Here is a 144,179-nt window from a genome sequence, read left to right as displayed (position 1 = left end):
TATGTTAGACCTAATTTAAAGTAGTGCATAATGTCAAACGGAAAAAAATCAGTTTCCATTCTATAGGAAAGACTCAAAGAAGATAAGGACATTATTAAATTCTCTGTGCTCAACACAGACTTGATTTCCTCCCAATATTTGTTGTCATCATGAAATCTAAGAATGAAGGCAAAGCTTGAAAAGGTTTGATAACATGGAATTCTCAAGAACATTTCAGCCTAACACAGACAAGGTCAGAATAAGTCAAGCCAAACTCCTGTTGTCAAAGCTTGAGTTCAGAGCATATTGATCCTAAAAATATAAGACGTATACAAGCTGTTCATGTGAATTCAGGCAGTAATGGCTGTACACCTTATCAGAAGCCTTCTTTTGAAGATTCCAGTTGGTGCTCTGCTTCTGCTTATTAGCTAGGGGCAGGGGGAAACATGTTCTGAATGTCAAGTATGTTACACAAAAGATCAGGCTAGGAGAATGGAGAAAGACTAATGCTGCTACGTCCACCAAAGAAAAACAAAATGTGCTAATTGGTTTTGTCAGAAGACAGAAGCAGGTGCTCTCTTCAGGGCTTTAACAAAGACCTGAAGGCTCTTTGGCTGATTTGTGGTATGATCTCCACTGGCAACAAATTATCAGGCTACATGAAGGGCTCCAAAAGGACAGTCTTCATTGTTCTAATATGTGCAAAGTATAGATGAAGCTTCTCTAAATAGAAAATTATTAGCTTCATTATTAATTTTTTTAAGGTGTTGTTCATTACAATATCTGAATGTTTGAGAAAAATAGAATTTATCTCCACATTTCTACTGGCAGGAAAAGGGAGGAGGGCTGAAGTTTGAAAGGTAGCAAGGCTTAACCCAATTTAGAGATTGGCAAGCAAAACATTTACAGGAGTGCTACCCAGAGATGAGTAGTATCTGTTTTTTCAGGGTACTTATCATTCTTACAGCTATTTCTGTGCCCGAGTCTCAGTTTCTGATGGATTCAGTAGCAGCTGTGTATGTTTAGCACTTTGTTTGAAACTCTGGCTTATAGCTAACAGGAGTAAGTTGAACTTGTCACGACAGAAAGAATTCTCCTACGCAGGAGCCAACTGCTTTAATCTAGCAATGCCCTTTTTATTCCTGTGAGGCTTTCACTCATTCTCTGGATGTCCTCTATGTTCGATGTAAGCAACACTGAATTTCTGCAGCAATAAATGAAGCCTAGTCCATATACAAAGATGATAAATTATAAATTATAATTATAAATACCAAATAAAATCTTCTTCTTTTATGTGTTCCATAAATGGTGTACAAAAATGAAAGGATAAAGCATCCTTACTATGCTGCAACTATCCTTCCGTAGAATCATCCATACAGCATACTGAATGAGGTAGACTCTAACAGAAAAAACTGTGTCATCACATGATTAAATGTGACATGATATGACCAAATTAAAGTTAAACTGGTGATGTTTCATGGAATTTAAAAGCACAAACTGTATCTAATTATGTGGCAACGCAGTAACATTGAATCATCACTGGGGCTTTTATCTTTAACAGCATAAATCTCTGTCTTTGAGCAAACAAGCAGCCAGAGCTGGCAAATACATCTGAACAGAGACAGAATTTATAGTTCTGATTGTAAGGGGAAAACGGGAGAATGTGTTTTAGCCATGACCTACTCATAGAACTGCTGACAACATGTCAGGGCCATGAGTGCACTCTCCCGCTTCTAGGAGTGTAGCTGGCTACGCAAGGCCAGCTTGCTGATAAGATTGTGAAGAAAAAGCTTTGTGGGGAGGCCTCAGCAAGGACTCCCCACTTCCTCTGGGAGCTGCTTTTAGCCATGACTCTCATCAATGGACTCTGCCTGGGCTACAGTGTAGCTGTGTGGTAGTCATGCCTGTGCCTGGCCATGTAGCCCATTGACCGGGACCCCTGATCCTCACCTACGGTCTGACTGCTCTGGGACCTCATCACTTTGGAACCGCCCATCAAGCTAGACAATTTCTGACTATTTTCACCAGGCCTGCTTTGGCCTTTGAGAATTGCGGGACTGCACCCTGTTGGGGAGCGCATGGTCCCTCCAGCCAGGCAGGCACCTGCCGTCACAGTCCCTGCCTTTGTGGAGCAGCCCACATTGCCCCTGACAGAAAGTGTCTCAGACACTTTGTGCTTTGTTGCAGACACAGGAAAGGAACAGAATTCTCTTCCCAGTCCAACCAGTCTTCTTACCAAACTTCTCTTCCAAAGTGTTTACACCTTCTGGCTTTTGTTTCCTGTTTCAGGATCAAACATTGTCTAGATAGGAGGAAAGCAGGAAGGTGAGAGGGGCTCACTAGCAGCACAGGAGGGACAATCTCTCAGTTTGGTACCATCACACCCTCCAGCTCAAACTCTTGCCAAGACTCATAACCTTCCTGGTGCACTCCTGTTTTTAAGTTGTATTTATGCAGTCCATGCTGTGTTGGGAGCTATTAGAGATTTCAACATTGCAGAAAACTTCTGAGCATGTGAAGACACAGCTTAGCCAAATTTGGGAAATACAGGAAAAATACAAAAATCATCCAATAAATCCATCAACATTTTGCAACAAAAACTGTTAGAAGATAAAGGGGTATGAAGCCAAATAACTGCCATCCTCAATTGTGCTGCCATCTCTGTTCTGGAGTTAGGGAAAGCCCAGATTTTATGACTAACAAGGACTCATCCAAATTCCTACAAATACGAAACATCATGACAATAAATCAGCCTCCTTTCTTTATGAATATATTTTAATATATTCTGTGATTATTGGACTAGAACTATTTCTAATATAAGGTGATTTCTCACAGGTTCCTTTCACTGTCAACTGATATACCACTTCATTCTTACCTTTTCATGCATTTAAAGTAGGCTATCTGCATAAGTCACGTGTTAGAGACATGTATGTGTTAGGAAACATATTAAAGACACCATCATTCTTTGCCCAGCAGTCAACTGTTTGAGGCATTACATTTTGGACCCATTCTGAGTGTAGAACGGTATCATAGGACAGAAAATACTTTCACTGTGCTTCTCGGGATCAGTAATTTTTGCAAATGTTTTGTGTTAACAAATAAAATTGGATGCTTTCCTTATTTAGTTACATTATATTTTTCATTCAGACCCCCAAAGAAACCTTGCTTTTCAATGATTTTGATGGCAGCCACAAAAAATGAAGACAAGATATTTCAATGTATATTTTCTCACAATTCAGAAACTAGAGAGCATCCAATGAAATTTGCAGGTACCAAATTTAAAACCACATTACATAATAAACTGACCAACTTATTGACATAATAAGTTTTTGAGGACAAAAGTTTGAACAAGTTCAAGAAAGAACTAGACAAAAATCACAGAAGACAGGTCCACTAAAGGCTTTTAAACACAATGGATAAATAACAGTCTTTGTCTCAGAAAGTCTGCCCTGTTAAATGCCTTAAGCTGGGATGTTTCAAAGGAGTATTGTTCTGCACCTACCCTGATTCTTGTTATCTCTCTAAGCACTGTCCATGAGCTACAATCAAAGCAGGAGACAGCAAGCCAAACAGAACTTTGGTCTCAGACTATACAACATGCTCCTTTGGAAGAAAAAATCTTTGAAAATGAGTGCATTTTTTCCCATTTAGTGGCATATTTTAGTTACTTTAAAGTCTTTAGCGTCATGATTGAGCATAATAACTAGAGAAGGAAAACATGAAAAGAAACTAAGTTTAATCAGTAGATATGTATTATTTCAATCAAATTTAATATATTGCTACTGCTTGAAGAAAATCGCAAAGTTAAATGGAAGACACAGGACTGAAGAGACATCATGTCAATGTTAGATATTCATAAAACTTTCGATTATCATTACACCTGTAACAGATGGTGAGATTGTTAATCATTTGGTAACAGTAGTGAATTTACTGCCCACAGCAAAATGTAATGTTCCTATTAGCTTTGTGCTCTTGCAATAATAATAATAATAATAATAATCTCATTGGACTTTTTTTTTGCGGATCTCAAAGCTCTTTGAAGATGTTTTCTTCTCAAGTACTCCCTCACAGATATTTGAATGGCTTTTTATTAGTTTTACAACAAGAGACAGAAATGCTAAGGGATGTGATCACATCTACAGAAGTTTATTCTTCATGAAATGAAGACCACATTCACATTCACTTTCATGCGTCAAACCTTCATTTCCAGGCCTTGTTCCACTGAAAACACTGGAACTGTTTATGCAAGATTACCTGATCATACATCACAGCCTGGCTAAACAGGGACCTTGGGCTGGATCTCAAGAACAAAAGGAGACTCTATTGCCTTTAGAAGAGGGGGCAGGTCTCTCATGAAGACTATAAAGATGTAGTGGAGTTATGCAGGGAGAACATTAGGAGAGCCAAAGGGCAGCTAGAGCTCAGCTTGGCTGCAGGTGTTAACGATAACAAAAAATGTTTCTATAAATTCATTAACAGAAAAAGGAGGATTAGGGAAAATCTCCCTCCTTTACTGGATGCAGAAGGAAACATGGTAACTAAGGATGAGGAAAAGGCTGAGGTGCTCAATGCCTACTTTGCCTCAGTCTTTAGCAGTGGAACTGGCTGTTCCCTGGACACCCAGCCTCATGAGCTGGGAGATGGGGAGGGGAAGCAGACTGAGGTCAGCACAGCTGAAGAGGAGGGTCACAGACCTGCTGCACCACTCGGATGCACACAAGTCTGTGGGACCGGATGGGTTACACCCAAGGGTGCTGAAAGAGTTGGCAGATGTGCTCGCCAAGCCACTGTCCGTGATTTACCTGAAGTCATGGCTAACTGGGGAGGTCTCATTGCCTGGTGGGTAGCAAACGTGACACCCATCTACAAGAGAGGCAGAAAGGAGGATCCAGGAAACTATAGACCTGTCAGTCTGACCTCGGTGCCAGGGAAGGTCACGGAGCAGGTCATCTCGAGTGCCATTAAAAGTCATATAATGGACAACCAGGGGATCAGGCCTAGTCAGCATGGGTTTAAGAAAAGCAGGTCCTGCCTGACAACCTGATCAACTTCTATGACAAGATGACCCGACTATTGGATGAGGGAAAAGCTATGGAAATTATCGACCTGGATTTTCAAACAGCATTCTACACAGTTCCCCATAGAATTCTCACCAAAATAATGGCTTCTCATGGCCTGGATGAGCAAACGGTCTGCTGGATCAAGCACTGGCTGGCTGGACGGTCCCAGAGAGTGGTGGTCAATGGAGATAAATCCAGCTGGAGGCCGGTCACAAGTGGTGTTCCTCAGGGCTCAGTGTTGGGACCATTTCTGTTCAACATCTTTACTGATGATCTTGATAAGGACATAGAGTGTATCATCAGTAAGTTTGCAGATGACACCAAGTTAAGCAGCAGTGTCGATCTGCATGAGGACAGGGAGGCTCTACAGAGAGACTTGGATAGATTGTATCAGTGGGCCAACGTTAACGGGATGAGCTTCAACAAGGCCAAGTGACAGGTCCTGCACTTGGGCCACAGCAACCCCCTGCATGGCTACACGCTTGGGGAGGTGTGGCTGGAGAGCTGTCTGGAAGAGAAGGATCTGGGGGTTCTAATTGACAAGCAGCTGAACATGAGCTGTCAGTGTGCCCAGGTGGCCAAGAAAGCCAACGGCATCCTGGCTTGTATTAGAAACAGTGTGACCAGCAGAAGTAGGGAGGTGATAGTCCCCCTGTGCTCTGCACTGGTGAGGCCACACCTGGAGTATTGTGTCCAGTTTTGGGCACCTCAATACCAGAGAGATCTCAAGGTGCAGGAGCAAGTTCAGAGGAGGGCAACGAAGCTGATGAAGGGCCTGGAGAACAGATCCTATGAGGAACAATTGAAGGAGCTGGGACTGTTCAGTTTGAGGAGGAGAAGGCTGAGGGGAGACCTCATCACTCTCTACAACTACCTGGAAGGACATTGTAGGGAGGTTGGTGCTAGTCTCACAGGTAATTAGTGACAGAACAAGAAGGAATGGCTTTAAACTGCAACAGGGGAGGTTCAGAATGGACATTAGGAAAAAGTTTTCCACAGAAGGAGTGGTCAGACAGTGGAATAGGCTGCCCAGTGAGGCGGTGGAGTCACCATCCCTGGGTGTGTTTAGGGGTCGTTTGGATGAGATGTTGGGGGATATGGTGTAGGGGAGAACTTTGTAGAGTAGGGCTGATGGTTGGACTCGATGACCCCAAGGGTCTTTTCTAACCTGAATGATTCTGTGATTCTGTGATTCTATACATGTCAAAAATTCAGTCTCACACCTTCTGAAAACATTGTAACTCATAAACCCAGATCATCAGATGGCACAGATTTACATTAATCCACTGAAATTCGTTGGATCTGTGACAAATACATATGTAGAGAATATCCAAATTTGCATATGATGAAGTTATAGAAAATGTTCACATTACATCACCATTTTCTATTTGTGTGTCTCATCAATATTTAAACTGTCATGGGCATTTTAGGGTCTAAAGTTGTGGCAGTTTTCCTTTAATTACATATTAAAATATTACATGAATGATGAGGTTTCTATGTACTTCTGGCACACTTCTGCCTGGATAAATTAATAAGCCAAATAAAAGTAAAGCTAATACTAACAATAAATTAAATGTCCATATGTGCTTTTAAAACCATCAAGGGTCCTGAACCCCTGACTTTTTGACTCTGTTAAGCAAAGGTCACAGTTTCAAAAACAGCTCTTGAACTTCTTGATCTGTAACACCCCAAAGCTCTACCTGCAGGAGCAAGTGCATGGTCATACTCACTGGAAAGCAGCAAAGGCACCAGGACCATGGTGGGCTCCCTGCGGGGACGGAGCCTGGCAGGGCCTGGCAGCCAGATCCTGTCCCACCCCCAGTCAGGAGCAGGACAGAGGGGGGCACTGGGGCAGCCTCAGACCTGGGCATTGGCTACCCCACTGGGGATGGGGATGGAGTGAGGCTGGGCTGAGATGTGAGCCCACAGGTAGGCTTTGCTCAGCAGGGCCCATGGCCAGGCAGGGCAGGGCTGTGTGGAGCTGGAGACCAGCCCAGCTGCAACATCGGTGGGGCAGGGGCTGACAGTCCTGGGGGGTTCACATGGGGCCCTGGGCCATGGGCTGTGTGGAGGGGAAGAGCCCCAGTGGGGCCAGGAAATGACGGTGCCCTGGGGCCATGACACAAGAGGGAAGAGTCATATACCAAGAGTCATGATATCCCCAGTCAAACTTGAATCCTTGTTTAGAAGTGCTTGGGACAAGCATCCCATCCCCTTTCTAATACAGTACATGTGCTGGCTGCAAACACTACATCTGCAGAGCAGTCTGGCCTTAAAAATTACCATCTTCATAGCAAGAGCACTGACCTCATCAGGGACTGAAGACATTAGTGCTGTAACACTCTTTCACAGTAAACCATTGATCATTCCACTTGATGCATATTCTTGAGAGTAACACTTCATATAATCATGTAACTTCAGTTGCAGGGATTTCTAAAAATAAAGTATTTTTAAAGAAATCATTCTCAGTCCTCCTCTGCAATTTCACTAGTTAAAGTCCCACCAGTCAGGTGCCAGGTTTCATGTCCCAACTGAGCAATAGAGTGTAAATTTCATATAAAATGTTATATATATATATATAATATTAATATATATTATATTATATATATCTTATATATTATATTATATATATTATATATATTTTTTATACAACACACATTTCAGTTCATGATAGGTCCTAGACCATTAAAGTAGCCTTCAAGACTCATTTTCCCACCAGTTGTTCTTGAGATTTTGAGCTCCATGGTCTTGTTCAGGTTGTTTGTTTGGGTTTGGTTTTTTTTTACACTGACTGTGCTCTATGGCCCCCAGTTCTCTTTTCATCCCATTCTGTTGCCTCTAGAAGCCTTCTACTCACCAGGATATTGCCACAAATGCTAGTTTCTGCCTCACTGCAGCTTGAGTGTCTCTGATCCCTGACTCCCTGCGTGTGATTCACATAAAAGACAGATTTTTCCAGCTTGTGCTCATCCTACCTATACAAAACTGCCATCCAGCACGTTGTTTTGCTCCACTTATCCCAAGAGTGGTCAAATGTGGATGCCTGAAAAAGTGAAGAAATAGGGAAGGCATGTAGTAATGCCCTAAATATTTACCAAGTCACTATAAATTTGCAGATTAGAGACTTCCTGAGTCAGAGTAGTTATCTTTGTGTGTAAGAGCCCACAATGGACTTATCTTCCACAGAGTATGGGCTTCCAAATTTTGATTTTATGTGCACATCATCTCACAGCAAGGTTTCCACAACTTTATTGTATGTTTTCTAAGGCATTGTCTCCTTTTTGTTTGATTTGATCTTGACACCTGATGCCTTTATCTAATACCACTTGGTTTGTGTACTGGAAAAGTAAGTGAATAGTTGTTCCATGATCGCCCTCTGCCCTGGGTTATCATGCATAATCAGAAACTGGTCCTTGAGGCATCCAGATTAAAGTTGGCTAGGATATTCTTACACTTCTGCAGTAGCATCCACACTGGTAACATAGTTGTACCAAAGTGGCCTGCAACCTCTAGAGTAGCTGTACTGACTGAAAGCAGAGATCTGAAATGCATTAACATTTTTTGGAAGTTCTCTTGTAGTTTTGATGAGCTGATGCCTGCAATAGAAGGCAGACAGTTTAGTCTGCTTTCTTCTACACAATGTTTAATCTTATCTACCTTTCCTTTTTCTCTTCCTTGGGGAGTAGATGGGAGGAGGTCATCACAAGCCAGTGTCAATAGGATGTTATGGGTTAATGAGACAGATAGGGATCCATAAACCCTAGAATGCAGTGAATAAGATAACTGAGTCAACAGAGTGGCTGCCCTCCCCTTAGTGACAGTATTCAGGAGAGGTCTGGTAAAGGATATCTATCTGAATGACTGTTACACTATACCCCTTGATCACTACTCACTAACCCAGTTAGACATCCTTGCATGGGGTCTATTCTTTTCTTAGTAACCAATGAGCCTAACAATTAGGTAGGGGTACATCCTGCAACAGAAGGGGACAGCATAATGCAGTGAAGACAGAGAGGGGGGAAATGGATGTGTTAAAGAGGTAAGGTTGAAACAATTGCTTCAAGCAGCCCACTTAGGTTGCTTACCTGCAGAGACACAGCAGTAGACAAAATTTCTGGATAGGGATTCTATTTTCTCTTTCCTGCAGAACAGGCTACATCCTCTGTCTTACTCCTCTCTTTAATAACACATGATACAACCCTTGCCAGACTTATCTCTCACTCACAATTTTGCTGACTGATTTTTTTCCTTATTCTTCAGTTTTGTTTTTCTTACAGCACATAACAGAATAGCATCAAAGTATTTTAGGACCATTCATCTGTCAGTCTGTCAACCCCTGTTTAACAGATCTGACTGATTACAAGCAATCATTTCAGAAGCAGTGCAGTGCTGCATTAGACTTTCCGGTAGAAACTGAAGTTCCCAATGAAGCACTACACTTGCATTCTACCCTCAGAAAACCATGGTACATAACTAACATAAGAATGTTAGAGCTGCAAGCTTCTCATAAATAACATCCATCTGCTTTATTTAAAATGGAAATATCTAAATCTAGTGTAAATCTTCTATGGAAACACGCATTTTTACTATTGTATATGAAACTGATCTTGGGTATTTAGACACAACTATCAAGTACTGAACAATTTAAATATCATCAGCAGACATTTGTCTGATGGGAATCTTTCAGAGAGCTTAGCATTTGTACAGCTATTCAACTCACATAAAAAAGATCACAGACTTTCCTTGGATTTCGGGGATGTTAATCTACGACTCAAAATAAAGAACAGATGAGCTTGTTACCAACTATTATGAAACATTTTGGAGATGCCAATTCCCAAACTAGTGGACAGCTGTAAGGTAACCTGAAGTTACAAAACTTGCCCTAAAACTTCAGAAATCATCATCTCTTAGGACAGAAAAGAGATACTTAAGAATTGCTATAGGAATTACTGTTATCAGTGAGAGTGAGCTGGGGTTCCAGATGCTAATGTCACTGTTGCACCTAGGAAGCCACAGAATCTTCTTTTCTTTTGGATGTGTAGGAGACACTGAACAACAATCTTTGAATGCCTTATTCCTCATGTTTACTAAATGGAAGAGTTTTCAGTTCCCTGGATTCTTTCATATGAACCTGTCATGGTTTAACCCTGGCCAGCAATAAAGGCCCACACAACCACTCACTTAGTCCCCCTTGGTGTGATGGGGGAGAGAACTGAAAGAGTAAAAATGAGAAAACTAATGGGTTGTGATAAAGACAGTTTAATAAATAAAGCAAAAGTTGCACACACAAGCCAAGCAAAACAAGGAATTCATTCACCACTTCCCATCAGCAGGGCTGCATCATGCATAATGGTGACTTGGGAAGACAAACGCCATCACTCTAAACATCCTGCCTTTCCTTCGCCTTTCCCCAGCTTTATATACTGCACATGACATCACACTGTATGGGATGTCCCTTTGGTCAGTTGGGGTCAGCTGTCCCAGCTGTGTCCCCTCCCAGCTTCTTGTGCACCCCCAGCCTACTCACTGCTGGGGTGGTGTGAGAAGCAGAAAAGGTGTTGACTCTGTGTAAGCTCTGCTCAGCAGTAACTAAATCATCCCTGAATTATCAACACTTTTCAGCACAAATCCAAAACATAGCCCCATACGAGCCGCTATGAAGAAAATTAACTCTCTCCCAGTCAAAAACAGCAGAGAAGCCATGACATATGAAACACAATTTCTTGCTGCTACTGTTGACTCTACTGTGGCTAGATCTTCCAGCCTTTATGAATCAACATACATAAGACATCTAAATAGATCAAATGACACAAAATCATGTTGCCTGTTGGCAGTGCACCAGTAAGCTCACAGTTTATTTCCAAGCTAACTGAACCTAATTAAAGCATATCTCAAGATATAGCATTAGTAGGGATATGTCAGAAAATAAGCATAAGCAAACAGGTTCATAAGAAAATCTGTGATAATTGGAATTTTAGATGATGATACTGGCTGGCAATGCCAGGGTAGTAACCAGTCCTATGGAGGTTAAGAATTTACTGAAAATTCATGTAGAGCCTTTTATAGGCTAAGTAATGAAAGATTTGAGCAGATGGAGACCTCTGTGTCTTTGAGGCAACCTTAATATTATCTAAATATATGTACTTTCCAGAATATTGCACACCCTAAGAGATTTCCCAGAAAAAAAAATAATGTGTTCTTAATATTTTTAGGTAGCAAAGGAGAGGACAACAGTGAGGTACAAAACTGCATAAAGAGTGACTTCTAGTAATACTCAAAAGTTTCTACTTCCTCTGGAAATTTTACTTTGCTCCAACACCTATCCAAAAGATCTGTGACTTCAGCATGACAAAGCAAGGTGATGTCAGGGAATCCATATTCTCTCCTGCACTGTCATATGACCAGCACTGACAGCGATATAATTCTTTACAATAAAAATAAGAATAATATCACAAGTCCATAATCTCAGCCCCTTAGCACAGAGGTTTTCCAGGATGGCACTTCAAAGCAGCTTAGGATTTTACGAGGGAATTTAATCTCCATGGATGTCTCATTTTTTTTTAATTGAAAAGATAGTTCATAAATATCTAAGGTAAATGAATTAATAAATTAGGTAGTAGGGTTATTATGCCAAAACCACACATATCTATCAGAGGTTAAATAGCCTAGAGATCCACTCCCACTGCAGGAGCCCAGAGTGTTGTTGCATAGTGCTTCCTGACACCCCACCCCCTTGCACAATAGAGAATGGAGCCATAGGATGCTTTGCATTCCACTAACCCAGGAGAAAAAGAAACCCACATCATTTTAACAATTATGGAAAATCCTTTATAAGTAAATATCCAGGTCACTATAGGATACACAGGTAGCATGAGACTGTCACACTGCAGTTGTGTTTCCCTCCAAATCTGTAACTCTCTATGACTTTTTTAAAGTCATGGATTTTCTATATATATATTTTAATTTTTTTTAATCATAGAACAGGTGTCTAAGAATGGAACTAACATCAATTCTTGCCTTGCCATTTATTTAAAAATAACTCTACATATGGAGCATATTACTGCAGGGGAAAAAAAATCACCTGCAATGATTTTCCTGACAAAGTTACATGTTTTTGAATAACAGCAATATTAGGATATCATAAAATAATCCTCTGGTCTTTTAAAATTATTTCACCATGGACATAAACTTCTAAGACCCCTTCATCATATTACATCATCAAAGTACATATTTTATAGCTACATAGCTGAGAGAAACTGCTGAAGTCCTTTGACCTCAACAAAGCAGTACCGCTTCAAATCGGGAAGGAAATGACCCACTTAAAGCTAGCGTTTTTAGGTTCCACCATAATTTTGTTTCTTTTATAAACCAGAGTGACTGAATAGTTTGTAACTATTTTAGACACTGAGTAACAAGTAGTTATTGGGTTACATAAAAACTGCCTGGAAAGGAATTATCTGGCAGATTGGGTTGTTTGAGGGTTTTGATGTATTTCACGCATGAGATAGAGCACAAGTTTACAGGAAACTTGCAAGAGCAAGAAATAGACTTCTTTAGGCATATCTTGTTGAGCAGCCAACATTTAGAAAAGTTTTCCAGCTTTGAAATTAAATAGAAGTACTTGATCTTAGGTAAAATCAAAGGGGTTTGATGATAGTTGATTCAACTCATTTAATGTTTGTATTCCTTAAAATGTCAAGAGTTCTTGTCTAAAAGCTCCATGTGCTGTTTTACTCTTCCAGAGCTCTATAACATGGAAGTTGTAACAGTCAGGAAGACACACAGTTCCACCTTCCAGGACAGAGACTACCTTACTCCACTGGCTGAGACCCTCCAACCAAGACCACACTCAGAAGAAGAAGAAATACAATTTTTACAAAAAAAACCTCTTGTATTTTCTGCAGCTGAGGAGTAAATCTGAAATCCCAGGGTGTGCCACTTTCTACAATGAACAGAAGTAACTGTGTAAAGCTGTAGATAATGGAGAGTACTTTCTCAAGTTATGCCAGATCAATAAAGCATATAGTGTGTGTTAACTCTCATTAAATAAGATGTGCAAAGGGCTTGCTCACTCTGTCTACATTAGTATGTACTGTAGGTTAATAGGATCCTTCCTACCATGTTCAGAGAAGCAGGACTTGCAATACATCTCAGTAGACAAATAATGACACAAGGGAACTACCTGGTCATGTGTAAAATTTTACTTTCAAAAAAAAAAAAAAACAAAACCAACACACAACATTATTTTTTTAATATAGTTTAATATGCAATTCTGATATACAACTCAAAGAACAGATCAAAACACATACTGAAGTTCATTTTTGCTGTGGCAGAAAGCTTTTATCCTGTGCGCCAGATATAAAATATTTCATTCTAACCCTATGAGAGTTGGAGGGAGATCTGTTACCAAAATGGAAGGTCAGAAAGTGAACTATGGGTGTATTTTCCATGAATTATTGACTGAGATTTTTTTTTCCAGTAACAGGATAAATGCTTTCAGAAAAAACAACTAGCATAGCAAGAGGTTTGAAGTGTTATTTTCTTTCTGTGTGCTAGAAGAAGCAGGGGAAGAGGGAGAACATTTCATTGTTTATTTTAAGGAATGATTTTTTTTATACAAAGACTGGAATTATCACTCTAGTCACCGACCATACCAAAGTAACAGTGTATATTTGCCATTTCAGATTACAAGTCAATAATTCCAATGCATTTAATCTGTGTACAATAAGGTACATGCTCAGAGCTCAGCAATGACTGTCTTTTCTTCTGTACCTATTGAGTGCATCTCCCATTCCAGCTTTACTGTATCTTAGCCGTCCCCTTTGCACTAAAGTGTCAGCCAGTGTGCATTACCAAGCGCACCTCAGGAGTCACCATGCTGAGTCAACCCACAGCTTTCACCAAAGACCCAGGGTACTTATTTGTCATGGTCACTTTTACTATCAGACACATACATTGTATTTTTGCTCATCACCTTTCCCACGTTAATGTTTCCTTTATGCACAGCCAGTGCCTGAAAAGAGCTAAATAGGATATAGTTTTTGTTGTTGGGGCTTTGGGAGTGGCGAGGGAGAAGAGGCTGGCTGCTTGGCAACTCAATATACATTCTGCTCTTAATTTAAAACAAAAACATGGGGAAAAAAGTTTAGTGTTCTAATCACTTGATAAATGTAATCACCATGAGGAGACTTCCTTTCATCTGGATTAGAAAGACAAGAGTAGCCAAGGCTTGTCTGTTTACCAGTCTATAACCATAGGGTGCAATAGATTTTACTTGGATAGTATATAAAGCTCATTTACAACCTTACTAATAATTGATAAGTGCCTATGAATTTCTGTGATTTGGATGCTAAAAGCATTTTATTAAAGCAAAAAATTCATGTCCCAAAGTTCTGGTATTTTGATGTTTCTTACATTCTTTGCTCTATTACTAAATAGAGCAAATTGTTTGAATTAATTATTTTTAGGGAAAAAAAAAAATCTGACTTTTGTATTTAAATAGTATGAAGTTGAATGCATTTTAGCCCATAGTAAAGTATTTATACTAGGGTATGAAGTGAGTTAACATTTCAGCATAAAATCAGAACATACGATTTTTTGCCAAAAATTATTGTTCTGCAAGTGAAAGTAATTTAAACAACGGTTTTAAGTAGAAATATTTCTCCATGAAAGAATATATTGACTAGCTCTAAGTATTGACAGATAAATCAAGCTGGATAGATTGTTTGCTAGATTGAATGCGGGATCCATTGACCTTCAAATCTATCATGTTTTGCAACATATATTCAACTGACTTATAGCAACATACTTTTCTTTATTCTTTGTCAGGCAAATACCTGACATATTGTATGCACTATTGTCAAACAAAATAATGGTTCTTTCCCTAGAGTATGGCATGCAGGTGGGAGGGGAGGACAGAAGTAAAGGTTATTTTAATTTAGTTCTCAGTTCTCTCAGCAAGTTGCTTAGCTCACCATAAATTCATCACCCCACAGCTCAGCTATTCCTAGTATGTTGCCTTTAAAAATTTAGTATTTATGGATGCAGTCGTGGAGTAACTCAAATGTCTGGATCAACTTTATGACTGACAGAGATTCAAAAGGAGTATTACACCTTCTCTACATTTTCTAGTAGTCCTTTCTTAAGCTGATGAAGCGATTAAAGTTAAATGCACCATGATCCCTGTTGCTGTGATTCTATGTACAGGAGATATTACTTAAATTAATTGCCCATCTAAATCAGAGAGCTCTGTCACTGCAGCAAGAGCATATAAGGGAACAGGGACGGCTACTGAAGAAGGAAAAGGCAATCAGCATGATGAACAGGAAAAAATTAATAGCTAAAACAGAACTGGTCTGCTACATCCCATTCAGCAACTCCCTAAACAAAGTACTATTGGATTACATTTTCTCAGTCAGGGTATTTGTCTGAAATTCTAGAGCCATCTAGACAGGATTAAATAGGATAAGAGTGTTCCCCATGATAATAAATATTAAATCCAGTGACTGAATGAGAGACAGAGCGTGATCCTGTTTGTGTGTGTGTTTGTGAACACAGGCGTGTGTTCCCCTGCATGGATGGCCTCTGTAGGCTTGAGTGATTTGACTACGTTTCTGGTGCAGCCTTTTATTCTGCATGCACACAGTCAAGTATATTAAATATTTATCATTGTGGAGCAGAGCGATGCTGCAAGTTCTGAGTGCTAGTAATGATTGTGTCCAAGCAACTCCCTAATAAAGTACAGATGTGGTTTCAAAATGGAACAGAAGTACAGGACACGCATGCGCACATCCACACATGCATACACACAAAATAGGCTGTGGGTTATTTATGTTATGCCTGGTATTGATTATTACCAGATGGGAGGAGAAAGCAATAGCTGACAGATTAACCATATGGATCGGCTTTAATTTACCCTGAGTTATAGGTTTGCAATTCTCCCTCCTTCCTTTTTGGCTCAGAAACCTATGATTTGCTAAGGGGAAAAAAATGTAAACTTACTGTAATGAGCACATTTCCATCATAAGCCTCCTAATGCTACACTCAGGGATTGAGCTATCTTTCTTTGCAGGAATTGCAGTTCCGGCACCACTTCCTAAAGCCACAGCTAGTACCATGAGCAGGAGATTTTGTTACAGACCAATGAACAAAAAGTGTTTCAGTACTGATGAGCCTTGCAGACAATAGATCCTAACTGAAGAAGCATTGTTTAAGATTCTGCTTTTCACAAAGCTGTTTCAGGCAGCCTCATATAACATACCAACAGAAAATCCAAAGACGGCAGTTGTCAAGGCATCATTCTATTCTGAAAACTGGGAGCCCTCAGCAGTGCTTTGAGCTTCAAAGCCTTGGCTCTGGAGGCTTTCTAAATAGCTGCTCTTCCTACAAGAGTCAGATATAGCAGGAGCTACAAACTCTCTCAAAGCAACAAAGGAAAACACAGTCTCCCCACCCAGCTGTGACCTTCTGAGACTTGTGCATTATGCATTAGAAGGCTGGAGTGTAAATGGATACTTCAGAAAGGCTTAAAGAAAAAAAAAAAAAAAAAGAAAAAAAAAAAAAAAAAAGGTCTAATTGACCAAAAAAGCCTTTTGGTCTTTCTGCTAAAAGTGGATTTGAAACAATGTGTTTTCTGTACAGTTTAACCTCTAATTTCTATTGTTTTGATTTGCAGGCACCTCCATCCCACATCCAAGGGCAGAGGGCAAACAACCCTCTATTGCTCATAGGTTTTATTTATATATGTGCACCATTATAGTTATCTAACCTTTCTGCTTTTCGGATCCATCACTTATGCCTACTGCCAAACAAGCTGCTGTAGATTTTTCAGTGCTCTCTAAATCCATAAGAGCTCTAAAAGAAGTAGCATGGGCATCAAAGAAACAACACATAGAGCTGAGACAGAACAAAAAGGGATGATGCAAACTAGGAAATCAGCACTAGAAAGAAATGTACACCATGTTTCAATGTGCTATTCATATCTTCTGAGGGTGACAGGCAGATTCCAGTCTCTCTGGCACTAAAAGGCATGAATCCTTCCTTTCAGTTCTTGAGTCAAGAACAACAGTGATAGACAAGAGTTAGTGACTGGTCAGAGTTTCATCCCTTGGTTTTGTGTCTCTTTCTGCGCAGTCCTGGACAATTGGGAGTTTTCATTACATTTTCTTACCCCTAAAATGGAAATAAACACTAATTCATGCACAGTAACTACCAAGGGAATTAGTAAAGCATTTTCAAATTCATAGTTAAGATATAGATGTTCCATCTATCTACTCTGGCTCTGCCTGGACATAATTTTAAAACCTCAAAAAAGATACGAAGGTTGCACTCCATCTGGTAAACTATACTCAGTTGAAAATTTAATAGCCTGCTGGAACAAATGGCAAAAGCCCTGCTGATTTTAACACAGTTAGGATTTCACCCCACTAAATAGAATTCCTAATGGAAGTCATGCACTTCAAACATTTGCACACTACAGCCCTGTATTTTCAGTTTCAGAAAGGTATTTTGTAATTCATGCATGACTGCTGCTCTACAAAATAATATTAAAGAAAATGTCAGTGTTCAGTGAAACCTGTACAAAATACAGTGGTTGGCCTTAAAATCATGCCTGTAAACAAAATCATGTTTTGTAAATAAAACTATATTTAAATTCAATGGCTGCTTGAGCAAGAAATTCGTTTATTATCAATTTTGACAAAAGCTAACAACTTAACACTCTGAAACACATATAATCAATGTCCAAAACGACACTTCAGAAAATGTAAGGCCATTTGTAGTATTTCCCCTTCCTCGGACAAAAAGCACAAGGAGTTCAGTTTATGATTATGCTGTCAGCTCACGTACTAAGTCTGTGACCAAACCAGGATGGGAATATACAGTGCTCCAATCCCAGCCCTATGCATTAGCAGATAAACCATACCATTTCCTTTTGTGCCCATGATGCTCTGGTGGTAGGTAAGACTAGAAGCCAATTTAGGGAAAACTACTATTTTACCTTAAAAGAAGGAAGTTTACAAATCCCTCCTTAAAGATGAATAATGAAGAGTAATATGTGAATAATCTCTCTGTCTGAGATTGCTCGTGTGCCTAGGACTAACTTTTATATCTGTATGGAGAAGCAGGATGACATCCTGGTGATACAACTTTCATCATTTTCACAGAGTGACACTACTGTTCATTACTGGAGGGTGCTGGCCCTTATTTCTAAAGGGTCGCCCTGGAGCAATGCTGACAGAAGCTTGGAAAGAGGCAGAACTGTACTGCAGCCCTTTAGTTTCAGCCTAAGGATAATGCATTCATACATTGCCCCTGGACATCCAGGATGGAAAGAGAGGTTATTTAAATTCAATCAGTGTTGTGAAGCAGAGGAGGAAAAACAGACTTGGGTTGGTATATAAAATACATGCAAAAGGGCACACTGGCAACCATGCTTAAAATCTTTACATTTCAGCCATAAAGTACAGGCACATGTCAAATCACTTTTCCTAAGAGAAGACAGAAAATCTGCTTTCTTTGGAAGGCAACTTGGAGAGCAAACTCAGTACACAGCTTATCAAGGTAGATTTCTTTCGGCTTTATGGATGTGCAGATCCAAACATTCACCCAGAAAAGTCAAATTCAGAAATGCAAGGTTTCACACTACTTTCACCAAACCAGAAAATGCCAGCAACTCTTGATAGACAGCTTTGTTCCTGAGTTTCCCCTTTGCATTTTAACTCAAAGTTTCAGGCATACCTAGCTAATATTAGGTAAACAATCAGAATATCTGAGTGGGATTTAAATAGAAATGTAGACTCAAGTCCTTCCATATACAGTACAGGCAGAGGCCATGCAATTTGCCTACTTGAGAGGCTATATGCAATGTACTACACAAATGTTCAGATTGCAGCTGTGCTGATAGATTCCCCGAGTATAGTTTGAATGTATTCAGTAGTTCTGCTGGGTTTCTTGACTTAGCTCCTTCTTTATCAGAAAAAAAGTAGTATCACTGCTGGCATCAAGCAAACATGCCACTTATATGACCATATGCCAGTATATTATGCAAACTTGTGGATGCCTCCATACATAAAATTATGTAAGAAATTTTAGCTGGGTTAGTTATACTGGTTAAATCCAAAGGTGTGCATCTGATTTGTAAAGATCGTTGTTATACTGCTTAACGTCCTGGCTTGATGTTCTGACACACCTGTACAATAGATTAAAATTAGATGACCCAGGTGTCCCTCTGTACCTTCCTGACAGAAGGTGCTAGGCAGTGAAATAGACCTAAATCAAAGCTGTGGACAATAACCCCTTCAATCGTCTAGTTTTAATCCATTGCCACAAATCTGCTGGATACCATAGAAGCAGTTATATTGTCCAAAAGTGCTTTTGTCAGTATAGCTCATTTCACACATTGAACCACTGTAAACTATGCTAGCCCTAGCACTTTTTTGCTAGTATAACTGTGATTCAATTAGTAGGGTTTTATTGGGAAAGTTATCCAGTAAAGCTATCTCTAAAGCCAGGATTTCATTAGGAATGAAACTGCTAACAAGTCTGACATTTAAATTACCATTACTAGCCATCATGGTTTAACCCCAGCTGGCAACTAAGTGCCACACAGCCGCTTGCTCACTCCCTCTTGGTGGGATGGGAGAGAGAATTGGAAAGTGAGAAAACACATGGGTTGAGATATAGACAGTTTAATAAGTAAAGCAAAAAGCTGCACACACAAGCAAAGCAAAACAAGGAATGCATTCATGACTTCCCCATGGGCAAGCAGGTGTTCAGCCATCCCCAGAAAAACAGGGTTCCAACATTTGTAATGGTAGCTTGGGAAGACAAACGCCATCACTCCGAATGTCCCACCTTTCCTTCTTCTTCCACCAGCTTTATATGCTAATCAGCACATCGTATGTTATGGGATATTGCTCTGGTCAGTTGGGGTCAGCTGTCCTGGCTGTGACCCCTACCAACTTCTTGTGCACCCCCAGCCTACGCACTGGTGGGTGGGGTGAGAAGCAGAAAAGGCTGTGACTCCATGTGGGCACTGCTCAGCAATAGCAAAAAACATCCCTGTATTATCAACATTGATTTCAACCAAAAACATAGCCCCATACGAGCTACTATGAAGAAAATTAACTCTCTCCCAGTCAAAACCAGCACACTTGCCAGAAGATTTCTCTTGCTGAAATGAATGGACCATTCAGACCTCTCAGAACTACTGCTTCAAGCTCTTTGCTCCCTGCCCATGATTCAAGTTTCTGAGGTTTTCTTCACAAGTAGAACCCACAAAAACATCATTATTTTTCAAAATTCAGAAGACCAAGCTATTGCCACAAAAGAGTGCCTGATATGATCTGCTACCATTTTCAGACCTACTTTAGGTGCTTACTGCAATAGCCTGAAAAATTCCCTATGCTACCTGGAAAGTTCCTAAGCTCCTGCTCAGCACAAGAAAATATACTAAGAGAAAGAACAATCTCATAGTTAATGTTCAGGTTCCCCTACATGACTTTGGGCAAATATTTATTTTTTTTTTTTCTGCAGCTTTCCCACTGGTGAAAGGGGATAGTCCTCTTCCTCTTACCAGCATGCTGTGTTGGGCCTTGCAGCTCACTGCATGAGTAGGAAGAGTCAAAAGCAGATCCGGTCTTTCAAGTGCTTTGAGAATAAAATAACAAAATAATGTTGATTAAGAGACTGCTAAGAAAAAGAGTGTGAAATACATCAATAGTGCTCTTTCTGGATGTTGCTGCACTGGTTTCAATCTTTTTTGGTTGAAAGCTGCAGAAGTTCTGCCACGGCACTCGTAGGGACATAGCTGAGTTTATGACTACATGATCAAAGAGGTTATATGCAAGTATACACTTGGACCAGAAAAAAGGTACCATGGCAGCTCCTGGGAAAGCAGCAGACCGTGTATTTGAAAGCCTGTGAAAGAAGCAAGCTGCATGCTGAAAGACAGACATTTGATCATGCAAGAAACATAGCCCTGACTCATCCAAGGGTGCTTTGGTACAGTTCCAAGATGTACTCAAGCCACGTCATGGCTTTGCTGTTTATCAAAAACCAGGACAGCTCTATTTGCCTTGGGTTAACTTGTTCACATATCCCTTGCCTACATGTGATCTCATGTAGCTGTTTATCAGGATGCCCATTCTGTAGGAAAAAAATAAGCAAAAATATTACATAAAGTAAAAAGTCACCAGTTCGGGAATTTGAGGGGGGTTTTTTTAAACCACGAGCTTCCTGCATAATCAAAACCCTGGCTTCTTCAGATTTAACTTAATGTGACAGACTGTGGATTACAGTAGAGAGGTATTTCCAGATTTGAAAGGACCTTTGAAAATCAGAGGTTAGTAAATAAATGTAGGTAGCAGGGGGGGGAGCTCTTGATTTCCCACATGACATGAAAAAAAAAAGACACAGGAAGAGGCCTGACCTTCCTCTTCTGTGGACACTAACCCAGCACAGAATTATCATCCCATCTCACTTGCTTCATGCAAACAAAGAGTAACGCCTGTGAATGGAGGTGCCCTGGCCCAAATTCTTCTCTGTTTGCTTTTATCAGCTGCAGTGTGCTCACCCAGGGTATGAATAATGCTGCGTGATTTCATGACTATTCACACTCCTGGGCATCATGGCCTAGTAAGTTACAGCATTCACAGCAGCTGGGAAGAGATTCTTGTTAAATAAATAGGACCAGAATTAGAAGGCAAGGATTTTCAATAAAGCTAAATATTTCTAATGCATATTTCTGACAGATCATTCACTTGCATTAAGTGCTTTAAGATATACAAAAACTGTACACATATTTAAGATGGATGGATCCCTGTGCCATCAAGTGTTTCTGAGGCTGCACTTTTACAGTTTGAAAGCTACTATGCTAACTTCGTGCCATATATTTGAAAAAATGTTTGCTAAAATAAACAAAACAAAACAAGAAAAACCACTATTTTCATTGCTGCTTTTTGTTTTACAGGACAATGCAAGGATTCTTGAAGGTTACAGAAGAAGGTGGCAGGAGTGTTTTCTAGGGATATTCACATAAACCTAATTTTTGAGAGTTATAACAGCTGGAGACAGTAAAAACATCTACAAAAAATGCCAGGCATAAGTCAGAGCAGAAATGCATAAGGCACGTAGAAATGCAGAAACAGGTCAGGCTTGCTACAAGGTCTCAAGAAAAAATGGACAGTTATGCGTTACCTTTTGGGTTCAGTGTAGCTGCCACAGATTAGCTGTTTGCTGGGTTTCACCCACAGGTGGCCAGACAACATTTGGCAGTTTCACTTGAGATGGTTGTAGTCAAATTTAGAGTCAAACATAGTGACATTCTCAGACCTGTTTCAAGAACTTACTAGTCAGGCCGTGCTCAGATAGTGAAGAATTATGCTAAAACAATGCAAGCTCACAGGTATCAAATCAAAGAAAATAAAAGTGACTGTGCCTTTTTTTTTCCCTCTTTTTTTTTTTTTTTTTTCCTTTCGAACCTACTCTGCTGTTTTTGTACAACACACAGATCAGACTGACCTAAAAAATTTACAGGGATGGCTCTTGACGTAAAACCAAGATATTTGTGCTTATCTCTCTGGGCACAGTTCTGTATTCCTTCCTGTCTCTTGCATTCCAGTGTCTCTCTGCTTTCAGAACTCTCTATACAGCATGTCTGGCTCTTACAGAGTTGGTCAGCAATAGTTATTTTCATCACAGAGGTTTTCAAACACATGGAAGAAAAATATCATTATACATTTGGCTATTTGTATCCCAGGGCTAGCCCAAAAGATACACCCATTTGGGTAACTCTGATTATCAGGCCACCTTTAATCTCTTTCTGTCTTCTTTCTCCATCTATGCTTTCTTCTCACTGAACCGAGACACTAACTATGCCCCTAGGTAAGTGGGTGGGGGGAGGTATGGAAAAAGTGTTAGCTGAGCTTGCTAATGACCTGAGCTACCCAACTTTGTGACAGATTTTGGCAGGTTCTTAATATTACGATAGTAGTAACTGGCCTATGTTACATCAAAATTGTTTCTATCTAAGCATCATAGCATACATTAAACTAGCCTGGTTTCTAGAGTAGCAGTAATTTTTCAAGTAGCACTTGGAACAAAAGAGAAAACAAGCAAAACTGTTCTTTCACTTTCTACCAAGCCAATGATACAGTTTACTAAGCTATGCTGAGGGCATAAATCATATTTCAATTTTGTCTACTTCCTTTTCATAGATTTGTGGAAAGCTGGGGGCTGAATGTTTATAAGGATTTCTTTGCTTATCAGATAACAAAGTCTTCCATAAATAATCTCCAGTGAATTTCTTTGGATGGGAAAAAATTACACTAATAGCAGTGCAAATACAAGAGAAACAGACTGTTTCGATTCTCATTGAAAATAAGAGACAGGATTAATGCAATGCTAACATTGAAAGCAATTGTGAGTGGATTAAAATCTGTTTGCCTACATGGACAGTATTTAAGCCTAGAAGAAATGTATTGTGCAGTATTTTTAAGGTGCATTTTGGTCTTCAAAGTGCTTTATAAATGTTAGAATTCAGATCCCGAAGTGGTCTGAGATCCTTTATTTCCTATTCCAAATGGTTCAAATTAGGAAGCCTCTTTAGAAGCAGACTATACATATTTCTAAGATAACTTGCTCATGGATAAAGAGGAAGTGAACATAAAAGCTAACACTGGATGTCCAGACCTCCAACCTCTCACCTGCTCAGGTTTAGATCAGACTAAACCACCTTCTCCGCTTGTTTGGCTGTGTTTTCAGTGATAATGATTCTTATGATCATAGAATCATAGAACAGTTTGAGTTGGAAGAAACCCCAAAGATCATCTAGTCCAACATGGCAGGGACATATTCCACTAGACCAGATTGCTCAAAGCCCCGTCCAACCTGGCCTTGAACACTTGCAGGGAGAGGGCAGCCACAACTTCTCTGAGCAACTTTTTCCAGGGTCTCACCAGCCTCACAGGAAATAATTTCTTCCTTATATCTAATATAAATCTACCCTCTTTCAGTTCAAAACCATTAAACTTTGTTCTATCACTATACTCCCTGATAAAGAGTCCCTCCCCATCCTTCCCATAGGCCCTCTTTAATTCCTGAAGGCTGCTATAAGGTCTCCCCAGAGCCTTCTCTTCTCCAGGCTGAACAACCCCAACTCTTTCAGCCTGTCCTCATAAGAGAGGTGCTCTAGCACCCGATCATCTTCATGGCCCTTCTCTGAACCTACTCGAGCAGGTCCATGTCTTTCTTATGCTGGGGGCCCCAGAACTGAACACAGTACTCCAAGTGAGGTCTCACGAGAGCAGAGTGGAGGGGAAGAATAAACGTCCTTCAACCTGCTGGCCACAATTTCTTGATGCAGCCCAGAATGCAGTTGGCTTTCTGGGATGTAAGGGTCCATTGCTGGTTCATGTTCAGTATTCCATCCACCAGTACCCTCAAGTACTCCTCAGGGCTGCTCTCAATCCACTCTTCACCCAGCCTTTATTTGTGCTTGGGATTGCTTCGACCCATGCGCAGGACCTTGCACTTGGTCTTGTTGAACTTCATGAGGTTTCACAGGCCCACCTCTCAAGCCTGTCAAGTCCCTCTGGATGGCATCCCTTTACCCAGCATGTTGACCACACCACATGATAGGGCTACTGTTGTGAGTTCCCAACAATCACTCAGTCCAGTTGTTAAGAAACCGTGTCTTCAGCATACAGAAGCAACAGCCTTTACCAGTGCCATTATAATTCATCATGAAGTGTTTTAACAGTACCTAGATACCCACAGAATCACAGAATCATAGAATAGTTTGGGTTGGAAGGATCTTTAAAGGTCATCTAGTCCAACTCCCCCTGCAATGAGCAGGGACACCTTCAACTAGATCATGTTGCTGAGACCCTGTCCAACCTGACCTTGAATGTTTTCAGTGATGAGACCTGTCTGGGCAACATTTTCCAGTATTTTACAACTCTCATTGTAAAAAATGTCTTCCTTATAACTAGTCTATCTTCAGCATGACCCACATTGGTGCTCCATGTACTAAGAATCAGCCAAAGACAACTATATAGTATTGTGATCTGTTCCTAATGAACAGATCTGCAGGGAACAGGCAAATTCACAAAGAATAAGTTACTCCTCTAGATTCAGCCATTTCACTGTAATTTGCCCACATTTTAAAGGAACCCAGGAATAAACCAGCATGGGTGGCTGAACCATCTGCTGTTGAGCCTAGAGGCAGTTTTGAGGAACTGAGACTGTGAGCTCTCATTCAGAAAATGTTTACACCCCAGTCCCTGCTGTCCAGAAAAACATTTCAGAGACAGCTTCAAAGTACTTTGATCAAAGGCTGCAAGCAGGGAAGTAGTCACACCATAAATCTCAAATGGTACTAAGAAGCTCAAATGTTTACTTATATTCTCAGGTGGGATTCATAACCCATGTTGAGCATCATGAACACACTGAGAGCAGTATTTGAGTTATCTAGCATTAAAGTTATCTTGGAAAGGCCTTTGTTAACCACAATAACTACAATATTGGCACATCCTTAGGTTGTAAGATTTTTCAGGAAAGAAAATGCACTTTTGACTGAGTAACTCAGAGTATCTGCGCTGGCAAGGGGCAATGTCACTCCAATTTCCAGCTGGAATTTTACTCACAAATATGAAGTTGGAAGTAGGAATTACTAAAAATTGGATGTTAAATACTGTGTCAAACAGGTGATTTTTTAGTATGACTACTAAAAGACAGAGCTACTTATTTCAACCAAGTTTTACTTTCAGTCATTTCAGCATTAAAGCAAGAAGTTCTCAAGAAATGTAAAAGCATACATTACAAACAAACCCTTCATAAAATAAAACTGTAAGGTCTCACAGAAATCTCTATATCTGCTGTATTTAGTTTGAAATTTTTGTTCCTATTGCTTCTTCCTTTTTTTTTTTTTTTACTTTTGCTCTTGAAGTAACTTTCCATTCCCACACATTCTCTGCCCATCATTCACCACCTACCTTCCTGTAATAATAATAAAGAGGGGATTTATGTCTAATTTGCTGAATTCACTGTATTCATTTATTTCCAGTACAGAGTATAATATATATATATATAAAGAAAGCTAATATTGACTCTCTTTTTTAATTAAAATAATGTATTTTTATTTTCTTTTTTCTTCCACAAATCTCATATAACTTTGTTGCCACAGAATCTGGGTTTGTGACAGCACTTTTAAAAAGCACCATCTAAATAAGTTGAAATCATGCCATAGAGCAAACTGAAATGAGGCAATGAATCACATCTTCCATAGGTATAAATCTGCAAACTTCCTTTCAGGTCAATTGTTTTACACTGATCTGCTGAGAGAGTGGTGGTTGGGGAGGGTTTAATCCCTTTTTGCATCATTCTTCCCCTCTCCTGCTACACTCCTATCCTCTTATCACCTCTTTTGACTGTTAAGACTTAAAGTCAGAAATATTTTCAGGAAGTTTTCATAATGGTGATGACACTTCAAAAGGGTTAGAGGGGGCAGAGAGAGAAAGATTAACTAAGTAACTATATTTGTATGCATTAGCTCAAAAAGCAATTAACTGCTGTAACAGGAGACCTAACAGATTGGTGCCTAGCAAGAGTATATTATGACTAATGCTGTGTGACTGTATCAAGAAGAGCAGTTTGCCCACTAGAGAAACTAACACATTACTGTATAAAAAGTAATTCACTTTGAACTCACATTTTTAAGCTTGCAGTTGCTCTCAATTTTTATTTTCTAGTTTTCTGCTCCCTTTTTTCCATACTTGTTTTTGACAACTCCATCCCTCTTACTCAGCCCAGTGCAAAGCAATGCAGTGGAAAAAGCATTGCTCTTACATCACAAAAATGGGTAGTTGTATATTTTCTTGTCCGTGTGACCTTTCTCCCTTTCATCCTTCCCAGAAAGCCCCAGATCTGAGGCATAAGAGAGGACAAAAGCATAATATCCACTATTCTAGAAAAGAACAACAGAACTCCTATCCAGTCCAGTGACAGCCTTGTCTGGCTTGATAGTAAAGCATTTCTCACCTCCTACCCACCCCCACCCCGTTTCTTCCCAGTGTAAAATGACCATCCCAGATGGATCCATCTGACAGTTCCTCCTTAGCAGTTATTTCAGACTGTAAGATTGGCTAAAAGCAGTATTACTTTGGAAGTGGTTCAACACAGGCCACATCCATGTCTAGTTTACAACAGTACTCATTTTGATGTGATTGCTTCTAGCTGCAGTGGTATCTGATGTTGTGGTAACACTGAGAAATCACTAGAGGCCTTGAGAGTTTGTAGATTTCCTGAAGGCTGGACCTTGGGGAGCAGGGAGATGGATGGTGAGTGAACCCCTGCAGGGCTTCAGGTTACACAGTTCAGAGGCAATCCAAATACAGCAGCTGTAAATTAAACATCTTTCGCCCTCCTTCTCAGAGGACCCCACTACCTGTGTATGAAGACACACATTTTATATCAGCTTTACATTACCTTCTTGGAAGACAGCCTTGGAAGACAGATCCATGGCTTCCTACCTAGCTGACGCCAGAGGACTAAAAAAACCCTCTTCCTCTGCATTCCTTTCAGTAATACTATCAAATATTTTTCAGTCTCCAGTTCCAGCAGATGAAAGACACTTCAGGCAAAGCTGTAGCTACTGATTATTAGGTTTCCCTCTCACACAGTTGATAGGTTTCTCACATTTTAATTGCATTTTTTAAAAAAGTAGTACAGGAAAACTGCTGCAGAAACCTGACACATATAAAGGGAGTGCAGGAATTGGTAAACAGTACAAAGAATAAAGATCAATTGCTTTGAGAACAACTGATGAGATCATTCACTTATGAAATAGCAGTCTTGACAGCAAGGATCAGGTGTCCCTGAACTAGCTCCTGAAGTGTAACTGTACCACGTAATTAATATCAGCCCTTAGAGAGGCTAACATTTCTGTTCAAGTCACATTTCCTTCTACTATCAGTGAGTTTTTCTGCAGGCTCAAGGCACAGCAGAGCAGAACAACAGGGAGTGCAGTGCTGTTACTATACAGGCTGCATTGTCTGCAGGAGCACACTGCTAGCTAGTAGTGGAAAAGGCAACAAAGAAACTGCTGGAGGGTCACTTGGAAATTAAAAAAAAAAAACCACCCTAAATTTAAAAAAAAAAAAAATGCCAGAGCTGTAGCACTGGATATGCTAGCTATTACAACTTGGCTCAGGAATCAGAGAAGTTTCCAGGGCCATTTCCAGCCTTTGCTGGAGACCATGCTCTCTGGAAAACAGAACAGACTGGGCTGAGTGGGCTTGCTGTGCCCTGTCACATTATTCATAGCAATCTCGCCTGTTTTATCCTCCAGTTTTCTGAAGAAGAAGTGTCCCAAATAGCTCTTCCAAAACATAGAAAATGCTAACCAAAACCAGCAAAAGTAATTAAAACCTAAGGCCAGCTTAAAAAACATGTTGGAAGTCATACAGCTGCAGTCTTCAAAGGCTTGCTTTTTTTTTGGAGAGGGGTGGAGAAGAGAGCTTTGATTTAAACACCACCACCACAATGGAACATTTGATCTTTTGGTTCCTCCTGCTTTATTTTAATTAATGTTTCTAAGTACTGATTTAAAGTCAATCCAGTTTTATTAAAGGTTCATTGCAGGATTAAGAGATTTGAAACCAAGCCCAATACAGTCAGCAGAGACAAGTTCAAAATGGCCACTCAGCAAATAAAAAGCATATCATGCTGGTAGTGTTTTGAACGATCAGCCAATAAAATCAGGCAGCATTTCTAAACACTGCTATTTTTTTTTTCCCTGGCAATAAAAATCTTTTAAACTGCTAGTTAATAGGCCTTTGTGCCACTTGTGAAACAATTCATTTTTTAAAAGAGCATTCATTCATTTAAGGTTAGTGTTAAATGGTATCTTACATATGCATACATCAAGTATGCAGTCATTACCCAAGCTAAAGGCAACATATATTATCAACCTCAAACCATTGTTTCCACTCTTTTGCCAGATTCACAGGTTTAGAAACAGCAAGATTTCTAGTTGAAGCGGGTGCCAAGGCTCTAACATAATATAGACTGTACATTCCTCTCTACAAGCAGCGCATACAGGACACAGGAGCAAGGCTTGTGAGGAGAATGAGCTTATTTTAAATATTGCAGAAGCAGTAGCTTTTCTAACTCTTCCAGATAGTTTGCATCCAGATGACAGCCTGCCTTAGTGGTATTAGGACTGTGTCTATGAACTTCTTAGTATTAATATGGATTAGGCACCAACCCATTTGTTTCACACTCCATTAGAACAGCAGAAAAGATGAGATCCTTTATGAAAAAGCCCTGTGTTTCGCTTGCATGATTCCCACCTCAGATGAGAAAGCATGTCACAAGTATCAAAAATGTCCCCTCATCCCTTCAAGTGGGAATATTATCCAAGTCATACATGCTGAAATCCTCAGGCTATATCTACTGTACTGCCTCATGTTCAGTGCTTCCAGCTTCTGCATGTTTTGGAGAAGAAAGAGGCAGAGTAAAACATCACATGAGGTATAACACCTTGGAAAACACCATTCTCTCTTGCAGAAACCTTTTCACAGCTTCTGCTGTGTGTACGTGGGAAAAGAGGAGCCGTCCTGTGAAAGATCTGGATCCAGTCATGAGGAAGCCAGAGTACTAAGAAAGAGTGTGTAGCAGAACAGTGTGAGCATTGGTGCTGCTATACAGCAGGTCCAGGATCAGCCAGTACAGTTCATTGTTCCTCCACTTCATTCGGCAGAGCTAGTTCTCTCTCGCTCAAACTGACAGTTCACAGCTGCAGATATATTACTAATTCTTGCTCTCCCCTGTGAGTGTCTACAGAGGGTATCAGGGGGCCTCTATTGCATTAGTGCTGCTACTAAAGCAAGGCAGTACTTACAGAAATGCATTTTAATTCTGAGTCCTGCAGACATGCTTTGGTTACTTTTGTCCACTTAATGAGAAAATAATCTAAGGCCCAGCTGGTCTAAGTCAGCACAGAAACAAGGAGCCTAAGGAAACGGTGCCAATTTACCTCAGTGAGGATCTGGCCCAAGGGATTCATAATGGATGGAGATGTCTAGTCAAGAAAAGGTTAGAACGGCTCAAAATGTCTGCATTTATCCCCCACTTTCACAGTTCAGACAGCTTCTGCCAAATGGTACGAGCAGCTGGACATCTCTTTCAAATCCATATCTAATTCCCTAAAGCTGCATTGAAATGAAGGATCATGCCCACAAAACAGATCAATATCTTGCACTGCTTTAACTTCAAATTGTAACAAGGAACCAGGAAAATGCTGCTGTAGCTTACGAAGAAATCAAATAATCAAGTTGCAGAATCTCTAGGCTGAGGAAATCAAGAAAATAAGCATTTTTAAACATTTTCTCAGTTTATCGCCTATGATGTAAACAAATTTACCCCTGATTATGACACCTTTTTTTATTCAATATAGGGGTGATTAGTAGAAAAAAAAAAATAGTTTTAGTCCAAAAATTGAAAGAATTGTGCACATTAAATGAGAAAGTTATGAGTTATTGTCATGTATGATACTGCCATCAATAGACAGAGATACTGTGACTAAGTCAAACTATTTGAATCTGGATCAGGTTATTATTAACATTAACCTCTCTACTCGAGTTTTCTCATTCACCACAAAAATACACATATTTCAAGACAGTGAATAACCACAGCTATGGATGGAAGATGGAGGTCATTTAAATTTTGATTGAACTTTGCTTCTTCAATTTTTTAATCTAGGCAGAAAAAAGCTCGTTTCAACATCATTTGGTGCTAAAAATTTAATCAAATATAGCTGAGATACACTTGAGAATATAGGAAGGAATAATAATATCAGGTAGTTTTATTTACTTTGTTGGGAATATTTAAATTGTATGAGAAAACATTACACTATTAAGTGGGATGGAATCCACATAAATGTAGTGTCTTGGATTATACTTATGAATTCCAGTCTTAAGAATCTGATCTGAGGTCTCTCCAGTTGAATTTGCACTCTTCTTAACAAAGGCATTGTAAAGGCGTGTCCCAGTGGATTTTGTCTACAGCCTTGATCAAAAGCAACCTAAACCCCTCAGGTTTCACAAGACTAGATAAAAGAAGCCTGGTTTAGAATATAGATATTTCTAAAATTTTTGCTAGCACTGAATACAACATTCCATGAAATGGGAATCTGATCTTTACTAATGCATCACATTTTGAAATTAACATCTCTACATCTTTTTAATTCCCCTTGATAGTCTAAATCAGAATAAGAAATTTAGCCCCTTAACCACAGAAATGCAAGCTTCCATATGCTCACCTGAGACTGGCTTATTTTATAGATGGACTGAACTCTAAAACCCCAAATAACAGCCCAAAGATAAGAATATAGGAATCTCACTTTCTCCCTTTGACCATTTTAAAGCTTGAAAGTGGTATCTCTCCTCTTAAAACAGAAGTAGTTAATTTCTAGAAATAAACATGGGAAAACACTTTTTCAGAGAAAGAGGCTCAGTTTCTCAACCAGATGCAACCACACTGATATTTTCTGCAATGAAACAACCATCATTTGAAACCCCACCAGCAAATCAACTGAAGGTGCTTCTGCTAAGACATAACTCTTACTAAAACATACGTTATATAGGGTATACGTACCTTATACAGAGTACACATTAGATCAAAACTTGCCTGGCTGTGTCCTTCAGAACTTGTATTTGTCTGCTATACAAGGGATTCCTAGGACTGCTAGAGTTGGTATGGTTTTGAAAGGTTAAACTGCTTAACCATTAGGAAATAAGAAACCAGATTACCTGCTTGACACAGCTTCAAGGACGATGTGCATGTTCTGTTCCAAATTAAACTTCAAAAGTATGCCATAATCAAACAAACTGAACATAAGAGGTATCCAAGGACAGCACAACAAAAGGCTGCTTTGCAGGGACATAGAGAGAGAAAGAAATGGGAAATACTATAGTCAGCCCACACAAGCAAAAGAATGCAAACTGAGAAAGGAAGTGAAAAATAGGGAATTCAATTGTATTAGAACAAGGTAAAGAAGAGAGGGGTGTTTTTTAAATTAATTGAATACTCAAAAATGTTATACAACTTCTGCTCCAGACTGACCAACCAGCTGTCCCCTCTAAATGCTTCCTCCACAATTCAGAAAATTCTTACATGAGAAACTGTGGATCCTACTTACTGATGTCAAAATAGTATATATATATTTATAGTCAGATTTCCATGATTTTGTTGCTAGAAAAGTCTTTTTACTGAGAGTACAACAGTTCTTATTTTATTTATTCAGCCTGGATATGCAATTAATAATCCAGACACTAGTCCTACTATATACAATAGCACTAATTTCACAGGATGTAAAATCCACTGATATATACTGAATCAATGGGTTATGTTCTCTAATCAATAGGGGCTTAATGTGGAAAGTTTGGTCTTTCTAATTTTGAGGGAAGGCATGAAGCTGATAATGTCAGAAGACAGGAACAATGATATATGCTGTAATAGGGAGAACAGGACAAGGAGTTGGCAAATAGTGTGGCACAACAGAAAAGAAAGAACTACTGGACGGGAAGGAGATAATTCTTTGGATTATCTCTGTTTAGTCTTGTTGACTTAATGTAAATGTATGCACTAGGTACTTGGAGCACATCTGCCACTTTAATGTCCTCCAGAAAGAATCTAAACTGTATACTCCAAACATATCTGCAGTGCAAACAATGATAAGTGGAGATTCATGGGAGACTGAGTTGAAAAGTGCTTTCCTGATCCAAACTAAAACATTAGCATGGAGGAACCCCTCATCTTCCTGAACAAAAAAAAGAGACAGAGCAGGGAAAAAGCAAAAGGGGTCAGGCTGGGAGATGAGGAAGCTGGGAGAAATGAGGCAGAGCTGGAGGACACCAGGACAAAGTCTTCTGCTGATCTCTGAGTGACACAGTGATTGCAAATTGTACAGCTCTCCCATCTCTGGTGACTGTTCAAACCAATAAGAAACAGTTTCTGTTATCATGAATGGGAACAGATCTATGTTATCTCTCTAGAGGATCCAACCTTGCCAAGTAAGGATGATTCCCTATGAGTGAATTTGGGGAAAAAAAAAAAAAAAAAAGTCTAGATAGAATCATCAGAGCAACTACATCCAAAAATATTTTGTATGTTATTTGAGGCCATCAAAATCCAATTCGGAGGAGTGCTGAGTATTCCCTGTGTGCATGTGAGGTCAGTGGGAGCATGGCTAAGCATGTTAGTCTGAAACCTAAACATCTCTTTCAAAACAGATAAAACAAAGCCAAAAGTCTAAAAAATACCCCTTCAAAAGGAGGATGCCTGGGTGGGGGTCAGGTGTCTTTGATGCAGGCCAGATAGAGCACAGGAATTTGCAGTATCCTGCTTCTTCAAAATCAGAAAAATCAAAGTGCTAGACATTGTCTTCTTGCTTTCAGCTCCAAACCTTCCAGCCAACGAGCTCATTGCTGATGGGACCTCTCTCAGGGGACCGCTCCAAGTGCCTAGCTGTGCCTGGTCCTCTGTCTCTGCTTTTTTTGTTTGTTTGCTTTTCCTTTTTTTTTTTTTTTCTTGTTCTTTTCTCTCTCTGACTCCATATTCCACCACCCAAATATCCCTGTGCCTCATCCACACTCTGCAAAGTCCTAAAAGGCCTTGGGCATATCTTTGCTTTGGAGACCAGCACCACACCATGAAGCACTTTCTGATTTTGCACTCAGGGTGGTACTTATACTTACCTCTGTGCACCTAGGCCTTGTTACTGATGGGGGTAGGGATGTAGAGGGCATTTAGAAAGCACTTACACAGCCTTTTCCCATGTCATGATCCATAAGACCAGGCTTCATAGTACTAAGGAAGTATTGCAGTTCCCTCAGAACCGCAGTGAGCCAACTCTGCAACCGACACGGAGTTTTCTGAGGTACTCTAAAGGCATTCAAATGAGTCACCCAGATTGCCTGGATCTATGTGCCCATATGCACACAAACATACAATCTTAAGTATTCTGTGGCTTAATATTCTACCTGTAAAATGGCAGTCTTATACCTCAACCTCCCAAGGGTCATGGGACAGTAACTTAAATAATATTTGTGAAGTACACAGAAACATTATTAGCAGCAGAGCCCACAAAGAAATTAGTAATTATTTACTCAGAACAGGCTTGGCTCTGAATGTACAGCAAACAAAAGGTACTGAACACTGAAGGCTAGTGATAAAGGACAAGAAATATAGTCATTTCCTCACCATCTCATGCACTGATGCAGAAGTCAGAGAAGGAAAATATTAACTGATTAATAATTCAAACATGTTACATTGTATATGTGCAGGGATCAAGTCTGGACTGAATAGAGATATTTTTCTTAAATTTTCTTACTTCAAAATTATTCTTATTTTGCAAATATGGCTTTACATGCAATACAAATAGTACAAAATATATTTTGCAAATTCAATGAATTACTAATGGGTTATGATGTATTTCACAATGCAGGCTGTCAACTGGTAGTCCAAAACTTGCAAACATCCTTTTTCAGGAAAGCCCTACAAATGCCAGATAGTCATATTCCATTTTCATGCAATCTTGTATTCACATAATTAAGACTAAATGAAGCCAAACATTTGATGATCTCAGGAATGATACAAGAGCTCAATGAATATTAGAAACAGCAAGAAAATATCAGTGTCTGAGGAAGAAATTAGGGGAGAACACTGCGGGATGGGGAGTGGTACAAAGCAAGCAAGCAAGAAAACCAGAAGGTCAATTACTTTCCATTCCTCTTTGCCAGTTGCATGCTACCTCTAATGAGAACAGCAGCTAAATAGCCCTGCCAGCCCTTCAGGCTGGAGATGGATATGATGACAAGGAATGTGAAGAACCGAGCACTGCTGCTGCTGTTACATCTGTTTGAAAAAGTGACATCAGTCTCCCTTCAGAGCTAACTAACCAAGCAATTTTTGCAACTGTTAATGGGACACACTTGCTATTGATGTGTCAAGGTGTCAGGAAGAATCAGACCGAAATATATTCAGTCTAACAGCCTGATAGTTACTATTTTACCTCTTAAGCTTTTGTTATCTATACCTCTCAACAAAGTTTTCTTTTTTGTAAATTAAGTCCAGGCCATTAAAAAGGGTAGAAAACAACAAATTTTAGCACAGTCTCGTTATATTCCAAAAATATTAAAACATGGAATACCTTTGGCCTTTATAAAAGATATCAAAAATAAAAATAATGAGGACAAAAAGTGGGAAACAAATGCCTGCAATTGGGAGTCTCAGCTCAGTATGCCTGTCACTAGCAGTGTGTTATGCCATTAAAAAGAAATCAGCAAACTGGAAATTCCTCCTGCTGTGCAGAAATGAAGCCAGAAATGACTGTCATTGCTGCTTCTACAGACAACAACAACATCTATGTGATGCTTCACAAGCTGGGTATGTTTGGTAGCCCTGGACTACACAGCCTGAGCAGCGTGTTATGACAATTCAGCAGCACACTTAGGCACAAGGTAGTTGCACTTCCATTCTGATGTGGATCCTGTTAAAAGATTTTTTGCAACCACTGGAGGATATGAGGTAGCCAAGGGGGGAAATAATAATGTCTTTGAAGTTCCAGATAGAAAAAGACTGAATGCCACTCACCGATTTAGTGCAAAATACAGTAAGGAAATGACCATTTTATTACTTTATTATCCTTTTTTCCCCACCAGTTGTTCATGTTTTTTACACAGTGTTTTTTAGAGGCAGAATGCTGCCTTTCTAGACAACAATTCTACAACATCTTAATCTGTACATTTGTGTGAACAATCATTATTGATATAACTACAAAATATCACTCTATTCTTATGGTGTAATTAGGCATCAGGCATGATAAGCTTATTACTAATGAAAATTTATTGCCTTCCAGAATGGCTCCTGCAAGTAAAATCATTCAGCTCTCATTTTATCTGATTGTATAAAGTGCGACAGCAAGCTTTGTGTTTTGTACAGAATGCACAAAAGGCTAAACATAAAATTCAGACTATTGAGAAAAACTTTTATTGCAGTGTTAGCCACTGTGTGATTTAGTGTTAGTCCATAATCTGGATGAGAAATTTCAAAGGCTTTTTCTTTGACCTAATTAGAAAGTAGACAGTTTTCACCAGTTGACAAGATTTCTACGTGAATGAATCTCAAACAGAACCAAAGGAATGGCTGATTGTGGAAACAAATGGAGAGACTACTATTTTTTATAAGCAACTCAGAGGATATGTTTTAAATAAGGGACAGCAAAAGCAGCTACAATGGAAAAAACCCAACAAAACAACCAGTAAGAAATTACCATGATTAAGATGATATTCACTGTAAAATGATCAAGGAACTCAAGCACAGCTGAAAAAAATTATAGTTTGTAATTTCTCTTTTATTAGTCCTTGCATCTGAGGACTGAGATGTGACAAACAGGATGTCAGGTTTTTTAAGAAATTTCACAAGGGAATTACAGGCTTCTAACTCTGGCTGTATCTGTACTGGGAAAATTAATAGAAACTATACTAAAGACCAGAATTGGTGGACATGTGGATAAAGATTATGTATTTGTGAAAAAAATAACAGAAGTTTTAACATGGTTCTGCCTGGTAAATGTGTGGGAGTTCGTCACAGGGTCAACAAGAATATCCAGCTGATATAAACTACCTGGTTTTCCAAAGGTGTTTTTTAAAAAACAGTTCTCCTCCAGTACCTTTTCAGGAAACTGATTAGTCATGGTATTGCATAGCGTTTACCTGGTTAAAAGTCAGGAAACAGAAAGCAAGGTGAAAATAAAACAGAACAAGGTCATCAAGATCAAGAAAAATCTGTGTTGGGACCAAGTTCTGCTTAATACAGTGATGATGAACCTGGAAAGGACACGAGCAGCAAGTGGACAACATCTCCTAATGATATGAACGGAGTAGGAACAGGAGAGAAAAATCGCAGAGGTGCTTCGCACAGTGTATAATGAAAAGGCAGATGGAGTTCAGTATAGATTAATGTAAAGAAATACAGAAAGGGATGAACAATCCTAACTTCATGCACAGAATCATGGGCTCTGAGCTGACCACTAGCACTCAGGAGAAAGACCATGGGACTGAAACAGATGAAGTGTTAATGATTATTAGGAGTGAAATTGAGAAAAGATGAGAGAATATCCTCATGTCACCATAAGGAATGAGGGTTCCCTACATATTAAACTGTGTAATTCCATCTCCCCATTTTAAAAAGGACACAGTGTAACTGGAATAAATGCATGAAAAGTATAACTAGAAGTGTGAAACAGCTTCAATAGAGGTGACGAGTAAGTGGAGGAAGACTCTCATCTGTCTCAGAGGAAATCCTGGGGAATTAAAATAAGGGTCTCTAAGACCATAGGCAGCAGGGAGAAGACACGTAGAGATCAACTACTCATCTTCTTTTTCAATTTAAGAACTAAATGTCATTGAACAGCCTTGAAGGAGCAGTCTTCAAAACAGAGGTAGTGTTTCACTTAGGTGTTGTTAACTAGTGAAATTCCCTAACAGATAAATTTATGGACCCAAAATTTACCTGGTTTGAAGGGAATATTAGTCAAGCTCATGCAAAGGAAATCCCTCAAGAATTACTATCTGTCCAGAAACCACATCTAGCTCATGTCTTTTCCAGGATATTCAAGGAGTAAGAGTCCCTTTCCTCCACCTCTGTCAGCCAACCAGTTGGTAATAGAGTTGTCTGGAAGGTCTCTCCGAAGACTAGCACCAGCCAAAAAAATGTCTTTGGTGAGCAGTAGGAAAGCAGAGAGATTTGGATATATAATGCTCTAGTACTGGGGCAGGTCCATTAAACATCTGGATTTATGATAAAATAAGTTTAAAAAATTAATGAACTCTAGGGATACTAAAATTTTCTATGAGGTTAAGGGGAGATCAGACAAGTCCCTGGAGAAGTACCACCATATGCTTGTCCTGTCCTGTCCTTATATTCTTTGTAGTACACATCTATTACTGGCTATAGAAAACAGCTAGAAGGAACTTAGATCTGACCTGCTAGCAGCATTTTGTTTGATCTGACCTCTGCTTTTACAGCATCACAAAGCCAGGCAGTGTCAGGGCTTAAAGCATATCCCCCTGCTCCTGGGGATTTGGCTTCCTGGGCTCAGGACCAGCTTAGAGAGCACAGCTGCTGACTTTGAAAACTGCTGTGAAGAAAACTAGAAGACACCTCAGCAATGCTGGCCCTCCTTCCCTTGGGAGCTGCTTTTCGTTGTGATTGTTGCCCTTGGCCTCTGCCTGAGCTATGTTGCAGTTGTCTTATAGCCATGTCCACAGCTGTCCACCCCACTGATCTGGACTCCTGACTCTGATCCACAGACTGGCTGCCCGGTGCACCCCAGGACCAATCTTGACACCACAATCTGTCCCTTGTCCTTGACCCAAGACCTGCTCTACTTAGCTTGTTGGGGCGTAGTGAGACTGCACCCAGTCAGGGATGGCACAGCCCTGCCAGCCAGTGGGCACCTACCGTGTCTGGGTGCAGTCATGCACCTACCATGCCCTGCCCACCCATGGCCCATGCTGCACCCCGACACAGAGCAGCAGTGCAGAAGTTTGATAAGTATCTTCTGCTAATATCTACCCTGGATCAGAAGAACACATCTAGGATGCCTGTGACAGCATCTTTTGTCTTTAAAAGAAAAAGTATCTCCTAACACACTGTCATAATTCAGAAGAGCTTCATTTATATAGAGATTTCTTCTGTGAAATTCTATTGATTGCATAATGCAACATTTCCTTTTGTAATTGGCAGCTAAAATACATAAAGCCCTTTATCACAGGAGTCTTCTGTCCAATGTTAGTATACAGGAAAAGTTAAAAAGAAGGTTAAATACAGGCTGTTCTCTTATTCGCTGTGCTTTTAGAACAATGTTCCCCAGTCCTGTCTCTGCAAGAAGCACTGTGAGAAATAATTCAAACTGTCTGCTCTAGTAGGATAAAAAAATTGCAAAGCTCTGGCTCTGAACACAAGTCTAAAAGTACATTGAGAGCCAAGAAAAAAGAGGGAAAGGGGGGGAAAAAAGCTCTCAGTTGACATTTTCTCTGTTTTGTTCACTGCAGTAGATATTCCCCTAAATAATATATTGCATTACATTTTAAAGTACTACAGGTTTCAAAATGTTTGATACTTCATTCTGTTTTGTATACCTGTGGAGTTCATCTATTTGATTCTTTTCATAGTCATGAAGATACAAATTTTCCTTTTTAGCTTTAATGTGGGAATCTTAACTCACTTGGCTGATTCCAGGAACTGAGGTTTTAAAAGTAGAACATTAAACACTGAAAAATTAGCAATAAAGCTCTCAAAGTTGGCAACAGTTACCACTGCAAGGACTTTTCTTTTTAGCTCTTAAAGTTTTACGGTTCTGAATCAATACAGGTCAATGATGGAAAAAGTAGAAGTCTTCTGATACTACCTCCAAAACCTCTATTGTTAGAACTAGAATTCCCATAAAATAAGTAAAAACAGCAAAAAGAGCAACAGCTTTTGTGCAGGAAACCAGTTACATGGACTTTACTCCTGGTGAGACATGTCACCTTTCTTACATTTCCCACCCTTTTTGCTCATTTACTTAATTCTCTGTTACCATGCATAATGAATATTGCTTTGTCCAGAATGTAATGACATTTCTAATGGTCTACATTAACAGGGTCACTGCTGTTCTGCAGAAGTTAATGCAAGTTTTTCTGATGATCTATTGACTTCAGTGTCTGAAAAAATTAGGGTTTTTTCTGCCTCAATAAAATACGTTGTTAGCATTGAGTCAATAAGTCTAGAGCTCAATCAGATTTTTCCTTTACAACCAATTTAAAATATTAATTATGTGAAGTCAAGTCTACATATATAATAAAAATTAAAAGTTAAAATTAAAAATAGAACATGAACAGTTTCCACTTCACTCAAAAATGTCTATTGTATTTAAGAGAAAAAAGAGTGAGCATTAGGAAGACAATCTGAGAAAAAGACAAAGTTCAGGACAGGATTAATTTTAATATCTGGTAGTTGACATTAGAATGAATGTCACATTCTAGCAAAACAAGAATGAGATTTCAAGTAAAACTTTCCGAAATAAATGTATGTATGTAATTATGATAGATTACACAAAAGGAAAAATGAGGGTTTGTATTAGCAGACCTTGTTCTCCTTCAGGCATTATTGCAGACCAGAACTAAGACATGTCTGGGCTCAGGAAAAGGTGCTGCTGATAACCCAGATGACTAACACAGCTTTCTTTCTAGCTACATTTAGATGTGAGTTAACCCGTATTAGCAAATTTTGGGGGAAGGCAAGCCGTCTGTCTTGTGTTACTAGGTGATATTTGGATCTTTCCTCTATCCTGCCTGAGTCTCAACCTCTCATGAGCATACCTGTGAAAAGTTTTTAACAACTAAGCTTATCTTGTGTTTCCCTGCAAGGAGAAATTCAGATAACTGACTTCCCATTTACAATGCCAAAACCTAAACATTATGCCCTCCAATAGTCTCTCTCTCTGCTAAACCACATATTAACAAGACTGAAGGTTTCTTTCCAAAGAAACCCTGAAGCATTTTGGCTGATTTACATAGGGGCTGATTTCTTCACATGTAACAGAAATGCCATAGTAATCAATCCACTAAGGGAGAAAAATTAAATATTCCCTCAACTACTCAACTTCTAAAGGATTCCAGCAGTTTCTGAATTTAATTACTGACAAGTTTAGATATGCTGAGAGATTCCAGGGCTGGTTTTATGCACTTTCCCTTGAACCTCTCTTGTCAGACTTTCTCACAGTTCTTCATAAATGAAGGCCCTGATTGTTTACATTAAATTGGAACATTGTGTTTATGTCCATACAGTGTAGTACTAAACATAAAGAGTCACATGAAAATTCTTGTTATGAGAAAAGAAGACAGATCTCCGATGTATCAGAGACCACATAATTTCTCTTAAAATCCAGAAACAATAATGCTATTTAAATACAAACAAATTACTGCAATGTAAAAGAACATATAGATTTATGTAAAAGAACATATAGATTTATGTAAAAGAACATATAGATTTATTCCCAATAAGGCAAATGAACCCTCATCCTTTCCGCTGAGTATTGAGACAACTTAGTGTGATACAAATAGGTTCAATGCTTCCAGAAAGTAAAGGTCCCTACTCAGGACCTTTGAATTTGGAATCAGAATTCCCAGCTACACTGAGTTGGTGGACAGGCTGTTTTACTTCTAGTTGCAACATTCCTCAGCAGTTCCTGGCTTTTGAGCAGTGTAGCCTGAAGTGAAATAAATTGTTCAAAGACAGTGTAGCTGCACATTCATGTTCAGCTACAAAGGTCACATGCTCAAGATGCAGAGATCCAAGAAAAAGGCTGAACAAGAGGTTGGTGATTGGAAACAAAGTTCTTGAAAATATTTTGCCTCTACATTCATGTCAGAATAGTCTCAGTAAAATCACTTACCTTTTTTCATTATTAAAAACACTTCTTAAAGAAACATCTGAAGTTTCTTAAAATTAAAATGTAAGATTATTTTAAAATTCTTTCACACACAAAACTGAACTTTTCTCTCAACTCTTCCCAATGTCTTTATAGAACAGTCATCTTTTTTCTTTCTTTGTGTTGAAGTAAATATGCTGAGCAGAGGAAGATCACAACTAAACAGTTAGTCTTTCTTGATCCCTTCCCCATCCATCCTTCCATTCTTACTACATCTGTGGTCCGTGACCACCAGTAATGACATTTGTGATCACATTGTGATTTTATAATCTGAAACTCCAGAAGTCTCAGTGACACTCAGGAAAGTCAAGTGCTTATCTTAGATACTTGTTAGCTTGCCCTGACTGGTTAATAAATTGTCAGAAATCACATTATTACCTGGGAGATATTGAAAATACTAGGAATAACTGTAAACATTTATGTAGATTAAATATAGGAGGATTTAAAGGTGTTACCCTCTGCTAATGCCTGTAGCAACTTTCTCATTGTAATGGACAAGAGGTCTAAATGGATGTCTTTCAATGTCACTTAATAGTGAAAGAACCAAGCCTTAATTAAATAGGCACTTTCAACTCTGAAGAACCAATGAAGCATGCAGACACACCCCCCAAAAAAACCCAAAACACATGACAATATTGTGGTCTATTTTTACACGATGCTTGACATACCTACTGTGGGGTTACTACAAGGAAACAAACAACACAAAAGTATTTTTTTTTTCAAGAGTAAAACTTGAATTCTTCACACTATCTACATTCCCATGAAGTCATTGTTGTACTTCCAAAGACCTACATTTTCAGACTATGATACTGTGTTTTAGCCTTGATCCACAAATAAGACCCATGAATCCATCTGAGAGTATTGAAAGCATGCTTATGCATGTGTAAGCATGCTTTGGATTTAATGGGAGATGAAAAATTAAGTTAAAATTATGACACTTCAGCACAGTTTATAAACTGGTATTTGGGAAAGTACATGCACTATAGAGGCAGTTCTATAATATTATTTGAAAAAAAGTAAACAGCTATCATTATGTACTTCCCCATATAAAAATATCTCATTTGACAGCCTTACTTAATGTTCTGTAAAAACACCGTACTTCAAAAATAACATGCAGCAGAGAATTACTCTGCAGAGGCAGCTACTCTCGGGAGCTAAATTTAGATGCAGAAGGCAAATCTTTCAGCTAGAGCTTACCTTGCACCAGAACTCATTCTCTGTTGACTGGAAATTTTGACAAGGTATTTTAAGTTTCTTTTTTTTTCATGAAGTTGAACTTCTTTCAGCATGAAGACCTGAGCAGAAGAGTAGAATCAAATTGCATGTAAAACCCTCATTTTACTAGTCACTGCTAACTAGATGGGTCCTCATATACATCCTAAGATAATATGTTTACTCTTCTAACACCATTAAAATTCAACCAGTATATGGTGCGACCTCTCTTCACTGTGTTGTGCTGATGATGCAAAAAACATAGCAGCTTCTCTCCACAGACCCTTATCATATAGGCTCCTTGGCTAGGTATGAGGCTACCTGGTGCCCTCAAAAGAGGGACAATAAACAGGTGTTATCATCATAAAGATAGAACCAGACAAGAAGATGAAGTATCTTAGCTTGAAATACACTAATTTTGTATAGAGGAGATGTAAAATTAAGAGAAGCAGAGTTGATACAGGTCACTGAGGTGGAAGGGGACAAATACAAATGGAGAAAAAAGCCATCTGTTAAGAAGGGGGGAATGGGAGGGAAAAATACTGTACAGATGGAAAAATTCACAGCCAAATGAAGGAGTTAACAAAAAGATTGGAAATATGGAACTGGGAAAGTATTTCCTACTGGGGATAGCTGGGGAGGATATTATTCCAATTCAGATAAACATGGCTATCTTCATATCTATCTTCAACCCAGCAATAAAGGGAATCACTGGACATTGGCATTGTACTTGTATGTAAATAGAGCAAACTGAAAGGAAAAATAAGGGAACCAACAAGTATTTGCTATAGAGGGTATCCAAATTACCATGGCTAGGTCATTCAGCATACATAGGAAAGAACAAATAAGGTAGAATTGTTTCCTTAAACAAAAGAGTTTGGAACTCAACATGATCCCGGTTTTGAAGATATAACTAGGATGTCTGATCCTAGCATTGTAACTTACATTCAGCAGCAATTTTCTTTAGGTCTTCTCATGGTCTCTATAGAGGGGGGACTAGACAAAAACTGATCAGAATCCAGCCTAAAAGACGGTGCAATGGGATTTTATTCTAAAACTTCTATATCCAAGGGTACAGCAATATAAGAAAATAATAAAGGTGGTGAATGAAAGAGAGGTGGAACTTGTCAGTAGGCACATACTACTGAATATTTCAGCTAAAGAAATGGGAATGGGTATTTGCAAAGACTACAGAAAAAGAGGTGTTTGTACACATATCAACAGAAGGTTTCCTTGTACAAAACAAAAGCAAGAAACAGAGACAGGAAGGAAATCACAGGGAATAGCTTGAGGATTAGCCAAAATGCAGTTCAAGATCTGTATAAATGTCAAGGTAGGGAACAGAAAGAGGGGAGAGCTCACATGTAGTATTAAAAATCAATTCTCCAATCAAATAAAATGATGTGAGAAAGAGGAAAAAAAGAGAGAGGAAGCGGCAAGTATTTCAAACAGGAGTGTTAATCCCAAAAGATATACTTTCCACCTGTAAAAATAAAACCCGCAGTCTAAGCAGTGTCAATAGGTATGAATAACAAACTGCAAACATCAGCTGAAAGAGGAAAAGTGTAATATGATAAACAAAACACAAGGTCCAGGAAGAATATTTAGAGTAAAAAGTGGTCAGGTAGAGAACACACTCCCAGATGAAAATTTAATAATGTCTTCATCTTTCAGTTCCCAGATGAAAATGGATGACCAAAACATTAGAAGAGAGGAGGAGGAAGAGACACTAGCAAATACACTTTCTGTCATTTTCACTTAAGGTAATGGAGACTGAAGGAAATTAAGTGACTGCCAAAAGTAGCAATTAATGCAAGCAGTAGAATTATTTTTAAAGTAACATAAATAATATCACAAGGAAGCAGACTGTGTGAAGCTTCTCAGGTGTCAGAGAGTGCAACAGATTCATGAATTTCCTGGCTTCCTTTATCAATGCTTACACAGCACTATTTTAAAGCTTTGCTGGCTAACTATTCCAGTCTTGCAAGTCTTTTGCATACAGAATTTGACAGATATCATAAAAAAAAAAACCTAGTCTCAAAAATTGTAACACTATCTCATACGAAATTTGTTTTGTTTCCATGATCATAACAATGAAATCTTATTACAAGGTGAGAGGACAAACAAGTACTAGAAAAAAAAACAAAATTTAAAATGGATGCAGAAGACCTCTCTTGTAAATAGTCTGTGGTTTAGACTTTCATTCAGTGTTCATCTTTCAGCCCTGGTCAGAAGGTGAAGCACACTGAAAAATCCTTCTCGGGCTCATTCTTACCATAACCAGCAAATACCTGCATGAAAAATAAGAGGTCAATTTATGTTGGTCATCAGTTAACAATGATTGATATCAGAACCAGACTATGCAACACTTTTTGAAGTCTAACTAATTTGAGGAAAGGACTTTTGACAATGAACTCTTTGAGCTGACAGGGAATGTTAGGCCATCGACTCAGCATGGCTAAGGTTTCATCCTTCTTACATAGGGATATGTATGGAATAGCATTTTTTTCCTAATTCTCATTTCCATAGGTGATCCAAATGGTTTCCTTGTGGTGATCCATGAGACTTCCAAATGGTAGATAAAGGTTAAGAAAAGGAGGGTGACAGTTTTCACACTATCTTCAAAACCGATGAAGGAGGTTGTCAATCTGAGATGCACATCTGGACTATCTACTCATCTGACCCAAATCAGGAGCTCTTTCTGACAACTGAGAGAAAGTCTGTAAAGAAGCTGAAACCTATCCTTTTCAAAACATTTGGGACTTAATTGGAACAAACCCTCTGTTTTCTTGAATAGGAATTTACACATATGCTCTTTTCTTTACAAGTATAAGCATATAAATTGCCCAAGAACTAAGAGCTCAGTTGATAATTAAATCAAGTTTTAAGGTTTACAAGAAAAAAAACAAATGACAAGAATAATCTTAAACGTTTTCTTTTTTTTTCTCCCTGAAATTACTATAGGTAAAGTTTGGGGCTTTTTAACCTAAAAATCCCTTTAGTTTTTGAAAGATGGTCTGCTTGTATGCCCATTTTTGAAACTTAAAAATGAGACCTGTGAAGCAGACTCTTCACTTTTGAAAGAATAAGAGGGAGTTAAAAAGAAATTGCTCAGAAGATCATACTGTGAAGCTCAGATGGCATGTGGGCATATTCACAAGCTTGGTTGCTTACACAGATTTCCTTGGTGAAGAAATCAGATTGAGCATCACCACAGGTTTCCTAGTATGATGCATTTCTATGTTTTGAGAAGGTTGACTCTGGCACCACCGGAATAGATGCATTGCAGACATAAGCCATGCCCCAGTAGAGGTCCAGATCTGATCATTTTTAGAGCAAAAGATAAAAGGATGCAATCCTTTCCTAGAAAAGGGAGTACAAGCTCTATTGTCAATTACTGTGAAGAATAATCAACCTTAAAAGCCTACAAGTGAGTTATAGAACCACTCACTGACAAGTTTAATTACAGGCAGAATGAACTATATGTGATGGAAAAGAGGAGTTTAATTTTCTGCTGCCTTTCCCTGCATACAGACACCAACAGATAATATCAGAATATGATGTGGTGGCTTTCTACATTTGTTTTTTTGCCAGTAAGCGGTAACATAAAAATTATACAACGTGGAGAACATACATGGAGTAGAGGTGGGAGAGAATCAAAATTTTTCACTCTAAGTAAAAAAAGAAGCCCTCTTAAATCCTCTTCAAGCACATAAAAAAGTTAAGATAAAGCCACTCTGGAAGGTCCTTTTCCCAAAAATCAATACAATAGTTGCTGCTACTATCAGCCAGGGAAATGTTGAATTATGTCTCTTCATGCACCTGCTCTTGGCACTACTCGTCCTCAGCAAGAGTAGGAATGTACTAAACTTTCTTTAACATCTTTGATGAAGTATGCTTATTTACTTGCAGGTGTCTCATTCTGAGTTATCTTACCTGACTTTTCTGTCCCAATAAGGTCTTGTCCAATGCTTAATAACTGTAGTACCTGGGAAATTCTGTTGATGGCTGAAGAAGGATAAATGGTCTTTCCTAAACTTTACATAATAACAGAAATATTGTCAATGACTCGTCTCTCTCTGAGCATAATTTGATATTATACAGAACTGAAAATTAACATTTAGGGTACTATTTTGTTTGCAATAGCAATTGAGCATCCCCAGGAAAAGGCTACCTGCTACAGGAAAGTAAGAATCACAGGAATCCAGTCTCTTTTTCATCTCTGGCTGACATGTTCCAAGTCATGTTGCTTTATAAATTCTTATTGATCTCCATCAACATGCCTCTTTGATGTTTAAAGTCTCAGCTGGAGTCACATTTGTAAGCCAACAACGACTTTCAAAATATTTATGTCCTTCAACTCAAAGTTCAAAACAGGGCAAAATGCTTTTTGTATAATTGCTTAGAGCAAGTACAATATTTCTTTTACACTAGTTCGAGGAACAGGCGTGACGTGTATTTTAAGACACTATACCTCATGTAACTTTTGGCACTGGCATCGAAGAACTACAACTTTTCAGTAAAGGAGAACAATGTGCTCAGTGCTTCTCATATTAAGCCAGTTTTCACTGATTAAACTGATTAAAATCAGCTTTGGTTGTCTATAGGATTTCCATGAGGAGAATCAAGTTATAACAGCACTATAAATGGAAATTGTGCACACAGTTTATACATAAGCTACCTATGAAAAAAATGCAATGACAATTAAGTCAATAAGGTTCATTACGCATTTATCTTAAAGAATTTAATAAATAATGGCAATCCTTGTCCAGAATTTTTTAAGCAATATGTACTGTCTCTAGCAGGAGAGAAAATGGTGAATTTCAGTTTATAGAGCTCTGTGTGGAGTATCAATTTTTTGTATATCACCACAGATTTTGTTTTGCAAGACTTTTAGATGTATAGTTCCAGTGCCCTTCTGCTTCCTAGGTATTCTTGGCAAGATGCTGAAGCCCCCCTCAGGATGTCAGTTCTTTGGCTAGCTGATCCAGAGAGAGGGTGTGAGACAGATAGAGAGGAGGAGCAGTTCCTTCACTTCTCACCAATTTGTGCAGCTCGTTCTGTCTGGGCTGGAGGGCTCGAGCCAGCTGCTGCAAAAGACGTATCAGTTGCCACATAGAAAGATACACCCCAAATCATTCCATAACCCATATTCCAGATACCCCTGTTCTCAAAACAAGAGTCAGATAGAGGATTATATTGAACATAGGTGGCAATTTCAACCTCTCTGCAGCTGAGCCTGACTGCTGCTGCAGCCTTCTCTTTCTCATTTGCATCTTCCCATCTGTTCTTCCTTCATTTCCTGCCACCCCACACAAATTATTACACTCATTTCTCAGTCCTCCTCCATCTCTTCCCTTCTCCTGTTACAGCTACCGTCACTGCCTTCTCACTTGCCCCTGCTTTTCCCAGGCTGTCACATTCCTTCCTCCTTACCCAGCTTCAGCCATCACAGGTCCTTCCCCTCCTTGCTCTGTCTTGCCTCTCCCCACCAGCAGCTGTGGCAGTGCTAGAACAGAGAGCACGACCACAAAGTTTCCTGGACCTGCTGGTTTTATTACAAATCTGCCCCCTGCAAAAATATAGAAAAAAAAGTGGCAGTCTATAAGCCTTTCATCTCTTATTAAGCATACATGTAACCTTGGAAATAGTGGTATAGGTAAAAGATGTCTCATTTAAACAAGATTGTTTTTCCCTTTGGTATTTCAGTTAATTATTCTTTCATGCATAGCACAATGAGAGAAATCTCTGTGCAGTCTCTCAGCCCCAGGAATTTTGCAGAAAATTCTGGTGACTTTCTGGCTCTGCTATTTGAGGAACATGGGAAATTATCAAGGGAACTCCCATGGAAATTATCTTCCAATACTTTCAGCTTTGTATATTTGAGAACACTGTGCTACACACAACAAAACTACTGAAATACGGCTGCTTCATAAAATACATGTCTCCACATTCTTGACCCTGTATTAAATCCATTAAATGGCAAGCAGAAAATGCCTATGCAGTTTGTGATGAACCAGCAGAGAACATCATGACCACCAAGGTGCCAGATCAGCTCCAGATATTCTACAAAGACCACTTTACATTGAAACCATCCACTACTTTTACAAGGGGTTGCCTTAGAAGACTGCTCAGGTGATTAAGAGATTCAAAAGAAATGGCATGACACTTTCACAAACCCACTGTGAAGCTGATGGGGAACTTTGTCTGTAAGGTATTTTGGTGGAAGGGAATTTTGTGATGATGTACAATATCTACTTGACTTACATGTCTCTCTGTTCCTCTTTATCAAAGACAAGTCAATTCTGTGAGGAAAATTATCTTTAAGAAAGAATTGCTGTGATGCAAATTGATGCTGCTTTATTTCAGGCAGGCTCATTATTATCTTCCGAGTGATCAGATGAAAATGTCCAGTGGGTTGATGCTCTGTGGAAGTTTTCAAAAATCCAGAGAAGAAATAGCTTTGCTTAAAAAAATTTTCCCCCCTATGATTCACAGCATTACCCCTGGTCTGCAGGAGCCTAAATATTATTAGGGAAAGGTAATCAGCTTGCAATCCAGGGGTCCACTCCATACCAGGATATTTTCCTGCTCACTGAAAAGGTTTTTCTCTCTGTGATTGCATTCTGCCAGAACAGCTACATAACAGGATTTAACTATATTTTCACTAAAGAAAAGAGTAGCAACTTCAAGTGGCAAAGAAAGCTTGCTTCTCTGTACTGTTCTGTATCTTATGTGTCACTATTCTTACCCACCTTTTACTGTTAGCAAACCCTGGCTTTGGATAGGGCCTGATGAGAGTGGGCTGAATCCACCTACACAGATCTCCAATGAGTTTGCTGGGATTTCCCACACTAAATCAGGAACTGAAAATGTATATGATGTGTACCTCTGGTTGTATTTATAGGTTATGACTCCTCTGACTGATCAGCCACACATTTGGGGATTTTGTTGCTATGGAAGTTACTCAACTCTCTTTGCTTTATACTAGGTGTCAAGGAGGAAAGTTTCACTTATAGAACTAAGATAGCATAAGCATTTAGACTGAAAGCATAAAAACAGGTCTATTGTCATAGGATAGCCTTGAATCGGGCCCACAAAAGCTAGTTCTCCTACTTCAGCATCTGGAATTTTTGCTTTGATTTCAAGTGGGGAAGAGGGGACTCACATGCATAAAATAACTTGATTATGTATGCCCAAAGAATTTATTCTGGCTCTTTTCTTTTCATGCACTCTTGCATAAGTTTATTTTTATATCTGTGACATCTTTATTTGCTGTTGGCTCTTTCTAAAAACAATAAGCCCTTCCTGTGCTTTTGCAGACTATTTTAAGTAGTCCTTTTGGTTTTAAAATTACCTTTTGGACAAGGAACATTTGTCCTACATAACAGCCAGTGAATTAAAGCGGACATTGACCAGAAGATACATCTGTGTTTAATATATTACAGCAAGTTTGCTGACTTCCTACATAGTCACTTCTCTACTATTTTACAAGTGTGGGCCATGAGCCATTCTGGGGTGATCAAGAAGTCAGAAACCTCTCAAGTGCCAGATTTTACATGAAAATTACAACAGGCAGCTGAGGTTTTATGTAGATCTAGACTTCCCCCACCTCCTGACTCTTCTTCCACATTGGTTTATGGACAGATTTTCAAAAGAGTTCAACCACAGTAATAGGCTATTTTGAAGATCTGACCCAAAACCTTTAAAAATCTTGGAAGTTTAAAAAAAGCACCTCAGAAACCTGGAAATCTAGCTTGTATTCAGTACCTGACCTATTGTTCCAGGCTATCTCTTTTTTTAAGTTTTCAAAATCTCCTGTAAGATCTTAAGAAACACATTCTAACTGCTTCAGCACGAGTCCTACCCCACTCAAATATATGAGACTCTTAGAACAGTTGGCGCAAATCACAGAGGAATTCTTTTAGCTCAGTAGCTGTTCGTGAAAGATTACTCTTCAGAATACTTCTATTTCCTACCTCAGCCCATTTCCATCCCTCCATTCTTCCACTTGCATCATTCCTCAGCCAAAAGACATGCTTCTCTACTCATTTTCCTGCCCACTTTCCAGTTCCAGTAAGTACAAGTCCTATATTCTCTCAGATTTTGAAAGCTGAGGTTACAGTCTTTAATTTCCACCTATTTGTGGAAGGGGCTGAAAGGGACAATTCTGCTTGGTTGAATATGGTGAGAAAGAACTGTCTGCTCTGCATCTTCCATTCTCCTTCCTGCCCAAGCAGAAGTGGATAGGCATCCCTGATCCACGCATTGTGCTTGTTACAAATGCTGTCCCAGTTTTTTTCATTTTGAAAACCTGAAGGTTTTTTTGAGAAGGAAATGAAGAAAAGACATGAAGACAGAAGAGAGAAAGAGGGTTATGAGGCCTCTGGAGATCAGGCGTTTTGCTGGATGAGAAAAGTCTGAAAGAGAAACTGCATATGAGCCAAGACAAGGCAGGTAGGTAACAAGCTGAGAGAGCAAAGGAGGTTGTTGATCTCCAGAAGCAATTACCAGATTGACTTTGTGGAGCACACAGAGCAAACAGAACACTTAAAACTGGTGTCACAGGTAACAGAGAAATCAGGCAGTGAGCCTGGATGAGAAGACAAGGTGCTCTCTGGCAAATTCCATAGGTTTGTGCTCAGTGGTTGTCAGCAGAAATACAGACCAGAAGTGACAACACAGATACTAGCAACAGAAACCTGGTTGTCTAGGGTTGCTGTCAAAATCACAGTGCTTTTTTGCTGACTAATATAAAGTAGCTTCTGAAAGGTCTGTGCCTTCTTATCCCAGCCAGCCTTCACAGGGGGTGAGCCCTGGTAACGTATCAGGAAATAGAACCTACTGCTTTATACCTCTCTGTGACCTTTCAGCACAAAAACTCAGCTTATAATATCTGACACAGCTTGTCACAATATACTTTATGATACCTTACCAACAGTATAACAAAAGTCAGCCAGCACTGGTATTTTACTAAGAGCCTTTTTTAAACCTAACTAGTTGTAGGGGGAAGGGGAGAGGGGGGCTGCAAGAAAGTAATACACTTTCATTCTTTATTTTATTTTAGCTATCCTTAAATACATTCATCAACTTTTCACTTTTTCAAGTTTTGCCAGTCCTATCCTGAAGTGCACCTTCCCTGGTATACGTTATCAGACCCTGTTCTGTGGAGTCTAAAAGTGTTTGCAGAGATAAGTCACAAATACATGCAAACCCAGAACACTTCAGTAAAAACTGTAGAGTTCTACGGGAAAAACAAATGATACCTGAAGAAATATGTAAGGAGGACATGCACTGTTAAAACACCTCTTGGCCCTTTTCTGTTGATAGCTTCTGAAGATCTATCAGCCTGCATGTGGTCTAATAACAGAAAAGTAGAATGCCCACATCCGTATCACAGCTTAAAGAAAATAATAGTCCAAATTCACTTCTAGTGAAACCAACTTCACTTCTTTTCTCCGCAGAAGCCAACAGAGTGACAAGAGGAACATTCCCCCGCCCAGGGCAGTCAGCTGATCCATTTAGTCTACACCTATATAAGTAACTCAAACAGATCAGAGATTGGCCTCTGGCACTGAGATGGCAAGTGGCACAGTGTGTCTAGCTTCAGATGGCTAAACTTTCCCTTCCCTATGCACAGCTGGACCGTCTCATCCATACTGCTTGCCAGGAAAAGACCTCGGCCTTATGTTTCCCCCTAAACCATGCCTAGAAGCATGTTAGCAACCACAGGTCAAACAGGAACATGGTCATATTTATGCACTATCAAGGGCCAGTGCCTGAGCCTCAGCACTGTTTAGGTGACTAGCATGCATGTAGTCTTGCATTCTTTTTACAGAAGAGCACCAGGAGCCCAGTGAACCTTGATGCAAGGGGGAGGGTGGGGGGGTGGGGGGGGAAGAATCTGTAGAAACTGATTCTGCAACTCATTCTGCTCAATTTAAAAACTGAAGGGACGTGAGATGTGAAACACAGGGATGTTATTTCCATTATTTGCTCTTGTGACAAGCTTGCTGTCATCATATTACCAGACACACCAAGTTCCAAAAATCAAAACAAACGAGGGCCAAATGCACAAATGAGTTTTGGCAATCTGTCACATACCTCACAGTGAGTGTATTTTCCTCATGAAAACATTCTACCTGATGAAACAAACCTCCTACCTCAAAGGGCTTCTGTTGTCTTGCCCCTGTCAAATACTTTCAATGAAAGTAAGATGGAGCCAAAGGGGAGAGAGAAATAAAAGTAATAGTAAAAAAACTATTCAGGTCATTTACCCTTGAGACTTCTATAAAGTCCAAAACAAAGTTCTTACTTGTCATTGAATATCTGCCAGCAGCTTAGGCCACTTGCTTTCAAAAAGTATGGGTTTTTTCAATGTTGAAAGCATCAGTTGCCAAAACAAGGTCCTGCACATCGCTCAGGGCAACCCCAGTATCAATACAGGCTGAGGGATGAAGGGATTGAGAGCAGCTCTGCAGGGAAGGACATGGGGGTGCCGGTGGATGAAAAACTGAACATGAGCTGGCAATGTGTGCTCGCAGCCCATAAAGACAACCACATCCTGGCCAGCAGGTCGAGGGAGGCGATTCTTCCCCTCTACTCCACTCTCATGATACACCTACCTGGAATACTGTGTTCAGCTCTGGGGACCCCAGCGTAAGACCTGGACCTGTTCGAGCAAGTCCAGAGGAGGTCACGAAGATGATGAGGGGACTGAAGCAACTCCCCTGTGAAGACAGGCTGAGAGAGTTGGCGTTATCCAGCCCAAAGAGAAGGGTCCAGGGAGACCTTATAGCAGTGTTCCAGTACTTAAAAGGAAGCTACAGGAAAGGTAATGAATGACTCTTTCTCAGGGAGTGTAGTGATAGGACAAGGGGTAATGGTTTTAAACTGAAAGAGGGTAGTTATAGATTAGATATAAGGTAGAAATTCTTTCCTGTGAGGGTGTTGAGATACTAGAACAGGTTGCCCAGAGAGGTTGTGGCTGCCCCCTCCCTTGAAGTGTTCAAGGTCAGGATAGATGGGATTCTGAGCAACCTAATCCAGTGGAAGGTGTTCCTGCCCATGGCAGGGGGCTTGGAACTAGATGAATGCTGGAGTCCCTTCCAACCCAAACAGTTCTATGATTCCCCATTAATTTTACCTCATGGAAAGGAATTTGATTATGTCAAATGGGCCATACAACAGGGACAGTAAACCATCCTAGAATAAGTCTGGAATGAACTTCTAAAGACTGCACAGAAGTGTAAAACCTGGATACACTATATAATAGTGAATCAATTATCTAGGAGGTAAACTGTTTGCTTTGAATAGCTGAGCATTTCAAGGAGAACAGAACAGAGGGAATAGTGCAGGGGAGAAAGTTTCAAGATTGTATCTGCTTTAGGTAACACCTTTTTATCTGTGACTTCTCGGTCACAGTCAATGCTCAGATAATGTTCTCACTCCATTTCATACGTAGTTAACCTGGTCCAAATTCATAGCCTCTCTTAGGTTTGTGTAGTACTGTTAACAAAAAAATTAGATGTACTAAGACAGAACAGCTTATGACATTTGGGAAACAGCATCAGGACCTGGTCTGCAATTAAAATGAAGGCACACAAATAAACACAGAGGACTCAGGAGTGACAGAAGCAGGCTATGAAACAGAAATAACCTGACAAGGTCAATAGAAATGGTGCTAGGAAGGCACTGAAAGACATCATTACACTGGAAGTCAAATGCTGAGCTGTTCATTTAGTGGTTATCACATTAGTGCATAGATTGGAAATAAAAGTTATTAAAGTGACATTATATTTAGAAGTAAGCTTTGTTTTACACAAAAGTGCACTGTCAGATACAATAAAATTGCCCTTCCTCTTGAGGCTTTTTAGCCTCTGGTAAATCAAATTCAGACTGCTGTAGTATAACTACACCCAAATACATTCTGAGCTCATAAGAAAGATTTGCACCTATGAATTACATTGATCTCATCTGGAACAAATTTATTTATTCTAAGTGAAGAGATACAGAATAAAATGCTCTTGAGACACAGAAAGCTTTTATTCACTCCCTTGATTCATCACCTTAAGGTAAGGCATAGCAAGTGCTATTTCTTTTCTTTCTTCATGTGCACAACCAGCTCACATAGTTTCCTTCATTAATAGGGAAAGATTTTGTCCTTACATAATGACTTCTCTCTTATTGACATTACTTTTTTTTTCTTGCACACTGATTCAGTGGTTTTAAATGAAACTGTTCCCCCACGCAACTCTTTTCCTCATTTCAACCTCAGCTAAAGTAATGGATCCTATACTTACACTTTTTCCTGAACTCAGACTGAAGTTTTCTGATAATAAATTTATTATCATCAACTGTTATTATAATTATTATTATAATGCCTCTGCCAGCTTTTATGATAACATTCTTATTCATTCCTCTGCAAGATTCTGCTCTGTTTTATTTGTGACCTTGTTCCACTAAGTTTTGGAGACAAAATTTTCTCTTTTGCTACTAACTCAGCCTACATTTTTCCTAACAGTTTTACATTTACAATAGATCCATACTTTTTTTACTATAGATCAAAGACTAGGGAAAGAAAAGCATGAGTTTTGTTTGACTGTTACATGATTTTCTTTGAATGTTACATGTTTTGGATCAGAAACTACAAATGGACAAGGTAATGGCCTTTGTATCAGGAAAACAGGCTTTGCAGATGTGCATTCAAAATGGATTGTACTACAAGCCTTCTGGTGCTGGGGAATCATCCAGTTTTGCATATGTACAGTAGAGACTAACTAGGGTTCAACAGTTAAAACTGCTATTCCACTCATGGTTTCCAGGGATAAAGCAAAACCTTCATTGCCACACCACCTTCCCACCACGTGTGCCAGATCCCAACTAAGGAACAACAATCTGTCTGACTCCTACACAAAGGAAGATTAAAAACAAGTAGATGTGGCAAGGTGTCAGGAGGAGTGGCACAAAGGTGGCTAGAAGCAGGGAACCTGCAAACCAGTAAAAAGATGGCCTAAAGGATAGATGAGACAGATTTGATGAAGTGTGTGAGCTTGGATCTGACTAGGCAAAGATACCAGGACACAAAACCATGAGAGATTCAGAACAGAGTTAGGGGTATAAGGAACAAGTGACTAGAGGCCAGGCACAGGAGGAGATGGAGGGGACAGAAAGGTGAGAGTAACATTGTCGGAACAATGTTGTAGAACTCTTCCCAAATAAAAAATGCTCAAGTCTGTGAGAGTGGTGAAGATGTTACATGTGAAAGAAGGAACAAAACATGAATGTGGCCCTGTTTCGGCTGTCTTTGTTTGTGCTTGTGGACAATTGAAGGATCAAAATTCAGTGTGATCTTACAGCCAACAGAAATCATAAACTAAGGGAAATTACAGTCCAGTGCCTGAGCAGATGAGCATTATAGAACTACACACACACAGAATGAAAACAACAGATTGCAACATAGCTCTAGAAAACAGGAAACAAAGTAAGAGGAGCAGACTGTTACAGTTGTTACAAGCTAAGGATGTCATATACTTCAGTGACATCCCACTACATCAGCAGTAGGCAGGGAGAAATCTTAGAGAAATCTCCTGAGCATTTTAATTCATTAAAAATTCCTGTTACATGAAAGACTCCTTTTTCCATCAATCAAGAACCTTCAGAACAATGGGTCAGAGCTTTGGCAAACTACACAAAGATGAATGATATGTGCAATTACCGAATGCTACAGGCTGAACTAATTTGCGATAGAATAATGACAGGACAAAAATCCAGGCAGTCAAATGAGAATGCTTAGAGATCCCATTAACTCTACAGAGAACTAAAGACGTGTGCACAGCTAGAGAACAAGCTCACAGCCAAATAGAGAATATAAGCAAAGCAGTCACAAAGGTATTTCAGACAGCAGAGCTAAGAAGGCATGAAAATTTACTGAAAATTCATTAAAAACACATAAAAAATAGGCAATAAAACACAAAGCAGAAGTGATTAACAAAATCCAAAGGTCTATGGCTACTGTGGAAAAACAAACAAAAAAACATGATAATGAAATGCCCATTACATGGGCTCACATGCAAAAATTCTGACAAGTCATTATCCAAAGGATTACAGACAAGAAAAAAAAGCCTCCATACTGACAAAGTAAGCAGTGACTCAGAGATCTTTGCATGTATGTGACATCAGCGCAGTGCAAACCAGCAAAAAATAAATTGACTGTGAAGTTCAGACTAGCACCAGATGCAAAGACAAGGCAGCAGAACACAATAAGAAATGGAATGCAAATGAACAGTAGACATCAATGCGTGTGAAAAAACAAAAAGACCTCTTCAGAACTGCACATGAACAGAAAGAAAAATAGCAGAACCAAATTTTAAATTCTCTGATAATATAACCAAACCAAATTTTAAATTCTCGGATAATACAATCACAGTACCATGAGGTCAAGTAAATTAAAACTAGAATATCAAGTAAGAAGTAGATAGAGGGGAAGTTCAGGTAATACAAATGTTAGTGAGACATTTAGCAAAAAGAAGAGAGTTATTAACCCCAGAACATTAATCCTAAATTACAGATGAGTCCTACGAGAGACACACAAATATAAACCGTAACTTGTGTGGACAGTGCATTATTGCATTCATGTAGTGGACTTTTAAGGTGAGACATTAACTGAGATGCTCAGAAACAAAAAATTATCAGGTGCCCACTCTTAAGACAATTAAAATAATATTAATATGTTTCCTTAATTGCTTTTAATATCACATGTTATATAGCACAGTTTCAGAAAGCAGCATAGGATACATATCAGGAAGCCAAACACATACATTAAAAATGAAAAGAAAAATAATAAATAAAAAAAATAGTTTACATCTAACTGCTCACAATTAAAGAAACATTACCTGATATACTAAAGCAAAACTCTTCTTAATTAATTCCTTATATATATAAGGATATATATTTATAATTATAAATAAATAAATAAAACTATCTCAGGAATTCTATGCAGTAGAACAGCCTGTTTTGCAGTTACCACCACAGAAAATGATTAGTGCACATTACACAGTGTATAGGTTGTGCTCTTTCACTTGGAAGCTCAGAAAACCTCCAGAAATGAGCAGGAGACCATGAAGTACCATGGGACAAAGCAATCATGTTGCAGCAGAGGAGTTTGTTGCTGAGAGTCCCAGTCTCTGAGAATGAAGGGGCTGAGCCAGCATGAGAAGAGGTTTGGGGACACGTAGGCTCCAAATGTGGGGCAGGGGGATACATGAAGGAAAAAATATAGTGATGGAAATAGGGAGAGGAACAGGTCAAAATCATTCATTTTCACATATAATATTAAAGAGCAAATCATGCCTTTTACCATTTTCTCCTACAGGACAATCAGCTGTGATTACATACCAAGACAACAGTCTTTGGACTTACGTTTTCAGCAGGGGGACATGGAAAAGTTGCTGCACAGGGGACATGAGCAGCCACCTTGACCCCTGTGAGGGGTGCTGTGGTAAACCTATCAAGAGAGGGGCAGTGGGAGCTGAGGGGGAGCATGGCTCTGCTCACCTTTCCTCCAGAAGGAGCCCAGAAAGAAATCTGAAATTAAATGAAATTAACTTGGGACTTCCCCCACCTTGCCCACAGCCCAGGACCCCGTGCCAGACCCCCGGGGCTCTCAGCCCCTGTCCCAGCAGTGCCACAGCAGGGCCGGTCTCCAGCTCCCCACAGCCCTGCCCTGCCCGGCCATGGGCCCTGCTGAGCCAGGCCCACCCTGGGCTCACATCTCAGCCTGGCCTCGGCCCGTCCCCCTCCCCAGGGAGGTGGCCCATGCCCAGGGCTGGTGCTGTCCCAGTGCCCCCGGCTGCCCTGCTTCTGGCTGGGGGTGGGACAGGCCCTGGCTGACAGGCCCCGCCATCATCCAACACAGGGAAGCCCCGTTATTCCTAATGCCCAGCCCCAGGGAGCCACTAGCCCCCTCAGTGCCTTGACAGTGCTAAAGCGCTTGGGCCACCATTTAGGAAAAAGAAAAGAAGTTATAGCTCCGGAATTCAGGTGCCCACTAAACACAGAGGCTTTCCATGCTAGCAAGTTAAACAGTAAGGACACAGGCTTGAGCCCTGGCACACAATAGCCCAACTGTTGAGCTGCCAGTCTGCCTTTGTGGCAATGTGCCATCTCCCTGACACAGCCCAGCTACCCTTTTGGGAACCATGTAACCCTGCGGGTCAGTGTTCCTCACTGACAGCACAGGCAACCACATTTACGAGGAGTGGGAAGGGAGCAGGAGGACAGTTCAGTCGTATGAAGGTGCCATGTAAGGCCTATTTTATTTACCACTACCAGTGAAAACCCAGTGTAAAAGGAATACCCTTCAGTACCACTCAGGTGGGAAAAGTTCAAGGTGTATGTTCAAGGAGAGGGAACTATTCAGACAGAAATTAAATACACATCACTACAGAACATTTTTAAGGGCTGCTGCCTGTTACTCAATCTGCAATGTTATGTATTTGATGCACGGTACACAAGACAGGTGTTTGCTTACTGAGTTATGTAGAGCAGCCTCACACTACAAAATAAATAGCAATTAAGTCAGAGCCAGCTAGAAGGAAGACTACTTTTCTATAAGAAGGTAATATAAAACAGAAGGACAAAAGATAGCTCTGTCCTGGTTTGTCTTTTCACTTACAAACAAGACTTCAGGACAAAGGGGTGCAAAGAGTCCAGTAAAAAATCTTCCAGAGCAAAGATGAATATGTATTCACATGTGTTGGGTTCTCACAGAGCAAGCTCACCTGTCTCTCAAAACAGCAGGAGTTCACATAACAAAATGTCTAGTATTTAGCCTCCTATATTCTATATCATAATATCCATGCTAATGAAAACAGAAAATCTCCTAAAAGATCAAAGCTACGGTGAAAAAAAGGCAACAGAGAAGGACCATACAGAAGCCTACAGATGAATTCTTCTCCCCTAACTGCAAGCAAACGAAAGGTATGCATGTCCTCTAAACTACTTGCTTACTCTGCCCTGAAAGTCAAAAGACAGCTGTTTCTGGATGACCTAACTGTCCTGGAGGCACCTATTTCTTCCTACTGATTTCAGGGGGAACCTTATAGTTAGCTCAGAGTACAGGCCTACCTTTTTGCTAGCTAAAGGCAGGAAGACGAGTCCCAAACAGCACAGTAAATGCCATGTGTAGAACAATGTAGGAAAGGAATTAAGAAAAACATGAAAAAAATGTACAGATGAACTTCAGTCCTTGAAGCTAAAAAGGAAAACTGTCACTGCAAACTACTTTATTAGGGAATTAAATGAACTGACCTAGTAGTCCTCTCAGACAAGACAGTGAGACATTAGCAGCTGTGATACCCCAAAAATATTTCAGCCAATAGGCATCTGCTTATGTAACTCAATAGAGAAACAATAAAAGCCAGTTTTTTCAGTGGCAGTCAAATAAACAAGCCAAATAAATTGTTAAAAATGGTTATATACTACCAAAAGAAAGGTAAAAAAGTAAAAAAAGTCATAGGATCACAGAACAGTTAAGGCTGGAAGGGACCTCTGGAGGCCATTTGGTCCAGCCCTTCTGCTCGAGCAGATTTCCCAGGACCATGTCCAGATGACTTTGGAATATCTCCAAGGATGGAGACTCCACAACTTCTCTGGACAGCTTGTGCCAATGCTGGGTCATCCTCACAGTGAAAAAGATTTCCTGATGTTCAGATGGAGACATCATGTGGCACCACTCTTGAATTCCAAGAGATAGTCATAAAAAGGATGGGCCAACACTTTTGTGACAAAAGCCCTATAATAATGCTGTTGAGGAAAAGGGGTAGTATTTAACCAAGCACCAATTTTTTTCTTCACTGCCTACTGCACCAATGTATCACAGCTGTGATCTGTAAGAAATGCTGGAGGCAAGCTGTAGGGTTCACAGGGAGTTCATGCCATAGTCAGTTTTAAGACTGATTATGAAAGAAATTTTCCACCAATCAAGAAGAGGTTGTGTAAAACAGGATAAATGGCCTGATTAAAGTCAACTAAAACCCAAAGCAAATTCTCAGGGTGAGGAAAGAGACCACATTTACTATCCATGCTCTGTAAGAGAATGAATTTGATGGCAAGTGAAGCTAGACCACTACAACAGGAAAAGTAGTAGATTTATATTCACAAGTTCCCCTGTATGAGGCAACTCAGTATTAAATTTGTGTTTTCACTTACAAACAAGACTGCAACATCACTGAGCTGAGTAGCAGCAAAAGAGGAGTTAAGGTGTTTCTCTGAAATTCACTTAGTCTTTAGCCAATAAGCCAGAACATCTCCAGAAACTCATGATTAAGAAAATGATCCAGATCTGTGAACAAGTTTAAAAAAAAAAAAAAAGCACATCTCTGGAACCGGCCTCTCGGTAGAATTACTGGTAGATAACTTTTCAGAAAATGTATTTCCAAATGTCACAGAGTTCTGAAGGCTACTGTTTGCTAAAATAATGTTGATGGAATTCTTTCATTTAATCTTGTCTAGTAATATTTCTTAAAAGAGGTTCAAAAATGCCAGATATTATTTTTTCCCCTTAGGAAATAACTCTGCTTTGAGTGGTGCATAGATATACTCCTGAAATACTTCCCCATTACAGGTGCATTTGACAGTCTACAAAGTTGGAGCATGTGCTTAACATGTGGTTGCAATGGACAACTTCAGTGATATTCAGATACATATCAGATCAGTAGAGGGAAAGGTCTTTTACTGTTTATCAAGCCCTTTGGCAAAAAGTAGCTGGTAGTTTATAACTCCATTAAAAAAAATAAATAAACACAAAAACTGGATATCAAAGAGCTCTAACAACAGAAAATGGGCCCCACAATTTAAGGAGGATGTCGAGGTCCTTGAATGCATCCAGAGAGGGCAACAAAGCTGATGAAAGGGCTGGAAGGAATGTCCTATGAGGAGTGGCTAAGGAATTTGGGTTTGTCTACTTTGGAGAAAAGGAGGCTGAGGGGTGATCTCACTGCTCTCTACAGCTTCCTGAGGAGGGGAAGTGGAGAGGGGTGTCCTGAGCTCTTATCCCTGGGATCCAGTGACTGGATGCATGGGAATGGTTCAAAGCTGCACCAGGGGAAGTTTTAGACTGGACATTAGGAAGCATTTTTTTACCAAGAGGGTGGTCAAACACTGGAACAGGCTTCCTACAGAGGTGGTCAGTGTCCCAAGCCTGTCAGTGTTGCAGAGGCATTTGGACAATGCCCTTAATAACATGCTTTAACTTTTAGTCAGCCCTGAATTGGTCAGGCAGTTGGACTAGATGATAGTTACATGTCCCTTCCAACTGAAACATTCTAGTCTAGTCTAGTCTCATCTAGTCTAGTCTCGTCTAGTCTAAAATAAGCACCTTTCAGAGAATCCACCAGTCTGATATGAATAGAACATGGGCCAAAAAGCAATAGATGACAGAACAGATTAAACATATGCCAGGGCAAGATGAATCAGGTGCAAAGCAGTAGCCAGTCATCAAAAGAAAAACTTGAAGTTTTTCCACCATCTTGTTAAATAAACAAAAACTTTATACCAGAACACAGAAGACATTATTCCCAAAATAAAATAATAAACTCTCCTTCAGTAGAGTTTAGTGCTAGTTTATCTCAAATGGATTTTCAAGGAATGTACCTGAGAGTTCAGTATGTGCACAAGTTACGTTATTCATGTTTCATTTCATTTTCATGTTTCATTTCATTAACTTCCATGAAAGTGTCACAAGTTAAGTTACAGTATGAACCTCCTAGTACAGGTCTGTTTGACATATGTTTATAAGTTAATGCTCAGGAATTTAAAAGCACTTACAGAAAGTACTTGGTGGTTGTCATAACACAAAGAGCAGAATAAAGCCTGGGTACTGCTTTTTCTTGGCTGCCATTTGACATCAAATGAATGCAAATGGCAAGGAACAGAGACAGGCCTGAGAAAGGAGCTAGGAGAGAAAGTGCCTGTAATAGGGACAGATTAGATGGAAAGGATAAAAAAGAAACAGGCAGGAGAGCCTGTGCCTCTAGAGCACACTCTTCCAGAACCTGATGGAGTCTGAGGGTTGTGAATCTCATCTTGCATCTTCTGTTATGGAGACACTGGGAAACCCGTTGGAAAAGAACCCTTTCCTTTTGCAGCACAGACTGTGACAGAGGATGACACGCCGTTACCGGCACCATTGCAAGCTACAGTAACCCAAATGGTAGAGGTCAGGGTGGCACCTCTAAGGGGTTGCAGTCATGCTTTTGAACAATGACAGGTGAATATTGAAAGACACAATGGAAGCTGGGAGATGCAATTTGATCCACTGCCTTTTAGCACACACCTAATACTGTTCAACTAATAGTGGCTTCTACTGCTGAGCAATCTACTCTTTTGAAGCCTAACTGGCAGCAAAACCCAGAGAACTGAGATGTTTCTGATGACCAAGAGCTAACACCAGGCTAATTGCTCCCAGGGTCAAGAATAATACCATGTATTCTGTGGAGTTGCACAAGGTTGAACTTAAATTTTATTCTAGTTGGAAATGAGATGTTTTTAATAGAATTCTAATTCAGGCAACCCATACCCTTTAGTTCAACAATTCCTGAAATTTTTCCAAATGCAGAAGCAATACAAAAATAAAAGATGTATACAGGAGAACAGAAGATATCTGTGGTAAAATCTAGTTCTCAGTTCAGTGATAAAAGTGTAAGTAACCTGTGGAGATACTGAAGATTTAGACTAGTGTAATGAGAAAACAGTATTTTCTGGAGATAAAAAGTCAGTTAAAATATATACCATCATAGCATTTTTCTTTTCATTGCTGCATGACAGTCCAATATTAGTTCAAATAGCAGGGATAAGACAATTCCACAGCTTTAGAGAAACACAAGTGAGCAAATTCAAAATATAATACTATAGCAACAACCCTATGATCACCTCAGTGAAAGAAAATTGGATCCCTCTGGATCACTATGTGGACACTCAAGATACTGACACGGAAATCCTGAAACCTTGTAGAACTGTTTTTAACTAATTCACTTTTTTTCCTATTGTCATTATCTAATTAGAGACAGGATAAATGACTTTTTTCACCTTTCTAGACTGTGCTTTACCTTCATGGCACAATTCACAGTAATTGATACTAACTTATTTTAACATTGACCTTTTACTAGCTACAGCCTAGTACAATTCTGGTTTAAGTTGCAACAATCTAATTTACTGTTTCAACACCAATCAACATCAATATTAGATGTGAAGGGGAAAATTAAAAAGTCAAGGTTGTTATTTCTGTCAAAAAACAACCTAAATATTTTATCTCAGCATTAGATGAGGTCATATCTGCTGGAGAGGAGATGTACAGCATCAGAAAACCAGTGGTCCAAAACTGGAAGTAATCTGCAGGGATCAGTGAAAAGAACAAATGGCAGATAGTCATGTATAAAGAGGAGGAGAGGACATCCAACTTCTGTGTAATTTACAAAATTTGCCTTTCATTTGCATACCACAAGGATCACAGAACCTTCCCTTTCCACCTGTAGGAACCATGATAAGACGAGGTAGCCCACTCACTTCAGCCTAACTGAAGAGTCTTCCGAAAAAAAAAAAAAGGACCTCACAAGAACAGCTACTTGTAGACAATGTACCATCTCAGAGCAGCTGACCGTTTGGTAACAGATGCTCATGACTGATTCGTTGCATCACATACTGGAGTCAACAAAAAGAAAGATCAATGACAAAATAAAACAAAACAAAACCTAAGATCAACGAAAAGCTGTACTTCATGACAAATTAAAAGTTTTAACTCATTCATCCTGTCTGAAAAGAAAATCATATGCTCATTCTGTATAACCACTTAATTCTGAAATAGATTTATTTTGATTGTATGTATGTGTCCATATCATAGTCCACAAATTTCCTGGCCTGACACTGGTTTCTCTATTCTTTATACGTATCACTATAAAGAGTTTAACTATTGTCTCTGCAGTGCAAATCAAAACCTCATGTTTGCAGTGACACAAAAGTGTTAAAATCTTTGACTTCTGAAACCCATGTCTTTCATCAAAATTAGTGATTCTATCCAATAAGTAAAAAACCCCTCTTGCTCACAAAGAAAATTGAAAGAACTGAAGAGGGAGGCAGGGATTCTCTGAATCAAACAACATTAACTTTACTTCTTGTCATGACTACAGGGGTTTAAATTACTCTTAGAAACAGAGTCTTAAGATTAATGTCTTTTTGCATATTTTTTTCTGCATATACTGCATAGCTGTGGCTGTTACTAAAGAAATCTTTCACCGATAGACAATTTAACTTATAAGTCAAGAAGTAAAAATCTAAGTGTTTTGATAAAAGCCCAAATATTGCACATATTGAAACCATTTTTTTTCTGAGAAATTGAATATAGCCTGATTACAAGTTTTATTTTTCAGTTTTCTTTTCTTTCCTTGACATTACTGAAACCAATTTAGGAACCACAACAAAAACCCTAACAAACTCTATGAAGAAACTAATGCAACTGAAAAAGGGAAAAAGAATAAATGTGCTATTTGGATACTTAGTCACCAGTTATTATACCCACCTCTCTATAAAAAAGGTTTAATATTCTATTGATACTCCAGACATTGCTTTTCACCTTAAAAATGTAAATGATCCTATGGCTGCTACACTATCTTAAACACATACATTGTAGACTCCAGTAAGGGGATAAGATCCAGAAGGATAGGATGATAAAACAAGGGCCCAAGATTTTGTTCATGCAGTTACAAAAAACAATCTTCCATTGCACATTTTCCCCTTTGAGTAAATTATTAAAATACCCAAATCAAAATGACATTTATAAGGAACAATTTATAAATTGTAATCAATGCCTACAAAACAAACAAGCAAAAAGAAAATTACAGCTGTTAAAATTAAAGTGATTTCATATTGTAATTTCACATTTCTAAATGAAATATTAGCCTATGCTATGCATGACTTGTAACTGCCTTGATGCAGCTTTTATAATCATGTGGGCTGGGAACCTAATGATATCCTAATATTTACAGATTTACCATAACGTATGCCCAAATGGAATCCACATCCCCTAACATTTACTGCTTACTAAATTATTTTACTTCACTGCATTGATAGTCAGACGGCCTTTTGAGAGAAGTTCCTCAAAAAAAAAGAAAATATATATAAACAAAATTTTCTAGTAGAAGGAACACTAAGAGTGTCCAAGACATTTCCAAATAGAGGTAGGAAGCACTAGCAAAGAGTCAACATTTAATCTGAGATTTCAGTTGTTTGGAAAACTGTTCATGGATAATGAAAGCTTAAATTCCTGTACAACTGTCTTCTTTTTCTCCCACGCTTTCCATGGTAGGCCCTCAAACTCTTAGACTTTTCCTTTCCTCTTCGAAGCAAAGATATGATGGAAAGCAGAACATGAGTTTTGAAGGATTATTACCTGCCTGACAACAACCAGCTGCCCTTTGTGTTTTGATTGCGCATGTTCATGCCCTTAAAATATGAAATTCAAGCTCTTTTCTTTTTCATTTCTTAACAACAGTAGGTTAAAGAGTCTGTTTTCAACTGCTGTTCTTGTCCTGTAGCAAATGTGTATGACTTAGATCAGTACAGCAAGGATTCTTCTACTTGGAGAAATTACTTCTGTCTTTTCAGGCCACTTGGAAACAAAGACAGTGACTAAATACAGAATATTAGTAACCAAAATTTGTGGGTTTTAAAGGAGGAGGTGGACAAATAAAATTTTGAAATTATGATGTTTGGGAATACAAAAGGATAGAAAATATAAAAAAGTATTTCTTTTCCCAAAAAAAATTCTATTATGTAGCACAAAGTCAAGGCAAAACATTTTGCTTGTATCTATCTAGGATTATTGTCTGAGTGTTACCTCAGAGCATAGAAGGAATTTGCAAGTTTCATTCATTTTCAGTATAGAAATTATGTTCTCTTCCTACCGGCTCAAATGGTATATCCACAAAGATAGTGGGGGAGAGAACAAACAAAGGACAACCCAACTTGTTATTTATTAATTTAAAAATCAAAGAAATACTGACTTACAGAAAGACAAAAAGAATTAATGCTCAACTGAAGGAACACAAGTAGAAAACTTCGGCAGTCTGCTTGCATAACTGAAGACCAATAGAATTATTTTTATTTCTTTTTTAAAAACAGTATTCCACTGGGGAAAAATTAATAACAGTCAGTTACCTCCAAGATCTTTGGAAAATAAAATTTGCATTGCAGTTCTGAATATTAGAACTTAAGATAGGAATAATAATCTAACTGATGTAATTTTACAGTGAGGATGAGTATCTTGGAAAACAAAACGCATTCTCAAATAAATTTTGGAATAAAATCACTATCTTACTTCACCAATTAGTTTCAAGGCATCTGTATTTTGTTCAATCAAGTGGCGGAGAGGTTTTTTAGTCAATAAATTAATTGACACAATTTCATTCAAAATGAAAACTTTGTTCCAAACAACAATATTAACTACATATTGTATCTAGAACCATGGTGTTTATGCTGATAGGTAAATGAAAAACTGTAGATTTCCTCCACATCCTATCCCAGAAAAAACACATTAATTTTGAGAAGCAATTATTTACATTTCATAGTGAGTCAAGAATTGCTTTCCTCCTTTTTTCCAGAACCCCATCCAAATACCTTGAATAACTTCATCGTCTGCTCTGTCATTTCTCACTTTGATGTTCCTTCAAAGGTTGGTTCCCCCCACCCCACCATAAACACAAGCAGCAAAACAAAGAGTTGTGGGTTATCAGAAATCACTTATGCTCAGATCTTCTGCCACCAAGACTTTACTGTTCCTCACTAGCAGCTGATTGACAGTAAGCACTTTCTTTCAGGCCTTATGATGGGAAGGGAGGTGAGTACACTACAGTCCTGTGTGTCTCTGTGGAGGTTTCTGAGGGGTCATGAGAGAAGGGAGAAATACCTGCCAGAAGCTCTGATGGGATTCCTGCTGAACTGGCAGAAGTGAAGAGCTGCTGACCCATACACACACTTGGAACAACTATGTTTTGGTCAGCATTAATATATAAAGGGGGGTTTAATTAATTTAAATCACATCTGGCATAGAAAAATGTGTTTTTCATCCTAGAGCACCGTACATAGCACCAGGTGAAGTCTTCTAGCTCGGGCTGAGTCAAGATAGTCCCAACAGTCCATTGAAAGTTTTGAAAAGCTCAAGCTGACCATAAATACAAAGACAGTTCTTACAAAACACAGATAACCATGAAATTGAGGCCTACTTTGAATTCACCAGCAAATACTTCATCACAGAAAGACTAGAAAATATAATTATGTAGAACAGCATCAAAACTATAAACACAATTAAATATATTGCTCTGTTTGTTAATATCCTGTAAGAAAACAGCATCAAAAACAGAACCATAGGAACTGGTGAAGAAAGCTGGAAAAAGTAACATAATGATGTGGATATTTCAGATATTTCTTTTCTCTTTGTCCCATGCAGGAATGCAAGAATTTTTCAGAATGATAAGGTATTCTAATTTTACCAGCATTATTTTCCTGTCAGAGAGTGAACATACTGATGAGAACATTTAACACCAAAATATTCCTAATGCTCTAATGTCCAATTAGAGCTAAAACATTAGCTAACTTCAAACAAGGAGTCTACTGCATATGCCAGTGTTTTGGAAATTACTTCCCATTGGAATGCTTAACTGTTTGGAGAGAATGAGACTCTCGAGTATCGTACTTGACTTTAATCTGTTGTGAGAGAGACGTTTACTTCATTAAAAGACTGCTGTCTTGTAGACACAGCTAATACAAATTAGTTTCCTTCTGGTAAGGCTATTTAATGCCGAACACTATCTCAGATAATTATACTTTGCTATGGAAATTACTTTGAATATATAGATATGTATACATACGTACATCTGCACAGATCTATTTACTTTTATATTAAATGCATGTGTTCACATGTGTATCTGTGAACTGGGCGGCAGGTAGACCTCACATTCTGTTTTCTTGATGTGTAACAAATACTAAAATAAAAAATAAAAAATAAATAAATAAATAAATAAAAAAAAAAAAACAAAAAAAAAAACAAGACCAGAAGAACCCATGGAAATCTGAAAATATAATAGTCTGGAGATTTTCTTCTCTACAAAGCAAGAACTGAAGAATTTTTTTATCCTTTTTACTAAAAGACTTTCCTACGGTTCTTTACATATCTTCTAAACTTTACCTGTTTAGACTGAAGACTTTCTCATTCTTGTTTTTCAGAAATAAATGAGCAATTTCCTCAGAAATAAAAAAAATATAGAGAAACCACCATGTTAGAGCACTCTAAGGGTAGGGTATTTGCTAGCGGTCGTCTGTGCTTTTGAGCAGGAGCTTCAGATTTGGTAGATGGATCATCCCAGTATTGGTTATTTGACCAGATAAATGTCCACTCAAACTCGTTTTTAGGCCCCTGAATATTTCAGTCTGTATCTGATCAGTGTTTTGATATCAAAAACTTTTAGAAAGCTCTACCTTCTCTGCTCAGATCTCCGGAGCCTGAGGGATGAACAGGACTTTCCCTTGGAACTGCATCTGCCATGATGTAGTACCTGCTGCAGCAACAGAACAACTCAGTGGCTGCTCTAACAAGCCCCAGGTGACAGAGAGATGGAAAAAAAAGACGACTGTTCAGGAGCAAGAAAGAAAAGCAGAAACTGAGATACAAAACCAGTACAGATGCTGGAGGTGTGGGATGCTGTGATAAGAAAGTAAATGAGCAGCAAGGAGTTGTAGAGCTGAGAGATAAAAGCAAGATTCTCCCTTTGCCCTAGATATTTTCTGTGACACTGAATACACGACTGAGCCAAACATTTTTCCACCACAGATGATCAGTGCACAGTCTTTTAAATATCAGTTCCCAAACTGATTTGATTCTCCACTCCTAGGCTCTGATCTGCAGGAGTGCTAAGCACTTTATAGCAACTGAGGGCTGCGAGAGCTATGCTCTGAGCAGAGGAGTTGCTTTCAGGAGAGTACCTAAAAGCCACAGATATCCCAGGTTGCACACTTTAGAAGAACAGCACAGTCCTTCTGACCTACAGTTTTATGGGAATTTAGGTGCCTAACTTCCACAGAATTGTGAACTGAGTACCTAAATATCCTTCTCTGGTGTTTTTTTCTTAAAAAATAAGTTGTCCTCAGTTCCATCCGTCAAATGGCTCAGACTTTACTCAGGACTAGTCTCCAGGTCTGCCATATATTCTTCTCAATCTTTTTTACAGATCTTGTTACCACATAATTTGCTCTTAGAAACTGTTAAACTATAAACAGAAGGGAGAGAAGAAGATTTTGATCACACAGGTTTTTCTGAACCAACAGCAAGATCTTTTGAATAGATTATGTATGCTGCCACCCTGAAAGTCCTTAGTTTTATCTTACTGTTGGAATGTGTTGTTTTGCTGTTTCACAGCATGAAGAGGACTGTGTATGAAATTCACCAGCTGTTTTTCTTTGAGAAATGTATGCTATAATCATGTTATCAGTTTACTCATTTCTATAACAATTTTCTATTTCACATCCTTTACATCTGATGTGACTGGATATGCTGGAAAAAAAATATTCCTCCTTGACTTGTCAGCTTTGTTGTAACACTTTAGGAAAGAAAAAAGAGAGGAACCTTTCTCTGACTTTTCATATCTGAAGACCGACCTCTCTGCTACGTATATTTAAAAAAAAAAAAAAAAAAAAAAAAAGAAAGAAAAGAAAAACACCTAAGGTTTTATTCTGTGTCAACAAATTCAGTAGAAACTTTCCCTTTGGCTTCATCAGATACAGACACAAGCCATGGAAGAAGGGTGAATATAAAGATCTAGTTACGTACATATCTATCACTTCATCAGCTGAGAGTGTAATCCTGGCAGGAGGGAAGAGGAAAAGAATAAATCACGGGATATCCATGTTGCAGTTGGCAGTCTTTGGCTACAGAAATTAACACAGGGAGCTCTAGCTTCCACCATAGGACCTTTTCCCAGAGCCTAAGTCACCCAGGTGAGCCATCTTTGTCCTACACCATCCTCATTCTCTGGACCATCTGCCATGATGTAGTACCTGCTGCAGCGACAGAACAACTCAGTGGCTGCTCTAACAAGACCCAGGTGACAGAGAGATCGAAAAAGAATCAGACTGTCTACTTCTTCTGTCAAGAGTCAGTTGTCTAGTTGCAAACATCCATTTGGAGAAGCAAAAAACTCCAGGCAGGTAGCTAATAAATGGGTGATCTTCCAGGCACTGACTAACAAAAGAACTTATTTGGCTGAATTTGTTTTGCTTGTGTCTCTATATAATAAAAATCTATCTAATTATATCACTACAGTCAGAAGGATACAGTAAATCTAATCTTGGGAAGCGGAATAGCAAAAACCTCTCAAGGCTTTCTCAACCCCTTCCTGAAACACCATTCAATCAACTAAAGCATTATTGTCACTCACCCTCCAAAGTAAAACACTTCCTTTTTTACTCTCAATAAGAAGAAAATATGTGAGGTTTTTTGGAAGAAGACTAACAATTAGCATGTGAATTAAAGACACAAGCTGCTAGCCAGCAATACAATGATTGCAATGGGCTTTACTGAATAAGATACCACCTTTAGAGTGATGGTGGAGATTTTGAGTCTGATATTGCATTTAATGGCTTTACACTTCGCTACAGCTGCTTCTAATTTAAACCTGAGTGGACTTGTATGCTTCCTAACTTTCCCATTAACCTGAGACATCTCCCTCTGGCAAGGCGTTTGCCATCTTAAAATGGCTGTATCCATATTCCTTCTTCTCAGGCAGGCCTACATATTCTTATTCCTATATGTCTTTTCTAAGACATCTAAATATTCCTCTGTTGTATATTAATTATTCAGCAAAAAGGAGTCAAACAGATCTCATTAATCCAGAATCTCAAAACTGTCACATCAGAGAGACACATCATAATGTGGTAGATCTTCTTCACCTGATACTTCCTAGAGAAGAATGTGGTCTTATACAGAGTTTCCTCTCAATTCCCGAAGTAATAATGTACACACACAACAGATGTAGCTTCGGATCCACTCATACTTTTTCATTATTACTGCTATAATGGTGTTGATACATGTTTCCGTGTGCTTGTCAAGCTGAGAGGTTAACTCAGATTACCTGAAGGTTTCACTTATTTGATTTTCTGATAAACAGCTAAATTCTCTGCTGTCTCAAACTAGCACAGCAGCACTGCACTTGATCAGTAAAGATACAGGCATTTAGAGGTTCAGCGGAGTATATTGGCCAAATTCAGCTTTCAGTTGCTACAAATTGAGATAGACTTAATTGATTTCAGCTAATGTACTGTAGAGTTGCACTGGTACATTTGGGAACCAAATTTGGGCCAAGGACAGTAAGGACTGCAGTCACAAAATGATTGTGACAGAGAAAGAGCATTAAAATTCAGCAGTTTAGGGGCAGGTAATAAGCAGACCATGGCAACATTGGGCTGGGTAACTGACCGGCCAAAAAAGCAATTACAGTTAGCCCATAGTTGGGTCACAGATAGATTGATCCCAGCTCTAAATTTCTAGCAGTAGCTACGGTATTTAACTGTTGGATAGCAGTTTGTGTTGTGACTGCAGCACAGGTATACCCCAAGTTATACAACTGCAAAAAAACCTCCATTGATTAACCAGTCACATACTGCTGATAACATTTTTTCAAACTAACTCCAAACAGTTCTTTACCAGAGTTCCATTTCTAGAAGATAGCTTAGCACTTTCCCGTGGTGTCATTTACAAAACAGCATGAAAACAACAGCCTCCAGGTGCTGGGAACTTCAAGCTGTTTCTTGTGAGATAAGTACCATCAAGACATCTTAATTTAGTTTTGGCAACCCCGTATTTAACCATGTTGTTTCTTGTGCTGAAAGTAAAATCTGAAAGGGCTTTTCTCAGTTTTCATGTAAGTGTTGCTATAGAGCTTTCAGGGTGATTGTTTTTCAAATTTCCTTTGAAGTACAATTGTTCTTCGGTCTCTTTTCTTGAACATGGGCTGTCTCTTTGTTTCATTATAACCTCAGCTGAGAGCAGAGAAGTGCCTATCAAAGTTGCACACCAAGTGTGTGCAAAACTCCTAAGAGTGAGACATTTTGAATCTAACTTCAGATTTTGAAAGGGCACTGACATATGACCATAATAGGGAAAGATAATCCTCTGTTTGGAAAACATGCTTAAATGGAATTTTATAGATACAGATTCTGTGTTTAATATGAAATTACATGTTCTAAACTCACATTCAGATTTTGAGATCACACTCAGCACACTTCTTGTGCTAAGAATATAAACATATCAGTGAGCCATGTAGAATTAAAAGAAATCTATGCCTTTCCACTCATAATCATAAAGACACCCTTAAGAAAATCTCAATATGAGGTCCACTCACTTTTCTGGAGACAAATAGAGAACATCAGTGAGCACAGAGAACTCTGTGAAACCATCTGGGTTTGCATCAGTAAAAAGTGAGACCTTCTGGGAGCAGGGAGAGGGGGACAAGCCAGGAGCTGCAGTCGACCCCAACAATGGCCATGCCCTTGTCGAGGAGGAAATAGCCTGTGGCACCTGAGCAAGGCTGGGCTAATGACAGAGACAGGTCCCAGTCTAGTGATCATCTGATGAAGGCAGGGAGATGAGTCAGGCCATAGCCACCTGTGACATAGCTCAGAAAGGAGCTGAAATGGGGTCCTGGGCCATTGGTAGCATGGGGAAAGCCCCAAAGTACACTGGGAGGGGACAGTCAGGGCTGACAGTGCCCTCAGAGTCCATACAGCAACCAAAATAATGGAAGTCTTGGACACTTTAACTATTTGGGACTTGATTTTTGTGACTGGTTTGGTGTTACCTAAGCTAAATCCAGACTTTAGTCCTCCACTCCAGGTCCAAACATTATTTTCACAATAAAAGATACTGCTCACAGATATATGAGTGGTTTTAATCTACAGATGGACCAAAGAAGAACAGACCCAGATTTAGTCCCAAAATTAAAAACACATTTCAGGTGCTCCTTGTAAATACACAACCAGCTGTAACAGTGGCATCTTTTACATCTTAAACTTAGCACATGAAATGAAATTGTCTTGATCACAAGAAGTCTACTTCTAGTAGATGGAAAACTTTCCTGTACCTCATGTCTCGGAGCCAATGAAACTGGTAAAACCCAGTAAAAGCTTTCTTGAGGAGAGTTGTCACTGAGAGCCTGCTCATTCCTTATTTCTATGCTGTGCCCCAGTGAAACATTACTTCCCAAAAGTGCACCAATTAGGAGGTTTGGTAAAGTTTCCAAGTCACATTTCTGTGGGATGAGGGAGACCAGTATAATGACTATCTGAAAGACACAGCACATCTGTTGAGCTATGAATGCTGCTTCCTCCTTTGCTTTTCTTTGACCATTATTCATTTATTCATTAAAGAAAGTACCAGTAACTAGTATAAGCAACTGCTGTGCTTTCAAAATTTGCCATTCCATGGTCCCACAGATGAAAATCCCCTTTCTCCTTTGGCACAGGATAGGAAACTTCCTGGTGTCCCTCTCCTGGTACTTCAGGGTTCTTCTGGAAAGCTAAGCTACACCTGAGAGGTAGTTTAGTGGCCTCAGTCACTGCACCCTGAGATGGTGGCTGCCATGCTCTCTTGTATGTGAAGGACAGAGAAGTGGCTGCCCTCATTATGCCTGAACAACCCTATGGCACCAATGGACATCTGCAAATTCATTTTCAGTACAAAAGTCCACACACCACTCACCCTTGATCTGGTGCAGAACTTCCACTGACTGTGTGTGGATTTATGTGCATGACCTAAGAAGAGGAACAGATATTGGTAATTTATTATAGCTTATAGTTATTTTCCTGGGGAAACTATTGATAACCTTAGTTTTATTCAGTCTCTTTAAGGGCCTTTCAAATGGTTCTGAGCATCAAGCGGTGGTGATTCACCTGCATCAGTGTAAGTCACTGTGGTCCCCCAGAAAAGGAAAGGCAGGGGAACTACACATCTATGCCCAAGTTTTCCCAGCCTCATTCTGTACACAAAACTTAACAATTTAAACACGCAGGACTGCGATCAAGAATGGTAAAGTCACCTTCTAACATACAGCCAGTCATGCTGCCCTTGGTACCACAAGCAGGAGAAGAGGACAAAAGAGAAAGCATGGACAGATGAAGCCAGTCATGTCTTAAATTGCCAGAGGAATAAGTAAGATCCTGTGCTCTTCCTAAAGGAAATTTGATATAATCAACACAATTAAAATTCCTGATTTGGAATTCCTCAGGTAAATATCTCTGCTCATGCTTTAGAGCTAAAACTTTCAACAAGAACATTCAAGTTTAGGAAATGTTTTGAGGTAAAAGAAAACAAGTCAGAAACCCAGCCTGGAAGAATGTCTCAATCCCCACAGCAGTCTGGCAGGTTGTTTCCTGAGGATAAAAGATACATACCAGAATGGCAGTACAGGCTTGTGAAATGGAAAATGAAAGGGAGAATCTAGCGAACTTCATAGAAAGTTTTAATCTTAAAATAGAGTTTTTTAAAGTGAACAGTATCCTCCAGAGAACAGAGTTTGTATACGCTCATTTCTGCTCCTAAGACTTCTCTGCTGTCTGCCACAGGGAGATCTGTATGAACACGATCACTAAGGGCTGTGATTTAAAACTTAGAACAATGCATTAATAAATCTGATGAATAACACAATGAGTACAAGCCAGACTTGGGAGCTGAAGTACATGCTGAAAAGCTGATGTGGCTACAGAAACTCTGTCTCATGACCGCCCTGGATTGCTTTTACATGAGTCACCTGACCTCAGAATGTGGGCTTGCAAGGACTGGGCTTTCTGATTACCCTTATTAGGGGCTTATTGTTTCTCAGGTTTCACACTGCTGGATTGTCATTCCAGAAAATGACAATGCATCTGATAGAAGTATCCCCCAGGGGTAGCCGGTGATTCATTTTGAGTGCTGTGATAAAATTGCACAAATGTTTTGGTTACTAGATAAGCAGGATGCTAACATGGTGACTACACTTAGAGGACTCTCTAATGTGGTATTAAGAGAACCTAGTATATATTTGTGATTATGTTTTTACTGTGTATCAAACATGTCTGCATCAGAACAGTAAATCAGGTCCACATGACTGAATCACTGCAAAATGGTTAAAATAAAAACAGAAGTACAATACACCAACTTAAGGGTCCTGATTTATTGAGAGACATGAAAGGATTACCCTTGTTAAAAGCTAATAAAGAGTATCTTTTAAAAATATCACTTCTACTGTTAAATGCAAATATAAACTTACTCTAATGCTGTGTCTTCAGATGTCAGATTTCAGCCTATAACAATGAGGTTTGAATTCTGAAGTCTGTCTAGATTCAGATTTGGGATTTAGTTTCTAACACATCTTGGCTTATTATGAACTTCATATCTACTCTTCTCCCTTCCACCCCAGTAATACCTGTTCTTTAATGTAAAAAAGGAAAATGCTCTCTTTGAAAATTTCAGTCTTATTTCAATAGCTCCTAGATGCTGAAATCTGTAGGGCTGCATTTCAAGATGAATTTTAATTTCTATAGGTATTTAAGCAGTTGTTCTACTTATGTTATTAAATTTAAAAAAAACAACAACAACAACAACAACAACAACAAAACATAATCTATTTCTCCCTTACAAATAGCTCTAGTGTAGGTGAAGACACTCGCATGGGAGTGACTAGAATGCAGAAACAAAAATTTTTTATTAAACATCGTTCCACATTTTTTTTCCCTTCTGGGGTAGGGACACTATGAACCAAACCTTTAATCTGAGTGACTGATATGCCAATTTATACCACCTTTGGTTTTGATATTTCAGTCCTAATATGGTGTAAATTGGGCCTCATATTTAAAATTTGGAAAATCCCCTGGTTATAACGTCTGCTTTTTCTCACTTCCCATTCTGAAATAGTTGTCTTTTTTGTGGTTCCTTTGAGAAGTGTAGCTGAGCATCTCCTCTTGAACTTTCATTTCTTTGTGTATTTAAACAACTGAAGACCACTGCTTCAGTACTTTTCTTATTAGTACATTGCAACAATTCACACAGTAGAGATCTTAATAAATTCAAAAAATTTGAGTGTGCATTCAAAAAATGCAAGTGTGTATGACTTTTAAGTATCTGCTAAAGTTTCATTAAGTTCATACCTGAAGTAAAATCCATGTAAGCAGTTTGCTGAATAGAGAGCTCTTTTGGGTCTGATCCAATGCACACTGAAGCTAGCCAAAAATTCCCATTGACTTCAGTGGGCTCCCAGCCTATTCCTGGGAGGTATTGAGTGTGTGAAGTTCAGCACCTCTCCTGCCAAACTTCAGTTCTTGCTCTGGCATGTGTTCTTTAGGTTTTTGCACTGTCTTCTCTCAACAGAGAAATATAAAAATTTTAAGGCCTATCTGAAAGGCCAGAAGAGTTTTTCACCACTGCTTTAAATGCACTCTTGTCAAAACTGAAGCATTTCAAAACCATTTGTTTCCTCTTATGAGAAACATAAAAACAGATAGTTTCAGGTCTAATGTATAACTTTAGGACTGATAAATGTCATTGCATAATTTTGAAATTATGTTAGTATTTTTATACAAATATTCAGTATATTCATTACAAATACTATGTACATGTATAAACACAGAATGCAAACACACTATTATACATATTTACAGCCTTCTAGTGGTTTAAATGGTTAATAAAATGTTTTGCTTTTTCAGAATTACAAGTTTCATAAGTTTGGGGTCAGTTGGAAATTTTAAAATAGAAACATTTTTAGTTCAGATTAAAACCAAATTTCTAAATGTTCAATTTTCCATAGGAAAAAAAAAAATTATTTTTCTGTTGACATGTTCTAGAATACTTCAGATGATATAGCTTTTTATACTTACTTCTCCCTCCAACCTTTTACTAGCAAACATGGAAATGCATTTTTCAGCATCCTCCTTTATTAAAAATACTTCTACATTATGTATACAACCAGTACCAGAACACAGTATTTGACTTGTATAAATGAATCTTCCAAGTTACAGTGCATCAGATATTCATCTTAAATGGGAGTTTAGAGCTAATCATAGTTTATGTCAGACTTGGAGATTTATACTGTGACCATTCTGTTAAACAGTAAGTACAAGTACACATGGCATTTTCGCCTTGGCTTGCCTGTTCGAAGCAACTTATAAACACTAATAAATTCCTCCTTAAGTAATCTTGCAGTTAAATAAATTGACTTTGTATACAATGAGACAAGCTTCGCAAAATTCTGCAGATGAGAGCTCTGGTTTCTGGCAATTTTGTGGCAGCTTCATTACATATAAAAACTGAGAGTCAAATCTTGAAAAGTATTAAGACCATCAAATCTCCGAAATCTAATGGTCTATACAGGCTCAATGCAGCTAGAGATGTATTCAGCTGAATATGAAATAGAATAATAGGAATTGAATAAAAAGAAATTTCTGTTTTATTAAGATAATATAGTCAATATATTTTTGTGGTCCCTGAATTCTCAAAAAGCCTGTTTACTTTCTTGCTATCTTCTCATTGAAGCTGTTAGGAGGGTGCTTGACATTTAGATGGTGGAGATGGGGAGCTGGCACCCAAGAAAGTGTAGGAGGAAGTCTGGGCTTCTCAAACAGTTATAAGTCATAGGATATACATGCTACAGGGATCAGGACAAAATTTAACCACAATTTAAATTTATCACTTGGAGATTTCACAGTTGCTAGGCCATCAGAGCATACAAGGCATGTGATGTACTTCAGATCCAGGAACAGACTGACCGTAGAGAAAAGGGGCCTGTTACCCCCATCTCCAGAAGCCATTGAGGGAGAAGCAAATCACCACTGAAGCCACTGCCCATAGTTGCCTTAGCCTTGCTATTCCCAAGGCTACACCAAAATGCTAATTGCCTGGGGACAAGATCATTGCCCTTTCTGGACCCATGCCTATGGCAGCCAGCATTAGCCGCTAGGGCAGTCCTGGTTTGGTATGAAGCTTGGCTTTCAAACACCACTTCCCCTGAATTACCTTGGCTCTTTGGAGTACATCCTGCTCCTAGCCCACCACCCTCGCAAGGGAAGGACTTAAATATTTCTTATCAATTATTTGTATGAGAAGCCTTCCTCACATATTTACAAATGCAGATGTGGGACTGTGTTTATTTCAAGTGGCAGCTGCGTTATGAAATGTTTTCCACACCTCCAGTACTACATAAAGCCTAGCAGCAGAAAGAAAATAAAAAAGAAAGTGAGAAAGAGAGAAATGTAGCAATAAAAAAGAAAGGCTATATTTATACAGTGAGCTGTATGTGAAAGATGAGGGAAATGAACTTTCTTCATGGAAATTTAAGTCCCTATTTCTGTGTTTGGGTAGTCACTGCACTGGATTGGCCTTTCACCATAAGAAGGATCCAAAGTGTGTTTGTCCTGTGAAGAGAAAAATGAAAATCTCTGTCAGTCATCTCCTTCAAGTACTTTTTTTCTCCTCCATATTCTCTGCCTGCCTTTTCACAGCAGTGGCTATTCTGAGTCAGAAAGAAAATCAGAGAAAATGGTGGTTTGAAAATCACCCATTGATACTACTTTGAACTTGTTCTCTCCCACACTAAAATCAGTGGTGATGTAAATAATTCTTTCAGTGTAGTGCACAACCTGATCCTTGTTTTACAAGGACTTTGTTCTTCAATCATTACCAGTCATAGCAAAACTTTCCTCAGTTTCCAGGATTGTGGGTTTTGTTTTTTTTTTTTTACCATGTGAAGTAGTGCTTGCTAGGATAAACACAGACAAAATAGAGAGGTTATTGGAGCATATATATTCAGTGATTTCTTTTACTCCATGAGAAAAATAACAGATTAATTGGGACCTTTGTTCTTCAAAGGGAAAGCAATCATGTTCTTTTCCATCAAGTTTATGAAGAAAAAAAAAAAAAAAAAGGAAAGAGAAAGAAAAAAGCCTTAAAAACAAACAAAGCAAATTCACCTGAGAAAGTGAATATAATTTTTTAGAGTACACTTGACTGATAGATTCTTAAAAAGTATTGCTGGTCAGGAGAGCTACAGAGTAAAGAGAAGGGCACAGCAGAGACTCTATACTGACAGTACGTCAGTGGTGTCCACCAGCAGAGGATCATAGAAATGTTACAAAGAGAGAAGTGCCAAAACTGCTGAGTCTACAATTGGAGAGAGAAAATGAGTAAGAGAAAGCAGAGAAAGCCTCCACTCTTAGTGCTTCCCTGATGTCTTAAGTTTAACTAGTGTTTTTAAATCCTCTCACTGTTTCCCTGGTGCTTCTCTGGCAACCTAGCTCCCTCATAGACTAATTAAACCAATAGACAGTAATTTATACTACTGTAATTCACATGATGCCTCTTCATCATTCCAGGATAATCCCAAACATCTTCTTTCTTATTGGAACATTAGCTTATGTTGAACAGATATCTACATAAAGGCAGCTTACCAAAATACCCAGCTGGAACAGCATTGTACACAGAGGTTTAATAAATCCTTATACTTTCAGATAATTTAATAGAGTTTGTATTATTACAAATACATGAAAACATAAGCTTTTAAGCTTTGCAACTCACCAGCATTATTTCTCTCCCTGTTTTATCAACAGCTATACTAATGGTTATGCCAGGGCAACCATGTCACATTTTTTCTTCCCCAGATGACACTGCCTGACCAGACTCTGATGCTTGGCTGCAAACCAAGAACTCCCCTAGACTCTCACAAACAGGGAAGGTGGGGGTAAGAGTGGGCTGCATGGGTAACTAGCACGTGCCTATTTCAGAAGAGCAGTTAATAATGACCATCATAGATATCTTGTCCAGGACAAGGCTGTGTTGATTTTGGTTTGGCTTTCCAAAACTGAAGTGAATTAGATTGTCACTCTGTAATGCACACTACTACTTTACCTGCTGCATTACTGATTATGCACTTGAAGCCCAAACTAGGTGCAACTGTTTCAGATTAATTTGAAACTTTTTTTAGACTGAGGGCATTTTTTAAACTTCTATGTTATTTTCCCCTTCATTAAGAGTAGATCATGCATTTAAGAACATCTACAGAAAGCTTCAGGCTCTAAAAACTTAAAAATAGAAGGGATGTCCTAAAAAGAATATGTTAGTAAAGAAACTGTCAAATGTTACATAATAGGAAATTAATTTAAAAAATATATATTTTTGCTTTCTAATTTTCCACTCCCTACTCTCTAGCATCTTTTGGGAGCTGTTTTGATAATCTTCTTAGGCAATTGCTTTAAAACTAAGCAAATCCAGGATAGCAAGTTATAAAAAAATGTTTTGTCTTTGTCCCAAGGTGGAAAAATACCTCAATTAAACATAAACTCATGACACAGTAGTGATATCTTTGATTGTCTGCGTTCTTAGTCATAGTAAGTGTGGTATCTCTTACCATGTGGCACCACAGTATTTCAGTTGCAGGCCCAGAAATATCTATATAACAGCTATATGTAATTGGTTTGATACAACAACTCAAGGAATGTGGCTCTCCTCTTAGTTATTCAGTAACTTCTTATGACAGGTCCAATTGTACGCTCTGTAAGAAACTCATGCTTCTTATTTGAAAAAGATAAAGCTGTTCTGTAAAGATTAGGGACTTTGTGGGAGTATTATAAATGGAGACAGGCAAGAACTAAAACACTACACACCCGCCTGTATCTGCACAGTGATAAAACAGTCGAGAAAATCTACACGGTAACAGGATAAGACACCCATGGCTTTCAGAGAGCAGGTGAGCTGAATCTTTGGAAACCACCCATGAGTAAACAGTCCAGATTTTGCAGAAGGGCATGGCTGATTACTCAGCAGTTTCAGTTTTTTTTATGGAAAAGATGCTCAAACATCTTGCCTATATGCAGTTGCTCCAATTAAACAAACTTTCATTTTCTTTTTTCCTTCATCTTAATAGTTTTCATGATTATTTTAACAGCACAATTATCTTGGCTAAGGTAATGGGAAGCTGTATATGCAGTCTTGTCCTTAAACTCACTGAAATTTGGATAAATTTGTCCAAACTAAGATGGGAGGGGTAGAAGAAACATGGAAACTGTGGTGGTTTCCAAGACTTAAACCAGGTGGTTTACCAAGATATTAAACCTAGCAGCTTTTGCAGATATTTTGCTCTGAGGTTTAGGTGTTAATAGATGCCAGGAGTTAAGAGAGAGTACAGAGGGAGAGGAACCCATGGAGTTTTGAACTGGAAAGTTTGAAAGAAGCCTCAAAATTATTAGTTCCTGAGTTTCAAATGGATCTAATTACTCTTACACATATAGCTGAGTCACTTTTGAGCAGCTTCTAGTGTGCAAACGTGGCTGTGTGGAGATGCACAAGAGCTTGAGAAAGTCTGACCTAGTTTCAGTTTCTAATCTTACTGCTCCCTCCCCACAATAAAAATGAAAGGCTTAGAAAATAATTTTCTCTTCAAGATAAAAAAAAAAAAGGATTTTAAAGTTTTGTGGTTTCCCCCATGCCTATCCCAGCTCTGATTAACTCAGTACTAGTATACCTATGCACAGGCCAGCACAAAGGAAAAAGCACAGAACAGCAATGATTGCTCAGCAGTCAGCACTGTACATGAGGCAGGGATTTTCCAGGTCATTTTTATCCAGTTCATCACTGCAATTTGCTGGTCCAATTCTGCCAAATCAGCAGAAGTACTTCTTAAAAGAAAGCCTCACCCTATTTTGCACAGGCAGCACTCTAAGGGTTCGCATGGTTACTAGCACTTTTCATCACTGTGAATTGTATTTTAAATAAAGCACACGAAGATTAGAAAATTCTCACCACTGCTGGACATCTGCATATCCCCAAGACAATTTATAACAACTGATGATTTTGCCCAGTTGAAATAGCAATATGGTCCTTGCCTATAGCAGGCTGAGACATGAACTGAAGTGCTGCAAAAATATAGCCAAGGGAAGGTTTTGACCAAAACACATGCTATGGTTTCTCATTTGTGGTTTGATTGATGTACACAGGAAAAAGTAAACAGTTTTGTCTATTGATGGCCCAGTGGGCAAAAGAATGGCTGGAATGAAATCATGTAAGAGAGGGGAAAAAAGTAGAGTAAAATTGAGAAACATTTCATTATGGGTATTCAGACAATACTTCAAAAATCCATTTTAAAAGGGGATACCCAGTACCCCAGAGTTACAGTCTGCAGCTATTGAAGTACAACACTGTGGGATTTTAAGTCTGAACAGCACCTTGTATTGCCCTTAGTCCTGCTGAAGGCAATGTAAAGTGAATTATTATACCATGAAAGCAGATATAGTCTAGCTCTTATACAGGTGAAGGAAAAGTGTTCTCTTTGGTTATCACAGAACCATAGAAAACTTGAAAGACTTTAACTTTCAATGTCTTTTATAGCTTCCCTTTCCCCTGTCCTAAGGGAGATGCAATCATATCCATATCATTCCTGGCAAATAGCTCTCCTCCCCAAACTTAAAACTCCCCCAAGGCAATTCCATGGACTCCCCAGATGATTTATTGTCCTCCAAGCCAAGTCTCTTCAGCCGGAGACTGGTGCAGATAGATACGCCCCAGGCAGAAGGAGGAACAGCTGGCCAGCAGGGAGAGGCAGCCCAGCAGCAGCCCACTGCAGGCAGCCCAGGAGAGATAAAAGTGGGCAGTTCTCCGTGCCCATGTGGTCAGTACAGGCCTGGCAGCACACAGGGCAGCCAGAGAAGGTGCTCATAAAATGTTCTCTCTAGGTTAACAGGTCCATTGTTGTTTCAAGCAAGTACTAAAACACTACACACCTGACTATATCTGCATAGTAATAAAACAATAAAGAAAACCTAGTGGTAACACAGTAAGATACAAAATGGTTTCAGATACCAGGTGAGCTAGTATGTCTCTGTTCCGTACAAGATGCTTTGAAGGGCAAGGCTGTACATGAAGCCTCTCCAGAAGCCTCTCTATGGTACATGTCACATTCCTTTGAAAACGCTGCTTTGGCCACTTGAGGAAAATCTTGCCTGTTGACTAAAGCATATTTTGGCGACAAGAAAGAGATCCTTGAGGGAAAAGTTAAGCCTGCAGGAGGAAGTAAATATCAATGTGGGAGAGCTGGAGTGAAAGGGAAAAGAATAGCAGTGTGAGACTTTCTCTGTGCCTTCACATACAGGCAAAAACTTTCTGTACCTTCTTTTTGCATAGCATTGCTAGCCTGCAACCCATTCTGTCTAGTCCAGACTCTCAGCTTGGGTCTTGTCTCCACACCCATTTGAAATGGTGCTCACAAAATCATTATCCTAAACACAGTATTTGTTCTCTTGGAAGCTACCTTTCTGTACTCAGCTTCCTCCTCTACAATACTGAATGTATTGTAAGGTGCTGCTCTTCTTGGGATGAAACTTATGTCTTTGTCACCCTAATTCTACCATGAAGTCAAATATGACTTTTGTGCCAACTATCCTACTTTCAAACTCTCCCAGTCTCTGCTTATCTTGACCAAGGAACTATACAGCTTTTTTCAAGTTTTCAGCCTTTCAGCTGAGACCCAGAGAGGCACTCTCCAAGCCAGCATTCTAGAATCTATCAGTCACCCTTACTTTTTGAGCACTGGGAAGAGAGGGGGTCAGTGAGGTGTGGGGCACTCAATGCACATTAAAAGCAACTGACAGCTTTTCCCAGTCCCTGCCATTAGTATGGACACATCAAAACCAGAAGTAACAAGCTCAGATGCAACACAGTAGCACAGATCTCAGTCCGGACTGTAAAGACCCATCTGAGAGTTTGGGTCATGACCTATTCAGATCCCCTCTAATGTAGCCATGTTGGTACTGGCAGATTAAACTAGAAAAATTAATATAAAATTAGGTCAGGTATGGCTACAAAAATAGTGGCAGTGTAGTGAAAACAGAGCTGCTCTTCAAATCTCATACAAAAGTCTGGTCCAACATCTGTGTGATACAGCTAAGCTAGAAAACACGGTGAAAGGCAAAACTCAAGCCCAAGATATTTAAATGCAGCATGATGCACCAGTTTAAATTTCACACCTATTAGAAAATATATACCACTCCTCTCTGCTATCAATTTTTCTTCTCCATTTCATTTTTACATGCATATGTAGAAATATGCTGATCCTTATGTTGTCCCCGTTGTCTCACAGAAACACTGCGAAACATTCATAAAAACTGACTACCTAAAACCTTGAATAGATCCTTTAAATTTACTATTTCAGAACTTACGTTACTTTCCTAATTAGTATTCATACACTGCTTCAATTCAAATCCAGATCTGTCTGTTACATTATCACTAAGGGTAACAGCTTAATTGTCTCATATCCAGTCATTTAATTCTACCTACCATAATACGACATTCTATTGCTTTTTTTTTTTTTTCAGATCTATATGGAATTACTGCAAATAAAATTATTTTCATACAGTTCAGTGGACCTGAATCAATAATTTTGCTAGCCAATGAACTGGCCTCCCGTGTTCCATGTTTTTTCTCCTTAGCCTGTGATGTGAGGACAGACTCCATTAGATTGTCCATTCAGCTTATCCTCAACAGTTATGTTATAAAAGTATGTTTTTGTGAATATGTCCTTGAAATACTGGTTATCAGGAAACTTCTTCTTTTAAATAAAATGTTGGAAAAGGTTCCTAAGTAGTGTTAGAGCTTCTTCTACTGAGAAAGGTTATTCAAGGTTTAATGGGACTGAAATTTTCCTGTATAACATACTCATTATGAGCTACTGTTGTTCGCCTTTTGAAACAAAAATGCTAGCCTGGGAATGCTGTCTTTTATTTAAAAATAAAAAAATGAAGTGCAGCTGACAAAGTTCAGATAATTGAACAGAGCAGCAGAGCTTAAACCAACAATGTATTCAGCATACTGACATGTGATATCTTTTGAAATCTCCATAGGGTCTTTTAGCTTACAGTTAGCCATTTCAGAATCCCAGACCGTTGAAGAATAAAGGGTTTGCTCTTTCAGGCTTGCACCAATTTCCAATGATATAATTATTTTTTTCGGCTCCTCCTTTTCACCATATCAGTTAGTATTCTACTTTGTAAACATGTAAGTTTTTATGGACCCAGTCCAGAATCCTGTAAGTAATGCCAGAACTCTACAGAAAAAAAATTAAAACCCAGAAAACTCCTATTAATGGAGCATCACTATGGTCCGTCATTACAACATGCTATTCTCATTAACACATAATAAACCTAAAACTGGTAGAAAGCCAATAAAACAGGGATAGGGGGAAAGGAATGCTAAAAATGAGAGCCACTGGAATGGATAGAACAGAAGCCCAGCAATTGGCTTCCTTCCACACTGTGTATATTGAGTAGCCCAGCTTCTCAGGGGGGCTGTGTAGCCTGTGATTAAAACACCTACTATTCAGGTTTAAGGTTTAAAGTACTAACTGTTAAGTTTTAAAGACCATTTTTTGGCTATTATGACTTACAGTCTGGATGATGCTATGAGCTTTGACCCATGAAAAGACCATCTAGGGACAGACTCCTGTTTCACACTGGTTTTCTGAACTGGATGGAACTGAAGGGAGGAAAACTTGAATTTTATTACTTTTCCACCTCCTAATGTGAACAGCTCTATTCTGTTCTTGTATTAAGCTCAAGCTCAAGCGAGACTGAACATCCAACTTTACCAAGTGTTAATCTAAAATTACTGCCCAGCTGAATGAGCAGTGATGTTTAGCAAGTTATCCATTTTGCAGCAACCTGATGATGTTCTATATAAAAGGTTTGTAGGGCTTGTAGGAAGATTTCACCTTACCCTCAGCAGGAACATCATGTAAGCCTTTGAACTTTTGCTTAGTAAGTGAAACAAAGTTGTAACTCAATCAAATCTGAACTTCACTTGATTGAACAATCTCAAAAAAAAGTAATCTTGATCAAGCCAAGCCATCAAGAAGCTCAGTCAACCTCCTAATGCAGCGGGAGACTCTCAGAGATCTAAGACTTACATTGTAGAGGGAAGACAAGCTAAAGATGGAGGCAATACATTTAAACAGCCATGAGAATAAGAGCTGGAATTAATATATATTGCCTACACAAGAAAATATGCTGAAAGTATCCTGACAAGTTGGAGAGACTTGGTAACATTATGATGGCCTTTCAACATACAATAGTATAGTCTCCAGGAAACAAAAACATTGTGTCATATACCCTATGTCCCAACGCCTGTGGCCATATTTTGAAACATCCACTCCTCCCCCCTCTCTCCTTAACAAAAAAAAAATCCTAAAAAATACCTCCTACTGCTTACATGACTCTGCAGCCAGATCTTGAGCCCACTGTGATAAATGTCAGTAAGGAAAGCTCTGCCAGTCCCAAAGAAGACTCTTTTTCACAGCAGTAAAGGAAAACACATGTATACTGCTGTTCCTTGTGCTCCATTTTTCCCATGACTGGAGAGCCATGGTTTCCAAATCTGACTGCTTAACAGCTGATATGCATTCATGATGGGGAGGTTAAATATAAAACAGGATGTAAAAAAAAAAAAAAAAAAAAAAAGAGTAAATGAAAGGCAGAAAGTCAAACAAATCAGATAGGATAAGTGGGGAGAGTTTGATGCAGGAAAAAAAGATGTGATCCCTCTAAAAAAAAATGCAAACCAAGCAAACAGCATTTGAAAATCTTTAAAAAGAGCCTCAAGACTATTATCTCAGTGCAAGGAGACAACAACGAAAGTATAGTAGTATATGTACGGAAGAAATACACTGTGAGAAAATGCCTTCTGAAGCACTGGCAACAAATCTGAGGTATTTATTTGACACACTCCCCAGTTTGGCTAAATAAGGATAATTTCACAGAAACGCAATCTAGTGATAAGAAGCTCCTGAATTAAGACCGAGGGCTTGATTCACCCACTAGTTCAATACACAAGAACCAAGCTGGAGTTCAAGCCAATCCAGAGAAGGCAATTGTTAGGTGATACAGAGAATGGATAGACCTTCCAGTTAAGTGTTGGGACAAAGGAAGCACCAGCATAAATTCAGGAGTCACTGACTCTTTAGATACTGGCAGTCACACAGTCATATGCCTAGAAGTGCTGTCACATAAGAAACCAACACATCCTATGAAATTTTGTTTTATTGTTTCTTCATGGAAGTGTCTATCCTGTACAGACATGTAAGTGTACAGAAACCAGCTACAGGGTAAGTGGTAAGCATTGCTTCCAGGAAGCTATTTCATCATTAATATTTTAACATAACTTTAGTTGTTTTTCCATCTCAAAATGTCATAAAAATACTAGAAGGTACATTTCAAATACATTAAAAAATAAATAAAAGGAGAAAAAAAAAAAAAAAGGTTAAGTTGCTGTACATTTAACAGCAGCTGCATTTCTTACTGTGAAAGTGCAAGCAAAGTGTGAGCAAAGCCAATGGCACTGACCTTCCTGTCACAGGGAGAGCAACAGATTCTTGACAGTCTCCAAGGCAAAACAAGGGAGACCTTGCAAACATCTCTCTGTAGGGGCTCTAAACAATAGCAAAGGTTCTTTCCCAGGGTTGAATTTCTCTATTCCTTTGGCACGCTTTCCCAAAAGGGCTGGGTCCTTTGAGGTTATCTGCAGTGTGCTTATGCTCAAAGCATTAACATGCCTGTTAGCTCTGTACCTTTAGCATACTTTTACTGTTATTAAAGAGTGAATATAACTCGGAAAAAGAGGATCTTGCAGATGAGATATTGGACTGAGGTGAAGAAAAGCAGGTCTCTAGGCTCTATTCTCATGCCACTTCAGGCAAGCAACATGCTTCATATTTCTATTAACCATATATGCTTAGTTCATAAACTTTTTGAGATTATTTCTTTCCTTGCATTTGTAAGTATAGAATAGCACTGTTTAGCAATTGCCTAAGCCAGAATGCCTTGGCGCTACCAGCTACACACTAAGCATTTTAACTACTATGACAAGGCTAAATTTCCAGCCCCCTCTATTAATAAAAGAATTGAAAACATTAGGTGGCAACTTTCCTTTTTATTTTTTGAGAATACTGAGCTCTTAAATAAGTACCTCAGTCTTTGGCTGCACTGACTCTCAGCTTCCCAAACACAATTGTGCTCATACTTCTTTGTGCATATGTTAGTGATTTCCAACCACATGGGGCATAATATTCCCTTGTGCCATTAACACTGTCAGAAAAATACTACCGTCAGCAAGCAAGTTGTGAGAACTGCAGCATGTGTGTTGAGTTTGCTGTCAACTGCTGCAGAGGCTGTTGGATACAGTTGTGGAACACAGGAGTATTTTCAATTGCCTCAAAGAATTAAAGTAAGACTGTATTCAAGATCTTCTCACCAGCTTTAAGTATGCCAACTGGAGAAAGCTTAGGGGAAAATAAAGCATGTGCTGGTTGTCAAACTATTTTAGTAATAGAAATTAAGCAGTATTTTGAACATTATATTGAAAGTGAATGGGTATGATACCAACCAAGGTGTACCATGATTGGTACAGTATCAAGGTATACTGTTAGCAAGCACACTCACATACCATTCCAGCCAACAAGTTACATACCTATTGTCCATTGGCAGCCACTTCCAGCCCAAAGGCAGAGCACAGATTTAGTCCCATCAGCTTCTGGTCGATTCAGTATCACCACGAAGTACTGCAGGATCCCTAAACAACTCCTTGCAATCCTTGACTCACCTCATGAAAATTCATGAGGGAGTCATGGACAGAAGTTCTCCCTTTCCAGGACACATCTACACTGGGAGATGATGGCAGAGGGCTCTTAAGAGGTTTGCAGGAAAGCCACACAAAGACTGTAGACTGTGACAGCTATGTAAGCACAAGGCTTGGTAAACTACTGCAGATGTGTTATCTGGCTGGCCCCTTGCAGTGCTTCAGCTATTTAATCTAAAAAAGCCTGCCTTCTGTTTAAGCCAGAGTACTGAGCCGTCCTTCCTCTGTGCAAAAGAATACACCGTATTTTGACATGTTGTGCATGAAATTGACTCCTTCACATTAAGGGTGCAAAAGCTTGATGGTGGTGCAAGATTCATGGAAGTGAATGACCTGATCTAAACCCAACAGAACTACTCCCACCTGTTCCAGTAAGCTTTCCATGGGTGCACAACTACCCCTCAGTATCCCCAGCATGGTATAGGAACCTTGTATTTCTGAATAAAATAAAGGATAAGAATTATTTAAGTCTGTAAAGTGAATCATACTCACTGCATGAAGAGTATATGAAATAATTTCTATAATTTTAAAACACCATTTCCCTCATTTACTAAACACAAGCCCGCTCATGCCTCTGGTATGTGTACGAGCTGCATTTCTATTTAACCTTGCCCACTCCTCTCAGAACTTCTGCTCAGCCTAAGAGTTTATTAATGGGCAAACCAAATATGCTTCTTTAACCAGTTTCATGAATCCTGAGCTCTGCACTGAAACTGTTGTCTGTATCCAGCAAAGATACCACTCAGCAGAAACTGAAATTATTCAGCAATTCTGCTGAATAAAAATGGGTCAAACAGGCAAAACTATTGAAAAATGTTCTTTATGCTAGGCTAAACTCGCCTCAGCTACACAAGGTTACCCATATTTGAAAAACACAGAATTGGCCTTTTGTGGCACCTGCAGATCATCTCCCACACAATGGCAACAGGGAAAAGACCAAAGTATAGTCTCACTAGGAATATTTTAACAGGACTAGGATTAAATTTAATTGCCTTATTTTAAAAGATCGGATTATCAAATCCACTGTCTTACTCCTAGTTAAAACCCAGTCGGCATGCCTCTGGCTCTTTAAAATAGCAAGAGAGCATTTTTTTCACATTGTCAGGCAAAAGCCATTTCTACTTTGCCCAGGATAAAACACATATGAGATGTGCTGTTCATTTGCCACTTCTTCCAGCCTCACCTGTGTATGACTGTGGCTGTTGAAGTAAGAGTTTATGGCAGCATGTTTCTAGGATGATGAGGTTGGTGGTTAGTTCTTTGCCTCTACTTCACTATAAATAGGACAGTAAACAGCCCCAGATGTAACACTTTTTATCGAAGTGTAAGAATCTCCTTCACCTAGTTCCCAAGGTATAAAAATGAAGATTTAATCAGGCTTTACACTTTTATATTTTTTAAATTATTTAACTTTTATTACTGTTGCACCATTTATACAATTACATATAATTTCAATGCATCCATTGTACATTTTGTTTTTTCATTTGTTTTCCAATGAGTGTGTGTTGGTGTCTGTGACACAGAATGGAAGAGAAACTGGAACTGCAATGAACGCAGACTTTTTCATTTCCACTGACCAATAAACAGAACTACAGGTGCACCCAACCACGGACATGCATTAACTCGTCATGAGAAATCTAGGTAGGCTAAGTAGGATGAGAATGCTTTTTACTCCCAAAAAATATTTGGAGAGGAAGAATTGGAGGATTGGCATTGAGAAATATGTGGACAGCTAAGTGGGTTTTGTCTGAAAGTTGGCATTCATCCACTGCATAAAAAAAATATCAAAATAAGAAAGGCTGTAAATAAAAAAAACACAGAAAATACTGCTTTCATAAAGATCTGATTGCCTTGGCACAAACCTAGTGGGCAGAATCAAACGCATCACTCCCAAACCCCATTACAGAACAAAAAGAAGATTTTGATACATTGGTGGAGTGCATTTACAGCAGTTCGGATACAAAAGATGTGCTGTACTTTCAGACATCCATTTATTTTACTTTTTTTTTAAATCCAGGACTTGTGTCAAGTTGGCAGAAAGTATATTAGATATTTCCCCACAAAAATACTATTTGGATTCTCCCCCCTCCCTCCCTCCCAACTTGATGGGACATCCTTTTCATTCTTTCTTTTCTTTTTTTCTCCTTTTCTTTCTGGGCAATACATATTTGTTATTTCAGATCTGAAACGAGTTAGTATAGCTGAAAAAATAAAAAAAAGACACAGGTTGTTTTAAGTGGTTGTTTCAACAGGCTGTCCAATTTAATCTTGCACTGCTATGGTTTGATCCGAATTAGTCGCTGGAACTTCAGAAGGTTTCGCTTCCTCTGGTGGGGCTGCAGGGTCCGAGGCCTTAGCAGTGGAACTAGTTGCTGCTGTTGCCGCGGTCTCCTTGGAAGAAGGTGCAGCCTCGCTGCTGCTAGGTTTTGAGTCTGAAGCTGGGGCCACTTCACTTTTAGTTTCTTGGGCTGCAGGTGTTGCGGGAGCCTCAGTCTTTTTGGCTTCCCCTTCCTCTTTGCTCTTGTCATCTGCTTTACTGGGAGCTGTGGCTTCTGAAGGCTGGGAAGCTTTTGCATCATTGCTAGGCTCAGAAGTTTTGGGTGCTTCGCTACTGGCAGCAGGAGCAGAGGCTGCAGTCGGCTCCTCTTGCTTGGCTGCCTGTTCATTGTTCTTCTGTGGCTCTACTTTCGCATCGACAACAGCCTCTGACTTCTCTGGTTCCGGTTTCTGGGTTTCTTCCTGGGTCGCTGTTTTCTCCTTCTCCCCTTCTTTTTCTTCCGTCTTATTTGCAGCGACCTGAGTATCCTTTTCACCCTTCTCCTCCTTGTTGTTTTCCTTCACTTCTGTGGTCTCTGTGGTTTGCTGGGCATCCTCAGCCTCCTTTGGAGTCTCTTCTTCCTCAGTTGCTGCTCCTTCAGCCTTCTTGTCTTTGTCTTTAGCTTTTTCATCATTGACACTGTACCCCTTCTTCTTCTTGCTCAGTTTGCCTCCCATGTTGGAGCTCTGTAACAGAAAAGAGGAGGAGATGGTTACCCAAAGCTCAGCATTTATCACTGAGAGAATGAAAATCAGATCAACTGAGGTGCAAGAGAAAAATGGATGCTGGCTCCACAAAAAGAGACTACATCAGGTTTGGTCAAATGTTATCAGCTGAACACACTGATGCTGCTGAGCACCACCACTGCTGAGCTTATGTCCCATCAGCCCTGTAGCATTTCGGTCAGCAACCCCCCTTCTGCCACATCGCCCTACGAACAGTTCCTCCCTAAACCCCTCTAACTCTGGTTACTTTTCAGGGGGGAGGGTGGGAGTAACAAGATGATAGACAACTAACATACATCACAATCTCTTGTCTTGAAAAAGGAGATATACAGGGTGGAAGTAGAAAAAAACTGCACTTGGGCACAAACTGAATTTGACTGTCAATTTTGGTATCCACCCCTGGTTCACACAAAGTCCACTAGCACTCTAGCAAAGGCTACGAACAAGCTTTGCGTTAAGGTTTGGAAAAATCAAAGCAAGCCCAGAGTCAGTGAGGAGGCTGATGTTCTCCATAAGACAGCAGACTGCATCTACTCACTTCACTCTCACTGTCTGTTACCCCCACAGCCAGCTCCCACTGTAGATACAGCCTGTGTGCAGGGCTGATGGTATCTGGAGGCCAGAAGCATGTGCGTCCCTCACCCAGAAGGGTGTGGGCACCACCCTCCAACAGCCCCAGAAGCAGGAGCAGCTCCCGAGTTGGGACATCCCCACGCACAAAGGCCCACCTAGCCCCTTCCCACCCCACAGCTCCCACAGGGATCACCGGCCGGGAGCTCCGCATTCCCACACACAGCCATGCCTCACAGCCCCCCCAGCACCAGGGCGGGAAACACAAAGCCTGAAACACAGCAAGCCTGAAACCACTCAGTAAGACAACAGAAGCAAATGCCGGCACTTCGGACTACAAGTTACATGTGGCACGTGACATGACGCAATAAAAATAGGGGAGGGGAAGAGGGGTACATGCTTTGTAGCCTTTGCTCACAGTTTTCAATCATGACAAGCAATCAAGTACACAGTTTAGTTGTTTAAAAGAAGTTCAGCGCATGTGTAACTGTATGAATATTTATATATACTTTATGTGGGAGTCTTAACTAAGAATATACAAAATTTTTCACAGTACTTCAAAGCCAACTTTGTCTATTAAAACAGGAGACACAGATACATTGGGCCATTAATGAAGATGAAAACCTTTATGATTGGCTAAAAAATTACGCTTCTGGTATTAAAACAAATATTCATACTCAATGAAAGGTTAAGAAAAAAAATAGTCCTGTACTATTTGAAAATAGGAGAAGGTGATTTTTTTCAAAGTACTGTCAAACAAATGTTTAATTTAAGAGTTCCTCCAGGGAAGATGAATCATTCTAATTTTCTGTTTTGCAAAGGTAGATAGACTTAGAGGCCCTATATTTTCACACACATTTGCCAAAAGTATGACTACAAACCAGGAAAAATGCATACAAGTGCTCATAGAAGGCTGAATATTAAATGGTTTTAAATACCACTAAGAACTAGCTGCTTCTCAGTAGACTTTCTGCTAACACAGATTCAAGGCTCAGGCACAGCCCAACAGCAAACTTTCCACATGTCTTGGGCAAAAATGAGGTATTACTGTCAGCAGAGACCTTTCTGATTTCAGCTCCCAAAAAGAATAACTATTTGCAAATACTGTTGAAGGGTTAGCACACAGCTCTACAAAATAGTAATGTAATGTTACTGATAACACTACTTTGTTGTCTGAAATCTTATGGGGAACAGCAATAAAAGGATTAACTTCCACGCAGCCACAGCCAAGCAATCTAATCTCTACCTTCATGGCAAATAGCAGGTTTTTAGGTATTTAGGGCAGGCTATAAACATTAGTTTGTTATCTGACAAATTTACAGGCTTCTTGATACTCCATAAATATTACTCCAGATTATTGTTTATGTACAGTTACAATCAAATACTTTGAAAGGGCTTTTGCAAGTCACCAGGATCAGAGATTTATGCTGAAGCCATGTGTGTATCCCAATTTGCAATCCTTAATTAAGTCTGTATTGTTTCCCGGCAAAGTCCAGGTACTGTGAGCCTAATTTCATTTGCTGCATCTTCTGTATTTTTCCAGATTTTGCTATTTCATGGATAGCAGTAACTCACCACAATTTATATTTTCTTCCACAAAAAGCTTTTAACCTCAGATACAGCTGGCTACAGAATGTGTATGCCAGAGGACCTTTTAATAAGCAGAGAAGCGTGCATATGAGAAATGTGCTCCCAAACTATGAAAAGAAACATGCACCGTCTTTGCTCGGAGGTATACTGTGAAATCCCTGTGTCTCAATTTGCATCACCGCCAGCTGGCACAAGATACTGGAGCAGAAGATCAGGAAGAGGTTCAGAGACTATCATTATGCTCTATTAGTAAATATTTACAGTTACAAATGGACTGCCATCTTCCAGCACAGTTTCGACTACTTTATAACAGAATAGATTCGCTCTTTGTGACACTGAATCTCACATTTCTCTATTTAAAAGCCACCTAGATCATCATCATAATAGCTATGCCAGGCTATCACGCAAAAGCACAGCAATCATCAGGGTCATCACCCAACCTGGCAGGTAGCAAGGCTACAATGTTCCACTCCTCCTTCATCTGAATTACAAACACTCCTCTCCCCTCCCCACCTCACCCCACACCCCTCCCTCACCAATAACAACATATCTGGGCTCATGATCTCCAGAAACAGCCCCCATGTCCTCCACTGCCTCAAACAGATGCTGATCTAGTCCCTGTCCCACCTTACTGCACCTAAAGCACAGCTCTGAACCATCCAGTGCAGAGTCTCAGGATGCAGCAGAGACAAAGCAGGCCTTTAAAAATATTTTAAAATTACAACCAGGTATACCTGGAAGAAAAGTAGCCATGTAGATCAAGGCACTTAAATGTCTCTGTGACTGTGCTGGATATTCTTGCAGGGATAATCCTACCTGGAGACACATGAAAGTGAATCTCAGTGAAACACCTCACAAGTGAAACCGACAGTGAAGTGCATTAAGTATTCATACAGTGTTAAATCCACTCAGTATTACTACCTACATATTAAGACTTGCAAGTGTCCAGACCTCTTTGCTCCCCCCATCAAAGGAATCAAGTCTAACAAAAAGGAGATACCCTGTCTGTCCCAGTGAGACTGATGGCCCTGGCTCTATTCCTCAGCCTCTCCCAATCCCCCTGCTTCTTCCTTACCCCCCATAACCATTGCATCAACCTCGTGAATGACAGACCCAGTAAAATAATTTGCCAACTATTTACCACACAGGCTAAAACCCAGTATGGCTTCAGTTATTTGCACTACCATTGGCGTGCAGTGGTTCTGAACTAGCTCGCTCTAGCAGCTACCAACTGAGTGCAAAGCACTTTGTAGGAAGCATGTCCAAAAGGAAGATCCTTGAAAATTTTGGTGCTGAGCACCATTCCTGTAAAATAGCACAGCATTTGATGGCTGTGCCTCTTCGCTACTGGACAGAAAAGGGTCTGAAGAGAAACAGTCTAGAATCAGATTTTGTATAAGAAGTTGCAATATATCTTTTCAGGGAACTTTGATGAAGTAGTTGGCAGACCAGTGCTTCAGAAGAGCAAGGTCAGTACACCACTTAGAAGTTATATAGACTTTATCTGCTTCTCATCTTGCTCAGTATTCCTTGACTGTATGTATAGCTCTTCTCATGGAAGAAGAAACAGATCTAGAGACCACTGTGGAAGACTTCTACAACAGGAGCAGGGATTTCTTCAGTTTTAAGAGCTGCTTTTCGTTGTGCTCACCCTGAAGTTTCCATTCTCCTGGAGAAAGCAGGAAGAGAACTGGAGAGCTTGCATAGGTATTTTTCTTATTGTATGGCAGGAATAATCTGACTATATTGTATTACAAAATATCATGTCTACAGGTCACCTAAAGCATATTAAGTGCTTTGAAAATTTAATATTTGTGATAATCAGGACTTCCTGAGATAACAGTGTCAAAAAGAGTTAATGTCAATAAGACCATAATACAGCAAGAAGAAGAACTCGGAACATTTCAGATTTTACACCTGAAGACTGAGCTGATCTGATGAAGATGAGTCCCTGGAACACAGGCAGCATACATCTGTATAGTTTGGGAAAAGAACTACTATTTCAAAGTTTTATATTTAAAATTGTGCTTCTATATTGAAGAAGTCCCTAGAATTAGACTCTTACTATCTCTCTCTTTCATCAGTAAAGATTTGTCTGCCCAGTTAAGATTTCTTATGTGCCTATAAATCTCTAAACATTTCATTTAGTATACACCTTCACGTCTCATGAGATGGTCTGGCTATTACAAGAATGGACTTGCTACACCCTCAATCTCAGTACAGTCTATCAGGAAAGGACAAAAACACAGCTAGCACCTGTATACTCTGACTTCCAAAGCTAAACTTCCAAAGCTCCTGTTCAACTTCATGCAAAGTATGGGGAGCTCAGTCTGCCTCCAGAAAAACCAGTTCAGGAATATGCTAGGTATCTTCTGAAATTCCATTGCCTTCAGCATAATGTAGGCACATACAGTGGGTCAGGCCAAAGTAGCCCTTGCACAAGCCTGTTCCCAGGCATGAGTTATCTCATATTGCCTGCAGACAAGAGATGTAAAATGCACATCCCTCCCTAGGCAGCACTTCAGCATTCCAAATCAAAGGAAATACCGATCCCAGAAACTGGCCCACCCCCCAGCTCCTCAAACTAAATAAAAAGATCTTGAAGAAACCACTACATCTCTGTACCTCATTGATTCACCCTACACCTCTTATTTAAAACAAAACAAAACAAAACAAAACAAAACACAAACAAAAAAACCCCATGTTTATATAAAGGGACATAGATAGGAACTTAAGGAAACAAGGAATTTACAGACACAATTTTTGAATGATTTTCTGAAACTTTTATGAAGGAAAAAAAAAAGATCTTACTACTTCTCAAAATATGCAGTACAATTTCATGCTTCCCATTCTACACACACGCACTCAGAGCCACTCCTATCTCATCAGTCCAGGTCAATCAGTTTACCAGGTTAATGTTAGAATAGCGTACCCCTAGATAGAATTAGACTAGCTATCCTTGTCTTTTAGCCAAAAAGCCATTTTTTTCTGTTCTTTCTCAATTATTCTCACACATCTTCCTTTTCCTCTGATGTTACTTGGAATTAACAGGACAGAAATGCTAGGTCTCTCAGGTTCAAGCCTCTTCACACCTCAGTAGTAGTGACCTTTTCTTCTCTTCTCCTCTTCTCTTCTCTTCTCTTCTCTTCTCTTCTCTTCTCTTCTCTTCTCTTCTCTTCTCTTCTCTTCTCTTCTCTTCTCTTCTCTTCTCTTCTCTTCTCTCCTCTCCTCTCCTCTCCTCTCCTCTCCTCTCCTCTCCTCTCCTCTCCTCTCCTCTCCTCTCCTCTCCTCTCCTCTCCTCTCCTCTCCTCTCCTCTCCTCTCCTCTCCTCTCCTCTCCTCTCCTCTCCTCCCTTCCCTTCCCTTCCCTTCCCTTCCCTTCCCTTCCCTTCCCTTCCCTTCCCTTCCCTTCCCTTCCCTTCCCTTCCCTTCCCTTCCCTTCCCTTCCCCTTTCCCTCTTCACTCCCTTTTATCTTTTCTCTTTATCCTTTTTTATGCTTTCCCCTTTCTCCTTTCTCCTTGCTTCATCCTACTCTACCTTCTTGTTCTGTGTTCCTTATGTTTCAGAGCAGTGATGGGAACTGGCTCTCCTACAGTCTGGCTGGTTGTGGTGCTGGTGGGAGGGAAGCAGCAGGAAGCACACACTTGACCGCCTCTCCCTTCCAAAGAGACGTCTGGGGGTCACACACAGCTGTGCCCCCATGGGCTGGGCACCTCACAAAATGCCACACCTGTAGGGCTGTGAGCAGCACACCACCTTCACATGGTACTTGCATGTATCTGAGGGTAACAAGATGCTAGTTCATTAAATGCACACAACAAAACATGGCCCGTGGTCTCCACATGCCCTGGTTGTTCAAGCCAACTCCTTAACATTGAAGAATTTGGTGTGTTTATCGCTGTGAGACATACAATAATAAACTGGGAACATCTCAGCTTGGCACTTGTGCTGCTTTCTTCATGGACTACAGATGATAGATTTTTGTCCTTCCCTCAGCATATGCACAGTCCTCTAACTACTGTGGTGCCTTTCCTTCCCCCAAAGCCTCATGAATCTCAAGATTTAATAAAGGAGTATAAAAACCAGTAAAGTTTAAAACACAGAAATTGTGTTCACTCGATTTTCTAACCTTGATCTTCAGAAGAAACCAATTCCAATTTCAGTACTGGCCTGCTTTCTTTTAATATGTAGCCAATAAGGGAATTCTAAGAAGTAATATTGCCAAGTCAAAGGGTTTAATTCTCGCCAGATTTCAGTTTTATTTTCCTCCGGTGAGAAGTAGAATACATTTGTTGCAAATCTTTTTAAAAAAAAAGAAAAAAAAAAGGAACTTCAGCTTTTATATTATTTTATAATTCCCAGGCACATGTACACCTCACAAAAACTGGGAGGATGATGTGCTTTTTTAAATATGGGGCATTTGTCATTAATATATCTAAATTATTATAATTTACATTAGACTCCAATTATGAGAGATAATAATTTAAGCAAACTACAGGCTGCTATAAAATTGTGCCTGGCTATTTAAGAATTTGTACATGAGTACCTGCTTCATTTGAGAAGCATAACTACTAATAATACAGCAAGTTACCAGAGAAGTTGATAGTCACACGACAATTATTTTGAGAGCAAATGAGAAAGTTGTACCTGAGATGTTATTAAGATTGATGTGAAATACTTGAGCTCTGAGGTATGTATGAATTCATCAATTTTGAACCTATTTTTTCACAAACAGAAGAGGAATGAAGACCAGCAGTTTCATTACAGGCAAAGGTTTTGCTAAAATTATCAATTCATTTAGCATCAACCTGAAACCACAAGTACTTTGCATGTGCAATTCTTCTTCTGTAATTGCTCTTCTGTAATTCCTGTGTGGAAAAAAAGCTAGCTAGCTAGGCAGAATTCCCCTAAATAAAAATAAAATTTATCCATTATCCGATCAAAGAACGATGAAGATTTTGTGGGTTACATTGAAAGCTACTATCAAAGACTTCGGATTTGCTCCTCCTCAGTTGGCGGACTGTACAGCTGAAGAATCTGGAGACACAGTTACTGAAGATCCACTACCCAGTTTGACTGGTCAAACACCAGCACTACTTTAGCTTTAGTAGAGCCTGCGGAAACAAATACATCAACTGCCTTATGCAGTCTCTGTGCATGTGACCCGATATTAAACCCACTGAAGTGAAGTTCTGACCTGTGTACTGCAGAGCTGCCCTGTAGAAGTGTGCTCCTGAATGTAATACGCCTCATTCCTCTAAGCCAATACACCCTTAGCTTCTCCAGCTGCAAAGCCATCTTTCAGAAAACATAAGCAGAACATGGACCAGTCTTGCCTTCCCAAGTCAACAAGCGGCATGGAAGAAATGCTCTGCATCACCCCAGGTGAGGTTGTGCTTTGTAGGCAGAGGTAACATCTTTTATTAGACCAGCTAATATACATCACCCCTGTTCTCCCTAGATGACTGACTACAGCTGATCCATTTTGGTGTTACCATTATATGATACTTCCCTCTTGCTGGTTTCAAATCAGAATCGCACTGTTTTGCCACAGATATTTTTTTTTTTTTTTCCCCAGTGATCCAACACAATACTACATTGCCCAGCAGCATACATACAACTGTCAGTGCCTCCAGTTTCATCCCTGGCAGCTCCTGCAAGGCTGTTTTGCATTGTTTATTATAGAAACACAAGCCATACTAAAAACCGCACAACACAGAAGCAGCATAAAATACATTATTTTTACAGTGCAGTGTATGTGTGGCTCAGCCTTGCATTCAGTTCATCCAATGCTTTGATGACTTAAATTAAAAATGCTGCCATCAACTTCTAGTTGCCTCACCTGCCCTGTTCAGCCTACCAGCCTTCCTACAGACCCGAGACCAAGCTGATGTTCAAAGCATTTCTCCTACATTCAGATTAACTGCATATGTTCTTTTTGTTGAATAATAAAAGCAGCTTGCAAACATGCTCATGCAGGTACATACATGCAGCCAAAAGTCAGCCTGCCCCAGACTGAGATCTTAATCACGCTATTGTTAGGCACACAGCTGGAAGGGGAAACTGCTGTAAACACCTGTTTTGCAGAGACTGAGATTAATTTTACAAGAACACCTCTTGTAGAAATAGTTTGCAGGCTTCTGAATCTGAAAGGCTAAGCCAAAAACATAAGCATGTACCGCCTTCTTATTCTTTCTGAGTTGCCACATCACTTTGAGGTTTGTGCATGATTCCCCAGGAAGCAGTTTAATAAATATTTCACACTAGCCGAAGTTTTCTAATCCGTATCCTAGAATTAAGTTCCTAAATAGAAAATGATGCAAATTTCAGGTGGTTATTACCCACATTTTTCAAACTGTTGAGGTCCCAGGAACATGCACAGCCGAGGGCGAGGCAAGATTCCACACATATTATTCCAATTACGGCCAGCCACATTTTGCCTCCCTCAAAAACTTAAGACACCACCATGTCTAATTACAGAAACATGCAAGGTGATAAAAGCCTAGATAATGAAACGATTTCCTTCTCTTTCACGTTTTGCTTGAATTTTGTCCCTCCAGCACCATCTCTATCCTGGATCTCAATACCTCAAATATGCTTGGCTTGCAGACCCCTGAACTGTTTTGGGTGCCTCCGAAAGTGACAGTCCAAAAATGTAACAGTCAGATGTTAATACACAACGAAAACATCAGCCTACTCGACGTTACAATCCTAGTGAAAAGAAGGTGTGGGAATATCTAATTGCATTTCTTTAGCCTCATCCTGAACAAAGAACATACAGTACAAGGCACATGAAGAGATTTCAAATTCATGCTTTCTATACCAAAAAAAAAAAAAATTTACTATACAATCCCTATTTACATCTTTTCTTCAATAGCAAAGGTTCTTGGTTACTGTTTGCATAAATAATAAACTTACCTGCCATTTCCTTAACAAGGACATGGAGAGCCACATTCACTTTTTGAAAAAGGCCTTAGGGTATTTAATTAGGGAACTGACACTGGAGACAATTATTTATGGGGATTTACATTTACGTTATATCTGTTTAACATGCCACATTATAAAAACTGTAATACTTTAATGCCCATTTAAGTGGCCAAACTAGTTTTAATTAAACTTCAGACAATCCTTAGAACATAAATTACAGTATGCTGTAAGAAACTGATACATTAACTTTGAAATCTTGGAACTGCCAGTTTTATTTCTAAAATGGATTCTTCAAGTCACTGCTAAATTCTTCAGCATTTTTCTTTCCCATCTCTAGGCTGCTCATGGTGCTGCTCACTGGAAAAAGCATTGGGCATATGCCTCGGCTGTAAGAATACATTCTATAGCTAGGAACAGGAATCTTAATAGACAGCTCAGACCCATGATAATCATGGTAATCCTTAGACTATGTATTTTCCTTCTTCTGTTTGCATAACACGGGCAATGAAACCACATTTATAATTATGAACCAAATCTGATTCTCAGTTTTGGTTTTCTTTTTTCGATACAAGCCACATGGGCTGCAGCACACCATTTCTGACTGCAGTACATGACTCCACAATTCCACCTCAGAAGGGAGGGAAACAGGGAAGCAAGACCAGCCACCAACCACCCAACTCAGCACTCTCCACTGCGGTGTGTGTCATGGTATTCATGAGAACATTGCAAGTGCTTCCTTCCAAAATACATGGTACCTAGTTTACTCAGTAAAAAAAAAAAAAAAAATATCCATTTAAATGAAGTATTTATTGTTGACTCCTTTATTCCATCACCTAACTATTAAAGTATTTTAAGATTTAGGATCTAGTTAACACATTCTCTATCTGCTTTTATTTGTTTCAGCTCTATATTAGGCAGCAGCAACAGCTTTTCTCTATTTTTCCTGAAAAGGAAATGATTGCACATCTACTTGATGCTCCAGGAGGTACCACAGCTTCAGGTCTAAACATCGGAAGGGGTTAGCTGATTTTCAGAAAACACCCACAGTTCTCTTCTCCTGAACATCCATCACAGAACATGCAGCTGCTTCAGTTACTGATGATGTGCCCACCTTCCCGATAACCTCAGCCCTGAACACCGCAACAGCACTCCTCAGAAATGAAGGTATATGCAGGAGTCACGCTATTAAACCAATTTCATCCTCCAGTTAATACACAACTGCTAATGACAGTTAAATTAGTCATTAGAATGTTATTCTGAAAATACCTGCAAGTTTAATATTGCATTAGAAAGCTGAGTACACTTACGTCTTTAGGAGAGTATTACACATCATGGCTCTGGTGAAATTTAACCTCCAGCAAGCAGCCAATATAAAACCTACTTACCACCTCAGCAGCAGTTACAGGGTATTTTACACCAAACTCCTAAAGAGCTGCTGCATTTCTCCTTAGAATAACAACTTTTGATTTTCAGTCTCATATACTAATTTTCATTTTAAATGAAAAATTCTGTACTAAAGTCAACGTATACAAGTCAAGTCATGTATTGCATAACATCAAAACTACCTACAATTAAACCCTGCAAGACTTTGGGCTAAATTAAAAGTATTTTTCATGTTGTTAAGAAAAAACTCCTCTTTGTGACCACAATATCAGCACTTTATCAGCTCTCAGCTTGTCACAGCTCTGTTGTAATAGTGTCTTGTATTAAAGACTCACTCAAAAGAAATGAGAGCAATGTAAGCCTAAATGCTCAACATTTTGGAAAACTCTTTAAACTCATGCTCCTGGACACTCATTTGTGCCATATACATTTTCTACCAGACTGTAGCTTGGTCTATTATATTAAGTTTGTCACTTTGGTTGTTCTCATTTCCTGGTTCTCACACTAGCACAATATGTGGTTTTTTAAATCACTGTACATTGAACACAAAAGAAAATCTCGTGTTCCAGATATTCTTTTTTGATCTTATTTAGAATGCATGTTTATACTGGATTTTTACTTTTTTTCCCTTCCCCCCTCCATTTTTTAAACAAAGCATTCCATTCAAACTACCAGGCTTACCAGTTTCACTTTAGTCACTGGGAGAGGATTATCAAAACAACGTGGAATCGATATACAACAATCACTGGCAAGTAAAGAGCATTAAACAGCTGATTTCTCTTTGTGTCTTAAAAATATCTCTTGATCTTTTTCACCACTACTCATTTCACCACTCCTCTAATGGGCGTTCGAAATAACAAGACATCTAGGCAATCTTTTATTAAGACTGGAAATATTCTCCAAAACTTGAGAAATGAGAGCAGCATTTCCTGACCCAGCTGAAGAACTGTAGGTATGCATCAGTGAATGCTGTCATGTGGAGTTTATTACACTCCCTCACTGCCACATTTTGTTAGTACACCAACGCAGATTCAGAGCAAGCCATAGATGGTTGAGAGAGGCAGAGTTTGCTTTTTGTTTTCAGTGGTGGAAGCTGAGAGGGGGGTGCAGAATAAAACCTGTCTCTATTAGAGAGTTTTGTCTTGTGTCCCAACAGGATAATGGTTTGCTTTAAGAAATCCACTGTGAAAATTTAAAGTGTTTCTAATAATCCTAAAGTAAGAGCTATGCCAGTCAACAAGCCATATAAGATGTCAGATATGTCACCTTGAATTCCAAGACTCTCAGATCTGGATGGATTGATTGCCTAAGTTTCTTTCTGACATCTTCACTGATTGTGCTTTCTCTTTTACTTGGTTTTGTTTCAGGTTATATTGGGATGACTGCTCAGCTCTCCTAGAGGGAAGGTTACATAAGACTGAAGGCTAACAAGTCCATTTGGCAAGATGTAAAGTGAGCAGCTAGTGCAATCCATAAATTGCACTAAGAGATTTATGTTCAAACCAGGCAAGGCAGAAATCCGATTTAATAATTACTCAGCCAGAACCATTCCAAGCTAGCAGCTACCCAAAAAAGCAGAAGAACAAACTGCAGCAGGAATGAAATGAAAACTAGAAATCAAGAAAGGTGATCAGGTGCATATCTCCTTTCAATAAAATAGCTTGGTTTTCTTTTCCATTTAAGTACCAGTAGGAAATCTTTCCATCTTAGACCTACCAAATTTAAGCTTACTAAATGAAAGCAAAAGAAAAATAACTTTGCAGTGATAGCTGTGGAGTTGGATGTAGTCCCTTTCCCTCCACCTCACCAGAGCACTGACTTGCATTTTGTGTCAATAAATGTAATTAATACCTAATATGGGCACAATTCAATTTCTGCAGTTCAGAATGCATATCAGTTGCTTTAGATTATATTACTCCTGATGTAGACTAGCCCTCCTTCAAGGCTGTATGTATGTCAATTTGCAATTCTGGTCAACTCAGACCATATAACAGAAAAGACCATATTTTCCAAGGTCGACATGCTGTACAGAGAGCTATTTATAGAGAACTCTTAGAGTCATTCCTTTGGTTTAAAGAGCTTTTAGCCCATGGCTATTTGAAAAATTATTTATTCTAACCAAAGAAGGCAGGCAGATATCAAGTATAATGAAGGTATTCCAGGATTAAAATGAGAGAAGTCTATCAAAGCAATGGAGACTTGAGAAATATGGAAAACTGGTTTTCATTTTTCAAGACAGAACCATAAATAACAAGAAAAATACCACTAGAAAAGTTCTGTTAGCTCCTTCAGCAATAATACATTTCAGCAGTAGCCCATGTTTCAACCAGCACTGGGGTCCAATTTTGCTGTCCCCCATATTAGCACATATGTGGAATCCATCCTCTTCCACGTTTTAGGAGTGAGACGATATCAATTCATTTTAATGCCATTAACAGAACACAGCTGCCAAGACTCACAAGAGCAACTGGCTTTTCCAGGGGTTTTTTGTAATCTGTTCTCTTGAATGCTCAGACAGAGCAGCACTTAAATTTGGGTTTTTTTCCAGAGTGAGTGCCTCTGCCCTGCTGCCTCAGCTCTGGCTCCCAGGGTTTGGCAGTTATTTTGCTTGGGGGGGGGTGGGGAGAGGGAGCTGCACTTCATAAACTTTAAGATGTCTGTCACAAGCCAAGAGGCATTCAGCTCTACAGAAATCATGTACGCAGTTCTGCTCACTGCAGTTTTCTGGATAATCCCCCCACATCCACAAGTTGAGCACTAAACTCACACATCTCAGACAAGGGGGGCAGGTCTAAATATGATTCAAGTGCATAAAAGTCTCATACCTGTATTTGGAAATAATACTTTCAAAGGTCTTACACTGTTTCAGAAAATGCTAAGTGAGCCAGTATCAAATAGTATGTCTCAAGAAACACATAACTACTTGTTTTTTGTATTTGCAATCACAGATCTTCATTGAAATCTCTTACCTACCACAATCTCTTACTCTCCTGTATTTCTTCTTCTTTTTTTAATCACATGTGACCGGTAAACAATACCACAGTTAAGCTTATTCTATGATTTATACACAGAATGGAATAAAAACCTTTTTTCCATAAATGGCCAATTTCACTGCCTACTTTCAGGTCAGCAATTCTTCACTATAAAAGGGCAAGTCTTCTATTGAAGTATTTATTAGCTTTTGCAAATGAATGATTAAAAAAAGATTTCTTTTCAAAGTCTATTCTGTGTGAATATGAGGCTAAAAGGAGGGGTTATTTTATGCTAGTTGCCAGTGCCTGCAAACTTCTCTTATGCCACACACTTCTGACAGAATCTGACATAAGTCCCGTCATTCAAACACAGAAATCAAATACAGAAATAAGAATTCTCTTTATTCAGGGTAACTTAGATAAATAATGCAAAATTACCATCACACTATTACATTTTGTCATACCCTGCCAGTCACACTTAGTTTCACATGTTTAGTCTGTCCCAGTGCTGCATCTTTCTGCAAGTGTTAAAGAACTAACCTCATATCCCTAAAATCACAACATGCTCATTTGGAGCAGGAGTCATCTTCTCCAGGTGAAACTGACATCCTAGAGCAGTGAGACACTATCTCCTGGTTTAAACTTCTGGGAGCTGTCACAGTACGAAGCATACCATGGTAAAAATGACAGATGAGATCTTCCCTTCCAAAGCCCAAATGCAAACACGTATTACTGCAATAGAACTGTAACATAGAACAAAATCACAAGACTCTCTCTCCCTGTTTTCAGGGGTCCACAGCAGTCTGGGCTCAGAGGAGCCATGAGAGCAAAACCTACCCAGTCTCTTCCAGTTGCTGTTGCCTGAAAGGCCACCTCATTTGCAGCCCAACTTCCCCATTTGCAAAATGGGATCATACCACTTTTCATCCTCAGAAAAGGTCTGCCTGATGCTAACAGGTGCTATAAAGGGTTGGAGATATTCTTCCTTATTTTAAAAAGCAAACTCGTTCCATATGACTTCTTCACCCCAAATCTGTTAGAGAAGGCTGTTCTTCTGCATATTGGCACTGTACTGAATTACTGTTTCTGAAGTTTACCATTATATAGCACATATTAGAATAGTATAATGAGCAAGACACTCATCTAGATTTTACAGTACTGTGCTAATATTGCAATACGGAGCTGTTAAGCATCTCTGAGCATTTTTAGGTATTGCTGAAAGCTCCTTCTGGAACCAAGCTCCTTTGCATTTATGCCTCTAGGCTGAGAACATCTGTACATGGATATTTTGATTTATAGTTCCAAATACACACATTTTGCTCAGTTTCAGTTCACTTGATGAGAAGGATTTCTTCTCAAGCTAAGAAAGAAAGCTCAGGTATATCCAGCTGGATAAAGATGAAGCTACTGCTTGGCAGCCATCTTAGTGTTTTATTAAAGACAGATGTAAGAAACCAAAGTAATTTTGCTTAAACAGAACATTGTGAATCCTTGAAAAACTATGATAAAACCCTTTTAACCTGCTTTCATTAGGTTTTCAGGTGTTGTACTAACATATCATGTCAGTACTATGTTTAATCTATATTTATTAATTAGATGCATGTCTTTGTTTAAAGGACATCCCTTTTAGAAGTAATTATTCAAATTTGAACAGATGAAAGAGGAAGCTCTAAACTGGTTCACTAACTTTCCAAGACCTTTTTAAAGATTACAGAAGTTTGAAAATTCTGAGTTACATTTATCACATACTGCAGAAGCTGCCTTTCCTACCTACAGATCTGAGCTGTAGTATGACATTATTACAGTCATAGAAAGTCGTGAAAATTAGAAGTGTCTTCCTTTAATGTGCAATTAAATGTCAACTAGACATAGCGACATGGTGCTGCTGGAGATGATGCTCAACAGGCAGGATATGAAAGCATCATCCTCAAGGAATGGCAGGAATTAGCGATTTGAAGGGTGACAAGTTTAGGTAAATTCCTCTCAGTAGCAGCATTTTCACAAAGCCTACTCAAGCTAGTCAGTATTCTGGAATTTCAGAAGCCTTGATAAGTAAATTAAGATCAGTAGTGTAAATTTGGCCAGGTAAATAATACCAGGGGAGTAAAGAACAACTGTGCTGGTCTCAGTTCTTAGTACCTGCACTGAGGGACAAATGGCTACAAAGGGTTGCACTGTGGGCTCGAAGTCACAGACTGAATATGTGAACATCCAACTTTGTACCCATTGACTTGGATGTAATCTTTTTAATGTACATTTTGAAGTAATTGTATTTTTTTATTATGAGTAGATAAAGGGCATACACATGTTGCAGAAACTTCTGCTTCCATGCAGATTACATCATGGCAATTATGTAAATGTAAGGCTTTGGAAAAAAATCTCCTATCAGTGTCTGTTGAGCAGGTTCACAACCTATTTATAATCACTGGTTGGAAAATAAAATCATCTTAAAGCAGAAAACGTTTTTGGATTAATTTCAAAAATAAGAATAATTTCCATGTAAAAAGTTCAAATAACAGTTACAGAGGAATAAAACAAGATTAAGAGGGTTTTTTTGTCTTTTAATCAAAAACTAATTTTATTATCATATTTGTCATAGGCCAGTCAGGAAAAATGTTATGTGTGCCAAAAAATCTTAAAGATCCTAGCCTGAGAAAGAAGTGAGGTTAAAGTAATTAAATAATATGGGATCATAACTATATGACACTCAGTTTCAAATGAACTCAGTTTCTATGAACACATATTTGGAAGTTCCCAGCTCAAAATTTTATCATAACCTCAGAGTATGTGGAATTTTTTTAAAGCATCAGTTCTAATATTTATTACAAAAATAATCTAAAATTTAATTTCTAATCTTCATTTTAGCAAGAACAGTCCTGAAAGACTGCTGAACCCAGAAGCCATTTTTTGTCTCATGGTTTCTTATGACATCATTCATTTTAAATGCTTAAGGCTAGGAACACTGAATGCTTGAAAGGAGACGAAGGTATCTGAAACGTTCATTAAAAAAAATAATGTCAATTTATTTAATTTATTTCAGTCATTCTTTCTTACCTGTTAGCCTGGTATTCAGAGAAATTCAAGAAACACAAGGGTTCTTTACATTTATTTTTAGATTGTTGTGTTTCTCCTTAGCCTGCTTTGTTCTGACAAGTTAACCTTACATATTCAGGAGTCAAGACATCTAGCACCATCTAAAATAAATCTGACAAAGGACTGTACAACAAGGCAACAGGGAAGACAGAAGAACTGTAGATGGAAAATAAGAAAACTGAGTCTCTGGTAACTGTTATGTCAGGATTGCAGAGATGGGAGTCTGTCAAAATCAGTACAGGTAGAGAAAGGAGGCACTCCCAACAGTTTTTCCATTCAAACCTACATGGAGAATCCAAAATTGTCCTAAAAAATTTCATTAACTTTAAAATGAAAAAGTCAGGAACAATTTTGTTGTCTACTAACTAACTACAGTGCATCACTGCAAGATGCTATTATCTCTCCATCTACTGAGCTTCTGGAGTGTTTTGACATAAATTCCTTTGCTCATTTGCACTTAAATGATATTTTTGGTGTGCTGAGTAGTTTACCAGCTGGAGCAGTATAACAATAATTTGATTTTATTTATGTTATTTATAGCACAGAATTAATGCACAAATGAAGACATGGGAATTTAAATTGGCTGTCTGTTAGGCCATTTCAACTGTTTTGCCTGGATATTTTTGACCATCTTTTTCCCTATCTATCTCACTCCTATTTTTAGCAACTGGAAAATAACTACTTGCTATCAGGCTAGATTAAAATAAAAGCAGTTCTAAAACTTGTTCAGACTAATGTGGTGATATTATCTGCTATACCAAGTAATTCAGATACAAATCACTGTGCAATTTCAGTATTGCTGAAGAGATGGGAGTTTTCTCACTTATTTTTAAGTTCCAAATTTTATTTTCATGAGTTCCATTTTCAAAATTCGGTTAAGTGCTCTTGAGAGTTTTTCCTTATGATCTTCTCCTCAAACATAACTACAGATGACAGTGCAAAGCAGAAACTCAAGTCTTTACAAAATGCCATCATCACTAAGAATAATTTTGCAGTTTCACTTTAAGAACCACAAAGTAACGCTTAGAAATGCTAAACAAAAGTTGATATGCAATGACTGTCTGTAATTCAGTACTTTCAAATGAGTATTAAAATACTAGATTTTATATTTAGGAGGGTGCAATTTAGCTGGGATCTTCTATCACATCTCTAGCATTTGCCAGTACAATTCTCTGTCAATAAAAAACAGGTGGAGAGACAGAAAGACTCCAGCACTGTTTGCAAGCCCTATGAATGAAGTTAGAAGCTGGATCAAAGAATACTGAACCAGAGTCTCTGAAACCAGTTGGCCTTGTTGAACCTCACATTCAACAATTTTTTTCAAATATCAAGTGTTTCCTATGCAGCCCAACTGGTATGACATCTACAGTTACTCAAATACGACCCTCATTTACCATAAATACGCTCATACTAGCAAACAGCAGCTGGAAAACATTAGTATCAATGGTAAACCTGGATCGGTATCGGTATCTCCAAGCTAACAGCCAGAGAAAAGCAGTATTACAGTTGTACATGGCCACCTGCCTATACAGATTGAGAGCAATTAACTCTTCTCAACTGAGCATCACTCTCCTCAGACTGCTTTAATGACTTTAAAACATTGTTTAGAAGATTATTGAAAGCGTATTCTTTACATTTACAAGGCACAATAACATTTTCCCACTGTAAATTGCTGAGATTTACAGCCTCCCCTTGACAAGCACCTCAGCACAATGCTGTGGAGTAGAGTAAACCATTGGGTTTATGAAGATTCGGCACATGTGATTAAGCATGTGGAACAAAAGTCTTAATGCTCAGCTGCAAAAACATTCAACAATTACTTAAATATTTGACTACAGCAGGATGAAATTAAAAGCCTGACTTTACATTAGCAGTCTGTAACTCCACCTGGGACTAATGTTTAAGAAAATATAAAGCCCTGCCTTCCCCCATGTGACATTATCAAGCAGTTGACAGTTCTGTTAATAAATAGACAGGAGAAGAGAGCAACAGGAGAGCAACTTTGTGCATGTACACATTCTTGTGTTAGAAAGAGAGATATCAGACCATGACTACAATTAAATTCACCAGAAAAACTAAGTCTGGAGTCTGTAAAGAGGTAGTAAGATCTGAGAAAAAGGTGTTCTTTCTCCTCCTTGTTTGTTACTGGAAAGGCACAAAAAAAAAAAAAAAAAACAACAAAAAAACCCACAAACCACCCCAACAATTGGAAAGATCAGCAGTCTTGCAGCTCTAAGAGGCTCCACACTCCATGCTAAGATCTGAGAGACCACCAACCCTCAAGAGCACTATGCAGATTTGTGGGCACCATGGGCTGAACAACCAGTCATAGCCTGAAACATCAATATCTGGATGAAGTCACTTCCATACAATTACTGTTATGAAAGCCTCCAAGCTGTACTTTTGTTCTTGGAGCATGATATTGCTGGGAGGTTTCTATAGCACTAAGATTCACCCTCCAATCAGATACTAGCATAAATTTGGTACAGTAGGTTCATGGAGGTTATTAATCCTATCCACCTAAGATGTAAAGTTTCAACTCTACTTTAAATGCAATAAGAAAAAAAAAATTAAAGCAATCCTGTCATTGTTTCTCCTGAGAAGCTACAGGATTTTGCATCTCAGTTATAAATAACTAGTCGGTATCTTTGGGTCACAGGGCATAGCAGACCTAGAAGTCCAAACAATGTGTACTTGCTAACACATTCTGTGGAAAAGGGGCATAAAAATTGTTAATTAGTTCTTTTATTCTAGGCTGTGCTTTAATTCTTTCCTACAGCAGTGTTTTAGATCTCAAAAATATTAAGGCATTAGGGAACCAATCTGGACATTACAAGCATAGTTGCCAAGAAAAGCTCATGTGTAGAATCTGAGAGGTGAAGGTACTGAGGAAAGTGAAAACATGGATTTAGACTAAGACCACTAGCCAGAAGAGGAGCTACTGAAGTGTGAGAAATTATCATAATTCGAAAATAAAGTTACTCACTGTCATTGTCCATACGGATGATGGTCTAACTACAAATGTGTAACAAACAATGCCAGGAAAATGTTACTGAATTGGTCTTTATACTTTTCTGATTATTCAAACGTAGTGTAAATGTCTGACAAATCACAGACATCTTTGCAGCCCCTGGGATTAGGAGTAATTTTAGGATGCCACTGATTATTTCTGAGGTCAATCTGTGTAAATGTTAAAGACAAACTGCTTTTATGTCCAACAGAGTTTTCAAGAGAAGGGGAAAGGATGAAAGGGTGACCCTTTCCCTTTAGAACATTTCTGAAGAAAGGATGTCTCTTATCTGCTTCTACAGCAGATACTAGAACATGGCAGATCACCTGCCTCCTACTGTCTTTCCTCTTTAACCATGTTCCTCACTGAAGGAATATCCAGTAAATTATCCTAGCATGCACGGTTGTGGACCATCACACAGAGAAGGCAAGTTGTCCTCTGTTCTAACCAAGAAACAAAAGCAACTTATATACAGGGTCATTGTGGTCCATATTGCTGCTTAGCAATCTATCACCATGACAGAGCACCTCTGCTCCAGGCTGTCCTATGCATGTTGAGCACGGGAAGTGCCCCGTTCTCCTTCTCCTGGCACCACTTAGCATCATCTTCCCGCCTCCTCTGAACTGGCATGAAGCAAAAGACCCCACAAAAGAGGCTGGAGTTACTAGATGAAAACACACAGAGGAGAAGATTCACTTTTACACTGTGAGAGAGGGGAGGAGAGGCATAGAAGAGAGAATAGAAAACTAGATAAAATAATATATAAGAAATCTATTCTTCTCATGTTCAGAAAGAGCAAGATTATGCTGCCACAAGGCCAGCCTTAACCTTTTTTTTCCACAGGGTCCTTGCAAACACAAAGTACTCCTCATCCACAGCTGTAAATCAGATTATGTCCCATTACACTAGCTGTTGTACACAGGTGTAAAATGTTTTCCTAGACTACTTAAGAAAGGTACAGCATTAGCAAAGCACCAAAACAAAACAGCAAAACACCAAGCAACAAAAAGCTCTCTCAGACCAGTAGCAGCAATTCCAGCACTGGAGCTCAGCATCTGTTTGGACGCAAGCCTGGCTTCCCCAAAGTGCCTGGTGTCATGAGGCAGAGGCGCAGTCTAAACGCAGGGAACTAGGCCCAGCAAGACATCAAATAAAATTTAACAGCAAAGTGTACAGAAAAAAGCAGTATACTTAACTCATTCTTGGTAAACAGCTATTCAGTGTAGTTGGGTTGAGATGCATAGCTGACCTATGAATCTGAGCAATCTACATTTGCCATGACATTCATCAAAAAAGAAGCATAAAAATTGTTAAATGGGTTGAAAAAATTCTCACCTTGAGTTTAATCTAGAGCAGATAGAAAATAGTTTGGTTACGCAGCAACATAAGTTTTTCTTTTTTTATTGTAACAGATATCTGAAATTCGAGGCAATAATCTACGCCTCTATAACTACTTTTATAACTATATTGCTATGACTACATAAACTGCATTTATATGCCTGAACTGATTTCTGGTCATGTTTTCGGTGACATACAGGGATAATAAATTGCAGTGTCTTCTGTTCTTTACCATCACCTTCTGCTGTAAGTCACATTTCAGTTCATACACTGCCTTTCATAAATTACCCTCCCCCTTCACTTACAGTGCCCCTTCACTTTTATGAAACACAGCTGTAAAGGACTTCAGTAACAAAGAAATTCCAAAATTCACAGAATTGTCTAGGTTGGAAAAGACCTTGAAGATCATCCAGTCCGACCATCAATCCAACATTGACAGTTCCCAACTACACCATATCCCTAACTGCTGTGTCCACAGGACTCTTAATCACCTCCAAGGATGGGGACTCCACCACCTCCCTGGGCAGCCCATTCCAACACCCAACAACCCGTTCTGTAAAGAAATGCTTCCTAATATCTAGTCTAAACCTTCCCTGAAGCAACTTGAGGCCATTACCCCAGTAATTCTCCCAGCCTCAGGCATCTTCCTGTCTATTACACTGCTTACTATGTTACAGTGGTGTTATGTGAAACAAGGCTGCCTTAAGAGTACAGCTGCCACTATCTATTGACACAGGACACTTTAAAATGAGAATGTAGTAAGAGTCAGAGTTCAAGAATTGCGCGCCCAGTCCAGCTGGATAACATACAAACATCTTACAACTCTGTCTCATTAAATGAGTTCAGGGAAAGGGCATTGCCAAAAATGAAGAACAAATGTCTTGATTTACAGATCTATGCATCATTTGCTGCAGTACATTAAACATTAACAGAAGTCATTTTTAATGCAGCCTCTTTCACTGAGAAGCGCATAACGACACTGCATATGTGCTGCTAAGGAGGAACCCGGAAAGGACACATACAGCATAAGTCATTTGTGATACATTTTATTGAAAGTCCATACCAGTAGAAGGTAATAACAGCAGTGTGGTGATGTACAAAATATTTCTCCAGCTACTTAAACCGGGATTTTCAAACCTTGCCCTTCCTTTCTGATCACTGCCCGTCCAGCAGCCAGCTGTGGACAGCCCAGGAGATGCTCTCAACAATGACTGAGTTGCCCAGTGTACTGTACATCACCAGGGTTAAGGGACTCATATTCATGCCTATAAGCAACAAAGTAGAAAATCAGATAATACACATTCATATTTTCACAGCAGGGACATGCTGGTACAAATCAGAGTACTGATTTTACCAGACTGCCAGTAATAACGAACCTGTCCATAGCAATTACACTGGTTGTTGAATAAAGGCTTTTTTTTTTTTTTTCCTGCTGAAGTACGCACAGGCCTCTATGAAAGATCTGTGTTAGGGCAACTGCTTCTGCACTGCTACTCCACTGTTTCGAAAGGTGTCTAAGCAACTTTCCACACCATGTTTTATTTCTCTGCTACTGCAAAATGTCATGCAGCACAAGAACACACACCCCAGATCCCACTGGGATGGACATGAAGCACTGTTGAATGCATCAGCCATGGTGGAACCAGGTCAAAATGCCCATGATTGATTCAAAAGTGAGCTGCTTTGATTTGGGATTTTGGGAAGGGGGCAGCAGCTCATTTCTTTTCAGCACAGCATTAGTTAAATTTCTGCAGCTAAGCAGACAATCAGAAAAAGGCTCACAGGATTATAAGGATCATGTATCCATGGTGATTTTAATAAGAAATCTTACTTGCAGTAGAATAGATAGAAGCAAGAAACAGAATCAGGCTTCACGGGTGATTTATTTTAGTTCATCTCCTAGGAAGAAGGATCTTACTGGTCTGATTTGCAGCCAAGAATTGTAAGCCTGGATCAAGTTCTTGAGATTCAAACTCAACTATATTCTGCTCTCAGAAACCAGGACACTGTGGCTGTCTTTATCTTGAATATACCAGTTCTCTTTGGTAAATTGCTTATAATGTATTAGGCCAAGTTTTGACAAGAGTCATGCTGTGAACATTAATTTAATCAACATAAGTATCTTATTTCAACTGCCCCGTTTCTTCTTCTGTAGCTTTCTGAAAGAGCAATATTTATGGAACTTCTGTTCCTCCCCAAGGCCATCAATGTTTAACAGTGCTCAGACAAAGTCGCCTAATATACAAATACCTCATTTTGTCAACTCTTCAGCCAGGAAAGGACAGGAATTTTGTAGCATATGTCAGGATGCTGTGTAGAAAGTAGCACTAAACAGTTACAACTTTCAATTGTATCTATATTTAAATTACGTTATTTTTAAGAATTGGTATATATGTATGTATACATACATATAAAGGTTCTATTGAGTATGAGCACTCCTTGTTTACAAAGCTTCTTCTTGGATCAGCTGCTTAATGGCCCTTACTCCTTGCAGCCGATTGCTACATTTTCTGAAACACAGTAAGTTTATCCTTACTATTTATTTTACTAAGCCATTCTATCAAGCATTTTTAAATTGCTCACCACCACCATATTCCCTGAGATCCAGGTTAAACAGAGCATTTGGGCTCACAACACCCATGAGATTCTGTGACTAAACTGCCCAACTGCAGGTGTGTCCTAAGCAGGGAAGCTATCTGTGATGATAGAGAGGCTATTCCGTACCCATTTGGTTTCCTCTGTTGTCTACAGCTATAGTTTACTCAGTGTCCTTGCTCAGTCAAGGAGGAAGAAACCCCAAGAATACTATGTCAACAGAGTTGAATATGATAGAAAGACTTGTAAGAATACGGAGAAAGAGACCTGTTTGCCTTGAGACTGACTCTGTAGGAGGCAGATGCCACAGTTAAGAGTTTTAGGCTTGAACAAGCTTTAAGACCAGAATGGAAATTACGTTAAGACTTGTGAGAAAAGGACTCTGGCAAATGGCAAATCAGCAGTGAAATGTTTGCATTCCTTTTGCAAGGTCCAATAGCTCTGTTCCCATAGCTACTGTATGTTGAGATGTATGATGAAGCTACAGCAACAGAGAGCCAACATCCATGATCACGGTAAAATTCCTAAGTCATTACTTAATCCTTCTTTTACCTCCTTCCAAACTTGTAAAGGAGGAAAAAATTAGGGTTAGCTTGTTCTTTGAATGAATTAAAATTATGCTAAAAATATTAAAATTAACAGACCCACTGCAGACAACTGGAGCTATAATTTGTCTTCCCTGGCACAAACTGCCTCATCCCATGATTCCTCTCTCCACACTGACTGGGGGCCATTGCTGTTTTGCTAAAAAGAGAGCTGTCACTGCATTATTCAATGAGTGATGTTCGGCAATCTGCAGCTCCTCCAGGTCTCACCGTATTCAAGTGCAGCACTCAGGCATTTATAAACCAGTCCTTCCATCAGCTATACTTGGTTGTTTCTTATCCCCCACTATTATTTTGAATAAATACTTCTACTCAGAAAATCTGCAAATTTTCATGGCAATTACTTGCCTCCACTTAACAGTGCTAGTTCCTTACATAATTAAAAGGAAACTATTGCATCAAGCATGGAAAGTGTTGTTTAAAGCACAGTCTTTTAATCTTAAGCATATTGTTTGCCATGTGATTGCCAACTGGATAATGTTTGGCAAGCCAAGGGCATGTTTTGTTATATGTACATATAGCTAAACAGAAAAGAGTTTAAAGTTTAACCTACTATAATGATTCTCTGCTTTAATTCCCCAGTCAAGTCTCACCAAAAACAATAGTAGTCTTATTTAGGGGGGATTTATACCAGGTCCTTAAGAGGAACAGTCAGCACAAGCCTTGATTTCCTAAGGGCCTTACACAGAAATATGCCCTATTGCTGCCGAATCTAAATGTGGACATAGCAGCAAAAGTCAGCACTATAAGCTCTACTTAATTTTGCTTCAGTATCCTATTTAAAACTGCTTTTTTTCAAAGCTACATAATCTTACTCAAATGGTTCGTCTTTGCTAGAACTATAAAAGGATTAAGCAACACTTAAACCCTGATATAGCATAAATTAATCTGTAACCACTGATTGGAAAAGCACTGAAACAGTTTTATGTTAAAAAGTCACCCTAGAATATTCTCAGTTAAAAAGCCCCAACCTCAGTGCTCAGAAATAATCTCACAAGAGTCCAGAAGGCAGTAGAATCTCTGTGTAAATATTTAAAGTTTTAATAACAAGATGTTTATGCAAACTCATAAATTCATGTGTGGCATAACTACCCGACATCTACACTGACATTGCTAATTTTGGTTTGTGTGGACAGAAGGCAGGCTCAAGTAAATACTGCAGAGAATTGTTTTTCCAGACCCCCATCTTTCTGTCCGGTCAGAATTGCCAAGGCTTGCAGAGACATTTGGGATAATTTTTTCTTTCCTGTCAAGGAAAGGTACAGCACAGGCAGCATGTGTATGATATGCAAAATCACTCCTTCAGCAAGTGCCATTAGTCAACAGTTTTCCATTAAAAAATAAGTGAATAAAGAATACAAACACAGCCCAAGTTTCACCTTTCTCAGAGAAGAAGATGACCGCTCAGGTTCTGAGAAATGACCATTTTATACATGAGGCTGTTTGGGGTTTTTTTCTCCCCCTTCACAGCATTAAAACATACCTTTCCCACTCCTCAGGACATAGCTCCTGAAAGAGTAGTTTCACAACACAGTGTCAGCAGAGCCGGCATACATACCTCACACCAGCCTGGGACAACAGAAATTGTGCAGGAAGTGAAACTACTGTAAGTTCACAAGTTTTCAAATGCAGAGCTGAATATAGACACAAGCTAGCTGAAAACTGGAAGAAAAGTAGAGTTGTCAGGGTTCATGCAACATAGTGAGAGAGAGAAAAAAATGCACACTAAAGACCCTATGTTTTTTTAATCTGGCCCTTTCTAATTTAAAACACTTTACAGGTTACCCAAGTTGATAATTCATGTGTACGTTTTTTTAAAGAAAATTTACAGATAATCTCATTTTTATCTAAAATCTGTATCAGCTCTGATCAATCTAAGACAATGAGTCTGGTAGGTCATCAGGTCATCATTAACCTTGGTGATGTAATACCTCTGAAGTACTGCAGCAGAACTCATTTAAACATCTAAGGCTTATCTATCAGGTTGCACTGCTAGAGTCCTCAATACCTATAAATTTGGGATGACTGTAGGTTCTGAATGAATTACCAGCAGAAAAGGAGATAGGCTGGTCTGTACAAGCTCTCCATATAAGCAGTCACACAGGCACCACTGGAATTTAAATCAGAACCAGGAAAGGCTTCCTAGAGGCTGCACAGAAATGTTTGCCATCGCCCTGAAAGTAACAGTTCTCAGGCCAAAAGTAAAAAGAGTAGGACATCATCAAAATTTTATCTTTCAACATATGAGATTCCACCTGCATACCAGGGTAGTGTGAAACATGTCTGGTACAAGCCTAAGCAAGGAGAAAGATTCATAGGGCATGTGTGTACCCTGTTGCTCCCAGTTCTAAACACAAACTGGTTCACACCTCAATTTTAACATCAGAATGAATGACCTGGGGAACCAGGACTTCCTCTTCTTCAAGCTGTGTCCTTTCTGTGAAAGCAACAACTAAACATTATAAGAAACTAGCCCTACCTGATCTGGATTTAGTTTGCTCTATTGACTTGAGAAGTTTTTGAAATGAAGAGTCTCCATATGACAGGAAAAAAGCCAGGGTTTCAGAGAAACCGAAGCTTCCTTCCTGCATGCTGGCCATTGCAAAGGGATAAAGACAGGAACTCTGACTGAATACAACCGTTTCAGTATTGGTAACGATCCCTGTGAAAGTGAAGTACAAACCTGGAGAATATTTTGCTGTGGAATTGCCCCAGGCATGCGACGAGAAAAAAGTGCCATTGCTACTTCCTCCTGAAGATGAAAATCACCTTGGTGAATTGGATTTCAGTGCCAGAAGGGCAGTCTGAAGACTAACAATAGGGAATATATCATAAACTGTGAGTATCCTCAACACTCAATGCTTCCAAGATTGGAAAGTTGTGTGAAATATAAAATACATTTAGAAAAAGAAATCCTCCAAATTCAAGAGAACTTAAAATAAACTGCCACTCTATCATAAAGGCACCAGTCTTATTATCAAAAACAGTTATGGTGATTACTCCACTGTACACAATGAAAATGCCAGATCCAGGATAACATTTCCTCTGTTCTTCATTAAATTTACTCCTTATATTTTACACTCTGATCCCTGACATAACTTGAAGAAGGCCTCCTGCCCATGTGAACTATGCATTCTGGTGCATTCAGCATAAGCAGTGCTTTCTCCCAGTAATACAATGGGCCCTCATTGCAGCAACAGAGACTCAGCACAACAATCTGGAAGAAAGTAACAACTCACAGACAGGGTCAACCTTATGACTTTCATCCTGCATTTACTGTAAGAAATACGGTAACTTATTCTAGCCCACCTGCACTAGAAGGTGTTTTACATGCAAGGACATCAGTGCCACGGCAGTATTTGACAAATATTTCCAGAGCTTCTCAAGCAAGCAACTGTCATCCTCTGATCACTGTGTCAAAAATGACGTTTACATAGATGGTAATGAAGATTCAAGTATAAATAGCAGGTTGTCTGCACCCATCCAGTAAAACTAGCACTCAGCAAGGGAATTAGTCTTAACTGACATTCTGCTAAGGAATCTGCAAACGAGAGAGGCAGCATGGAAGATCATCCCAGAGATACTCATCTCAGTAGCTGTGACACAGTTTAAAAGAAGTTTGCCATTTTAAGTGACTCAGCTTTACTGTGTCTTCAATAAAGAAAAATAAAATTTTAAAAGTATAACAGTGATGTGGACAATACTTAATCAGTATTATTTTGGAGGAATCAGACATGCAAAAGTAACTTTATTCAGACAGTTCCATGTTTTGAATTTTGTTTGTTTGTGTGCACCAACAGATTAGAATAGAAAGTCCTTAAAGAATCAAATAAATGGATGCAAATAGAAGCTGTTTACAGCGAGTGGTCTGAAGTGACTGAAGGAAGACTCATTATTACTCAACATTGACGGTGGCAGCAGTGAGATGATCCAGGAATAGGAAGGAAGATAATTAGGAGTTCCTGACATGCGTGAAGTCATTCATTTCTAAGATTGTATCCCAAAAGGCAATATACAAAAGTGATAGCTGAAAATGCTCACTTAAAAGGAAAAATGTCCTAAGAAATGACAGTGGGAAAAGTTCGTAACAGGTCTAAAAGCTGCTAAGAAATGACTGGTCTGATATGCTTCCTATGTTTTCATCTGTATTTGCAAAGTAAAACTTAAGAGCTTCATGCAGCAGAGCATGACTGAGCAAATTCAGGTCTCCCCACAGGCCTGTGAAATGCTGTTACATAAGTTCTTTCCATGTCACATACCACAATTATTCACTACTTGTAAGATACCAAGCACATAGGAAACTTTCCCAGTGTTTACATGAAAGCCTTTGCCAGTTGAAATTATTTTCTCCAGCAAAGGAGGTAATCCACAGAGTGAGACTTGTGCTTTGAAGTACTCATTTGCAAAACACCCAACTGTCCAGGCAGGGGATGATTTAAGATCATCATCATCAAGATCTCAGAGAATTTCTTAACCCATGAAAGAAATTCAACTCAGTGCAACTGAGGAAGTGGCTAATGGTCAATGAACAAAAGGAGCTCCTTGCTCAAGAATGTGCTGCACTTGCCATGGCACAGTGCCTGCCTACCGGGTTCCATTCGTTCCTATACCCCTCAATGGAAAAATGATGCCATAAAATTTAGGACATGTAAGTGAGAATTTAAAATAAACTCAAAGTAAGAAAGGACCAGTATTTTTGGAGATACTACAAGTACACTAAAGAATCACTGCCAACTGGCAGACTGTGGGGCAGATAGCCTGCCAGAATAAACTATCCTGTGCCCTGGCGCAAGGTTTTGGCAAGCTTTGCTGTATCTATTGGAAGTATATTTCCCATGAGTCCCGGCAGCACCAGACAGGCTCTCACCTAAGCTGCGCCCAGGCAGGAGTGAACACAGGGAGAGGGGATGAAGGAGAAGAGCTGAGCACGAAGAGGAACCTATGGTCAGGCAGGGGTCTGGGACTACCCTGCACTGTGTGGGAGCACAAGTAGAACTGGGATGGGAACTGACTGCAAGAAAAGGCCTGAGATCCAAAGACATGAAGGGTCTGGGAGAAGTGTGAGGAAACCGCATGAGAGAGATTTCTAATGGCTGAAATGTCTGTACCAATAATTGGCTAGAGAGAGCTCTGCACATTGAATCAACATCTTTGAAAGATGCTGTTGCTGTGATAAGGGATAGGACAATCATGCCAAATTGCAAGGGCAGTGTCCCCAGAGTAGGAACATGGAAGTGCCAGACAGGGGAAAATCACCCTGTTGGGGACTGGAAGAGATAACGTGCTGGGTTGAGAGCCCCTCCCTGGAAACAATCCTTGCTACCTCATTTTTGGTTTGGAGTTTGAGGAGTGGAGAGGCTCGGGGAGGGGGAAGATAAAAGGGCAAGGAGATTGTTCAAGGCAGCAAGGCAATCCTTAATTCATATAAACAGATTTTGGTCTTTGTTCCAATCTCCATAGTGAGCAAGACTAAGTGTCTGCACCTTCATGCTGGCTCCCAAAGTGCTGACAGAGGTTACATCAAGATTCAGGAGGGCTTGGAGACAGCTAGACGAGGTCTGGCTCCGAACAGGAGTTAAAACCAAGGAATTCTGTATAATCAAACTTCCCCCTACCAAGCCTTCCCCATCTGTGTTTTTTCCTTTCCCATCATCTGAGCTAAAGAAGAATTGTCTATTACGTTGGTCCAGCCCCAAAGCAGTTACCTAAGAAGAGCAGAGGTGAAACAGCCTCCAGTACTGCAAAAAAACACACATACTGGCAGACAGCAATGGATTAAATACAAGCACAGGGTTCATCTGTTTTTCCATTCACTCTAGTATTTAACTCTATTAAGGTTATTGTAAATACTGACGTTTCACTACTGTAGTGGGATATTTTTTGAAGTCACTCCAGAATATTTTTACTGTGCTGCTTTTTTTCCTTTTTTTTCCACTCTAATGGGAAAGCCTCACAAAAAAAAAAAAAAAAAAAAAAAAGCCTCAATTTTAAGAAAACACGTTGACTCTTTTATGTCCTCAAGGACTTGGCAAGCAGGCAGATTTGGCAAGCAGGTCATGCATGGCCAGGCAGCAGCTTTTAAGTTTATGGACACGAAGGCCAGTGACATAAGGCACATACACTCTATCACAGCTGCCTGCTACTGAATTTCCACAGTGGGTCAGTGACTCGATTACATAAACAGTGGAAATAAGAGATCAAATCATCCGCGACACAGCCAATCTATTAATAAAATAAAGTCAGGAATTGGCAAAAGACAAGCCAGAAAGGTTCCGCAGCTTAAAAGACAGCACAGACCTGAGTCTGAAGTTACTAGCTCCAGTAACCTTGGCTTAAATCAATCTTCAATATTTATAACTTTTTGAAATAGCATGCATGGGTTCAGTGAATGCATTGTATATTAGGCTTCTGGCCATACAGAGAGGAAAAACAGTACCTTACAAGACCTGTTTCTAACTCACACTTCTCATCTTTACTTTGTTTAAGGAAATCCTTAGATTGTTTTCATCTCTGTCATATCTGAGGTATGATATAACCATGTGCAAGCATGGTCAGCTAATTATCTTCAGTGGATAATTAGGAGCACTGAGGAGCTTGGCTTTCTCCACCAATGGTAGATGCCAAGGCCTTTAATTTAGGCATTTAAGTTTGTTTCTTAAGCTACTTGGTGCAAACTGCAACACTACCTTTTCAATTTTTATAAAACTACAAAACTGAGCAAAATCTTCTTTTACATAATAATGATGTGTTTGAGAGTACTACTAGCTCTTTGATGTAAGGACCTTCACACACGATGAACTAAGGCTTCAAAACACCATATAACCCAGGCATATAATTGTAGTTGAATTCAGATAGAAATAGATGCTAACCACAGCTAAGTTACAATCCCCTACTGAGACCCAGGCCCCACTGAAGGGGTAGTAGGAAGCAACAAGAGGGCAGGAATTAAAGCATCTTCTGTAACAGCTGAATCTCTTAATCAGCTGTTTTGTAATGATTTATTGCTTGGCCTAGGCAATTTCCTGAAAAAGTCAGGGTTTCATTAGTGGTCTAGGAAATGAAATTTCAGGTGCCAGTATTTAACTATCTTAAGACATAATAACATGATACAGATTTCCTGGAAGCATCATCAGGGAATTTAAAATTGACACTATACTTTGTCAGAGTGAATCCTTAAATAGTACCTGCAAGATACCCTCTGAAGTCTTGAAGTGCTCCATGATTGTTGAGGCAGCAGCTGGTTGAAAAACAAAACATACTCTTATCTTCGCTTCCTTGTTGATCTGCATGATGTCCTTCTTTTGAATATTTTATGTGTTGTTCTGTGCAAACAATTGGACTATTTGTCTGGGAATAAAAATATTCTGTATAGCGACAAAATGGTCTAATTTTCAATTTGCTTTTAAGATGACATGAGACAATTCTTTGTGAAGCAGTGCAAGTTACGTGTACAGTTAAAATGGAAAATAGAAACATTGTTCCAAGAGAAAGAGGAAACAGTCTCAAAAAACTTAACTAATTTTCCATGCATTGCTCCATCTGAGCAGTTGCATTAATCACACCATACAAGATGCATGACACCTTCTCAGCTCCAAAAACTGCACATATTTTAGTCATGAGAAAATTTTACTCATGTAAAACTGAGAAATTGTAAGCCCCTGCAAACAGCTGTTTAAGAGAGTCTTATCAATCACACTTGTAGCGGCGTTAAGTTTGGAGAAAATCTTGCTCTTAGCTTAAACAGACACTAGTGACTGATCTGACTTTGATATTCAGAGTTACTATTTTATTTTGCTGTTTGAGTACTTCACAGGAGAAATATTTGTGCAAAATTAGCACTTGTTAGCGAGGACAATGCACACAAACCAGTTGTTGAGGCCAACAATACCCCCCTGAAGCAATGCTTCAGCACTGGACTGCAGAAATAGCAGAGCAACCCAAATGAACCCAGAAATTCAAGGGAACGCTCTTTATATCCCTCTAATTGGGTGGACACATCAATCCTTGTTAGAGCACCTCAGTGATTCATTTGTTGTTTACTGAGGCATGTGCTGGAAGAGTCCACTGGTATGCCTTCAAGGGTCACGGAGAAGCCTCTTCCATTGAAATTAAAAATCTAGTTGTCTTTAGCAGCTTTTTAATAAACAGGATTTCCATTTGACCCATATTAGAAGCTTGTTTTTTGGGATTTAGAAAGAAATGTTTGTCCTTGCAAAAGAGCACTGGGGGCTGTTAATATTTAGATTAGATTTCTGCAGCGATTAGGTATTATTAGCACTTGAGTTTGAACTTGAAATGAATATAGTTTCTTCCTCAAGAAGTTCTTCTCAAGGAGACACCTTTCTTCCTCTCAGACGCAGCAGGCTTTATAGACACCAGAGCCTTTCTAACAAATGGATTTTCGTTCGGACCTGCATTAGGTGAGAAGCTGGAGTGCTCCAACACCTTATTGGGCATAGGTTCATGCAAGACCATCTGCAGTGCAGATGTGCTCTGCCTGGCTTTAACACCATCTATGCTAGATGCTGGTAGTCACCCCAAACCACAGTGTGGTCTAACTGTGTATTCACACTGCTGCTTGCACAGTTTCTGCAGATTGCTGAGCTCCACGCTGCCATGCAACTCTAGTACATGCCTTGAGCTAACTCAAAACTAATGGTGCATCACAGAGCCATCACTGCAGCACCAGTACTGTAGACGTGACATCATACAATTCAAAAGCAGAAGGAGAAGGAAGCAGCTTTTGATCCAACAGCGCAGTTGTGCAGCTTGCCAGGCAGACGGGGTAAACTCTCAGGCACAGCCCCTCAAGCCCCCCATTCTGGGTAGCTTTATCAGCAAGAAGGCATATGGCATTGCCCAGGGGTGGTCAGGCCAGAAAGCTTCATGAGATCACAACTTCACACCAAATCACAAAGTCCTTTTTTCAGCCTGTTCTCCTTGATGGCATTTAGCATTTATAGCAGAGATTATATGCTTAGCTATATACTTAATCATCTAAAAGTTACACATTTGTTACAAACTTAAGATTCCTTAGTTCAATGTGAGTTTGTTTTACAGAAGCAAAGCCACTAGAAAACAGGGGTTGGTGTCCTGTTCCCTGTAACAGAGGGAACACTGGTTTGCTATAAACAGCATTTATGCTGACTACCTGTGCTGAAGGAATGACAGAGGACCCATTCACATTTGTATGATGGATTCAGTCTCTATAGTGCCACTCATTTGTGAAAGTGTGCAAATATAAATTAGTGGGATCTCCATCATTACTGTCATCTCTTATGTTGCCATTTTGTAATCATTGTTAGTTAAGGTTGAAGTTGAGAGGGACTGTTAGATTTTATAAGCATTTCTGAAGAGCTATGTGCACAAAAAAGCTTTATAATAAAAGATAAAAATGGTATATTTAACACTGATTTTTTAAAATGTTATTTTTATTCAATTTAATTCAATCAAAAAGAATCAAACAAGGATACTTACTACTCCAGGCAATGAAACACCAAAACTACTACTGAAACACTCAGATGGAGGGAAGAACTCTGGGGCACAGAGCAGTGTAACATACTGGTGCCCACATTACTGGAAGCAGTAGGGTAGAATACTTCTGAAATTGTACAAGAGGTGGCTAAACATTCTCAGAAGGATAAAATTAACTCCCACAGAGCTTCCTCATGAATGTGGCTATGGTGCTGCTGGGGACCCACACTTCTAAAGCTACCGAATGCACTAAAGACATATTCCCACTTTTATGGCTGCAATATATAGAGCAAAAAAATGGTGGATCTATAGCTGTAGATCTGATGGATTAGGACTGGTCCAACTGTTCTCCACTTCCAGATAAAATCAGAAAAGAAATTTACTTGCAATTGGTTTCTCAAAAATCCCATCAATAATCCTTTTTTTTTTTACTGCATTGCCACACAACACGGTAGAAAAAACTTCTCACAGGGCATTTCGGTAGGCAGGAAGTACCCAGTGAGTTACTGTATGAAACAACAATGAGATAGCTGGGCTCACCTCATAAAATACAGCTTTACACAGGAATAGAGCACTTACCTTGCTGTCCTGACAAACTGTCGCATGTTTGGCTAACAGTCCTATAACTTCCCCTCCCACAAGCAAGTGGCACCATTTTCCTGAATCCTAATGGCTGACATAGTAGACACAAATAAAAAAACCTGTACAAAATGAAGCTCAGTTTTATAGTCATCTCCTAAGTACACTACGTGAGAAAACTACATGTATTCATAAATTATGCTGAGCAGCTATCTACAGGATAAGACATTTCATAAGAAGTGCTAAATTCCTGTTTACAGAATAAAGGATTTCTTAAACCAGCACGAGTGTAGCAATTTATGTGCAACACATAATTTGATTGCTACTTTACTGATCTAATTCTATCACGGAGTATAACCTGTAGTCTCAATGTGTTTTGTAGGGGTTTTTTGTAGTTTTGTAGTGAGAATCGTGAATTACAGATGAAACAGTTGAACTAAAATATCCTTTATCTTTTGAAGCAATCTATGAGTGACTCTTATACTAACAGAAAAAAACAAGAACTCCTTTGAAGATATTATAAATATGTATTAGGAATTAAAATGTAGTCCCCTTGATTAAAACTGACGGAAATCCCCCCAACTCTCCCCCAGTCAGCATTAAACGAACATTAAGAAACACTTGAAAGTATGAACCCAAGTTTCCAGTCCCATCTAATAGTTTTATCATAACAGCCTACTCACTATTTGTAATATTCAAATCAAAAGACAACATTAAAGTAAGAATTTAGTGAGCCTTCTGCAGCTTTCTTGCAGTGCCAGGATCACAATATCCCTTGAGAGGCCTGGCTCCTGCCCAAGGCACAGACACGTCGGATGCTCCAAGGCATCCCTTTACTTGCCGTACCACTTTACTCACACCTGAGCTTTACACATCAGTCTCCATTCAGGTGTAAACAACAGGATCGCATCATAAACCATAAGGGTTATTGCTTGCTTTGACAGGAATTGAAACAACGTAAAAAGAAAAAAAAAAAAAAAAAAAAAAAGAGGAAACTTAAGATTTGACTCATTTCATTTACAAAAAATAGATATGGACGTAAGAGACGTAGATGGTCATTAGAGGTCACAGTCTGAGTTAACTCACTTCTGATTTCCCACACTGCAACTCCCTTGTTAGTTCAGACATACAGTGATCTTTAAGCAGATTTAGCCCTTTGGCACTGAGGTTATGCCACTTACTAGATTTTAAACCAAAAAGCATTTTATTGGAAGATTTCACAATTGGTTTTAATTTGCAAAAGTTTGTGCAATATTTTTTTTCAAATTACATAATGTGATGTTTCCATATTCTAGTCATAAGATGGATAGTCTTAAACACGGGTTTAGATGAAAAACATTCTTAGAGGAATAACATTTAAAAAACCATTAAAATCCTGAAATGAAGTTGTAGTTAGGTGATACAGCTAAGCCAAATTAAATAGCTTGCTGTTCCAAGTGGGGTGGGCCCACTGCCCACTCCACTGCCCTTGCAGCTGGTCTGGCTAGTAGCTGAGCCCTGGGCAAGGTGATTCAGCTCACTGAGCTGGGAGCAGAGGAGCCCAGCCAGAAAAAACAAAGCAAACCGGGGAGAGCATGCAGCCAGCCCACCCTAAGGAGCTCCTGATTCAGCTGTCCTACCTGCACCCTTGAGGTGGAAGTATGTAACACCATAGATGGGATTAGTTCTAAAATAAGGAAAACACCCACACATTGTAACATAAATTTAACATTCTCATGCTATGTAATTTGCCTCTAACGTAAAGCAGCAGGACCAGCTCCATGCCAGGCACTTAACTGGCAGTTGGGGACTTGAACATCTTCCCGGAAACTTCTACAAATAAAATACTGCAAAATGGCAGAAACTGATGATAAGGTTTTATTTAAACTTTCCTCCTATCAGTACTGCACTTTCTATTTGGTGAAAAAAATGCTAAGGATGTGGTACAACACAGAAAGCTACAAAATCTATTAAAATTTATTCAAATTTCAAATAATTCACATTATAGTTTTTGCAACAAGTTTTCTTATTGCTGCACATCCCCAGGGTGATTTACCAATAGACGTGATATATGCCTTTCTTTAAACAACACTGATTAGCCCACAGGCTTTGTATGCTATTGCATGCTTTAGGTCTTAAACCTCAAAACTCTATGAACTGTACTCTTTTTTAAGTGGCTAGTTACCTTATGGTAGAAAATGGAAATGTTTTTACTATCCTACCATTGCAGACAGTAGTCTTGACTAATCCTGAAATACAAACTTGAGGGTTGATTTTAAAGTTCATATTTATTTTCATTGGCCTGTCTCTTAATTAGAAAAGGTTTTTGTAGCACACTAATTATGCCAGCCATATCTGGTTTATACAGGTCAGATACTTCTCTATGACAAATCAGTCCAGCTCCAGAGTTTAAATGTCAGCATTCACATAATACTTGAAGATGAAAACTATCTTCTAAGAGCATATCAACCCTTGAATGAAGTTTCAGCGTGGCCATTTTTAGCACTTCATCTTGCTTACCTATTGCTTGTACTGCAGAGCTCCATAAGACAGCTGATGAAACAGGCTTGGTTGGATCACTTGTGAACAGTTTTTACCAAAGCCACTTTCACCACCAAAACACAGTTGAAACCAGCTCAGATGCAGGGTGTTGACTCAAACCCAGGACAAGCACTGAAAGCCCCACAACCACTCTAACCCACCACCCTCATTCCATAGCTCCTACACAGAGATCTATTGCAGAGAAGCAAGAAAGCACTGACCACATATGTACTAGTATAAGCTCCCTACCTACCCTAGTATATGTTATCACATAATAGTATGTGCTTGCATAGTCTAGTATATCTAGGACACACTCCCTTTCCTCACTGCTGTAATTACAAGGTCTGCTGTTTCTCATGTACAGGCCCCATGTACTGAAAAAAAAAAATCTCTGCTCTACAGACTATTCTGAAGCCCTTTGTGCCAGTTTATATGAGCTTGTTAATATTAATAAAACCTAATGCCAGGGATTTTGTCTCTGACCAAAATAATCCTAACCTAAGGCATATTTTTTTCTGACCTATCTACTCAACATGAAAACCGCACTGCTCCACATACTTATCTTCTACAGAGTAAAAAGATAATCCTTCTTCCTCTTCAGGCAGTCGGAAACTCGCCTTCACCATCGATACTATCCAAATTAACCTAACATAACTTTCTTAAAGTAACAAAGGGGGAAGACAGGAAGAAAACCAAACATAACAGAACATCGGGATTTAATGTTTTGGCAAACGCTTATGTATTATGGTTGCAAACACAAGCACTGTTATATCATATAAGAGCATCAGACCCAATCAGTGCTGCCCACCCAACCATTCAAATTACCGTAGAATTCTAGCAGCTCACAGCTCTGCCTTTATTAGTACAACTCAGAGCAAATACTCACTGATCAACAATGTAATAAAACCGGAATCGAGCCCACAACTCTAGTTCTGCTCCCAAACATGCCTCCCTCATTGAGAGGTTTGCTTCAGAGAATACCAATACACTATTGTGCACAGCTCATGATCGCCGAATAATCTAACAATTAGCAGCTAAACAAAGGTGAGCATTTCCTCATCTCTAATAACACCAAGATATGGGCAGCTAGCCAAGAATCTCGTTCATTAAACAGAAACATACGTACAAATCATGCAAGTGCTTCGTAAGAGCACAACACTGTTTCCAGTCAGCATATATGGAAACTAAATAAATCTCGGGTTGCCCTCAGGTACAAAAAGGTTGACTGATTTCAAGCACGTAGTCCAAAGTAGCCACAGCATGGGTAGCCCTTGGTATTGAACCAGGAGTTCCAACAGCAGCTGCCCACCTGCACACAAAAGATAGATTGCACAAAGATATTTGTTCAGCTAAACATTAAGTCTATTCAAAACCATTTATGAATACACATCAAGGATTTCTTTAGAAATCAGCCTAATTTATATCAGGCTTAACCTTCAAAGCTATTGTTATTATGCCATTAAGTTTGAGCAACCATGTGTTGAAAACGTGTATATAGCCTTTGTTAGGCAGTTAGATTCTCCACTCATCTGTGGAACAACCCAACAAACGTCTCTGCAGCCTACAGATTAAGTAACAAAAGACATCCTAGCATCATACGAACCACTATTACACAGCTCTCCTCAGATGAAGTCACAAAATTTCATTCTGTGCTTACAGAGTAAAACTTTCAAACCTACCCACATGACTACATATCACTGTCTTGAAATAAAATTTAGGAACAGAAAGGTCTCAATCATTTTTGTAAGCTTTACTCCCTTTCTTGTATATCAGCCCCAATTTGAAGAATAGCCTCAAACTTATAGCACATTTGAGGAATTCTGTCAAAAGCGCTATGAGAAATCTCTATTTAACAAGCTCTGCTGTTCAGCATCAATAAATTAAATCTCCTCTTGCCAGCTCTATGAAAGCCTTATTTGTGTATTTCCTTCTAGCATATGCCATGTCCATAAAGCATATTAGCAGAGAGTTTATCTTTTGATGTCTATTTTAACAGAGCTCAGATATACTGCCAATAAATTAGTCCTCTTGGGAATGATATTGTTTCAAACTAATTTCTCTGAACTCAAAAACAAGCTCACTCCAAAGGTCCTCCATGTGCCTCGTCCTATAAACCATCAGGCTGGAAGGGACCTCAGGAGAAGTCTAGATAGTCCCTCTTCTTGCCCCAAGGCAGAATGAGTTACATTCAAGTGATCTCTCACTGGTTATTGTCTTACCTCTTCTTAAAATAATCACTCTCTTCTTTAAGCTGCACAAAACAATTTTTTTTTTCCTTTCATAGGTCCTGTTTGATCGCTCTTACTGTTTACATGTGTGTCCACTTGAACGGTATCTCTCCTTTATGTGGCATATGACCCATGCAATAAATACCTTTAAATTTTCAATGCATAGTACACGAAATTCTTAGATGTCCATTTTAGGACAGTTAAAAGGCAATTTATTCTATTTCGGTAGCAAACGCTTAGCATAACTAGGAAGTGGACCTCTGTTATTCTTGTTGCCCCTTTCTGGTCAACAGAATCTTCTTTATGGTAATTCTGATCACATACTCTTTATGGCTACCACGTACAGTCTTTATTAGAAATGCCTCCATGGACAAGGAATTTTTACTGTGATTTATTCATTTCAAATTACTCAAGTTATTTTAACTCAGGTTACTGACCATCTTCCATCTGTCATAGAGCAAAGGGCAAATATTTTCCACACACAGTCTAAAGTTATGTTTATCTACTCAAACAGTGGAAATCCCATTTCTTGTGTACAACACAGTTATTTGCTAGTCCTTAGTGAGAGACCAGAGAAAGATGTCTCCTTGTTTCTATAAAAGGCTTTAACATGACTGTAAACATTAAAAAATTATTCCACCATGTTAATTAAGATGAACTCTGGATTTTTTATTTCAGATGAAGGACAGCTGGGAGGTATTCCCGGCTGTGACTCCATAACTTTGAAATATAGTCTCTTAGGAACCATGAGCAGATTTAACCATGAATAGCTAAATGTGCCTAGATACATGAAGTTATATTTAACTGTCTCCTAGCTAATTAGATCAGGGAACCAGAATCATATGGCTAGATTAATTAAGATAAAATGAGGCATTTGTAATAATTAAGTTAGCTATTTGGTCTTCTTTCCAGTGCAAGGAGTCAATGAACATCGTTAGCACAGCTGCTGATGACTGGCACTTCAGACCATGTACGCCCCATGGATGCAGCCCCACCAAAGCCACTGTGTTTGCAAGACAGCACAGAAGGATCCTGTGGACAGCCTGATTTTATTTATTTTAAGAAGACCAAGTGACCAGAGGATCTCTTCACTGGAGGAGTCACTGAGGCTGCTCAAAGGAGAGGTTTCTGGAGATGGTAGGGTGAAACAGGCAAGAGGTTCAAGCCAGGAACCTGCAGTCAGGAACAAAACTGGGAAAATGCTGCAAGGAGCACATAGCAGACTCAAAATCAGACTCCAATGGTGTTGGAAAGGAAGTTCAGGACCAGGAAGGACTCTGGAAATTTGCTGCAGCACAGAAAACTACTGTGTACTCGAAATCAACATCAGTATTCAAAACTTGCAAGGGCTCATGGGCAGAGATTGGGATGTGAATAGACCTTGTACCTATTATTTTGCTTCTCTCATCACTGTAAGTTTTCTCTATTTAAAGAGTTAATTAACTGAGATGACTAGTTGTAATTCTAATGAAAATAATTTCCTTTGAGTTTTTTGGTCTTCTTTGGGAGGTCAATGTAAAGGAGATGATCTATATCAACCCACTTCAGTTCTCTGGCCCCCTGTTTGGGGACCCTCCACAGCGACCAAAGGCCATTCTGTGTCTTCAGTCTATCTGTAGCCACAGACTTGTACTCCAGGAAAAAAAGAAAAAAAAAAATAAGGCTTATATATTTGCCATCATGAACTTATTTGGCCTCAACAGGGCACTCATTTTGATGGCATTTATAATGAATTTGCACAGCAATCATGCTGTTGTCTCCATCATTTATAGATGTTGTACTTTATTTGGACACAATGAAAATCTCAAGCAATTAGAAGTGGATCCAAAGAAAGGTTTCTCTATGAAAGCAACTCAGGCCAGTATGACCGTGACAGCTACTGGCCTTTATGCAATATGCAGCCCAGGAAAGCCACAGCTTGACAGACAAGCTTTGTCTATTATAATAGCAAATGTTTCCCCTAAAAGTGTGTTTTGGAAGGTTTTGCAACTCACTGATGTAGTTTAATTATGGTCTTGCAGCAATTTGTTTAACGTCCTACAGGAATCAAACAAATCTAGTTCTTCTTGAAAATAAGACTGACAATGCAGGCTATCACATACAGGTTTTGGGGTGTTGTTTTTTTTTTTATTTAGTCAAGTGCCAGTTTTGCTTCAAACTAAAACACCATGTAAAAAAGAAAAAATTCTATTCCCTTTCAGTCAGCAGAAGGAGAGATCACATGACTATTTCTTCAAATGATAAGGAGGTTAAAGTGTTGAATGCTTTTGACTGGCAGAGCTCCAAGATTTCCATATTTTTACAGGATTTGCATAAAACTTTGTTTAAGATCAAGTTCTCATGTTGATATGATCTCACTCGTGAACATCCAGATTTGGGAGCCATATCCATGCAAACAGTTGGGGTCTAGTAACACTAATTTCAGAAGCTGGAATTGAAGTTCTGCAGTAAGTGGTTCTGTTCTTATATCCCCTCTTTGTATTACACAGGAATTTCAGCACACACAAGTTTATGACATAGATCTTAGAGCATTCTGAATACCTGCTAATGCACATATTACATGTGAATGTGTGATTAACAAGGTGTTCTGTGAAATAGGTTGAGTTACTTCACTGCTGAAAATACAGACTTCTAGAGAGGTTAACCAAGAGGAACGGCAACATAACCAGTTGTGATAATTTAATTAAAGATAAATGTTCTACAGGGACATGGCAAAGAAGCATAGTCAAAGTTAGCTGAAAAATAAGTAAGCACTAGCTTGAAGACACATAATTTTTTTTTTTTTACTGTGCCGCATTTACAAATGTGCTTAGAGATAAGGTATATACCAACACGTTAGCATAAAAGTTTGTATCAATAAGTGTATTGAATGGCTTCTTTAACCAGGAGCAAATGTGCCAAAGTACTTTGGTTTTGAAGTAGAAAGGAAAAAAAAGATGCTAAGTATTTCTAAGATTGTAAATTTACTGCCACTGTTTCACTGCAAACTCCTGGACAGGCTTTTTTTCTGAACCACAAATCTGTCACTGTGGATATTCCTTCACTCCCTAGCACCTCTGTGTTGTAGCTGTTGAGGAACGCGGATGTTCAGTCTCTTGCTTCACAGGGTCAATAGTTGTGGGAGAGCGTGCAAAGCCAGTCCATTTCCCTCAACACCACTCTCCATGTATCAATTCCAAATTAAAACAGAGATGGCAAGTATTTAAAGACACAGTATTTATCCTGCTTCAAGCAAGGGGGGTCATTTGTCGACTGATATGTTTTCTTTTGTCCATAATGCCTTGGTGACGGCATTGTTTTAAGAGATGTTTACAAAAACACCTGTAGGTGATCTGCAGTATAGTTTGAACCCTCAGTAACAGAAGCTACCCCAGCACTGAAGGCTACTTCAAGACATTGTTCTGCAGTGGACTGCCAATACAGTGTGTTGTTCAGTCAGGACTGAGAGACCATGAGGAGTGCCATGTTGCTCTTGCCATCACCATCAATAATTTGTTCATGAATCTGTCAGTCACTGACTCATCCACAGAAATGAATGACAGCCAAACTTTCAGTGAACTAATAATTATTCTAGTATTTATAAAAGACTACTGTAATAATATTTTTCTTGAGCTCTGTTAAAGCTTTTATTCAATATTATATACACAGGAAAAAAGTACACTCAGGTGAGCTATTGTATTTCAGTACACATGGCAGCTTTTACTTAGCTTGGTTCTAAAAGTGTTATTCATTAAGGCAATGTCATCGGTTCAAGGCAACTGGATGTAAAGCATGGACCACGATGCAGAAAGCTGAAAGTTCCTCTAAATATCATCTAGAGAAACTAGCACTGATGAAACCATTAAAAGGTACAATACTGGTGGAATATCAGATGGCCACAAGCAGCTTAAAAAGAGTTCTGATGGTACCTCTGCACTGTGGGATGGTTTTATTCAAGGTGAAGATTTCTGAGGGCAGGAAATGAGAAAAGGGAACTGTGTACAGGAACAGAGAGTGGATATATCCTTCTTACCAAAATCCTTCCCGGCGAATGATACCAGATCCATCAGAAAAAAACTGCCTGCATGGATAACTTGTCACTCTCCTTGAACTCTGACAATCTACATGCAGCTTTCTAGAGGCTTCATGATGCTCTTCGCTAAGGATGTGGGAGTTAAGCAGAGCACCTATGGACTGCAAACAGGGAGTTTCCACATTTCCACCTTTGCTTTAGTCTGCTAACTTAGGCACTTAGGCTAGGGGGCTATCCTGAGCACTCAGGTACACTACAGGGGCCTCACATACTCCTAGTGAAACAAAGTTACAAACCAACAGCAAGCTCTACTCCATCTCAAGCAAAGTAAGGAATGGAAAAGCCTTGAAAATCTGGTCGAATTTCCATTTTTAAACTATGAGGAGCTGTTGTCTCCCTTGCTTCACGGGGCTTGCAGATCTGAAAAGCAAAGCAAGAGTCAACAGGCAGCTTTCACCCCCTCTTCAGTGAGACCAGCTATTGCCAGCACGCGCTGTACATTCGCTGGAGCAGAGTTTGCACACAGGACTGAGCAATGCTACTGCGAGCCCCACTCTCTCAGCCCACCTGGTTCAGAAACCTGTTCGGTAGAGGAGCTAGCACATCTTCCCCATTTGCCCCATCTTTGTGGTGACAGCAAGAAACCCAGATGAGCTGTTTTTATCGCCTCAGAGCTCACTGAATTTGCTTCCTCCCACCAGCTCAGCACAATTAGTAGCAGAAGTCAATCATGCACTTACCAGTGACGGCCAAAATAAAAGCAACTGGAAACTTCACAAATGAATGGTGAATGCCGAAATGATCCGAGCCCCACATCTAGTGGTGACACGTTTCACCCTATCCTTCTCCAGATTTCTAGTTTTATACCACCTCTAGCCTGATTTTGTTTTTGTTTTCTTTCTCGCCTAATGACGTGCTTCACTGCTCTGAGGAAGGATGATTACAGAAAGCTGATGTAGCAATTCTCGGGCTCCAACCTATTTTGGACAAACAGATGTACCAAAGGGTTTCGCATGGGTTTACTCTCCATGATTACGCATTTGAAACTGGGTTTTCACTGTTTTCTACATCCTAATTTGTGCTTGTTTTGTGTGTGCTCTTCTAAAGTAGTTAGGTGAGAGAGAGGTGTATCAGTTCTATTATTGTTGATAACAATATGCTTCATTTCTTCTCCATAGTTCAGCAATCAAATTTGTCTAGCAGATGCACATGTACAGCATCCTGCTATATGACCATCTTGTACTTCATCCTAAAAAACAGTTAATGTCAAGCCATAATTTTGAATATGAGCCCCTCCTTCACGAACCAATCATGTAAGGTAAACAGTCATAGCAGAAAATAAATTCACAAACTAAAACCAGTCTCTATCCTTTTGCAGGTGTTATGTTCTACATCCTACTGAGTATTTAAGGACTACTAAAACAGGAGATGGCCAGCAGCACCCTGAGTTTACTACTCATACAGAAGTGGTTTCCATTTGTCATGTAAAGTCTTGATGACATAGATTTCTGCCATTAAAATTAATTCTATGGGAAGCTTTGCCATTATAGTTACTAGTCTTTTGCCTGGAGTAAAAGGTTATGCTTCAACATGACATTCACATCTTCTTCATGCCAATGAGTTGGTACTATAACCACCATCATGACATCATTACAAACATCCATCAACATATCTTTGCAAAAGGTAGGTGGTTAAAGCCCAGACTTACTACACGTTCAGTGCTGTATCCTTCATAAGGACAGCAAAGTCTCTAATCAAAATGAAGCTCCTACCATCAGGTTTACAGTAGGCACCAAGTGTGTGCTGCTCTGAACAACTGGTACAGCAGTGTACATAAAATTAAATCTTTTGAAAAGACCTTCAAATTCCTACAGGGTAAAAAAAAAAAAAAAAAAAAAAGCCTGGATCAGCAGATCATAATCATATGTGGCAGTACTCACCAGGCTAAAATCTAAAGTATGAAACATGTGACTAAAAAGCATGTGGCTTTCCCAACACTACAGTACTGCTGAGGTACTTGGCAGGCTATACCCCACAAGTCAGATCAGCTATACAGACTACTTAATTTCTATTCTGCAGAACACAATACCAAACACATCAAAAGACATCGGCTTCTGATTTATATCCTAAGACAGAAGGTTTTTATTAATAAAACTGTTTCCTCGGAGTTAAATTCCATTAACCATACTTAAGAGGGAATTACTACACATCTTGCTCCCAGGCAAAGCCTGACCATTCCACATGTGTTACAGATCAGTATCTCTTTACATTTATTGGTGTGCTGAAGAAAGTCAAAGGATTTTATTTTCAGATTCTGGCAAGTCAGGAATCTTTCATGTTTGAGGAATCATGTTGCTATCAATCAGTTTCTATTTTAAACTTATGAATTTTCATATCAAATAACCAATAGCTACATTTTTATACTGACCGCATTTCTCCATTTTGAAGTAAGACGGTGAGCTGGTATATGCTTGTAAGAAAGACAGCTGGGACATACAAGATGCTGTAGAGAAGACTTTAAAGTCCTTTCCATTCTATACAAGGTGTTTCCCCCCTTTTTCCCCCGAAATTTTTTTAAATCTTGAAAGCGTTTCCTCTAACGCATGAAACCTGTATTCTGCTGCATATGGTTTCTATTTTCAAGTCTCTAATGCCTTCAGGAATTTCTTTGATTTCTCTAGTTGTTACCTCATTCTTGTCATTCCTGATTGACACAGAAGAAACAACCCAAGCCCCTCCAAAGCTTGCTTTCTTTAGTTATTACGAAGCTGTCTCAATGCATCTGTACAGTTCTTCAAAATGGCCAGCCTTTACTACCCTTGTAGGAATGAAGGTAGGGCCTTGAATACTGGTTGATAATTCTTCATTATATATGAATACCATCCAGTTTTCTTACTTGAAGAACTCAGATTTTAGCCATTAAATTTACAGTGTACTCAAGGACACTACATTTATACCTACGGACCTAAATCAAGACCTGGGATTTGCACGCAAATATGTACATAAAAATGTAGCATCCTCTTCTTGCAGGTGGAGAAAAAAAAAAAAAAAAAAAAGTAAATCTGAAATTCTTGTTTTCAAAATTAGTGCAAAATCACCTTTCAGTGGCAAGTTTCCAAATAATTAGTAGCCTAATGGTAACTGAACGCCTGAAAATGTAGCTATGCACGTAAGTCTCACAAGATTTCATGGTAAGGCCTGTTTCTGGCCTGCAGTCAGCTTCTGCCCCTCAGCGTATCCCGTCAGGGCATGGGCGGATGCCTGCACAAGGGAAGAATTCAGCATTGTTCAGACAGAAGCTGTCCTGTGCACAGGAGGCTCTGCTGAAGGACTTCATGGTTCACCGCACAGGGCAAAGCTACCAGTGGAACACAGCACAAACACAAAATGCTTCGCTTGGAAAACAGAATTTATTTCAGAGACTTAATGCTGAAAGATCAAAACACACAAATGCTTAAGGACTAGAGACAGCTGTAGAGATGGTTCTAAAATTATGGCGTGTGCACACTCTATAATCTCAAGGAAAGACGATGCTCCAGTGTATGCCACTTTCTGAAATAAATCAATTTTTATCACCAGGTTCCTTCAGTGGGTGTTGCATTTCAAACACAAAGAAGCATGGAAAGAGGGAGTGGGGGAGGGAAGAAAAGAAAAAAAAGCACCTGATCATTGCTGTACGCACTAACTGGCACAGTAATTTTACCAGTTTTACCCTTTAATGTTGATTTTATTTTAGCTGGATAAGATATGCTCAGAGGTTCATATCGACAGAAAAAAAAAAATGCTGCATGATTGCTTTTTGACAGCTACGTACAATTTCCCTGAATTACACAATCAGCTGTTTCATACATGAAGCATACAAGAACAGACACAGCTACCATGAATTTCCCAATGCTTTGGGTTTATTTCGTACATAGACCAGAGTTGGCGCTCTGCAGTGAAACTAAAACAGCCAGACAAAAAGAAAATACTCACTGCATACAATCCAGCAGGTAGGAAGATCACAAAGCAAAGCTTCTCCCTCATATGAAGTTCTGTGAGATAATGAGAAGAGACAGCAAGCGCAAAACCTTTTGGTCATGCCCTTACTTCTTCCCTCCCTTCCTAAAGCTTGGAGGGTCTGCCAAAAATTCTCAGAAATATCCTGAATACAAGAGGATTGTGAAGGTCAAGCTATTTCCACCGGAGACAGCAGTAGGAGCAGATGCCGCATCTTCCCCTGGTACGGCACTCCCACCCCACGCTCCCGCTGCTTCGAGGGGAAAACTACCAGATACACTGGGGAAAAAGCCCTCCGTGCTTGAAGCCTGGACGCCAGTCTGGGTGGTGCCTGGCAAGCAGAGAGGGGACATTAAGACAGATTTTAGGGCACTGATGGCAGGACTTCTTCACAAGGGACCTTAATTGAAAACACTGGCAATACCAAGTAATCGCTGTGTGAGAGGCCTTGGGGTGTCTGTTTTCCAGCGAATGTTCATCACCCTGGAGGGGATGCAATAAACCCCACTGCCATCCTCCGCTGAGGAGCCCACTTGCAATATTCTTTTGTCATCTTTTAACTCCAGCTTGACAAATAGACCCGTCTTCTCTGTTCAGAAGCTAACAGCCATTAGGTGACAAAATCACCCATTTCCAACAGCCTTAAGCACGCTCACCCTAAAGAGAAGCCTGTATCTTCATTTTGGACAAGAGCATCTGCTGGGAAGAAGGGGCAGGCGGCAGAGGAACGAGCACCGCCAGCAGCATCGAGATGCAACAATTCGAACAAAAGAGATCTCAGGATGTCGTGCTAACACACACACAGACAAAATTAAATAAATCTTCCTCTTGAGAAATTGCTTCCCCTGGGCAGAGGGCGATGCTTCAGGAGACCGCCCGGACATGCAGCACACGGGTGTCCCCCCCGGACGGAGCCCGGCACCAAGCTGCTCCCCGCGGCGTGGCTGCCCACGGGGCGCCCGCCTGCAGCACCCACGTCGCACCCACTGCGCCCTCTGACCACAGGGACCCACAGACGGACCTGCCGTACGGGCGCTGCTGTAGAGGAACACACACCGACCCCCCACCCGCTCCCCGTTTTCTGCGCCGCCCCCCCCCCCGGCCGTTTTGCGGGTGTGGGGGGGGTGTTGGAGCCCGGCGCGGGGGAGCTCTGGGGGCACCCCCCAGCCCCCCGCCTTCCGAAACCTGCTGCGGGCGGGGAGAAGGACGGGCAGCACCGCCCTCCTTTTCCCCTTCAAAAACGCCAGATTTTGTCTCGGCGGGCTGAGGGGGGGGCGCGGAGAGAGGAGGAGGGTGGGGGGCGGTTCCGCCCCGCCGCCGCGCAGGGCGCCAGCTGCCCAAGCTCAGCCGGGCGCAGAGCAGGGACCGGAGGGTGCCGGCGTGCCCCTGGGACGCCCCCATTCACCTCCCCGGGGGCAGGTGCAGCCCCGCCGAGGCCAGGCGGGGGGATACAGCTGAGGGGGGGCAACGGGAGGGCCTGGGGGTCGCGGCGCAGCGCGGAGCCTTTGTTCCGCCGCCGGCCCCGGCCCCGCCCCCGGCTCCGCGCATGCGCCGGGCAGAGACAAAGGCGCGGGCAGGGGCGGCGGGATCCGGTCACCCCCCGCCGCGGGGCGCCCACCCGGTGTGGCGGGAGCGTGGGTCCCGTGTGCGTGTGCCTTCCCTTCCCCGGCCTCAGCCGCCCCGCCCAGACGAGACACGGGGAAAGTTCCTTGCGTGTGAAAGACACGTGTGTGCGTGGGGAGAGGCGGCACAGCGAGGCGGGTCGGGAGGAGAAAGAATTTTTTTAAAAAAAAGGTCGTGGGGATGTGTAGCCTGCTTTAGTGGGGGGGAAACGGGAGAAAGAAAAGGGGGTGGGGGGTTCCGTGGGAAGAGGGAGGCGGCGTTCGATGAATATTCATGACACGGGCACAGCCGGGCGCGGAGCGGCCCCGGGGGGGGCGGCGGCGTCCGCTGCCTTTTTTCGACGGCCGGTTGGTGGCCGCAGGCTGCCGCGGCGGGAGCCGGGCAGCCGAGTCCCCGGAATCTCGGCGGAACGCCCCGCCGAGAGCGCGGGGCTCAAAACCGCTGTGGCCTCCCGGCGCACGCGTGACCGCGAAGGCAGCGCCGCTCCTCCCGCCGCCCCGCCGAGAACAATCGCATTGTTGCCAGCCACAATAGACACGCGCAGGCTGCGCTCCTCCGGCCGCCCGGCACTGCCCCCCGCACCCCACGACACCCCCCGACTCTTCCCCCCCCCCCGCCCCGCCGGGCCCCCGGCGCCTCACTGCGCCGCCGCCCCCCGCCCCGCCGCCCTGCCATCTTCCCGGCGCGGGGCGGCTTCTCCTCCGAGAGCTCCGTTTCGGGGAGTGGGTTGGGGATCTTTTTCTTATTATTTTTATTTTGTTTTAAGCATCCTCCCTTTGGAAACGGACTCAAGGCGCCGCAAAGGAATTGGGCATAAGCCACTATTATTGCCACCACACCCACCGCTCCCCCCAGCCTCCCCCAAGAGAGCCTCGTCGGGCATTTAAATTTCACGGAATAGCCTTCAGTCCCGTGTTGTGCCTCGAATCCGCTCCCGGGCGGTCTCCCTCTCGAGGAACCGAGCTCCTCGCAGCGATATTCCTGAAACGTGCCGAGGCGGGCGGCTCCCGCTCTCCCCGCTCCTCCCGATTCAAACGCGCATCTCCTCTCCCCACATCCGAGACGCCACGGGGAGGGGGGGGGAAATGATGAAAATTGCAAAGCTCTCGGGGTCTGCTGTGTCAACGGCATAAGTGAGATATACCGCTTCTTACCTTTGTCTGCTTTTCCTCTCTCCCCCTCTGTGTATTTGTGTGCTGGGGTGTCACCAAGAGAGTCCCAGGTAGCCCAGAGCCCGCTCGGTTGGTCTGAGTGCTGTGGCTCTCCCCCGCTCGCTCGCCGGGACTGGAGTGACTAGTGCCTGCTGGAGCAATGCCGCCGCTACCGCGGCTGCTGCCTCTGCATTTCTCACTCTCTCCCCCTCCCTCTTTCCCTCCCTCCCCCCCTTCTCTGTGACAGTCTGTGGGCAGTTCAAAAGCCACACGCACTAATTTATTTATTTCCCAGGCAGGAGATGCGCTGCGCGGCGTTCACGCGTAGGGGGCGCACGGACCCAAGGTTTTAAATATCAGCCTTGCGCGCTGCGGGAGGACTCGCTCGCAGGTCCGCAACCGCACCTTGCGACCCTCAAAAAAAAATAAATCTCGGGGAGGATGGCGGCGAGGAGGGGACGGGAAGCGGGAAAGGGAGAAGCCGGCCTTTCCTGCTGCCCATGGAGAGCGGGCGGGGCCGCGCGTCGAGGTGCGGAGCGCCCCGCCACCTTCCGCACCCGCCGGGCGACTGGGCCGGCTTGTGCCCCGTGGGCGGCGGCGGGGCCGGCCCCGACGGCGCGGGGGGAGCCGGGCGGCGGCGGCGGGACGGGCGAGCGGAGCCGCTAGCCCACGCGTGCGGGACCCGCTGCCCCGCCGGAGAGGGGCGGCACAGGCGGAAGAGGCTGAACAATCCCCGGCGTTTGTGCTTTAGGCGCGCTTAAGGAGAGGGGCTGCCCGTTAAACACAAAAGGCGCAAAAAACTCATAAAAACGGAGGAAAGCGACCCGTTTCTCGGGAGAACGGATCTCTCCCGGCGCTCCTGCAGCTGAAGAGCTGGCCTGAACGTCGCCGGGGCTTCAGGTCTGGGATCCCTCCAGCTCTCCCCCTGCGCAAAAGCCTCCCTGGGGCTGCCCCTGCACCCCCGCGCCCCCCGCCACAGCCAGGGGCGCCGCCCGCACCTTCCCGCCTCTCCCTTTTTCAAACCCCGCCGGCAGGCACAACCGGGCTGCGGCGGAGCCGGGCGCGCCCCGCTCGTCGCTCCGCGCCCGCTGCGCGCCGCGGGGGGGCCAGTGCGCGGGGCTGGGGCGCCCTCTGCTCGCCCAGCGGCAGGCGGGCAGGGTGGGTGACCGCCCCCCGTGACCCCGCTGCCGGGTGGAACGGGCGGGCTGGGAGCGAACGGCGGTGGCGGCACCCCCTCGGGGCGCGGAAGGGAGCGGTCCGGCCACGCCACGCCGCGCCGCGGCTTCAAAGGCAGCAGCACCACCTTTCAGCAGGGACAATGGAGGCTGTTCCCCATTCACGTGGGGACGGGGACCGAGAGGCGGGCGCGTAGCTGGCCCGTGATAAGGATGATTCCGTTTGCATTTTCGGTAGAGACGGAGCGAAAAGGGCGCGGCGGGGGAGCTTTGCTGCAGGGACGTGGCGTGCGGTGCGACGCGCCACGCGAGGACTCCTGCTCCCCATATATTCCCATGTAGGAAGACTATCGGGCAATAAAACGCAATTTGGGGTCTCTGGGTTTCACGCGCGACACCGCGGAGCCCATGGCCGCGCCGAGCGTCCGGCGGGAGCCCCTGTTGTCCCCCCGCGGCCACACAAAAGCCCTGGGCGGAGAGGGAGGGGGCGAGCACGGGCACGGCGGGTTTCCTGGGCGACTGCACGGACGATTCCCCATATTTTTGTGCAAACCTTCACATGGCAGCCTTCGCTTCAGCCTTTTCATTTTTTATTTTTATCTTTCCCCTCTTAATTCTTCTCCGTAGCTCCTTTTGTATTTATTTATCTTTTTTTTTTATTATTTTCGGGGTGGTTTAACCCTCGCGCTGCAGCTCGCCATGCCACACCTGCCCAAATGCAGCATCCCACCCCTCCTCAGACGCGGTGCGGCGCTGGCTGCGCCCTTGC

At 40.0% G+C, this 144,179-nt stretch overlaps 1 protein-coding gene across 1 annotated transcript; it reads right to left on the bottom strand.

Moving 5' to 3' along the window:
* Positions 1 to 90,930: 90,930 nt before the first annotated feature.
* BASP1 (brain abundant membrane attached signal protein 1) lies at positions 90,931 to 142,439 on the bottom strand. The gene is made up of 2 exons (XM_074897852.1): positions 142,239 to 142,439; positions 90,931 to 92,527 (listed from the first exon to the last, which is right to left on the bottom strand). The coding sequence occupies exon 2, from the start codon at positions 92,516 to 92,518 to the stop codon at positions 91,787 to 91,789; it is 732 nt and encodes a 243-aa protein (XP_074753953.1). The 5' UTR covers positions 92,519 to 92,527; positions 142,239 to 142,439; the 3' UTR covers positions 90,931 to 91,786.
* Positions 142,440 to 144,179: the final 1,740 nt, after the last annotated feature.

Source organism: Athene noctua, chromosome 2, assembly GCF_965140245.1.
Source record: "Athene noctua chromosome 2, bAthNoc1.hap1.1, whole genome shotgun sequence".
Taxonomy (NCBI): Eukaryota; Metazoa; Chordata; class Aves; order Strigiformes; family Strigidae; genus Athene; species Athene noctua.
This window is presented reverse-complemented; position numbering and strand designations above follow the sequence as displayed.

Excerpts from the sequence above, each read along its gene's own strand:
- BASP1 (XM_074897852.1), bottom strand. The coding sequence starts at position 92,518 with ATGGGAGGCAAACTGAGCAAGAAGAAGAAGGGGTACAGTGTCAATGAT.